At 57.4% G+C, this 132,880-nt stretch overlaps 15 protein-coding genes, 1 long non-coding RNA gene and 1 pseudogene across 37 annotated transcripts; 9 read left to right on the top strand and 8 right to left on the bottom strand.

The window, feature by feature from the left end:
- The first annotated feature begins 4,413 nt into the window (after window positions 1–4,413).
- LOC139684013 (5S ribosomal RNA) lies at window positions 4,414–4,529 on the top strand (annotated as a pseudogene).
- Window positions 4,530–12,377: 7,848 nt separating this feature from the next.
- On the top strand, window positions 12,378–17,688 carry LOC139683954 (natterin-3-like). The gene is given in 6 exon segments (XM_071579481.1): window positions 12,378–12,408; window positions 13,563–13,609; window positions 13,853–13,934; window positions 14,673–14,759; window positions 14,762–15,599; window positions 16,889–17,688. Coding segments are annotated over 5 exon segments (1,113 nt in total). The 5' UTR covers window positions 12,378–12,408; window positions 13,563–13,594; the 3' UTR covers window positions 16,980–17,688.
- A 3,708-nt stretch (window positions 17,689–21,396) lies between these two features.
- LOC139683861 (Fc receptor-like protein 3) lies at window positions 21,397–24,175 on the bottom strand. The gene is given in 7 exon segments (XM_071579358.1): window positions 21,397–21,832; window positions 22,108–22,426; window positions 22,661–22,927; window positions 23,248–23,401; window positions 23,404–23,480; window positions 23,573–23,593; window positions 24,166–24,175. Coding segments are annotated over 7 exon segments (1,284 nt in total).
- A 583-nt stretch (window positions 24,176–24,758) lies between these two features.
- On the bottom strand, window positions 24,759–31,247 carry LOC139683969 (uncharacterized). The gene is made up of 2 exons (XM_071579504.1): window positions 29,982–31,247; window positions 24,759–25,645 (listed from the first exon to the last, which is right to left on the bottom strand). Exons 1-2 carry the CDS (start codon window positions 30,654–30,656, stop codon window positions 25,346–25,348), a joined length of 975 nt encoding a protein of 324 aa, XP_071435605.1. The 5' UTR covers window positions 30,657–31,247; the 3' UTR covers window positions 24,759–25,345.
- Window positions 31,248–38,989: 7,742 nt separating this feature from the next.
- On the bottom strand, window positions 38,990–47,171 carry CCT3 (chaperonin containing TCP1 subunit 3). Its single transcript, XM_071579472.1, has 14 exons — window positions 47,041–47,171; window positions 45,472–45,533; window positions 44,900–44,950; window positions 44,742–44,804; window positions 44,059–44,155; window positions 43,581–43,698; window positions 43,209–43,395; window positions 42,566–42,715; window positions 41,997–42,129; window positions 41,430–41,511; window positions 41,128–41,308; window positions 40,394–40,639; window positions 40,019–40,150; window positions 38,990–39,332 (listed from the first exon to the last, which is right to left on the bottom strand). The coding sequence occupies exons 1-14, from the start codon at window positions 47,069–47,071 to the stop codon at window positions 39,228–39,230; spliced, it is 1,638 nt and encodes a 545-aa protein (XP_071435573.1). The 5' UTR covers window positions 47,072–47,171; the 3' UTR covers window positions 38,990–39,227.
- Window positions 47,172–51,127: 3,956 nt separating this feature from the next.
- SSR2 (signal sequence receptor subunit 2) lies at window positions 51,128–55,778 on the bottom strand. 2 transcript variants are annotated; one of them, XM_071579379.1, is made up of 6 exons: window positions 55,704–55,778; window positions 53,786–53,940; window positions 52,831–52,929; window positions 52,357–52,465; window positions 52,123–52,200; window positions 51,128–51,453 (listed from the first exon to the last, which is right to left on the bottom strand). In XM_071579379.1, the coding sequence occupies exons 2-6, from the start codon at window positions 53,938–53,940 to the stop codon at window positions 51,343–51,345; spliced, it is 552 nt and encodes a 183-aa protein (XP_071435480.1). In that variant the 5' UTR covers window positions 55,704–55,778; the 3' UTR covers window positions 51,128–51,342. The 2 variants fall into 2 exon arrangements, with proteins under 2 accessions (XP_071435480.1, XP_071435481.1); XM_071579380.1 differs by lacking the exon at window positions 55,704–55,778 and adding an exon at window positions 55,613–55,697.
- A 1,393-nt stretch (window positions 55,779–57,171) lies between these two features.
- LOC139683892 (uncharacterized) lies at window positions 57,172–64,680 on the top strand. Of its 3 annotated transcripts, none has more exons than XR_011699826.1 (5): window positions 57,172–57,367; window positions 58,217–58,244; window positions 58,314–58,392; window positions 58,496–58,609; window positions 64,411–64,680. It is a non-coding gene; the product is annotated as an uncharacterized lncRNA (long non-coding RNA). The 3 variants fall into 3 exon arrangements; XR_011699827.1 differs by lacking the exon at window positions 64,411–64,680 and adding an exon at window positions 64,057–64,313; XR_011699825.1 differs by lacking the exon at window positions 64,411–64,680 and adding an exon at window positions 60,017–61,223.
- Window positions 64,681–68,388: 3,708 nt separating this feature from the next.
- On the bottom strand, window positions 68,389–82,809 carry ZBTB7B (zinc finger and BTB domain containing 7B). Of its 8 annotated transcripts, XM_071579374.1 has the most exons (4): window positions 76,079–76,217; window positions 75,670–75,721; window positions 70,520–71,523; window positions 68,389–69,789 (listed from the first exon to the last, which is right to left on the bottom strand). In XM_071579374.1, the coding sequence occupies exons 3-4, from the start codon at window positions 71,515–71,517 to the stop codon at window positions 69,369–69,371; spliced, it is 1,419 nt and encodes a 472-aa protein (XP_071435475.1). In that variant the 5' UTR covers window positions 71,518–71,523; window positions 75,670–75,721; window positions 76,079–76,217; the 3' UTR covers window positions 68,389–69,368. The 8 variants fall into 8 exon arrangements, with proteins under 8 accessions (XP_071435475.1, XP_071435471.1, XP_071435469.1 ...); XM_071579370.1 differs by lacking the exons at window positions 75,670–75,721; window positions 76,079–76,217 and adding an exon at window positions 82,717–82,809; XM_071579368.1 differs by lacking the exons at window positions 75,670–75,721; window positions 76,079–76,217 and adding an exon at window positions 81,420–81,503.
- Window positions 82,810–83,086: 277 nt separating this feature from the next.
- Window positions 83,087–86,015, bottom strand: LOC139683870 (mothers against decapentaplegic homolog 6-like). Its single transcript, XM_071579376.1, has 4 exons — window positions 85,826–86,015; window positions 85,085–85,477; window positions 84,829–84,942; window positions 83,087–84,246 (listed from the first exon to the last, which is right to left on the bottom strand). Exons 2-4 carry the CDS (start codon window positions 85,455–85,457, stop codon window positions 83,711–83,713), a joined length of 1,023 nt encoding a protein of 340 aa, XP_071435477.1. The 5' UTR covers window positions 85,458–85,477; window positions 85,826–86,015; the 3' UTR covers window positions 83,087–83,710.
- A 1,754-nt stretch (window positions 86,016–87,769) lies between these two features.
- FLAD1 (flavin adenine dinucleotide synthetase 1) lies at window positions 87,770–90,731 on the bottom strand. The gene is made up of 7 exons (XM_071579366.1): window positions 90,530–90,731; window positions 89,673–90,432; window positions 89,068–89,215; window positions 88,809–88,907; window positions 88,527–88,716; window positions 88,068–88,141; window positions 87,770–87,986 (listed from the first exon to the last, which is right to left on the bottom strand). Exons 1-7 carry the CDS (start codon window positions 90,677–90,679, stop codon window positions 87,851–87,853), a joined length of 1,557 nt encoding a protein of 518 aa, XP_071435467.1. The 5' UTR covers window positions 90,680–90,731; the 3' UTR covers window positions 87,770–87,850.
- Window positions 90,732–90,771: 40 nt separating this feature from the next.
- LOC139683859 (proline-rich protein 2-like) lies at window positions 90,772–92,277 on the top strand. The gene has a single exon (XM_071579357.1). The coding sequence runs from the start codon at window positions 90,772–90,774 to the stop codon at window positions 92,275–92,277; it is 1,506 nt and encodes a 501-aa protein (XP_071435458.1).
- Window positions 92,257–93,203, bottom strand: CKS1B (CDC28 protein kinase regulatory subunit 1B). Its single transcript, XM_071579617.1, has 3 exons — window positions 93,067–93,203; window positions 92,570–92,697; window positions 92,257–92,504 (listed from the first exon to the last, which is right to left on the bottom strand). The coding sequence occupies exons 1-3, from the start codon at window positions 93,123–93,125 to the stop codon at window positions 92,452–92,454; spliced, it is 240 nt and encodes a 79-aa protein (XP_071435718.1). The 5' UTR covers window positions 93,126–93,203; the 3' UTR covers window positions 92,257–92,451.
- Window positions 93,204–93,472: 269 nt separating this feature from the next.
- On the top strand, window positions 93,473–103,653 carry SHC1 (SHC adaptor protein 1). Of its 9 annotated transcripts, none has more exons than XM_071579612.1 (14): window positions 93,529–93,558; window positions 95,555–95,638; window positions 99,238–99,399; window positions 99,614–99,684; window positions 99,989–100,052; window positions 100,308–100,427; window positions 100,842–100,895; window positions 101,003–101,054; window positions 101,237–101,363; window positions 101,479–101,647; window positions 101,844–101,904; window positions 102,006–102,170; window positions 102,256–102,518; window positions 102,787–103,653. In XM_071579612.1, exons 2-14 carry the CDS (start codon window positions 95,627–95,629, stop codon window positions 102,913–102,915), a joined length of 1,449 nt encoding a protein of 482 aa, XP_071435713.1. In that variant the 5' UTR covers window positions 93,529–93,558; window positions 95,555–95,626; the 3' UTR covers window positions 102,916–103,653. The 9 variants fall into 9 exon arrangements, with proteins under 9 accessions (XP_071435716.1, XP_071435713.1, XP_071435712.1 ...); XM_071579611.1 differs by having other exon boundaries at window positions 93,533–93,558; window positions 102,003–102,170; XM_071579616.1 differs by having other exon boundaries at window positions 93,542–93,621; window positions 102,003–102,170.
- A 189-nt stretch (window positions 103,654–103,842) lies between these two features.
- Window positions 103,843–105,774, top strand: PYGO2 (pygopus family PHD finger 2). 2 transcript variants are annotated; one of them, XM_071579605.1, is made up of 3 exons: window positions 103,843–104,027; window positions 104,112–104,161; window positions 104,235–105,774. In XM_071579605.1, the coding sequence occupies exons 1-3, from the start codon at window positions 103,904–103,906 to the stop codon at window positions 105,306–105,308; spliced, it is 1,248 nt and encodes a 415-aa protein (XP_071435706.1). In that variant the 5' UTR covers window positions 103,843–103,903; the 3' UTR covers window positions 105,309–105,774. The 2 variants fall into 2 exon arrangements, with proteins under 2 accessions (XP_071435706.1, XP_071435707.1); XM_071579606.1 differs by having other exon boundaries at window positions 103,850–104,161.
- A 139-nt stretch (window positions 105,775–105,913) lies between these two features.
- On the top strand, window positions 105,914–109,547 carry PBXIP1 (PBX homeobox interacting protein 1). Of its 2 annotated transcripts, XM_071579381.1 has the most exons (11): window positions 105,914–105,975; window positions 106,506–106,584; window positions 106,859–106,970; window positions 107,054–107,106; window positions 107,223–107,367; window positions 107,448–107,663; window positions 107,746–107,769; window positions 107,852–107,925; window positions 108,012–108,137; window positions 108,221–109,206; window positions 109,287–109,547. In XM_071579381.1, exons 2-11 carry the CDS (start codon window positions 106,525–106,527, stop codon window positions 109,342–109,344), a joined length of 1,854 nt encoding a protein of 617 aa, XP_071435482.1. In that variant the 5' UTR covers window positions 105,914–105,975; window positions 106,506–106,524; the 3' UTR covers window positions 109,345–109,547. The 2 variants fall into 2 exon arrangements, with proteins under 2 accessions (XP_071435482.1, XP_071435483.1); XM_071579382.1 differs by lacking the exons at window positions 105,914–105,975; window positions 106,859–106,970 and having other exon boundaries at window positions 106,520–106,584.
- Window positions 109,548–110,322: 775 nt separating this feature from the next.
- PMVK (phosphomevalonate kinase) lies at window positions 110,323–112,593 on the top strand. Its single transcript, XM_071579405.1, has 5 exons — window positions 110,323–110,439; window positions 110,567–110,630; window positions 111,767–111,919; window positions 111,988–112,117; window positions 112,331–112,593. The coding sequence occupies exons 1-5, from the start codon at window positions 110,357–110,359 to the stop codon at window positions 112,465–112,467; spliced, it is 567 nt and encodes a 188-aa protein (XP_071435506.1). The 5' UTR covers window positions 110,323–110,356; the 3' UTR covers window positions 112,468–112,593.
- Window positions 112,594–113,364: 771 nt separating this feature from the next.
- KCNN3 (potassium calcium-activated channel subfamily N member 3) lies at window positions 113,365–132,390 on the top strand. 2 transcript variants are annotated; one of them, XM_071579483.1, is made up of 8 exons: window positions 113,365–114,194; window positions 117,133–117,228; window positions 120,418–120,836; window positions 124,342–124,483; window positions 126,194–126,304; window positions 127,568–127,695; window positions 127,869–127,938; window positions 128,298–132,390. In XM_071579483.1, exons 1-8 carry the CDS (start codon window positions 113,478–113,480, stop codon window positions 128,592–128,594), a joined length of 1,980 nt encoding a protein of 659 aa, XP_071435584.1. In that variant the 5' UTR covers window positions 113,365–113,477; the 3' UTR covers window positions 128,595–132,390. The 2 variants fall into 2 exon arrangements, with proteins under 2 accessions (XP_071435584.1, XP_071435585.1); XM_071579484.1 differs by lacking the exon at window positions 113,365–114,194 and adding an exon at window positions 116,382–116,469.
- Window positions 132,391–132,880: the final 490 nt, after the last annotated feature.

Here is a 132,880-nt window from a genome sequence, read left to right as displayed (position 1 = left end):
GGAACCAGATGGAACCAATGGAACCCTGGGGCATTTCTGAACCTCATGGAATCAAAGGGCAATTGTGAAATGCAGAGGCTTCATGGAACCAAGAGAACCTGAGAAACTGCAGAACCTCATGGAATCAAGAAGCCATTGCGACAATCCAGGGCCTCATGGAACCAAATGAACCCTGGAAAACTGTGGAACCTCATAGAATAAAGGGATCATTGTCACACTGCAGATCCTCATGGAATCAGGGCCCCACTGGGGTACCCCAGGGCCTTATGGATCCAAAGGAACCCTGGGACACTGCAGAACCTCATGGAACCTGTATTAGGTGTGGCTGAGCTGAAGTTCATTTCCCCATCACAGCTCTCACTGTGGGGCTTTGCATTGGGAGCTGGAAAGGTGTTGATAACATGCCAATGTTTTGGCTACTGCTGAGCAGGGCTGACACAGCATCAGCACTGTGTCCCAACAGTCCTCCTCCAATGGAGGGCAAGATCCTGGGAGAGGAAAAAAACAGTCCAGCTGACCCTAACAGACCAAAGGGGTATTCCACTGGGAGGCAGTATGAAGAGCACTGGGTGACCTTTGCAGCCCCACATGGGACCTCCAAGCTTGTGACCACCCTTCCTGTGGCAAGGTGACACACATGCTTTGATGCACTTGGATGGGGACCCTTAGTGCCCCCAGTGCCCCCCTAGCACCCCCGAGTGCCACGGTGCACTCTCGTAGATGTCATTGCAGTCCTGTGATTGCATATGGGGTCCCAACAGCTCCACGTAGGTCACCTGGAGATCCCAAGGAGGGGTGGCACTGAGGGGACCTCCAGAGGGACCTGTAAGAGGCATCAGCTGGGGGGACACAGGTGAGGGTGACACATGTATGCTGTGTCCCTGTCCTCTTTGCCCCTGTACTCACTCCTTGCCTGCTCTGTAACCACAATGTGGTTGTACAGCACCTCCCACTCCTCCAGGTGGCTGAGGGCTCTGGGAGGGCCTTGTGCAGTGTCTGAGGTGGTGTCTGGAAATGGGAGAAAGGGGGAGCATGGCAGGAGACCCTCACTCCCCTGTTCTATGGCTCCCTGCTGGCTGCAAGGAAAAGGGTGGAGGGTAACCTTGGGCTGTTTGGGGCCCTGAACCTCTCCAGGATCACTGACCCCACATGGGACTCTGATTTCCCATGGACACCCAATTCCATCAAACCCCCCTTGTGATGTCTGAACACCCTCACAACCCCCAGTTCTCCCCAGGACACCTGAGCACCACTCAAGTCACCGAGAAGCCCTGAACCACCCTGATACAAGCAAACCCCTGGGACCCCCAAGACCCCTGAGCCCCCAGAACCCCAAGCTCGGCAGAGAGGGAGATTCCATACTCTCCCAGGATCTCTGAAGACCCATCAACATCCCTACATAACCCACCAAGACCTCCTCAAATCCCTAGAAGCTCCCAGTACTCCCCAGTATTCCTCAAGATCCCCCGTAGTCTGTCCTACGACCCCCCCCACAAGACCCTCCAAAATCCTCTGAGACCCCCCAGAGCCCCAAGCCTAAGTCACTGGGTCCTCAGCCACCCCACCAAGTCAGGGTACGTGCCAGGCCATCATCCCCTCCAATCTTGGGAACTTCCTTCCACCCCAGGACTACGATACCCCACTCCCCTTCTTTGGAACCAACCTGCGCGATGCCACCAACTGCCCACAGTGACACCTAGAAGCACCATCAGGAACAGAAGGGACCCATCGACATCTGTGGCCACTGCTGGGAACACATGGAAAAACTGGCATCATCTGCCACCCCCTCACAGTGGCCCTGTGTGACCCCACATGTGCCCAACTGTCACCACAGTGTCACCACCAGGACCAGCTCTGGGCTGAGCACCTGGAACACGTGGTTGATGGCCGTGGTAGGTGCCAGAATGTCCTGGTTTGACATCCCTAAGTGCCAGGAGGGGACCCCAAGCCACCTCCTGCCCAGGCCATAGCCAGGTGAAGGTCACAGGTGCTGAGCCCACCTGCACCAAGCAGCGCAGGGTCATGGGGTCTTAACCTTCCCACACCTGCAGGGACGGGGATCCAGGGGTGATGGTGGCATTGCAGGGTAAGAGACAAACCTGAGGCCAGAGGGAGAGGCTGGCAGTGACATCGGGGGAGTAGCACAGGAGAAAATGAGGGTGTGATGAGCAGGGATGCAGGATGCTGTGAGTGTGAGGAATCCAGGGCCAGAGGGCCCCACTTACTCAGGACTGTGAACCACAGTGGTGGAAACCATCAGGCAATGCTAGATTAGGAATGTGATGGATGCAATGAGGGACCCAGGGAGGGGCTGGGGGCATGTGGAAGAGGGTTAGGAGGGAGATGGAAGGAACTCCAGTAAGGGAGAAAGGGAATGATGGAGGGATGAGGTGACTTGGAGGTGGGTGAAGGAAATCCAGGGGAGTACCCAAGGAGAGATGTGCGTACCCAGGCATGGATGGGGGAACCTGGGGAGGATGTCGGGGTTCTGACACCATGACACACAGCCCAGCATTGCTCTTCCACAAGGTCTATCCAAAAATTTCCCAACAGAAGACCGCCACATTGGGCAGTCAGGGCTGGGGGCACACCTGTGGTATGCCAACCACCACCCCGTCATGGTAGAAGAGGTGCTGGAAGCAGCCCTGGGTCTTCAGGGTACTGGGGCAGCTGAGGCATCTGAGATTCAGGGAGGACCCCTCAGTGACCTCTAAGGAAACCTCCAGCACCAGCACTGGAAGGAGCTTCAGGAAGGAGATGGGGAGGAAAAGTGACCGTGTGTACACTGGAGAAGGGATATTGGGGTAATGGGTGTGGGGTTGCTCACCGTGCAGTGTCAGCAACACCAGCGCTGACACCTCCCACCACAGTGACAGCCCAGAGCTCACCCAGCCCCCACAGCAGTAGTTGCCACTGTGGTGCAGCTGCAGGGGGACTGGGATAGCTTGATCCCATTGTGGGACCCCTCCAGATACTTCCACTCCTGGTAGAACTGACCGTGGGTGGCCTCCAAGGGGTGCAAAAGCCAGCAGCACAGTGTCACCATGTCCCACTCCAACAGCTCCTATGCTGGTACCTGCAGCACCAGCTCATCTGCAGGACAAGGGGGTCCCATCACATCAGGGTGCTTCAGAAGGTCCCAGTGGCACTGAGGAGCATCGTGGGTCCCCAGGGGGGTGAGGGTGGGACACAACTCCCTCACTATTTAAGACATAAAGGGTGGGACTGAGCTCAGTGCCAGCTCTCTCAAACTGGTAGGTGCCACTCTCAGTGACAAGGAACTGGTCAAGTGCGTTCTGCCCCCAGGGCTTCCCATCCTTGTACCACCTGGTTTTATTGGGGGTCCCCGGGCCCTTGCAGGTCAGTGTGACCTGGTTCCATAGCGTCACTGGTGTCCAGGCGGACTCCACCAGTAGCTGGGTGGCCTGGGCACCTGCAGGTGACAGGGTACACCAGCTTGCCAGGGCCACTGTGGAGTGGGGGACAGAAGGCCAGGGCACATGCTATCCCCCTGCGTTCTCACAAGTGAGGACCAATGTCGGGTCTGGAAAGGAGAAGTGAGAGGGTCTGGGTGGCGGTGGCACTGTGGGGACATCGGCATCCAGGGCACGGGCTGTGGAGTCTGTCCTGCAAACTGTCCCCATGGGGACACCAGTTCTCATAGGAAAATGCATGGGAATGGTTCCCAGGAGGTCTGGAGAGGCCAGGGGACATGATTGTGTCACAGCCAACCACAAATGACATCCATGCGGCCACCCTGGGCTGAGGAAGGACATGGGGACACTGGGGACACCCCAGGATGAGGCAGGACATGGGGACACTATGGCCATGGCCTTGCTGGCACAAGTCACCTCCACCAGCCCCACAGCACCTGTCCCCACAGGGTCCAGTGCAGCACCACCCAGAGTACTCATGGTCTGGGGGGCACCACGGGGTGCTCCCAGAAGGCTCTGAGGGCCTCCAGGGCCATGTCCCCTCCACCTTCCTGAGCCTTTTTCCTCTCTTTAGTTCTATTTTTTCCTTTAATCCCCTCACTTTCACACCCACCCTCCCTTTTCTTCCCTTGTTTTCAGACTCAGTGAGCAGGCAGAGCACATGACCCAGCCATGGGCTGGGGAACCCTTGAGAAGAAAAGCAGGCTGGGCTGGGGGGAGCTGTGGGGGACAGGAATGTCTGGACCTGCCCACCTCTGCTGTTCCCAGTGGGGCACTGTGACCCCTAGGGTGCCCCAGTTAGGGAGGTGCCCTGTGCCCCCTACCCTTCTGGCCCACAACCCCTGCACTTTGAGACCCCTTGACCCCACCTTGAGCCGCCCCAGGTCACCCCCCACTGCACGAGCCCACAATCCTCAAGACCCTTTACTGGGTGGGAAGTCCCCATGGGGTGATGAGAGCAGGAGGGTCACAGGGTGTAAACTACGGCCATGCCACCTTGACACCTGATCTCATCTGATCTCAGAAGCTAAGCAGGGTCAGGCCCAGTTAGTACTTGGATGGGAGACCTCCTGTGAATACTGGGTGCTGTAGGTTCCAGTCCTGAGGACTTCACTGTCACCATCCAAGCTCTCTTGGCCATGGCAGGTGAACCTCAGGACCAAAGGGTGGGGCCAGTTTCATGCACACTGTGCCTCACCTAAAAATTCGGCTGCACAGGCTCAAAGGACACACTGACGTGGGTACAGCCCTTCCCAAAATCTTCATTAGCAAAGCCTAGCCATGCCAGGAGGAGATATTCAGTCGGAGGTGAGGGGAGGGGGGGCACAGACCTCCCACCTTCACCCTGGCAATGCCCCTCTCCCTGCCCCAGAAGGGTCTCAATTCTGGGAACGAGGAGCTACAGGAGACCCTCCAGATGAAACAGCACCCATCCCTTTGGGTTTGCTTATTGCAGCTTTAAAGCTGCTGCGAAGCCATTTCCTCTGCAGGAAAAAAACCTGTTTGTGGCCAGCTGAACCCTGCAAAAAGCGGAAAAAACAATTCGACCCCAACCAGTGGTTCCTGGGAGGGCCTCTGAAGGTTTCACAGCAGTGAGATCAGAAACCTCTCCCCTGCAGGGCAGCTCAGAGGGAGCCAGTCCAGAAAGGCACCAATGGGTCATTCCTGTCATACTCCTCAATGCACTCAGGGAACCCCAAAAACACTCCAAGATGAGAACAATCTGCTCAACAACCTGACCCGGACCTTGCTACTTCCAGGAGAAAACCTGCCCCCTCTTTTGAACCTCCCTTAGAGAATGTTTGATTCCACAGCAGGAGCCAAAATACAGGCGAGTTCTCAACCCCTTCCCCACTCCCTTTGCAGACCTGGGAAAAGGAACTCCAGCTCAGCCATACACCTGACACAATCTCCACCCCTTATTCCACACCAATGGCATCACAGATCCCACAGAATTTATGGATCTTCTGACTGTTTTGTTGGATGGATTTCTCTGAACCTAACTGAAATCCCTTCTTACCAACACATTCAATTTGAAATCAATTCCATGTCTTTGAAAAATATTTCTTACTCCACATGTAACACAACAGTAGCCTATAGAACATCCTGTCCCAAAATGGGTAACTCCAAACATTAAGAATAAAAAACTTATCCCTCTCCTAATATTAAAGATTTTTTTTACTTATTTGCTAAAAGCATAAATGTGTCATCCAATTTTCTATATGACAAAGGTATGGTGGGGGTGCTTTGTCAAGACAACCCCTGAGGGCACATTGCAGACAGATGGGGCTGCACTCTGGGGGTGGGGGCTTTGGTTATTTGGTCGTCAGGGGCCACTCTGAGTCTCTGAGCTGGGGCGGGGATGATGGGCAAGGCTGGCTGTGCCAGGCTGTGGCGCCTGTGCCATCACAAAGGAGGTGTCCCCATGGGCAGCTCTGCAGGGCCCCAGCAGCAAACGCTGCCCCAGCACAGCCTGTGCTGTGGGTGATGCACACACAGGGAGAGGCTGGGCCGGGGCAGAAAGGCTGCCCCAGGGGTGGGTTCTGCCCCTCCCTGCGAGTCCCAGCCCCAACAGGAGTGCCTTGGGCAGGGCCTGGTGCTGTGCCAGTGGGTCAGGCCTTGCTGCATGCCATCTGCCTGGGCCCCGTCCTTGCTGTTTCACATCCTTGAGACTGGAATCTCAAGGTCCCTCCAGGTCCAGTGCCAGGTCCCTCCTTCCCAGCCCCACCCAAGCCCTTGCTGTCGTCCCCTGCAGGCCATGGCTGTCCCAGGACTACTTTTGCTGCTTGTGCAGAGCATCCTGGAGCCCCCACAGGCAGTCAGGGATGGGCTGGATGAGGCCAAGGGGAGCGTCTGCAGCAGCTGCGGAGCAGCTGAAGTGGGAGATGAGTGAGAGGAGCTGCAGGAGCTGGAGCAGGGGAGCTCAGTGTGTTTGTGGTGCTGAGGGGCCCAGGAGTGAACCCAGAGCTGGAGCTGTGTGAGCAGGGACAGCACAGGGGGAGTCAGTGGGCTGGGGCTGCTTTCAAGAGTGTTGTTGGTGCAAGGCAGGATGGGCTTGTCATTGCTGGGCACGTGGTGAGATGTGCCAGTGTTGTAGTTTGGGATTATTATGTAAATTCTCTCCCCTGCCACTAACTGCCCATGCCAGCAGTTAACAAAAGAAGCAGTTAACTGCTGATCACTTGGATGGGGGCAGGTTTGTCTCTTTTGGTTTTGGGGACAGCTTTCCTTTTTTTAGCTCGGCGGAAGGCAGGAGCGGTGGCTGCCGAGGAGGGAAGCTGCTCTGCTGGCACTGCTGGGGCTTCTGGCTGAGACGCTGTATTTTCTCCTCGCCGCGGCTGTTTCTCCTGGTTCCTGCATCTGGGATCCCGACCTCTGTTGCAGTCTCACCACCGCCTGCACCGACACGGCCTGCCCGCCCCGTCTGGGGCAGTGACCCGGGAGAGAGAGAGGTTTGCAGCTGCTTTTGCAGGACACGTGGTGGTTCCCCACTTTCAGCTTTCTTTTTCCTTCATCTGGGACAAGAGACACAGAGTTCATCTGGGAGCTCATCACTCGTCTGTCTCGCTGGAGAGGGACTGGGAACTACTGGGAACTCACTCCGCAGCCAGCAGGACTGTGACATTGACACTGCTTAAGTATAACTTTCCTCCCGGAGGAAAAACCTGCTGGGTTTTGTTGTTGTTTGGTTTTTTGGTTTTGGTTTTTTTTTCCTCTCTCTTGTGGTGTTGGGGAAGCGGTTTGCAGTACTCTGTTTACATACATACATACATACATACATACATATATATATATATATATATATATAATTTAAGAACAGTTATCCTTCTTCTATTAAAATTCCTTTTTTTCTTAAATTTGATAAAGAGTGGCGTGATTATTGTGGAAGAGGCCCCCTCCCCCGCTTGTGGGTAAACATTTTGGTTTTTTTCCCCTCAAACCAAAACAGCCAGCTTTAAGGGGAAGGGAGTGGGCAAGATTGACAAATGGTGGGAAAGACAAGGCAAGACATGGAAAATTCAACATCCTGAAGGTGGTGCCTGGGTTTGGTACCTGTTCTTTCAGAACACCCTCTCCAATCAGAAGCTTTGTGGGCTTGGGTGGTCTCATGTGCCCCCACTAGACTGAGCTTTGGTAGAAAGTTCTTGCCCACTTCAGTGCTGCTGCTGTGTTTCAGGTGTTCTATCTGCAGGGACTGGAACAAGGACGTTTGTTCCCAACAGGTGCTGCTATACCTCTACATGGACCCTTCTCCAATCACATCTTGTTTGTCCTCTTTTCCCAGCCATCAGTGGTTGGCTCCAGAGCCACCTGGCTGTGGGTGTTTGAGACATTCCCAATAACCCCTTTCCTTTGGGCTCCTACACACACCAGTCCTAAGCTGCTCTGGAGTGATCTTGTTGCCAGTTCACAAACAGATCTTTGAAAGTGTTACTCAAGGCCAGGTTTCTTTGCCCAAGAGTTAATAAAGTTATTTTGAAAAGGAGTCCCATTGTTTGATTCAATTCTCTCTGGGGCGTCATGTTACCACAACAAGTGTCTCTGAAGGTCTGAGATGGTGTTCGGAGCAGTGACTTGGTTTACAGGGGATGTTTCCAGCCAACCAGTCACTGTGTCCTCCATGGTGAGTGTGTAGCTCTTGCCTTGGCGTGTTGGTGGCAGGGCTGCAATAGAGTCACTTTGACATGCTCCACCATATGGAAACCCAGTGCCCTATTTGTAAGGTAGAGAGGCAGGTTTAGCATTAGGTGAGTGTGACCAGTTCTGTGTTCTATCCCATAGATCCTTTTTGATGGAGTGCCTCTCTGAGACTGGCAAGCTTGACTGTCTCATTGCCTGAGATGGAGAAGGGAATGGACAGTTTTTGGTAATTGCTCTTTGCCACTGGCTGCCAGTCCTTTTTGCTGTGACTGTTTCTGCTGCTGCTCCCCCAGAGAGAGAGAGACAGTGACTGCAGTCTGCTGCTGTTTGCTGTCCTCCCATGGAAAACTGTTTCCTACAAAGTTTTTCTTTGCTTTCCCCTACCAGGTGGTCCTGGGCAGAGGCTGGAGGTTCTCTGTCAATTTGTCTTTGTCTTCAGGGTGTTGGGTATGGTAACTTCTTTTCCTTTGTTGATTTAAACTGTTTTCCTCTGTATCTTTTCAGTTTTGGCCATTTCCTTTTGCAGTTTGTTATTTTTGCTTATATTTCTTCATTCTACCCCTTTATTATTGGAGAATGTTGAGGAAGAAAAACAAGGGGAGTGATTCATTTGGAGTTCTGGTTCTCCAGTGGTTCTCCAAACCACCACAGCAATGCAGAGGGAAACCCATCTGGGCAGCTGAACTGGGGCAAGGCATCTCTGCCCAGGGAGAGAAATTGACTGTGAAAGTTCATCCTAGAGGTGCAGAGGTACCCAAGAGCTGGGACAATGAGGAGCATTCCAACAATGGACAGGTGGGTCAGGCTGTCAAGATTAAGGTGTTTTAGGTGGGTCTGGACTGGCAACACAAGGGGGAATGATTTGTGACTTGATGAGCCCAGCACATCTCAGGTCACCAGAAAAGAGATGCAACATCCAGGTGAGCTCATGAGTGGAAGGACTAAACTGGAGAATCCCATTCCTGAACCATGATAGAGCTGAACAAATAAACACCATTTCTCCCAGTTTAATGAAAAAGCTGCACTTTGTGCCCAATAGCAGGGAAAGGGGTCCTCTGTCCCCAGAGGCCCTGGCAAGGGGAATGGGGATCCATTGAGGGTACTGGAAGCACTGGAAGTGGGAATGGGGAGTCACTGGAAGCCCTGGGGGTACCTGCAAGGGGGATATTGAGGAGCCCATAGTGGTACTGAGAGGAATGGAGAGGCACTGGGCTAGGAGAATAAGGGGCACTTGGGCATACTGGGAGCACTGAGAGAACAAGAGCCCTGGGGGACCTGTGCAGCCCCCAGTAGGGAAAGTGCATGGGAATGGTCCCCAGGAGGTCTGGAGAGGCTGGGGGACATACCTGTGTCTCAGTTGCTCATGCACCACATCCACATGGGATGGACACCCCAGGTATAGGGACACCACACCCTCCCCATGCTGTCACGAGTCACCTTCTACAGCACCATGGCACCTGTCCCCAGGGCCACATCCCCATGGTCCTGTGCCCATGGTCCTATTTCCATAGCACCTATCACCATGGCCCTATCTGCATGGTGCTGGTTCCCTTGTCCCTGTCCCTGCATCCCTATCTCCCTGTCCCTGTCCCCACAGCTGCACCAATCCCATGGTGCCCCTGTCCCCATATGCCTGTCCACATGTCCCTGTTTCCCTATTCCTCTCCCCTCGGCCATCCCATGACCCTGGTCATACCAGGGGTCCACCCCATGGACTGGCTTTGCTGGCATTGGAGACCTCAGTGGACCCCACAGCCCCATGTGCCCCCTCCCCACTGGGCAGCCCCTGCCATCAATCTCTGCCTCACCAGATGCCATCCCTGTGGCGTCAGGCCCATGCCTGGGGCACTCACCCCACAGGAGCAGCACCACGTTGCCAGCCATGGTGGTGTCCCCAGCCATCTGAGCTGGCTGCCACACACTTCTGAGGTCACTTGTCACTTGGGTGCGGCTCTTTGGGTGCAGGGGAAGGAAGCAAGGTCACATCCATTGCCTACAGGTTTGTGACACCTTGTGGGAGCAGGATGGGGACACAGCAGGGGCAGGCTGTGGACATGGTGGGAACATAATGGTGACATAGTGAGGGCACTGTGGGACATAACAGGGACTTGGTGGTGATGAGGGGTGGGACACAGCAGGGACATTGTGGGATGTGTGGATCCCAGCAGTGAGGGGCTCAAGGGATGTGAGGAACCAAGGATGCAAGGATGGGTATCACTCCACTGCTATCCCACCCCTGTCCTCCTGCCCTCTAACCATGTGCCAGCCCCTCCCCATGGCCTCAGGCCTGTCTGTCTCCTGGCAGTGCCAGTGGCCAGTGTCACTGCCAAGTGAAAAGAGGAGATTTCCTCGTCCCTGAGTGTTGGATTTGTCTCTCAGTGTCCCAGGAAAACTGAGATCCTCATGCCCTACCAGTCTGTCCCATCCCTTTATGGGGACCCTTCCCTGAACAATCCTGCTGGAATGGAGGGTGTTCCAGGGACACCCCAATAGCGCAGAGGAGACCCTTCAGTGGGACTTCCCACTTCATGACCCCTCAGGAGATCTTCCAGTGTATCCAAGTATGTTTCCATTGCCAGTGGCTGCAGCACCCAGGAAGGACTCCGCAGTGGACTGATCATCATTATCTGCTTCACCATTGCCTCGGATGTGGAGCTAAAAAGCCTTTCTGCAAGAGCTGACTTTAGCTGAGCTGACCTGCAGAAACTGAGCTGAAGGCTGCAAAAGGGGAGCTGGGCTGCAAGAGGGGAGCTCCTGTAATTAAGAGCTGCCTGCAAAAGCTACAGGAGGCACGAAGCAAGTGATTGGAGCTACTGATTGGACAGCTATTCTTAGCAAGACAGAGGGTTCTTTGGCAAAAAGTTGTCACGTGGTTCGTGTGGAGTTGCCGACGTGTCTGTTGTGGCGAGGATCAGTCCCTGTTGATCTTCAGCCCTCAGCAGCCCCACAGCAGAGGGACCCTCTGAGAGACCGGGCAAGGTCCAGGCTAATTTCCTCTGTCTCCACAACAACTATTCCAAAAACCAGTCCCAAGTGGGGATTTTATCCAGGGACTACCAGTCAGAAATAGAATTTTATCCGGTGAAAACCAGACCTAAAAAAGGTCTTTTTTCAGGAAAAAACAATCTCTCCCTCCTTTCTCTCTTTTTTCCTTTTCACAACTTCAGGTTTCTTTTTATTTCATTTTCCATCACTTTTCCCTCATTCTTCCCAATGAAGAATTTTCCCTCTTCCCTTATTTAAACTCCCTTATTAACAGTGCTGGGAAGGGTACTGGGTGGATTCCAGGTGTGAGTGTCCTTTCCCCTTGGGAATTTAGAAGACCCCAAATTTCTTGAGGGGGAGGAAAGGGAGGGCAGGGATCTGAGGAGGCCCCAAACTGCCCAGGTGGGGAGTGGTGTTCCCTAAAGCATCGAGAAGGTCCAGGGCTCTTTAGGGTGATTTTGGGGTCTTTTGGCTCCCTTTTGTGTGTTTGGGTAATTTTTTAGGTCTTTGGCCTCATTTTGGGGAGTCTTGGGCTGATTTTTGGAGTCTTTAGTATCATTTGTGAATCTTTTGATTCAATTTTGGGGTCTTTGGGTGATTTATTGGAGCTTTTCAGCTCATTTTGGGGGTCATTTGGCTAATTTTGGGATCCTTGGCGCTGATTTTGACGTCTTTTGGATGACTTTGAGAGTATCTTACTTCATTCTAGGGGTCTTTGGGCAGGTTTTTGGGGTGTTTAGGTTGATTTGGGGGGTCTTTGACCTGATTTGGAGGAATTTAGGTTCATTTTTGGGATCTCTGAGCTGATTTTTGTGGGGTTTAAGCTCATTTTGGAGTTCTTTGCACTGATTTTTGTGGGCTTTGGTTCATTATTGGCACATTTTGGGGTGGTTTTGCTGATTTTGGGGGTCTTTGGGATCATTTTTGGTGTCTTTTGAATAATTTTTGGGTCTTCGGGCTGATTTTTGTTGTTCTTGAGACTTTAATTTGCCACTTTTGACAAGAAAACAAAGACTATTCCTTTAAAATGTCATTTTTTTAAATTCACCACTGGGAAAAACAGGAATTCCTGGGATTTTTGTCTGATTTCCAAGCAGTGTTTTTGGGCTCCAGAAACTTCCTGGGGCTCAAATTTAAAAACAACACCCCAAAAAGGGAAGTGAAAAATCACCAGAAAACAAAAAAAATCACTAAAAAAATACCACTTCCTTTGTTTTTAATATTTTTGCATTTTATGACAGCTTCCCTGTTTTGGAAGGCCTTTCCAGGGCTCAAACATCACAGAAAACATCTCAGTAGAACTGAAAACTCCTCAGACAAAGGGATTTATGTGGAAGCAGGACCAGAGGTGAGGGGGACCCTAAAATATGGAGCTGGGGAGCCCCAAAATGTGGATTTTGGGAGGCAGAAACCCAAAATTTGGGGCAGAGAAGCCCCAAAAAGTGGATTTTGAGAACTGGGGAGCTTCAATATTTGGAATTTGAAATAGGAGACCAAAAATGTGGAACTGGGAACTGGGGGAGCCTGGAAATACAGAGTTTGGGAGGGGAGATCCCAAAATATTGAGCTGGGTTGCTCCAAAATGTGGATTTTGGGAGAGAGGACTCCAAAATTTGTAGTTTGGGAATAGAGGGAGGCCACAAAATGATGATTTGGAAATTGTCAGCCCCCAAAATGTGGAGTTTGGGAAGGGGGATCTCAAAATTTAGGTATTTGGAGGCCCCAAAATGTGGAGCTGGGGTTTGAAGGAGTCCCAAAATGTGGAATCTGAGAAATAAGGAACCCCAGAATTTGGATTTTGGGAAGGGTGATGTCAAAATTTGTAGCTGGGAACTCCAAAATTTAGAGCTTGGGGAACACCAAAACTTGGAGCTGGGGAACCCCAGAATGTGAATTTGGGAATTGGGTAACCAAAAAATGTGGGGTTTGGAAAGAAGGACCCCATAACTTGGAGAGGGAGACCCCAAAGACCTGGATTTTAGGAACAAGGAAAGGCCAAACTGTAGGGTTTGGGAACAGGGGAACCCAAAATGTAGAATTTGGGAACTAGGGACCCCAAAATTTGGAGTTTGAGAGGGGACACCCCAAAATATGGAGTCTGGGAGCCCCAGAATTTGGATTAGAGAAGGGAACCAAAATTTGGAGGGTGAGAACCCCAAAACTGGAAGTTTGGGGGCAGGATATCGAAATAGGGACCTTAGAATTGGCGAATCCAGAATGTGGATTTGAGAATTTTGGAATCCTAAAATTTTGAATTTAGGACATAGATAACCCCAACATTTGGATTTTTGGAAGGGAAAACCCAAAATTTAGACATGGGGAGTCCCAATAATGGGAGTTTTGGAAAGGAGGATCCCAAATTTTTGAGGAGTGCATCCCAAAATTTGGAGAGGGGGGCCCCAAAATGTGGAATTTGTACTGAGGGCCCAAAATGTGGAGGGGGGGGGGGGTCGTGGCCCTAGAGGTGGTGAAATTCCTTTGATTTTTTGATTAAAATCCCAGATTTTCCCACAGGCTTTGGTGGATCTGATGAAATGCTGCCACTCCAGGTATGACCAGGCTCAGAATTTGGGGATATTTGGGGAATTTTGAACCATTTCAGGGAAAAAAGGGATTTTTCTCAGTATCGGGAAATTTTAATTCTTAAAAAATTCAAAATTGAGTGAAATAAATGGAATTAAATCCAAAATCAAGGCATTTTGGAGATCTCAGCCCAAAAATCAGTGGGAAAAGGGAATGTGGGATGTGATAACTGGGATGGGAGAAGACAACACCTCCCCTCTTCCCCCCAGATTTTTCTTCTCTTCTTTGGCCTTGGAATTCTGGGAATTCCATCAGTGGGAGCTGTGGGAAGGAAGCCCCTGGACCCCTTCAGTGAGTCTTGGGCCCTCACAGTCCCTCCTATTTCCTTCCCAGTATGTCCCAGTGCTCCCCAGTGCACCTCAATCTTCTCCGGTATATCCCAGTCCCAACCCTGTCTATCCCAGTGACTCCCCATCTACTCCCAGTGTCTCCAGTTCCCCGTCCAGTCTCTCCTAGTCCATCCCAGTATGTCCCAGTGCCTCCCAGTGACCCCAACTCCCCTCCTAATATATCCCAGTTCATGCCCAGCCCCTCCCAGTGCCCCTCAGTTCCCTCCTAGTATATCCCAGTCCCAACTTTGTCTATCCCAGTAGCCCTTAATCCTCTCCCAATGTCCCCAATTCACATCCAGTCTCCTCATTATATCCCAGAGCCCCCCAGGCCTCTCCCAGTTCCCCTTCCAACATATCCCATTTTATGTCCAACCTCTCCCTGTTCCTTCCCAGTGACCCCAGTTGCCTCTCAGTATATTCCAGACCTTCCCAGTGCCCACCAATCCCCTCCTAGTGCCTCCCACTCTATCCCAGTACCTTCCAATCACCCCTCAGTGTCCCCTATCCCTTCCCTGGGACACCAGTTCCTTCCCAGCATATCCCAATCCTTAAGCCTTGACCCCAATCCCAACAAAACCCAAGCCATCCCTTCCAAAACATCTCTCAAGCCTCTCACAACCTCCAGTTTGGGACAGAACTCCCTCCTTTTCCCAAAAAATCCCTCTCCTTTTTCCAACACACCCCATTTCCCCTCCAGAAATTCCCACTTGGACGAATCCAAGCTGGAAGTGGGACCAGGACCCTCCTTCCCACCTCAAGTGGGAACCCTTCCAAGGCCACCTACCCCCGATGCCATCTCCAGTTGGAATCGCCATTCCAGGCGCCTGGAATTCGTCTGTTCCACGTCAGAGCGTGGCTGCAATTCTGGCTCCTACGATCCCATCCGGGGCCCCTTTTGCTTCTTCCCGTACAACGGATGGGAGCACAAAACCTCCAACTTCAACATCTTGGTCAATGCTGGTGGCTTTGAGGCCTTGGACTGGGTGGATGATTCCTTTGGCACCGTCCCGGAAAACGCTGTAGAGAGCTGCCCATTGGTCGACACCTTTGTGGGGCGGAGCCGGGATGGGCTGGGAAAGGTCACCAAGGAGCACCGGGCGCTTTTCGTAGCACTGGAAGGGGAGGAGGTTTGGTACAAGTGGTACCAAGTCTTGGTGGTCAAGACAGGCCCATCCGACATCTCCATCATGGACGTCGCCTACAACCTGAGTGCGGCACTGGAACGTTCTGAGGATGTGGCCCTGGCTGAGGCTCCGGTGCGGAATGATGGCTGTTGGGCAGCCCCGAGCTCTGCCCTCTTGGAAGAGACCATGGAGACGGAGCACTCGTGGCATTTGGACCACCCCGCGCTGGCCACTGTGCGCAGGACGCTCCTGGTGGCCCCGTTGGTCTTCAGTGGGACAGGCTGGGCCATGGCCAACACCACGTCCCTGCCATGGGTGGGCGGGGCCAGCACCACCAAGTTCGTGTCCCACGGGCCCCACACGGTGCCGGAGGAGCTGCCGGCACGCTCAGAATGCTCCGCGGTGCTCCGGGGGCACCGGCGCCACCTCCGCGTGCCCTTCACTGCCCAGCTCCTCCAGGAATTCCACGATGGATCCCAGCACAGCGTGGAGGTCACTGGGTGGGTGCAGACACAGATGGTCACCAGGGTCAGGGCTGGGCTCGAGCGGTGCCGGGAACTCACCAGGGTCCCGCCATGTCCAGCATAAGGAGGGGGCAGATGCCCAAATTTTACCTCCAAAGATTTTTCCTTGTGCTTTTTCCCTAAATAATGGCACAAAACATGATGGTGGCAACTTGGAATGCAGCAAAATGCTTGGATTTGGTGGGTTTTCCCATTTTTTGGGTTTTGTGGCATGACCTTTATCCTTGTCTGAAACCACACAGCAAAAACATGAAAAAACATGGCATTCTCTGAGTGAATTTCCTTTTTTCTCCAAAAATTTGGGGTGATCAGGGGGTGGTGGTGGGTCCCTGGGACAGTCCAGCGCTGGAGGATGCAAAGGGATTGGGGTCCTGGAATCTTGGGAAGGAGGTCCCAGAAACCTGAGGGAGTCCAGGGAGCTGGGAGGGAGCACAAGGGTTTAGAGAGACCCCAAATTTCCTGGGGGTGGGAGAAAGGATTTACAGGGACCCCAAATTGCTGGAATGAGGGGATCAGGGATTGAGGGAGACCCCAAATTTCCTGAGAGACCGAGGGTGTCCCCAGAGAGCTGAGGGGAGGGAGGCCCAGGAGGCTGGAGGAGGGTCCAGACCCCAAATGTTTTTTAGAGGGGAATTTGGTATTCCAAAAAAAATGAGAGGGAAATCCAGGAAATGCTGGTTTTCCCATCTACATTCCCTGTAGAATTTTAAAACTTAGATTTAAATTATTTTAAAACTTTAGTTATGATGGTTTCTATATGATTTTAATTCCTTTTTCTTCAATACATGAAAAAAAAGTAAGAAAAATAATTAAATAAAAATTATTTAAATTACATTTCAGGGAGAATTTGCCTTTCAACACCTTCTTCTTCAGCCTTCCTGAAATAAAAAAGATTAAAAATTCAATGATTTCTTATGAAAATCAATAAAAATTAAATTATACCAGTCAAAGGATCTCAAAAAACTACTGATTTTAACAGAGGGTTTTTTCAATTTGAGAATATTTTAGAAATTCCCCAAAGGAAAAAGAGCTCCTGAAAAATCAAGATTGAAGTGAACAATTCTCTCTATAATTATATTATTATCAAACATAGAAACAACTTCTGAGATTGTTATTTACATTTTATATATAAATGTATAAAATAGATAAAATATTTCTAAGTATAATATAAAATATTATGAAACTATAAAATAATAATTAAAGTGTTATGTAATTGTTACAGTTTAAAAAGCCTTTTTGGAACTTTTGTTTTTGTCCCTTACCAGCACAGCAGTTTGGGCGTTGGAAGCCAGAACGAGGCAGCTGTTGAAGCCCAGCCCTCTCTCTACCTGCTCCCAGAGCCACGTAACTGTCTAAAGCCTAAACAAAGGGTAACTGACAGCTCTACACTCCAACGTGATGGCTGAGAGAGGACTGGGGGATGCGTTTTTCTGGTTTGGGGGAGGACCTCACTTTTTTCCCTGGCCTGGGAGGTGGTGAGAGAGCGGTTTCCTGGTGCTCATTTTTTGCCACTACACCTTTGTCCTCTGTCTATTTGGGTGCCAGCTGGGGTTTACTGGGCTGGTGGCAGCACTGGGAGGGGGGTCCTGGCTCACCCCAGAAGACTCCACACACCTTGTGCTGTTTTCCTGAGAGGAAAAATCACCACTGCCTGGATTTGCTGCAGGCTCGTTGAAGGGCCAGCACCATCTGCAGAGATGTTTCTAACCCCCTCCTCACAACGCTTTCAGATAAAAAGATGGCCAGAGGGTCCTTGCACGGCCCATGGGAAAGGTTTCAGGCCGTCCTTGTGGCCACCATTTCCACGTGAGCATCAGAACCAGCACCTCTCCCAACCCATATCTTTGCCCCATCAGAGCTTGTGAGTCACCACAGCCACTGCCTCCTGAGGCACAGCATCACCTCCTCCTGTCTGTAAATATAACTGCACCAAAGGATCAGAGATAGGAATTGATTTGTTTGAAAGTTTTGGTTATGATGTTGCTGTTTGTTCTGTTCTGGTTTTGGTTATATATATTTGTAGTAAAAACCTGTTGTCCTCTTCTCTACCTTTTCTGATTAAAGTCTCTTAATTTCAAAGTCTGTGGTGGTTTTGCAGAGACAGAGGCCCCCTTCCTAGTCTGGAAGGATTCTTCACTTTCCCTGATAGACATCTTGGTTTCTTTTTAAACTGAGACAAACGCATAGAGACATTCCATCAAAAAAAACCCTTGGGATAGAACACACAGTAGGTCACACCCACCTCATGCTAAACCAGCCTCCTTTCACTGGAACTAGAGCAGCAGTGAAGCTTGTGCTGGGTGTATGGCTGAGCTGGAGTTCATTTTACCACAACTCCCTCCCAATGCTGGGCTCTGCAGAGGGAGCTGGGAAGGGTTTGAGAACTTGCCCATGTTTTGGCTCCTGCTGGGCAGGGCTGGCACAGAATCAGTGCTGTCTCCCAACATTCCAACTGCCATTCAAGGACGGGGGGTGGGCAAGATCCTGGCGGGGGACACAGCCAGGTCAGCTGAGCCCAATGAGCCCAAGGGATATTCCAGCCCATGTGCCAATGTCAGCTCAGAGAGAAAAGACAAGGAGAGGAGAAGGAAGGGAGAGCAGTTGTCGTTCCCAGGGTTTGCCTTCCAGAGCAGCCACTCTGCGTGCTGAAGCTCTGCTGCCCGGGAAGTGTCAGATTGTGCTGCTGAGGGGAAGGACAGAATTATTTTTTTTCTCTTTGCTTCTGCATGCCCAAACTTTAACTTTTGCTTTCGAAAACTCCCTTATCCCAGCCTATGAGTGTTTTTCTATCTGATTCTCTCTGCTGTGCCCAGCTGGGAAGAGCAGCAACAGAGCAGCTTGGTGGGCACCTGGTGTCCAACCGAGGGCAACCCACCTCAGTTCCAAAGGAGAAGTCACTCTGTCCATCCTTGGAATCCTACACAGGAGTCTCTCAATGTCCTTGTCTTCCACACCGCCTGATTCCCTGGCAAATACACTCCATCCTGCTGGCACTTCTCCCCACCCCAGGCACTCCCTTCTCCTTCTGTTCCCACCCTGTTCCCCCAGTGAACATATGGACATTTCCACACTGATGGACGTTCCACACTTTTCCCTCTCCTGTGGAACCAAACATTCTAAGGGAGGTTCAAAAGTGGGGGCAGGTTTTACACAAGAGGGAGGAGGATCCAGGTCAGGTTGTTGAGCAGCTTGTTGTTGTCATTGGATTGTTTTGGGGGCACCCTGAGTGCCTTGGGGATAGTGACAGAAATGACCCATCGGTGCCTTTCTGGACTGTCTTCTGAGCTGCCCTTGCACAGGGAGGGGTTTCCGACCCCACTGCTGTGAAAACCTTCAAAGGGCCTTGCGGAACCATTGGTTGGGATTGAGGTGTTTTTTCTGCTTTTTGCAGGACTCAGCTGACCACAAACAGGCTTTTTTCCCACAGAGGAAATGGCTTTGCAGCAGCTTTAAAGCTGCAAGAATCAAACCCAAAGGGGCACATGCTGTTTCATTTGGAGGGTCTTGTACCTCTCCTTGTTCCCAGCACTGAGACCCTGCAGTTTGGAGGGTCCTCCCTCATGGGATTGTTGTTGTGGGGGCTCAGGAAGCTGGGACAGTTCAGGGGTTCTGGGGGCCTTTGGTATTACTCCACATCCAGGGAGACTCATGTCCAGTGGGAGTTCAGTGGTCCGGGGGAGGGGTTCATGAGTCCTGGGGTCATGGAGAAACCACCCAGTCATTCCCCCCCTTTTTTTTGCAGCTGCCAGGAAGACCCAGGACAGGTGAGTTGGGGTCTGTGCTGGTTTAAACGTAAACTGGCAGGAGAAATGAACCTATAGGGGGAGCCCCTTATACTGAGCTGGGCTGTGGACTGACAGTCAGAAGAGCTCAGGCACAGCAGTCATCAGAAGGCTTGATCAGAAGGCTCACAACTTTGAAAGTTTTTTCAAGATAGATTAACAGACAGTTCTCATAGCTCATAGTAGAAGTAGATGGTTCCTAGAAAGTCCTATTACATCATCTCACATCCTCGTAGATCTCTCACATCTAACATGCCACCACATTATTAGTTAACCAATTCACCTCACATACACCACAGCCTCTCATTGGCTATAAGCCACCACACATACTCCAGGTAGCTCTGTTCTCTTTAAGGCAGAACTCCAAAACAGCTTTCTTTAAGAGATGCACTCACTGTCACCCCCCACATGAACTCAGCACAAAAAAAAAGATTATAAGTCAGAGTTACAATTTAATAAAAATATTACAATAAATGCAATGATTCAAAGACAAATTGGTTTTAACCCACAAAACCCAGAAGTGTAACCCCACACCCTGGGGCACAATCAGAATGGTGCTCGTTAGCTCCTGTGCTGAGTCCCATGTGGTTCCTCTGAGTCCAAAGTAAAAAGAAGGAAAAGAAAAACCTGTTGGTGCAGATGATGGTCACAGTCTGGTCAAGGGTGGTGGTTGCAGTCCTGTAGAGGTTCTGGTCCTCCTCTGGATCCAATGAAATGGTCCCAGAAGTCCCAAAACCCCAAGATTATATACCCTCTGTTTCAGGTGGGAATGCCCAGTACCTCCCCAAGGGTGAGGAATTCCACAATGAGTGATCTGACTCTGTGAGTCATGGGGTATTTTTGGGATCGTTGATGGCCCATTAGCAGACATGGCCCCTCAGGTGGGTTTGGAGGTGCTAACAACTTCCTGGAGGGGAGTTATCACAGCTCTTATCTCACAGGCTTCTTTAACACCCAACTTACACCCTGAGGGATCAGGTGTGCCCCGGGCAGATGCTGCAAATGGTCCATTGTTAACAGTTCATGAGAAATGGCATAGAGGGTTTAGCATACACAGCTTTGGTCACACCTACACAGTGATAAATTGGTCCCAGCTTGCTGAACTAGGACAGGTCTCTGGCCATGGCCCCCACTTCTCCCCTCCCCAGACACTGCTGACACACCCTTATCCCTGCAGGGCAACCCTGGAACCCCCAGACCCCTCAGAGGAGGGAGAGGTGCTGTACACCCATGTTGTGGTCACCAAGCAGGCAAGGGGTAAGTATGGGGTGGGGAGGCAGAGACACATCACCCATATGTGTCACTCCCCACCTCAGTCCCTCCAACTTGTGTGTCTTGCAGGGGCCCTCCAGGGGTCCATCTGTGCTTCCCCTCCAGGTCCCCCAGGTGACCTATAAGGAGCTACTGGGACCCCACAAGTGACTGCAGGACCCCAAAAACATCTACAAGAATGTGCCGCGACACTGGGGGGCACTGGAGGCCACTGTGGGCACTGAGGGTCTCCACCCAAGGGCACCCACCTGTGTGTTTTTTCCCCATGGCTCCTGCAGGTGCCCACCCTGTCAGTGTTCCCCATTCTCCCAGTTCTTCCAGAATCCCCAGGCATGCCTTATAACCCTTCCCAGTGCTTCTCCAGTGCTTCCCATACACCAAGGGCTCCCCATTCTCCATCCCAGTGCCAGGGGGGCACAAGACCCCTCTCCCTGCTATTGGACCCAAAATTAAACTTTTCATTAAACTGGCAGAAATGGTGTTTATTTGTTCAGCTCTGTCAGAAATGGAATTCTCCAATTCCTCAAGTCCTACCTGAGATGTCCCAGGAGCCCCCCAAGACTATCCAAAATCCTCCCAAACTCCCCTGGACCCCAAGCAAACATCACTGAGGGCTGAGCCAATCCATCCCCAAAGTCAGGCTCTGTGGGTGCCACCCCATCATCTCCAGACACTGGGACACTTCCAACACCCCCAAGGACCCCAGTCTCCCCCCACTGTCACCCACCCACGAGATGCCAGTGGTGGCAGCACATGATGGCACCCAGGAGCAAGACAAGGAACAGGCGGAACCCACTGACCCCTGCAGCAACCACTAGGGACAGGGGGGACACACTGGGGTCACCTGCCACCTGGGGTGTGATGTGCTCCCCAGTGATCCCATGTGATCCCACCTGTGTCCCCGTGTTCCCACAGGGTTGGTTGGTGGCCACACACTGGTAGGTGCCAGAATGTCCCAGCTCAATGTCCCCGAGCACCAGGAGGGGACCCCAGACCACCTCCCACTCGTCCCACAACCAGGTGAAGGTCACAGGTGCTGAGCCCACATGCACTGAGCAGCGCAGGGTCGCAGGGTCACCTGCCAACACCTGCAGGGATGGGGGTCCAGAGGTGATGGTGGCACTGGCCCCATGCACTGCAGGGGAAGAGATGGGCCTGAGGCCACAGGGAGAAGCTGGAACCCGGTATGGGGAGAGTTGTTGGGGGCATTTCGGGGCAGGTTGAGGGGGGATGGTGGATGCTGTGGATGGGGCACTCAGAGCTTGATCCCACTCACTCAGGACTGTGACGCAGGATAGTGGTGGGGTGAGAGATGTGAGACATGGAAAAGGGAACATGGGGAGTGGTGGGTGCCACATGCAGGGTGGTAATGAGGGGGGTGGATGGCACCCCAGTGGGGACAAAGGACAATCAGGGAGGCATGGGGGTACCTGGGGAGGTTGTCAGAGTTCTCTCCATCCCCACACTCGCTGCACACTGTGACACAGAGCCAGGTGCTGCTCTTCCACATGGCCCCCACCTCAGAGTGCACCTCACAGGTGTAATTCCCTGAGTGGGAGACTCCCACAGCAGGCAGCCAGAGCTGGAGGGACACCTGCGGGCCCCCCACCAGCACCCCGTTCCTGTAGAAGAGGTGCAGAAGAGAGACTTGGGGCTGCAGGGGACTGAGGGGGCTGAGGCAGCTGAGATTCAGTGGGGATCCCGCAGTGGGCTCGGTGGGACCCTCCAGCACTGGCACCGGAAAGAGCTCTGGGAAGATGTGTGGGGGAAGGTGACCCCAAGTCCACTGGGTAGGGCATGTGGGGCTGTCAGGTGTGGGAGTGTGGGGGTGCTCACCAGGCACTATCACTGGAGGGGGACAGGGTGACCCCAGCCCACTGTGGAGTGGGTGAGGGAATGTCAGGGTATGAAGGTGTGGGACTGTAAGTATATCAGGGTGTTGGGGTATCAGGCTGTGGGAGTGTGGGAATGCTCACCTTGCACCTTGCACTGGCACTGGCACCGGCACAGACTCCTCCCACCACTGTGGCAGATCAGAGCCCAACCTGCCCCTGCAGTGGTAGCACCCACTGTGCTGCAGCTGCAGTGGGGGCAAGGACAGCTTGGTCCCCTCGAGAGACCCCTCCAGTTCCTTCCCCTTGTGGTAAAATCGCAGTTGGGTGACCGAACTCTTCCGCCAGCCCCAGCAGCACAGTGTCACCGTGTCCCCCTCCACCAGCGTCTGCGCCAGGACCTGCAGCACCAGCCAGTCTGGAGGACAGGGGAACCTGTCATACCATGAGGCTCAGGGAGGCACCAAAGGACACCCTATGGCACCCAGGAGCTCTGGGAGCCCCCATTGCCCCAGGGGGCTCCAGGGGAAACCAGGGAGGACCCACAAGAACCAGAATGTACCAGTGGCATCCCACCACCCTGGGATGCACTGGGATGCACCAGTATATACAAGGGATGCTCCAGTGGTGCACTGGGATGTCCCGATTTGCATGGGGACGTGCTCTTGTCACCTGAGGGGTGTGAGGCCACTCATGGAGCGGAGCTCATCCAGAGCCCAAACTCTTCTTCTCCCTCACCATTTAAGACACACACGGTGGGGCTGAGCCCAGTGTCGGATCTGTGGCAATAGTAGGTGCCATTCTCACTGACAACCAAGTGATCAGGTCTGTTCTACCCCTAGTGCTGCCTGTTCTTGTACCAGGAAGTGGCACCAGGAGTCCTCGAGCCCTGGTTGAGATCAGTGTCACCTGGTCCCACAGCACTGACAGTGTCCAGGGGGAATTCAGGAGGAACTGGGTGGTCTGGGTGTCTCTAGGTAAGATAGGGGATACCAGCCTGCCAGCACCACAATGGAACTGGGAACAGTGGTGTGAGGGACATTCCATCCTCCCCAGGACTCACCAGCAAGGACCAGGATCTGGTCTGGAAGGGAGAAGGGAAAGCAACTGGGTAGGGGTGGCACAGTGGGGACACCAGCAATCAGTGGATGGGCTGTGGGAGCTGCCCTGACAGTGTGTCACCATGGCCACTCCAGGCTGAGCCAGGACATGAGGATGCTGTGGACACCTCAGGCACAGGGACACCAAGGTCAAACCGTGCTGGTACAGGTCACCTCCACCAGCTCCATGGCACCTGTCCCCACAGCCACATCCCCACACCTCTGTGCCCATGATCCCATTCCCATGGCACCTGTCCCCATGGCCCATTCCCATGGTGCTTGTCCCCTTCTCCATATCACTGCATCCCTGTCCCCTTGTTCCTGTCCCCACAGCTGCTCCAGCTTCATCTTGCCAGTCCCCAGATCCCTGTTCTAAATCCTCAGCTCCAAACACCTGCCCCCCATTCCTGTACCCACAGCCACACCAGGACCCTGGTCACACAGGGTGTCAACCTCCATGGACTGGCTCTGCTGGCCTTGGGGACCTCAGAGGACCCTGCAGATCTCCTGTGCCCCTTCCCCACTGGGCAGCCCCTGACACTGGTCTCTGCCTCACCGGGCGCCATCTCCGTGGCATCAGGTCCATGACCAGGGCACTCACCATACAGGAGCAGCACCACGTTCCCAGCTATCCAGTGTCCCCAGCCATCCGGACTGGCTGTCACACACTGCCAGGCCCACCTGTCCCCAGGATGGAGCTTTTAGGACACAGAGGAATGAAGCGCCATCTCGTCCATCTCCCATGTGTTAGTGACACATGGTGGGGATGGGGTGGGGACACAGCAGAGACATGCTGGGACAAGGGCTTCCCATGAGTGGGGGACTCAGGGAATGTGGGGAGCGAAGAGTGGGTGTCCCAGGGAATGGGTAGCCCAGAAATAGGGTTCCTGGGACAGACTCCCATATAACATGGGCCCTAAGGAATTAGTCTTGAGATGGAGATCCCAGGGGTTGGGTTGCCATTGGACTGGGGATTCTGAGAAATGGAGGTCCCAGGAAATGGGAGCCAGGGGAGGAAGGTCCCAGGAGAATGGGGGTCCCATGATTGGTGGTCCCAGGCCCAGGGAGGAGCTAGTTGGGCAAGTGGGTCATTGTAACGGAGGGAGACGGGTTTGTGACCTGCTGAGACAACTTCACAGAAGTTACTGCAACAGGCAACTTTATTCATCCGCTCACAAAACTCTTATACACTTCAAAAGCTGAATCCCTCCGCAGCTCCGCCACCTTGGCACTGATAAGTGGTTAACAATGCTGTTTGCATGACAATGCCTGCTCTAATTGGCCGATTACACACATCTGTTGAGAGGGTGGCAGGAGCTGCTGACCTCATTAACTAGTCCTTGAAGCTACAACACGATAAGTACAGAAACAAGTTCAATACACAACTCACACTTTAGATCTAAGAGCATATGAAATCCCAACAATTCCCCCGTTTATTTTTTTTAACTATCAATGTTTGATTGTCTGCAGAATGGCTTACTTAACATACCTAACTTAACATCCTAAGAGTATAATATAAACACACACAGCAATAATATCATTAAGACTTAACCGAATTACAATGCTAACTTATTAATCTTAAGAAAGTAAACTAAAAACTTAAAAGAGAAACCTTATCCACACTAGTCACTAAAACAGATAAATGCCGGCATAGCAAGAGTTGTAAGGCACTGATTAGAGTTAAGAAGACTTAAAATACTACTTAACCATGTGATAAAAGGATTTCTTACTTGAGATTAGCTAATACAAGTCTCTTGCTGTCTGGTTACGTTGGCAAAGACAAACCAAATATCCTGAGTTGGCAGCAGAGTAAGGCTAACTTCACTCATAACAGCAGAACTACCAAACATACACAGTTCTATCGTTATTACAGGTGACAACTTATATGACCTAAGCAGACCCAAACAATTGGCAGAGTCCAACAGGTTGATCTCGAAAGGTGATATCGTTGCCACGCTGATTGTCGTCATCTGGTGTGTCTTTATCTTGTTGTTTGGTGGCTGCCTTGGTCCACTTTGCCGGAATCCATTGAGGTCCTGTTGGTGTTAAAACACAATTATAGCCTCTCCCAAAGAATATTACTTCAGCAGGGCCTTTCCATTCACCTGTTTTAGGATCCCTATAAGTAACCTTGACAGTACAGTTGGGCTGTATTTTGGGCAGAGCTCTACCATGTAATAGAGCTGCAGGTTCTGCATTATCCCCAAAAATACATAAATGATTCATTACAAAGAGTGCCTTGTTTAGCTTCTCCTGAATATCTAATTCATCCTTAAATTTATCCAAGTATTCCTTTAAGGTTTTATTGGTTCGTTCAACTACAGTTTGTCCGGTAGGGGAGTGTGGAATCCCTGTTACATGTTTAATTCCCCAATGTTGAAACCACTTTTTCACACTTTGACTGGCATATGCAGGCCCATTATCTGTTTTGATGGTTTCTGGAACCCCCATGACTGCCACACACTGCGTCAGGTGCCGTTTAACATGCAAAGCCCTTTCTCCTGTTTGTGCAGTGGCCCATACAAACCGCGAGTAAGTGTCAACTGTGACATGGACGTACTTAAGCCTCCCAAAAGAAGATACGTGTGTGACGTCCATTTGCCATATTTCTAGGGCTTTTAACCCTCGTGGATTTACTCCCATGCCAATTCCAGGCCCATGGTGGCTGCATTGAGGGCAAGTTCTCACAATTCCAGAGGCCTCTGCCTGAGAGAGCTCAAAGTCCCTCATCAGACCTTTAGCATTTTGGTGAAATTGATTATGCGCCATCCTGGCAGATTCAAATTTGTTAAGTGGACAGTGGATCGTTATTGCTGCAGAGACTAGTGCATCTGCCTTTGCATTGCCCTGTCCCAGACCCAAACTCCCCTGATGGCTCCGTATGTGAATTACACAATACGGCAAGCTGCGCTGTCGAGTAGCTTGCTGGAGCTGTTGGAACAATCGCAATAATCACGCCCTACCAGTTTCTCTTATTGCTGCATCCTCAATGCGCTGGGCCACACCTGCAACGTACAATGAATCTGTTACTACATTCAATGAACTCATCATCCAGTGATTAAATGCCCAACATACCGCGGTAAGTTCTAGTGTCTGCAATGTATCCTCAGCAGTTCCCTTTAGCACTTTCTTTTGCCACTGATTACCTGTTTTCCACACAATGGCAGCAGTTTTCGATAACTTCCCTGCATCAGTAAACACAGTGACAGCATCCACCAGCGGTATTCTAGAGCACAAGGGTATGCCTGACCATCTCTGCGTGGTTAACAAGGCCCCAAGTTTCCCTGTAGGAAATTCTGTGGTTATGGAACCTGACCATCCTAGCAAGCTTCGTTGGAGCACCTCTGAGTTATTCAAGGCCCATTCAAGTTCTGTTGGTGTCATGGGCAGATGGACATATTCTGGTTCTGCCCCTGAAATGGCAACTGTCCTTGTTCCAGCCTTCATAATGAGGTTTGCCATGCTCTCAATGAGTGGTACAATGCTTTTCTTGGGCATAACTGGACCAAATACCCACTCTATCAAACACACTCTCTCCTTCTGTTTTCCCCCCTTTTTCTTTTGCCATTGAGCAATCACTGCATTCACGAATGGGGCCGACAGGAGAACAAAAACCAAAAATGGAAAATTGAGAATTCTGCGGTTTGCCCATCTATTATTAACTTTGTCTACAATGTTTTGGAGGGCCATACGCTGTGCATCAGAGACACAGACAGGCTGGGTAGGGTCTGTACCCTTCAGCAGCGGCAACAGAGGTGCAAGGTCTTCATTCCGTAAGCCTACCACTGGCCGTACCCATTGCAGATCCCCTAATAGTTTCTGAGCATCATGCAGGGTAACAACCTCTGTTGATATGGTCAGTTTTTGGGGACAGATCACTGAATCTGAAATAGCCCACCCTAAATACTTCCAAGGCTGGCTAATCCGGAGCTTTTCCTGTGCTATTTGAAGTCCAAAGGCAGAGAGGGTGTCAAGGATTTGCTGAGTTTGTTCAGAAGTAAAGGACTGTTGTTGACAGAAAACCACATCGTCTAGGTACTGGTAAATTAATACATGTGGCCATGCTTGCCTTAGTGGAGCTAGCGCAGCCGCTACATAGAGCTGACATAAGGTGGGGCTGTTCTTCATGCCTTGGGGCAGGACGGTCCATTCAAACCGTTTCGCCGGTTCTGCCCTATTAAGCGAAGGCAGGGTGAATGCAAACCTCTGAGTATCATTAGGGTGTAAACGGATTGTGAAAAAGCAATCCTTAAGATCAATAATCAGCAGTGGCCAATTTTCAGGCAACATAGCCGGGTTTGGTAGACCTGACTGCACTGCCCCCATAGGCTGCATCTGCTCATTAACCTTTCGCAAGTTGTGAAGCAAACGCCACTTCCCTGACTTCTTTGGCACGACAAATATCGGGGTGTTCCATGGACTAACAGACTCCTTTAAATGGCCTTGTTCAACTTGTTCTGATACGAGTTGATGAGCAATTTCCAGCCGCTCTTTTGTCAACGGCCATTGCTCCACCCAGACAGCCTCATTGGTCAGCCAGACGAGTGGCCGGGGTGGTGGCAGCTTTCCAATGGCCACTGTGAAAAAAACGTTCCTACGGTAGACAGCGTTACTCCCATTAAGCCACCGATTCTTCGGTAGCAATCTGTACAGGACCAAGGGATGTCCTTGCCGTGGTTATGCCCCCGAGGCCAGTAACCCCTTCCGTGGCCACCTGTAACGCCAATGCGGCGGCCACAAAGTTTGGCTAACCATTGTGACATCTGCCCCCGTGTCTAGCAGCAGCTGAATAGGGTACCGCTCTCCGTTATAGGAGAGAATGACTTTCAAAATGGGTTGTGATTTTAGCTGCAGCGACAAACACGCCACTGGCCCTGAAGAACCAAAACCACGATCACCTCGAATGTTACTCACACTTTTCCCTAAGGACATTGTTTGTAGCAGGTTGGTCAGCGGCACGACTTGGGCTATGCGGCTTCCCGCTGGGATGACCATGGGGGGTTGCAAGGTGTGTGCTACTATTTTAACCTCCCCCATGTAATCAGCGTCAATCAAGCCTGGCAGCACCACTAATCCTTTAAGCCCTGCCGATGATCGACCCAACAACAATGCCCCAAAGGAGTCTCTCGGTTTCTGCCACCCAGTAGGAATCATTTGGGGAGACGTGTCAGTCAAGACAACATCTACTGTTGTTGTCAGGTCAATCCCAAGGCTCCCGGCAGTGGCGGGAGCGCCCCATTCACAACATTGGGAGTTACTGTTGTCCCCATGCGACCCCCATTCGCGCTCGCTATCCCGTTTCCCGACCTTCTACACGCTTCGCCGGCATGACTCCTACTTTGACGCAAGGTGCACCACACTGGTCCAGCCATGCATTGTTTACGAACATGCCCTGGCTTGCTGCAACGAAAACACACCCGGTTGCCATTGCGACGCCCATCCCCCTTTCTGGGATGCGGCCGTGTTACAACTGCCACGAGCATGGGGAGCTGTTGAAGCATATTTGTGATAGACTTATTCTGCTCCTTCACAGCCTCCCCCACAGCCTCAGCTAAAAATACATTTTGTTGTTGTGCCTGAGCTTTGGAAACACGGTTCAGCATATCCACCAGCGAGGCCTCCTTAGGCAAAGTGCTTAAGAGCAATCTAGTTTTGCTATTTGCATGTTCAAAGGCGAAGGTCTTAAGGAGATTCTCCCTCATACCTTCTTGCAAATCCGCGTCAGATTCCAAAGCACTGACTAAGCGATTAATAAAGGTCTCATAAGTCTCCCGCTCACCCTGACGCACATTCGCCCAGTTTGGCCCCTTTTTCTCTGTTGGGATACGCAACTACGCCTTATGAGCTGCCTCTGCAGACGCTCTATGGAACTCAGCAGGAAACTGGAGCTGTCTGGGAGTCGCTGCGTACGGGCCTTGCCCCATTAGCATATTGAGCTGTAACCCATGCAATGCATGCCCCTGCGGCACTGGTGTATTCACAACCTTTCTACATTCCTCCTCCCATAACCTTTCCCACTGCACATATTGAGATGGTGTGCACAGCAATTTTTCCCAAGGCCATGCAGTCATTTGGACACAAAAGTTCTGCGCTAAAGACATACCCCAGCATTTGCTTTACCGGTTCACTATGCAGCTGGTATTGAGTAACCGTAGCTCGTAGCTGCTGTAACAGCTTCCATTCATAAGGCTTGTGAGTACCTACGGCCTGGCCCTACGGGTTGGTAGTTTGCAGTACGGGAAACCCACAATGAGACCCCAAAGTCCCTACCGCCGCCCAATCACCCTCCAGCAAGGCATCCCGTATTATCCCGGACCAATGTCCCCCATTCCTAGGACGCAGTAGTAACCCCCCACCCGACTCTATCATTACATCATTCCCGAAGTCAAGAGCCCTCAGGTTATCCGTGATGCCGGCGGGGGGAGGGGGTGGTGGAGCCCACGGCAGCGGCCGATAGCGCGGAGCGGAGGGGATCTGAGAGCCCCGATCTCGGCGCTTGCGGTTGATGTCGCCATCGGAATCAGAGTCGCTGGAGCTGCTGGGCGGGAGCGGGGTCGACCTCAACGTTTTCGGACGGCAGCCAGAGTCCCCAGCATCGGCAGCTGACGTAGCGGAATTTGAGGCTTCGGCAGCTGCGGCGGCCTCTTGCACCTCACCAGCGTTCTGAAGGACTGGTACTTCCACGCCAGGGGCTACAGGAACCGTCTTGAAAAGTCCAGACTGGCCATGCCGGTCCTCATTGTCATCTAGCATATGTTGAGCTGCCATAGCCACTTTCTTCTCAGCCTGGTACTGCTTAAGGTGGCTCATAACTTCTCGCCAAGTTGGTCCCAGTTCTTTCGCCTCTTTGCCTCCATCTATTGCTTTTTCACGGAGCTTATCACCTACTTCTTGCCACTCCAACACATCAAAAAGTTGCGATGACAGTTTAAAGAGTCCTGCTTTCTTAGCCCACACGAGCAAACATAACAGCTTTTTCGTGGACGCAGCAACGCCTCGCACAGCGAGAAACTCTAAGAACAATTGCTGGGCTGCATCCTTCTCCATTTTTCACTCGTTTACAGCCCTCCACGCCCGGGGTGTCGACAAAACCTTTGGCGTGTTCGAGCTTTTCTCCCACTACTTCCTCTTGCAAGGGGCACTCACATATCCAGACGAGCTGGATCTTGCGGGCAACGTCCTGCACGTCCAAGTAACCGGATTCTGCGGGACAGGGTCCACACGTCTGAATTCTTTGGATTCCGCGGACTGAAATCGCACGTCTGGTCCAGCCAGGTTTTGCGAACGGCTTGCAACCTGTTTTCAGGCGCCAGTTGTAACGGAGGGAGACGGGTTTGTGACCTGCTGAGACAACTTCACAGAAGTTACTGCAACAGGCAACTTTATTCATCCGCTCACAAAACTCTTATACACTTCAAAAGCTGAATTCCTCCGCAGCTCCGCCACCTTGGCACTGATAAGTGGTTAACAATGCTGTTTGCATGACAATGCCTGCTCTAATTGGCCGATTACACACATCTGTTGAGAGGGTGGCAGGAGCTGCTGACCTCATTAACTAGTCCTTGAAGCTACAACACGATAAGTACAGAAACAAGTTCAATACACAACTCACACTTTAGATCTAAGAGCATATGAAATCCCAACAGGTCATGACTCTTTCACTGGTCGCCTTGGATTTTGGGGTAACCTAAGGTTCTGTGCAGCCCCTCAGGGTACTACTGGCATGGGTGGGTAGCCCAGAGGGGACCTGGGGTGTCCACAGGGGCTCCAGGGCTATGCTCCTTACTCATCTGCCCTGGGACTTTGGAGCCATTCACACCCCTCCCCAGGACTGTGATGGAGAACTGGAGCTTTTTCCCCCGGAAATGGCTGATTTGGCCCGAAGTTGCTGCTGTGGGCTGGGACCTCTCAGATCTGGGAGGGGATGAAGCTGATGCACTCCACTCTCCTATGGGGGTTTCTGTACTTGGAGAAGTTGAGACACTTTGAGTTTATTGGTCTTTTGGAGAGAATATATTCCAGAGTTCTCTGTTATTGCTCCCCCCTGGATGATCCAGCATGCAAAGAGCAGCTTGGGAATGGACTCCTCAGCAGGAAGAAGCTTCAAAACTACTAATTCTGGAAGCCAGTGCCCAGTAACCTTTGGGGCCAATCCATCCCCCAGCCCCACTCCCAATGCAATGGGGATTTGCAATTCCTGCTGTGTCCCTCCAGATCTGGCAGATGGACCTAAGGGTCCCACACACCCATTTGGGTTTGATTCTAGTGGCTTTAAAGCTGCTCAGAAGTCATTTCCTGCCTGCATGGGGAAAAGTCCTGTTTGTGGTCAGCTGAGCCCTGCAAGGAGCAGAAAAAACAATTCAACCCCTACCAATGGTTCCTGGGAGAGCTTTTGAAGGTTTCACAGCAGTGGGGTCAGGAACTCCTCCCCTGCAAGGCAGCTCAGAGGGAGCCAGTCCAGAAAGGCACCGATGGGTAATTTCTGTAGCTCTTCCCCAAGAAATGAGGGAGACCCAGAAACACTTCAAAGAACCAAACAATCAGCTCAATAACCTGACCTGGACCCTCCTCCTTCCTGGATCAAAGCTGCCCCCATTTTGGAGCCTCCCTTACAGGATGCTTGGCTGAGGGTGAGAGGGAAAATGTGGAAATGTCAAGCAGTATCTCCACATGTTGATTAGAGGAAGAGAGTGGGGACAGAAAGAGAAGAGAGTGCCAGAGGAGGGGGGAATTCCCATCAGGATGGAGTGTATTTGCCAGGGAATCAACCAGTGAGAAGACACAATGACACAGATTCCTGTGCAGGATTCCAAGGATGGACAGAGCAGCTCCTCTTTTGGGACAGGGGTGGGTTGCCCCTGGCTGAGCATCACGTGCCCACCGAGCTGCTCTGTCACTGCCCTTCCCAGCTGGACAGGTGTCTTAGGTTGAGCTGGCAAAATGCCAACTTCCCGGGCAGCAGGTCATCAGCAGGGGAAGCAGCTGCTCTGCAGGCAAATACTGCAAACAATGAATGCCCCTCCTCTTCCTCCTTCTTTCCTTAGCTTTTATATACGACCTGAGGTTATGTGGTCTCAGCCGGACTGGTTGTGCTCCCTCCCAGGATCTTGCCCTCCATTGGAGGAGGAATGTTGGGACACAGTGCTGACACTGTGCCAGCCCTGCTCAGCAGTAGCCAAAACCACTGGCGTGTTATCAACACCTTTCCAGCTCCCAGTGCAAAGCCCAGCACTAGGAGGGCTGCAATGAGGAAATGAACTCCAGCTCAGCCACACCCAGTACACGTTCCATGAGGTTCCGCAGTGTCCCAGGGTTCCTTTGGATCTATAACATCCTGTAGTGTCTCAATGAGGCCTGGATTCCATGAGGATCTGCAGTGTGACTCTCAACACTTCCCTGGAGCAGAAGGAAGAGGCTGTTTCCGCTGTTAGTCAGACTGGGGGTGTGGTTTCTTTCCCTGGGGGGTCAGATCCAGGGTCCTGGCACGGGAGTCTCCTGTCCTGGCCCTCCCTGCAGCTACACCATGACAGCTGCTTCACTGAAGGGTCTGGGAGGGCTCTGGGCTGGCAGAGGGGGAGGAGTCAGTGACAGTGACAGTGCATGGTGAGTACCCCCACACCGACACCCCAATACCCTGGTAACTCAATACCCCAACACCCCGACACTCACACTCACCCACCATGATACCCTGACACCCTGATACATGCACACCCACACACTGTGATATCCTGGCACACACACCCACACACCGTGGTACCCTGATACACTCACACCCACACACTGTGATACCCTGATACACTCACACCCACACACTCTTGTACCCTGACATCCCCTCATCCCCTCCCCAGCAGACTGGGGGTCCCCTCCCCGTGACAGTGCACACTGAGCATCCCACACCACAACACCCCAATAATTCCAAAACCCACACACACCCCCAGCTGACTCACAGCCTCTATCTCTGCCCCACATCTCCTTCCCAGAGTGTGGGGACAAGTGGTCCCCACCACTCACAGCATCCCCTCATCCCACCCATGGGCCTGAACTCGGCAGATCTCAGCAGCCAATCAGGCGAGCAGGGGCCTTGCCGGGACCATTTGGGGAAGATTTAAACAATTCCAGGGAGAGGGAGTGACCTGGAGAGAACAAATAGAGGCACAGGAGAGAGGGTGTGGCAGGGCAGTTCATGCAGGCAGGTGAGCAAGAGGGGCACAGTCACCCTCCCGGCTCCTGGTAGTGGGTTGTGTGATAGGTGTGGGTGTGGTAGGGGTTTTGTTGTTTTCTTTTTCTCTTGTTTTTTTTCCCTCCAACTCAACCAGATCTAGCAATGGTTTTCAAATGGTCAAAATCCATTGTTGCTGCTGCCAGTGGGAGTGTGGTGACCCAGACAGAAGCCCCCAGGAAGGATGCAGCTGTCCAGGCCACTGGCTGCAGGCAGTGTCTGAGCCTGGAGCTGGTACCAGAGGACAGTGAAAAGACACCTGTGTATGGTGTGAACAGATGAATGAATTGCTCTGTCTCATGGCAGAGCTTAAGGAAGAAGTGGAAAGGCTAAGGAGTATTAGGGAGAGTGAAAGGGTGGAGTTGTGCCCTTCCAACCCTGAGAGAAGCTCAGCAGGAGTCACAGAAGTCCTGGCTTTCTTGCCATCAGGCAGAAGGAGATGCAGCAGATGGGGGGGGGTAGAAACAGGCCCCTGCTCAGGGAGGTAAAAGAATCCCCTCTCAACCCCATCACCTTCCCAGGTGCCCTTGCAGAACAGGTACAAGGCCCTGGATCAAGAGAGGTACATGACACTGGAGAAGAAAATCTGTCTGCAGGGACTCCCAGGTGCACTCCACCTGTCAGACAGATCATACCCTCAGGTATTAAGAAAAAAGAAGGGTGGTTGTAGTAGGTGAGTCCCTTCTGAGGGGAACAGAGGGCCCTGTAAGCCAACCAGACCCATCCCACATGGAAGTCAGCTGCCTCCCTGGGGCCCAGATGTTACCAGGAGACTCCCTGAGATTTTTCAGCCCTCTGATTATTACCCACTAGTGGCAACACAGTCACAGGATTATCTCAGAGGTCTTTTCTGACCTGATTGATTCTCTGATTCTGTCGTTCAGGATGGAGAAAACCTCCAGTCCTGGACTGAATGGACTCCCCAGGGCCCTTGGAGGGATGGCCATTGGCTCTGGCAATGATCCTGTGCTTGTGTCTGTTTCTCTGGAGGTGGATCTGTCTGGAGTGTAAAACAAAGAATCAAACCCAATGACAGAGAGCCATTGAATCGGACATCCCTTTTATTCAGTTAACTGGAAACAGAGGGAATACTTCACCATGTATGTTTAACTGTGTTACAATCTTTTGGGGTACTTACACAGGGTAACTTTCAAAAGCTCCACCCAAAAAACTCCCCCACTCTCTGTCACCTCATGGCTGTCTTCAGTTTTCTTCCTACTGTTTTTTTATGGAGCAAGATTGCCATCTGGTGTCCTGGTTTTTGGTAGAAGAATGTGGGGAAGGGGGTTTGGGGGACTCTTTGCATCTTCCTCATCACGATGTCTTCCTCACATTTGGCAGGTTTCCTGGCATGTGATTAATTCTTGCTGGCCTTTAATCTCCTCTCTGATTGTTCCAGCTCCTACTGACACCCACATTTTTCATTGGTTTATATACATCTAAGTTGCTCTTGACTTAAACAACTCTGCTGAATTTACTTCTTAGCAAAAACAATCATTATTGACTAAGCTCTGTGAAGTGTATGACTTTTGTAAATTAATTTCTTCTAGGTGCTCTACTCCAGTATTCTTTGATTGGCTCAAGATTTTGATCTTCATTTTACAATAATAAACTGATTTAGGAAAAAATCAACTAAAATGATTAAAATACAACTCTCTACAAGGGTCAGAGCCCACTAAATTACCTGAGATCTTACAAGTGGGAAGGTGTAGGATCTGAGCATGATGGAGATGGTGCAGAAGGGGTGGCGAATGTGCTGGTTGTGACCAGGATAAGATTAATTTTGGCAGGAGCTGGGAAGGGACAGGATTTGGGGGTTCTTTTCTCCCACCTCCCATTGTCATTGCTGGGGGCAAACAAAAGGACTCTCTGGCTCTTCCCAGGAGAAGGGGCTTCTTGTGGGGGAGAAAATGTGGCAGGGGAGCAGTCCAGGATTTGATTATTTTGGGGGAATTTCTCTGGGAATCAATCCTTTCCTTCTCCCTTTCGTTCTTATCTTGTTGCTGTTCTTGTTGGGTTTTTTATCTAGTGCCTGTTCCCAGTTAATTGTTCTCCTCTCCCTCCAGATCTTTGTCATCTGTGCTTCCAGTGGGAGGGAGAGAGGCAGCGGCACCCGGTTTTGAATGAAGGGACTAAATTGGAGAATCCCCTTCCAAAACCATGACAAAGCTGAACAAATGAACATCATTACTCCCAGTTTACCAAATAAGCTGTATTTTGGGCCCAAGAGCAGGGAAAGGGGTCCTGTGCCCCCTCTTGGCACTGGGAGGGGGAATGGAGAGCCCCTGGGAGTCCTGGATGGGGGACAGTGGAGCCCCTAGAAGTACTGGGATTGGGAATAAGGAGATTTGGATGCTCTGTGACACTCCACAGCAGAATTCCCCTACTTGTGAACACCCTCCTTGGGCATGGTGACAAACCCCCATACCCCCTAATACCCCCCAGTGTCACAGCACATTCTCATAAATGTCACTGGGGACCAGCGGTCACTTGAGGTGTCTCAGCAGCTTCATGTAGGTCTCCCCCTCTGGCCTCACTGCTCTAACACTCCTCTGGGCTGGACTTGACTTTTCTCCAACAATTTCTCCCTCTAGTTGGATTGGGCGGCATTTGGTGTGATGACCCTGCCCTCCATCGGGATCCCTCTGCTGCTGTGGTACTCGAGCAAGAGGAAGTACGACACCCCCAAGACCAAAAAGAACTGAGTGGAGAAAAATGCCACCAGCACCCTGGAGCTCGGGAAAGGACAGGCATGACCGCCCAGAACAGCAACTGTGTTGGGATTGCACCGTCCCACATCAGGCGCTGCCGGGGCTGCGCTTCAGCTTCAGCCCTCTCTGCAAAGGGACTCGATTGCTGCAGTGGCAGCCATTAGGTGTCATCTGTGTTTTAAAAGAACGGAAAGAAACCCACCCAAAAAGTCCCAAAGTGCTTTGTCAGCCCCTTCAGAGCAGCTCCTCTGCAAGCACAGCAGTACGAGTGTGTAAGTGCCCAGAGGGGTCTGTTTGTGTGGCTCTGACCCCTGTGCTGCCTCCCAGCCCCGGGTGCCCCCCTGCAGTGTCCAGTGTCTGCTGCAGGGCCCCGTCTGGCTGCTGCAGCGCTGTGGGGAAGGAGCGCACTCTGGTGGCACCACAGACTTGTTTCGATAGAGGATGTCGGAGTTGCTGCTCTGCCCCAGGGGCAGACCCACGGGAGGTCCCTGCCCATGCTGTTCTCTGGGAAGCTTCGTGTTTTGTTGAGCAGAGAACTGCTATTGCGGGTGGAGTGGGAGCTTCAGACAAACTTTATCAAAATCACGAGGTGCAGAAGGGACTCTCTTCCTTTTTAAACTCCTCAGAGAGGAGCCTGAGTGCAGCTGAATCCAGTCTTAGCCCCAAACTGACAAGGGTTTAAAGAATTATAGAGGTGTGATTGGACTTTTGTACAACTTTATGCCACAAGATTAAGGTTGGCAAATCAGATATATTTATATAAAAATATTATGAGAAATGATTTGACAAAAATATCTTAATCAGAATTATTTACTGCACAGTATAGAAGTTAAAATTGCTAATATAGTGTAGTATAGTGCACTGTATGAAAGCCATTATATTAAAGGTAGCAAAAAAAAAAACTACTAGTAAGTAGAGATTGATGTAACACCCACAGCAAGGACCGTAGGCATCTCTCTCATTCAGCCTCAATGAATAACCTTGAGGGATGTCCCCGTTCAAGGGAGGAATCTACACACACACACACACACACACTCCATGAAAGGTGGATCTTAGAACTTACCATATGAAAGTGGACTGGACTTTTATAGCGTAGAAATTGACTGCCAGTTATATGTCTGGTCCCACTGTCACAGCTTAGCATTTTTAGATAAGGGTACTTTACTATACCTGCAAAATCTTTGCTTCACTACCAGGATGTTAACTGGGGTAGTTTATTAGACTGGTTTTAGCGTAATTCAACAAAACCAGCATGACACACCCCCTTCTCAGTTCACCACCAATAGCCTTGCAATTTGGGTATTGTTTGAGTTGACTACATTCCAAGGGCAGACCACCCTGCTACAACAGCATTGTTGCTGTTCTTTCTGGTTGCTCTGTGCAGGGCTGAAGCGTATTTAGGTACTGAGGTTCTCGAAATAAAATAAAAGGAACAGTATGACAGAAGCTGCCTTGCTTTTACCTCTGTGCTCCCAAAGCTGTGTTGCTTGAGCTGTGCAGGGAGCTGTGAATTGCTCCATCCAGGCTCACGGCAGGGGATCAAGGGAATCACAGTGTAAGACTGCTTTAGGTTGGAAGAGACTTTAAACACCATCTAAGTCCAAACAGCTTCCACTACACCAGGTTGCACCAAGCCCTGTCCCACCTGGCCCTGAACACTTCCAGAAATGGGGCATCCACAGCTTGTCCCGACAATCTGTCTTGTCATCACCCTCCAAGGGAGGGATTTTTTCCCCAATTATGCCACTCCCTGGACTTGCTCCGGCAGCACCACATCCTTCCTGTGCTGGGGGCCCAGGGCAGGAGGCAGCAGTGTGGGGCAGGGCAGGGCAGGGGAGAGGGTCTCAGCAGAGTAGAGGGGAAGAATCCCCCCCATCACGTTGCCCACACTGTTGGGGATGAGCCCAGCACAGCATTGGCTTTCTGGGCTCCCAGTACATGTGGCTGGGTCATGCTGAAGCTTCCTGTCAACCCACACCCCCAAATCCTTCTCCCCAGGCCTGCGTTTGTGCTTGTGGTTGCCCTGACGCAGGTGCAGCACCTGCCCTTGGCCTCACTGAACCACCTGGGGTTGGGACCAACCCACCAGCCCAGCCTGCCCCGCTGCCTGTGCCAGAGGCCCTTTGCTTCCCCACAGTCCTGTCCTGCTCCAGCATGTGCAGCCCAGGCTGCTCCTGCCCAGCCACGCAGCCGCAGGGCCCACAGGACACCACTCCACCCAGCACCACCCGGGTACACCCGCCACAGCCCGCAGAAGACCCCCAACCTTCAAGAGGGATTGTGGAGGCAGAGAGAAGCTGGTGGCAGCAGCTGTGCTGGGGCCTGGCCCCTCTAAGACACCCTTCAATGTGACTCTGCCACAGCCTCTGGCAGTGCCACATCCCAGGGCAGGGTGGGCTTTTTCCATCACCACATTCCAGCCCCTGCCATGGGCATTAAACACACAAAGAGCCTGTAACAACATGTTTATTTGGGGGCAAAGAGGAGAAGTTTCGGTCTGGAACCCTCACCCCAGGAGCAGTAGCCCCCAGTGCAGACACCAGCAAAACCACAGCCCTTTTCCCATGTCCCCCTCCCAGACTTCAGATAAACTTTCCCCAGCTCAGCCTCAGGACTGAGTGGCTGCATTGAGCTCATCCCTGCGTCAAGGAAAAGGCAGCTGGTTCTCCCCTGTGAAGACTCAACCCGTCACTCCTGGGCTGCCTCCGGCGCTGCAGGCTGCTTGCTTTGGTTGTCACCCTTCTTTTTGTGCCCCGAAACGATGTCATCAATACGGAGGAGAAGAACTGCAGTCTGCAGAGAAACCCCACACCCAGGGATTGGCAGGAGCTCAGCACAATGGACTAAACCTAAACTGCCCAGATTCCATGCCATGCAACCATGAGCCTGTTCTTTCCGCACAGGAGAAGGGGCGCTGTGCCTCGCAGGCACGTGGGAGCAGCAGAGGGTGCTTTCCCCCCACCATGGAAACAAGGACACCCATTTTTTCTGGGTGACTGACAGAGAAGAGACACAGTATCCCTCTGAGTAACAGCCTTTGATCCAACACCAGCAAGAGAATGGCAGGATCTGTAACAACAGGGGCAGCTGACACACAGCAGCCCCAGCCTGCCAAAGGCTGACGCTCCCAGGGACAATTCCAGCATGCTGCTGGCCTTGGATTGCTCAGGCTCATCTCTGTCTGGCACTGGGAGCAACCTATCCCTGTGAGATGGAGTACTCTGGACTGTTTGCAGGAAAAGGTGGGATGGAACCTGATGAACTTTAGCCACAGGATCAAAAACCACGCCCTGTGAAAGCCTGAGTCTGGGCTCCCACATACCTCTTGACCTCACCTCCAAAGAGCAGCAAGCTCAGACACCTGCCCACCCCGTGCTCGGTGTGTGACACCCACCTAAACACCCCAGTGCAGAGAGAAGGATGTCCTCCTCTACCAAGGAACATGCCACAGAGGCCCTAGAGTTCCCAGCTCTCCTTACCTCCACAGCAGTTTTGTAGGTCTGCAGTTTGACAGCCAAGGGCTCCCAGATCCCTAGCTCCTTCATGTCAACCAGAGCTCCAGTCTCCCCATTCACACCCCATGTCTGGCTGCCTTCCTGGGTGTGCTTGGCCTGGGAACAGAAAGACAGGTCACCACCAGTGGGCTAAGACAGAAAATTCCCCTCTGGAAGCTCATACTGACCATGGATTCAGGACATAGAAACAGGCCATTAGAATATTCTCAGTTTTGGAGCTTATACAAGAACGTTACTGACAGCCTGACACAGGCACTGCTGTGAAGGGTGACTGACTCAAGGGACTGGGCAGAGCAGGACGGGGCTGACTCTGCTGGTGCCCCTGGCCACGCGCCTTACCCTGAGGGAGGTGAGAACACGGATAGTACTGGCACCACAGTTCTGGATCAGCGTCCGAGGAATGACTTCCAGAGCCTGGGCCACTGCACGGTAGGGCCACTGCTCCACACCTGTCATGCCCTTGGACTTTTCTGTCAGTGCATGGGAAACAGCCATTTCTGTGGCTCCCCCACCCGGCACCAGCTGTGGGTCCATGAGGACATTGCGGCACACCTGCATGGCATCCTGTAGGTTGCGCTCCACCTCCTGCAACAGGCACAGAATCACAGAGTTGTTGAAGTTAGAAAAGCCCTCCAGGATCATCAAGTCCAACCATTTCCTCAGCACTGCCAAGGCCACCACTAACCCATGTCCCCAGGTGCCACATCCACATCTTTTCAATCCTTCCAGGGATGGGGACTCCACCACTGCCCTGGGCAGCCTGCACCAGTGCCTTACCACACGTTGCACAAAGAGATTTTCCCTGATATTCCAAATCCCTGGTGCAACCTGAGACCATTTCCTCTTGTTACAAGGGAAACAGAGAGACTCGGAGGTCATCACTGAGCTCCCCCAGCTGCTCCTTGTGCTCCAGACCCTTCCCCAGCTCCACTGCACCTCTCACTACTACTGGGAGCACCCCACCAGCCAAAAAGCCCAGACCACGGTCTGCTGGCCATGACTTACTGACACCATGAAGGTGGCTGGGACAGGAGGTAAAGCAGCCCACGCTCACCTTTCTCACTTACACTTACCGCTAGGATTTCCTTGCTCGCTCCCCGCAGGATGATAGTGCAAGCCTTGGGGTCTTTGCAATCAGTGATGAAGGCAAAATACTCATCTCCTATTTTTTTCACTTCAAAGAGCCTGGCGCCAGTTCCCACATCCTCCTCCCGTAGCTCATCTGTGCGACTGACAATGCGAGCTCCACAGGCCCTAGCACACCAAAATATCACCTTAGACAATCACCAGCCAGAACTGGGGAGAAGCATCGAGATTAGAACCCCTCCAGGCCATGCACAGCAGGAACAGGCTCCAGCCAGCACTCGGCACTTACCTGGCAATCCGGTTGTTGTCAGTCTTCCGCACCCTGCGGATGGCGGTGATGTTGGCTCTCATCAGGTAGTGCTGGGCCAGGTCTGAAACAAGGTTTGTGCAGATTTAGTTATGAATCAGCAGTATCATGATAAATTTTACCTGTATCAGTTATCAATTCTGCTATTCTAACCCTTAAAGCAAAAAGGGTTACAGAAAAAAACCCAAATGTAGCTTCTTAAAACAGGCGGCAATGCAAAATGGCAACACAGCTCTCAAGGCTTTAAGACTAAACCTCACTTGTATTTTGGTATCTTTCCCAAATGGTGGAAAAGCAAAAGAGTCCAAGTTCACAAGGGAACATCAAGGACCAACTTCAATGTCCACAGAGCACAACTATTTGCTAGAAAGCTAAAATACAAACCAAAACCGGGTCCCAGACCAGGTTTAGGGGGGAAATCGTGAGTTGTGTTAGTTTGCTGTTGGGATTTTTTTGTTGTTGTTTCTGAACTGTACATTTGATATCATTTAACACCATAAACTTCACTGAGATGAATTCAACACTAAAAAGGATCACATGTGATATTACCAGAAACTCCTTTTTCTGTGATGACCAGATCTGGCTTGACTCTTATCAGATCCTCGCACATTTGCTGAATGTACTCCTCCTCCATCTGCAGGATGCGGGCAAAGTCTTCCTCCCGCGTAATTTCAATGTCAGTCTGCACAAAAGACATGTAAACAGCTCAGTGTGTTCATCTCAACCCTTCACCACGTTAGACACACATCCCTCAGGTCAAGCAGCTCAACTCCTCCAGTATCACCACAGAGTTAGGGATGAAAACCACTGATCAAATAAACTGACACTGTGTCAGTTGCGTGTTAGCCGAAGTTCAAGCTCAGAAATATTTCTTTGGCTCTTTACCAGCACTTAGATACACAAATCACTGTAGCTGCTTCAATGAGTCCATGTGCTGTAGTCTCACTCCTATTTTTCTGAACTCCATGGCAGATTTAGCCCACACAAGCAAAAGGCCTTTGAAAGGCACAATACAGAAAGCCTTTCGCCACTTGTGCTTTTGCAAAGCCACCTGCATTTGTTCGCTTTACACGTCCTAAATCAAGAGCTGCAGACGCCTCCGAGAGGATCCACATTACCTGGCTCTCTCCTTTCTTGTACTCCAGGGAACAATCCAGAAGGACTATGCGTGGATTCTTAATAAGGCGACGCATTCTGGGATGGGTTACATCTTTATTCACCATGATTCCACGCAAAACGCACGAGTCTTCACTAAAACCACCTGGAATCTGACAGACACAAGGAAGGGGGAAAATGAGGAGAGTCAGTTTAGTCTACAAAAACCTGTGTATCTGAAAGTTTCTCCTGAAACTGTCTGGCCCATGTACAGAAAAGGGAAACCTCTCCCAAGTAACCACAGTGCATCCAGGTCACAATGCAAGTTCAATTTTAAGCACACACTGACTTAGATTTTAAGTGGAAAGCTGTGGAAGAGGCTAAGAAACTTTTCACATCCTATTGCCTGGCAACACGCTTTGTTTTCCCTCTTCCAAATGCAACTGAAATTATCTTTTTGGCAAATATTCTAAAAGAATTGAAACAACAGCCCCTGTTTGCACTGTACATCAGCGAGGCCAACAACACTGACTGAAATATCTTTGAGGGTGGTTATGTCTGCGGACTGCAGAGAATTAACAAAATTCTTCCCACTGCACCCTAGAGCCAGCTAGCTCAGAACAAGAAAAGGGCACAGGGATAAGAAACAGTTCAGGACACACTCACCTTTTCTACTTTTGCATATTTTTTAATATCAATTTCCTTTCTGCCATTTTCTTCAAACTCCACAGTCTTAACAGCATCAAGGGCGATGCTACAGGCCAAGTCAGACCAGCGGTTTATTGCCTTGGTGTTTATTGCACTCTTTATTATTTTAAGCATGATCTCTTTGTTGTTCACATCCACTGGAGTGCTGAGACAAAGAAAAACCAAAGAGCAGACTGAGAATTACTCCAAGCGACAACATCTTTGTCCCTTTGAGTCCCTCTCCAATTATGCTAAGCTGTGTTACACCATCAGAACTGCCTGAAGGAGCAGCTTAAAGCAGTACAGAACGTCCACATCCCTTCTCTCTCACTCCTGCCAGCCCTTACTTACCCAATTTTCTTTAGAATACTGATCATGTCATCCAGAGCCTTACGATAAGCCCAGATGATCACAGTCGGGTGCATTTGCTGTTCAAGAAAGTGTTCAGCAACAGAGAGCATCTCTCCAGCTAAAAATACAATTAAAAATAAGTCAAACTCCCCCCAGATAAATTAGCAGAATAATCACCAGTCAAGACAGAAGAGCAGCATACCAGACAAAAGGTATCTTCTATCCATGCAGGGAGCTCTAACATCACCTACACCTTTCTTTACGCTTAATGGTGCCTATGCCAGGGAAAGAACAACTTCCCAAAACATGGAGCTGATCACCTAAGGGTGTCATGAACTCAGCATGCTCTTGCATAGTGAAAAAAATTGTCCATTTTAAGGTTGGTAAACCACGAGGATCTGTCTCATTATGGGCTCCAAAGAGCAAAAGAGGCAAACTTCAACCTTTGTGCAAAGTGTATCTGGTTCAGTCTCCTTACCAAGGATAATGACAGATGTGGTCCCATCTCCAACTTCCTCATCCTGTGTGCGGCTGATCTCTATCATTGATTTTGCAGCTGGATGCTGGACTTGAATCTGTGCACGAGCAAGGGGTATGGACTTGTTCCAGAACACTAAAGCAGAAACCTCTTGCATTGCTCAATGAAACAAATATCACCCCTCTAATACAGTTTAAGGAATCCTGCCCAACCACAGCAAAGCTTTTTATTCCTTTCTGAGACCAAAACCAAGCCCTTTTATTTGACAATTTTGTGTCTCTCACAGTTTATCAGGCATTAGTTTTTCAGATGTCCTTTTAACAGCACTTGCACCAGAGAGACAATATAATCTCTTGGTCTTCTTATGTGGCATTGCAAACATCACCATCTACTCAGAAGGTCTTGATGCAACTGGTTATAGCTACAATTACCAGACAATTTGCAACAGTCTTATAAGAGCTCCATGCAAACTTCCCACCCCAGGATCAAACCCACATTCCTGTGGAGCAAGAGCATTTGTTGGAAATGTTTCATTCCTCCCCAGTGAGCATCTCTCTTGGTGGATCTGGTTAGTGCTTGCTGGCTCTCAGGACAGATGAGATCACACAGCTCTACTGACACCCAAGACTCCAGAACATTCCAACTCACGTGTTAAGCCAGACAATCCTTTAGGAGAAACTTACTTCTCTAAGAATAGCATTCCCATCGTTGGTCATCACAATCCCACCCATGGGGTCCAAAAGCATCTGCAACCACAAGAGAACCAACACTTGTGCTGCTCTGTCCCCTGTGGGGTGTTTCCAGTCAGCTCCATCACAGCTGTTGCAGCACAAGTTCTTACCTTCATCATAGCTCTTGGTCCTAAGCATGTTCGAATGATGTCAGCAATAGTCTGGGAGAAACCAAAGAAATTAAGTACACAGGTAGGCACCAAAAAGCCTAAAAACCCCCACAGGGGGTCTGAAACCAGCAACCCCTGTGAAATTTAAGTGACCCAATGACACTGCCATGGCTGAGATGCAGCCAAGGTTAAGAACCATCTGGGAATGAGAACACAGGGATTATCAGGGCAGTTGCACTGTATCATACTATTGTATCAATCAGATGTCAAAAGTGAGACACTTTCAGAGTTTGCAGAGAAAGGGGGTTTGGTGGGATAAACTCCTCCACGTGCAGTTATCTGGCACCCACTACATGAACAGTGCAGAGGTTTAATTTTTTTACATAGAACTTTATACAAAAGTACGAAAATATCTTTTGTCAACATAGGAAATTATTTTCTACATTGTTTCTTCTACTCTGGATTCATATGGACTAAAGAAAATACACTTCAGATCCAGCTTTCCCTTGGAAATACATAAAAACACACAAAGGAAAAAAATAATCAAACCAGTCTGATACAAGATTTGGTACCTTTGCAGCAGTGATGTTTCCTGTCTGGACTTTTCTTCCAGACTCACGTTTTGTATTCTGACCTACAGCACACAGAAAAAAATTAATTTATTCAAATGCAATGCAACAAGGATGATGCCACATCTCTCAGTCACACTGCCAGTGAGAAACATTCCCCATTATAACAGAACTCCTTCTCAGCATCCTGGAACAGAAACCTATTGCCCCAGAAAATCAGACTGCAGGGACTCACTAGAATCCACCAAATCCACAAAGCCAAGGAGATGCACAGCAGTGTTCAGTGAAAAAAGCTACAGAAGCTCGTGCACAGTTCCCAGAACTGAGTGAACATGCAGTTAATCTGTCAGTGTTGCCTTTGGCACATGAAAGTGAGCAGCCACGGGGTACCACAGGCTCACAACCACAGCTGGGGACCAGCTGCCAGTGGGCTCTGCCCTGGAGCACTTTCAGGCTCAAGGCTGCTTTGCTGTTGGCCCAGGTATGTACAGATTTACAAAAGCAGGTGCACCCTCGTGGAGAGGTGTAAGACAGAACAAAAGAACAAAAGGAAACGATAGTAAGAGCAGCACCGAGTACCAGGCAATCAGGGGCCCTGGGCTGTAACAGCCTGCCTGCCTGCTGGGTTAATAGGGAATAGAGCACACGGAGAGATGGGAATGATACCCAAGCAGAAAAAAATCCTCATGTTGGAGAGTGGCAAGAGAATCACAGAAGCAAAGAATGGTTCCAGTCGGAACGGATTTAAAGACAATCTAGTTCCAAACCCCCTCCCCGGACAGGGACATCTACCACTAGACCAGTTTGCTCCAAGCCCCAGCCAACAATTCCCCCTTGAACACTTTCCAGGGATGGGGCAGCCACAGCTTCTCTGGGCAACCTGTGCCAATGACTCAGTTCCCTCGCAAGGAAGAATTTCTTCCCTACCATTCAACCTACCCCTGCCCTCTGCCAGGGTAAAGTCATTCCCCCTTGTCTTGCACTTCATGTCTTTAGTATCTAAAGTCCCTCTCCAGCAATCTTGGGCGTCCTTTAGGAACTGAAAGGGACTTTAAGGTCTCCCCAGCGCCTTCTGCGCTCCAAGTGAACACCCCCAGCTCTCCCAGCCCGTCTCCACACAAGAAAGGCTCCAGGCCTCGGAACACCTCCGTGGTCTCCCGGGTCTCGCTGGAGCAGCTCCGTAAGCTTCCAGCGCTGGGGGCCCCAGAACTGGAGTTCACAGGGAGTTCAAACGGGGCAGCACAAGGAAACATCCTGAAAGGGCGCGAGGGGAAACGGCAGAGAACCCCGAGACCTCTCGCGCAGGGCGCAAAGCGGGGCCAGGCTGAAGCTGCGGGTAGGGGGCTGCCAGATGGAGCTCGGGGCGCGCCGGGGTCGGCAGCGAGGCCCAGCGGATGCCCGGGAGGAGAGCGGGCTCGGCCGGGCCGAGCTCTGTGAGGGAGCGCCCGGCCATGAGGGGACCCAACATGGCGGCGGGGCAGACGAGCGGCAAAGAGAGGGGGCGGCCCGGCCCTCCCGCGGCCCTCCACCCCGGCACCCCCGGGGAGGCCAGGCCGGGCCAGCAGCACTCACTGAGGACCAGGACGGGGCGCGGTCCCATCATCGCGGCGGCTCGAACGCGGCGGAACCTTCTGGAGTCTCGGACCCGCCGCCTCCCGGGGCCGCGCACCGCGCCCCGCCCTCCCCGCCCGCAGCCAATCGCGTGCGGCCGCGGCCCACCGACCAATCAGAGGCGGCGACGCTGCTTCTCGAACCGCCCACCAACTTCCGGCCAAGAAGCGACACCCGAGAGCGGGGCGGTGCCGCGCGTGGCTGCGCATGCGCGTTGTGCCCGCGGAGCGGCCGGACTGGGCGAGGCGTGAGAGACGCAGGTCCCGAGGGGCACACAGGGACAGACACAGGGGACAGACACAGGGACAGACACAGGGACAGACAGACACGGGGGACAGACACAGGGACAGACACAGGGACAGACACAGGGACAGACACAGGGGACAGACACAGGGGACAGACACAGGGGACAGACACAGGGGACAGACACAGAGACAGACACAGGGGACAGACACAGGGGACAGACACAGGGGACAGACACAGGGGACAGACACAGAGACAGACACAGGGGACAGACACAGGGGACAGACACAGGGGACAGACACAGGGGACAGACACAGGGGACAGACACAGGGGACAGACACAGGGACAGACACAGGGGACAGACACAGGGGACAGACACAGGGGACAGACACAGGGGACAGACACAGAGACAGACACAGAGACAGACACGGGGGACAGACACGGGGGACAGACACGGGGGACAGACACGGGGGACAGACACGGGGGACAGACACGGGGGACAGACAGACACGGGGGACAGACAGACACGGGGGACAGACAGACACAGGGACAGACAGACACAGGGACAGACAGACACAGGGACAGACAGACACAGGGGACAGACAGACACAGGGGACAGACAGACACAGGGGACAGACACAGGGACAGACAGACACGGGGGACAGACACGGGGGACAGACACGGGGGACAGACAGACACGGGGGACAGACAGACACGGGGGACAGACAGACACGGGGGACAGACAGACACGGGGGACAGACACGGGGGACAGACACGGGGGACAGACACGGGGGACAGACACGGGGGACAGACAGACACGGGGGACAGACAGACACGGGGGACAGACAGACACGGGGGACAGACAGACACGGGGGACAGACAGACACGGGGGACAGACACGGGGGACAGACACGGGGGACAGACACGGGGGACAGACAGACACAGGGACAGACAGACACAGGGACAGACAGACACAGGGACAGACAGACACAGGGGACAGACAGACACAGGGGACAGACAGACACAGGGGACAGACAGACACAGGGGACAGACACAGGGACAGACAGACACGGGGGACAGACAGACACGGGGGACAGACACGGGGGACAGACACGGGGGACAGACACGGGGGACAGACACGGGGGACAGACACGGGGGACAGACAGACACGGGGGACAGACAGACACGGGGGACAGACAGACACGGGGGACAGACACGGGGGACAGACACGGGGGACAGACACGGGGGACAGACACGGGGGACAGACACGGGGGACAGACACAGGGACAGACACGGGGGACAGACACGGGGGACAGACACGGGGACAGACACGGGGACAGACAGACACGGGGACAGACAGACACGGGGACAGACAGACACGGGGACAGACAGACACGGGGGACAGACACAGGGACAGACACAGGGACAGACACGGGGGACAGACACGGGGACAGACACGGGGACAGACACGGGGACAGACAGACACGGGGACAGACAGACACGGGGACAGACAGACACGGGGGACAGACACGGGGGACAGACAGACACACAGAGCACATACAGACACAGAGACAGAGTACACAGACAGACACAGAGCACATACAGACACAGACTACAGAGACAGACACAGAGACACACACACACACACAGCACATACAGAGACACACACAGCACATACAGAGACACACATAGCACATACACACATATATGTATACATATATACACACATATACACACACGGGCCCCAACACACACAGCACACACATACACGGCACATACACTCACTCACATATGTGCACACATACACAGGCCCCAACACACACAGCACACACACACAGAGCACACACACACAGCACACACACACACGGCACATACACTCACTCACATATGTGCACACATACACAGGCCCCAACACACACAGCACACACACACAGCGCGCACACACACACACAGAGTCCCTGACACACACAGCACACACACACACAGAGTCCCTGACACACACAGCACACACACACAGCACACACACACACACAGAGCACACACACACACAGACACACACACAGACACACACAGACACACACAGACAGACACACACACACAGACACACACACACAGACACACACACACAGACACACACAGACACACACACAGACACACACAGACACACACACACACACACACACACACACAGAGCACACACACATACAGACACACACAGACACACACAGACACACACAGACACACACAGACACACACAGACACACACAGCACACACAGACACACACACAGCACACACACACACAGAGCACACACACACAGCACACACACACAGCACACACACACAGCACACACACACAGCACACACACACAGACACACACAGCACACACAGACACACACAGCACACACAGACACACACACAGCACACACACACACAGAGCACACACACAGAGCACACACACAGAGCACACACACAGAGCACACACACACACACAGCACACACACACAGCACACACACACAGCACACACACACACACACACAGAGTCCCTGACACACACAGCACACAGACACACACACAGAGTCCCTCACACACACACAGAGCACACACACACAGCACACACACACAGCACACACACACACAGCACACACACACACACAGCACACACACACACACAGCACACACACACACACACACAGACACACACAGCACACACAGACACACACACAGCACACACACACACAGAGCACACACACACAGCACACACACACAGCACACACACACACAGACACACACAGCACACACAGACACACACAGCACACACAGCACACACACACAGCACACACACACACACACACAGAGTCCCTCACACACACACAGAGCCCTCAGTGCCCCACACACAGTTAGCCCGGGGCAGCTGCAGGTCCTCAGGCAGTGCCGCCCCTGTCTGGGGCTCCAGTGTCCCCTCAGAGCAGGGGGTGCCCCCCGCACCCCCAGCAGACATTTTGTGTCTCAGCCGGTTCTTCAGTGTCACCTGCAGGCACCGAGGGTCAGAGGTGGCATGCGGGGCACGGGGACAGCTGTTGGCAAAGACTGGGGGCACAGAGCTCGCTGAAAGGCTTTGGGGCAGCACATGGAGCCAGTGAGGGGGCCCTGGGAAGGTGCCCATGGGCTGTTCATTGGGGAACATGTGCACAGAGCATGGCCAGGAGGCCCCTCTGCCACCAGAGGTGGCTGCCTGAAATACATGGGCAAAGGGGAGCCCTCGGGGCATCCTGCACTGCTGAAGTGCCAGCAGGCTTGTTTGGTTACTGGCTTTGCACCAGTGAGGTCGGGCCGTGTCCTGATCCAGGGCAGCAGAAGGGAGGAGCCAGTCTGGGGCAGGGGGAGTTAAGCAGAGCATCCCCAGTGCAGGAAGGGACAGTTTGGGTGGCCATGCACCTCATTCTCGAGGACTTTAAGATCCTTCTCCCTGCTCTCTTTCCACATTGCCTGGGCAAGCTGGTGGGCCAGAGAATAGCATGGGCAGGGACCTCCCGTGGGTCTGCCCCTGGGGCAGAGCAGCAACTCCGACATCCTCTATCGAAACAAGTCTGTGGTGCCACCAGAGTGCGCTCCTTCCCCACAGCGCTGCAGCAGCCAGAAGGGGCCCTGCAGCAGACACTGGACACTGCAGGGGGGCACCCGGGGCTGGGAGGCAGCACAGGGGTCAGAGCCACACAAACAGACCCCTCTGGGCACTTACACACTCGTACTGCTGTGCTTGCAGAGGAGCTGCTCTGAAGGGGCTGACAAAGCACTTTGGGACTTTTTGGGTGGGTTTCTTTCCGTTCTTTTAAAACACAGATGACACCTAATGGCTGCCACTGCAGCAATCGAGTCCCTTTGCAGAGAGGGCTGAAGCTGAAGCGCAGCCCCGGCAGCGCCTGATGTGGGACGGTGCAATCCCAACACAGTTGCTGTTCTGGGCGGTCATGCCTGTCCTTTCCCGAGCTCCAGGGTGCTGGTGGCATTTTTCTCCACTCAGTTCTTTTTGGTCTTGGGGGTGTCGTACTTCCTCTTGCTCGAGTACCACAGCAGCAGAGGGATCCCGATGGAGGGCAGGGTCATCACACCAAATGCCGCCCAATCCAACTAGAGGGAGAAATTGTTGGAGAAAAGTCAAAACAAGTCCAGCCCAGAGGAGTGTTAGAGCAGTGAGGCCAGAGGAGGAGATTGAGGGAAGACCTCACCATGGTCTGCAGCTTCCTCATGAGAGGCAGCAGAGGGGCAGGCATTGTTCTCTGCTCTGTGTGACCAGGGACAGGACCCAAGGGAACAGCATGTAGCTGTGTCAGGGGAGTTTAGGCTGCATATTAGGGAAAGGTATTTCCCCCAGGGGGTCGTCAGGCACTGGAACAGTTTCCCCAGGGAAGTGGTTGTGGCCCCAAGTTTGACAGAGCTCAATGAGTTTCAACAACACCCTCAGGCACTTGGTGGGATTGCTAGGTTGACCCGAGCAGGGCCAGGAGATGGACTTCATGATCCTTGCGGGTCCTTTCCAGCCTAGGAGATTCTAAGATTCTCCTCCCAAATTTTCTGGCTCAAATCCCACAGTGCAGCTCTCCTCCACAGAGGGAGCTGGGATGGAAACTCTTAGCTGCTTCTGTGATACTCCTATGAAGAACTGACAGGGATTAACTGCAATCCTGCTGAAGCTCTCCAGGTGACTTGCAGGGCAAACCACACACCACATGCAAGCAGGAAGCTGCTGGGATGCAGCTGCTGCAGTGCAATTGCCATTATCAATTGAAAGGTACTTACAAAGTGAGGGGAGAACCTCCTGTCAAAGTCACGCTGAGCCAGGATTCCTCCCTGTCCGGGAGCACTAGTGAAACCAACCTGAAAAAGGCAGGGAGAAGACAGGCTTTACCACCTTTCCTTCTCACTCCAGAGCCGGGCAGGGTGAGAGCTCAGGGACACATATCATCCCTGAACACACAGCTCCAAGAGCACAGTCAGGTGTATCTGCAGGGCTCCTACAAATCATCCACTTACCACGACCTGTCCACCCTCCTGTGCCAGGTATGTGATAGTGGCAGAGGTAAAGTTGAAGTAACCAGCTTTAAGAGGCCGCAGAACCACCGTGTGGGACACGTTACTCGCTCTGGGAGCCAGATGTTAAGGAAAGCAGTTGTATTTCATTACAGGAAGAAAATGCAGGTGGAAAGTCAGTGTTGTTGACAGAGCCAAGTAAGTGCTCATGGTCACAGACAGCCCGACCCACCTCCCCCCAGCACTGACCCAGCTTCTCCTTCCCAGGCAGAGGAACTACTCAGAGACCTGGTCCTGTCTGCAAGAACTTTACTTTTACACAGCACCATCCAGAAGAGCAGGTGTTTGGATTCAGCACCCTGTCCAGACTCTGGCATGTGGAAATTTCTGAGACAGTGCATGAAGACAGGATGAAGCTGCAGGATGCTGAGGGGGAAGAAAGAGCTTTGGGAGAAATTTCAAACCATTAAAAGATACGGAGCGATCCTGTCCCACTTGACGTTGAGCATGCCAGAGACGATGCCAAAATCCTCCGGGGGGAAGGAATCATCCGACAGCTCCACATCCAGGGCAGCACTGAGCACAACAAAGGGAGGGATGAGAAGGGGATCTTAAGGCTTGGCAACTGCTCCTGGGACCTGCAGCAACGCAGGCTGACAGTTCTATCCTCAGCAAATGGAAGAACTGATTTTTGAAAGATGAAATGTCACCAATAGAAGATGGTGAGGAGAGTTGAGGTCCCTTATAGGGAGACTGCAGAGAGAGGAAGGCATAGCTGAGAGAAACAGCCACAGAGACAGGAAGCACACTGGCTTCTCCGTGACAGGATTTGGCAGATACCATCCCATGGACACACACTTCAGCCTAAATAATGACCAGATCCCACATATAAAATTACAGTATTTCATCAACGTTGTACAAGTCTGATATTGCAACTCCTCTTAGCAGTACTGCACTCAGCATGCATGATTCTGCCTTTAAAAACATCTAAAAAACAAAAATAACCCACTTTATTACTCTCCTGAATTTTGTCCAATCAGCTCTTCATTCTGAGAATGATGCTTTTTACCAGCATTGTGGAAGTTCTGTTTTATCTTTGTCAGGTCCTTAGAAAAGTCCTGATAGCAAAAGGGAATATTTATTAAAAAACATAAACGTGAAAAAGAGCTCACAAAGTCGAGAAAGAGAGCTGCATATGTGGGGAGCAGAGTATGACAGAACACCACAGAGCTACACCGTGATGGACTGACAGCTTGAGCAGCCACGAGGTGAAAGCAGGACAACAGAAAAGGCAAATTGCAGGGTCAATACTTCAGGCTCTGCTGGAAAGATCAGAGTTAGAGGGAGCAAAGGCAACAGCACATCCACAGCTCAGAAATCACCTCATACCCTGCAGCCACACACAGAATGTTTGTTCCTGGACAGGGCTTACCTGGAGCCAACGTTGTAGATGTTGTACTGCAATGTCAGGTCCTTGCCCTCCACTGCATACCTGTTCAGCAGGGATTTGGAGGCCAGGAGCCTGGCACCGTCCTCGCAGCGGGCCACGGACACCAGGGCACACACAGCCAGCAGCAGGAGCTTCATCTGCAAACACAAACAAATGGAGCATCACTGATATTTGAAATCTCTCAACACTTTCCTGTAAGGACATAAGAAAGGGCACAGCCATGGCCCAGATCTGCAGCCACAGAAGAAAAATCAACTGTTTTCTCCCTTTTCAAAGTCCTGGCCAATATGACTGCCTTTTATAGAACCATCGAACATCCTGAGTGGAGAGGGACCCACAAGGTTCATCAGGTCCAGCTCCTGGCTCTGAACATCTCAGTAATGGGCAAAGCTCTCAAATCACAAAGTCTCTTCCAGTTACAAGCTCTGGCAATTAACAGTTTCACCTGTTTTAGTAATTAACAGTTACTTGCCCTTGCAAAGCCCAGCAGCTTTCCAGCACTGTCCTACACAACAATTAGTTCTTCTCAGAAGGCACCAGGTCCTCACTTCCAACACTTGTTGTTATTTCCGATTTCCAGCCACTGAAGAAGCACCAACTGCTTCCAGTTGCCTACTGATCCCCATCAGTCCCTGCTTCCTTTACCCAAAGCCAGTGCCTCAGGAGCTGCACTGCTGAGAGGACAGAGAGACCACAGGGACATTATAAATAGGATCTGTGATGACACTGGGTGGGGCTTTTAAATGCAAAAACTGCTTCAATAACAGGGCCTCCACCCTTCACAGAGTCACAGAGGGGTTGGGTTTGGCCAGGACTGTAAAGCCCACCCAGTTCCACCCCCTGCCATGGGCAGGGACACCTTCCACTAGACCAGGTTGCCCCAAGCCCTGTCCAAGCTGGCCTTGGACACTCCCAGGGATGGGGCAGCCACAGCTTCTCTGGGCAACCTGTGCCAGGGCCTGCCCATCCTCACAGGGAAGAATTTCTTCCCAAAACCCAACCTATTTCTGCCCTATGGCAGAGAGAAGTCTTGTCCTGTCACTCCAGCCCCCTGTCCAAAGTCCCTCTCCATCTCTCTTGGAGTCCCTTTAGGCACTGGAAGGGGCTTAAAGGTCTCCCCAGAGCCTTCTCCGCTCCAAGTGAACACCCCCAGCTCTCCCACTGTGTTGCCAGAGCAGAGGGGCTCCAGCCCTCAGAGCATCTCTGTGACCTCCTGTGGACTTGCTCCAGCAGTGCCACATCCTTCCTGTGCTGGGGCCCCCAGGGCTGGAGGCAGCAGTGTGGGGCAGCGTCTCAGCAGAGCAGAAGGGAAGAATCCCCCCCATCACGTGCTGCCCACACTGTTGGGGATGAGCCCAGCACAGCATTGGCCTTCTGGGCTCCCAGTACACGTGGCTGGGTCACGCTCAGCTTTCTGTCAACCCACATCCCCAAGTCCTTCTCCGCAGACCTGTGCTTGTGGTTGCCCTGACGCAGGTGCAGCACCTGCCCTTGGCCTCACTGAACCACCTGGGGTTGGGACCGACCCACCAGCCCACCCTGCCCTGCTGCCTGTGCCAGAGGCCCTTTCCTTCCCCGCAGTCCTGCCCTGCTTCTGCCGCACACCAGCATGTCCAGCCCAGGCTGCTCCTGCCCATCCACGTAGGGAGTAGCCTGGGAGTGTCCTGTGTCCCCGGGGCCCACAGGACACCACTGCACCTGGAACCACCCGGGTACACCCGGCACGGCCCGCGGGAGAACCCGACCCTGACATTCCAGCAACAGAGCCCGGCCGGCCCCTCCTGGCCCAACCGAGCCTCCCCGACAGACCCTTCGCACGGCCTCCTGCTCCGCCCGGAACCCCGCGGGCAGAGCCCCGCGGACACGGCCCGAGCCGCCCCGGCGCCGCCTCCGCCCTCACCGTCTCCGCTACCGCCACGACAAAGCCAGCTCAGCGCAGACGCGGCGGAAGTGACGCATTCAAACAGCGCCTCGCAGCCCCCCGGCCCGCTGGGAAGTGGAGTCCAGCCGCGCCTTCCAGCCGGGACTCCGCGCATGCGCAGAGCGAGAGCCCCGCGTGGTCCCACCGCCCCTTGCTGGCGGGGGGGGAGGGGGTGGCATTGGGGAGAGATGGGGGGGCTTAGGGAGGCCTGGAGGGATGGGGGGCTGTGGGGATGGGAGGCTGTGGCGGGGGGGCTGTGGGGTTGGGGGAGGGCTGTGGGCGTGGGGGGGCTGTGGTGTTGGGGGGCTGTGAGGTTGGGGGGGGCTGTGGGGTTGGGGGGCTGTGAGGTTGGGGGGGGCTGTGGGGTTGGGAGAGGATGGGGGCTGTGGTGTTGGGGGGCTGTGAGGTTGGGGGGCTGTGAGGTTGGGGGGGGCTGTGGGGTTGGGGGGGGCTGTGGTGTTGGGGGGCTGTGAGGTTGGGGGGCTGTGAGGTTGGGGGGGGGCTGTGGGGTTGGGGGGGGCTGTGGTGTTGGGGGGCTGTGAGGTTGGGGGGGGCTGTGGGGTTGGGGTGCTGTGGGGTTGGGGGGGCTGTGGGGTTGGGGGGCTGTGAGGTTGGGGGGCTGTGGGGTTGGGGGGCTGTGGGGTTGGGGGGGCTGTGGGGTTGGGGGGCTGTGAGGTTGGGGGGCTGTGGTGTTGGGGGGCTGTGGGGTTGGGGGGGGCTGTGGTGTTGGGGGGCTGTGAGGTTGGGGGGGGCTGTGGGGTTGGGGGGCTGTGAGGTTGGGGGGGGGCTGTGAGTTTGGGGGGCTGTGGGGTTGAGCGGATGGGGGGCTGTGAGGTTGGGGGGGGGCTGTGGTGTTGGGGGGCTGTGAGGTTGGGGGGCTGTGGGGTTGGGGGGGGCTGTGGGGTTGAGCGGATGGGGAACTGTGGGGTTGGGGGCTGTGAGGTTGGGGGGGGGCTGTGGGGTTGGGGAGGGGCTGTGGGGTTGAGCGGATGGGGGGCTGTGGGGTTGGGGGGGGGGCTGTGGTGTTGGGGGGCTGTGGGGTTGGGGGGCTGTGAGGTTGGGGGGGGCTGTGTTGTTGGGGGGCTGTGAGGTTGGGGGGGGGGGCTGTGGGGTTGGGGGGCTGTGGGGTTGAGCAGATGGGGGGCTGTGGGGTTGGGGGGGGGGCTGTGGTGTTGGGGGGCTGTGAGGTTGGGGGGGGCTGTGTTGTTGGGGGGCTGTGAGGTTGGGGGGGGGCTGTGGGGTTGGGGGGCTGTGGGGTTGAGCGGATGGGGGGCTGTGGGGTTGGGGGGCTGTGGTGTTGGGGGGCTGTGGGGTTGGGGGGCTGTGAGGTTGGGGGGGGCTGTGTTGTTGGGGGGCTGTGAGGTTGGGGGGGGGCTGTGGGGTTGGGGGGCTGTGGGGTTGAGCGGATGGGGGGCTGTGGGGTTGGGGGGCTGTGGGGTTGAGCAGATGGGGGGCTGTGGGAGTCTGGCCGCACCAGTGAGCAGTTGAGGCTCTGCAGGAGAGCAGCAGGCGTGTCCCGCAGCACCAGTGGCTCTGCCCATCCACCCACCAGCCTGCCCAGGGCCGTAGAGGCTCTGGAAAGCCATGAGGGAGAGGATCAGGAGAGCAGGGAGGGAATTGGAAGTAAATCCCTTTGGAATGAGGTGAACGGCCCCCCAGACTGTCCCTTCCTGCACTGGGGATGCTCTGCTTAACTCCCCCTACCCCAGACTGGCTCCTCCCTTCTGCTGCCCTGGATCAGGACACGGCCCGACCTCACTGGTGCAAAGCCAGTAACCAAACAAGCCTGCTGGCACTTCAGCAGTGCAGGATGCCCCGAGGGCTCCCCTGTGCCCATGTGTTTCAGGCAGAAGGACCTCCAGGTCCCGCTCTGTGCACATGTTCCCCAATGAACAGCCCGTGGGCACCTTCCCAGGGCCCCCTCACTGGCTCCAGGCACAACTTCAAACTTTTTCACAACCTTTTCCAACAACTCTTCCTACACCATCTTTCTTCTTTCCCTGCTGCCCTGGGCAGAGCTTTTCCAAGCTGATGACTATGAAAAGACAGGTTCAATCCCTGTTGGCCATCAAGGCCACTTAACCACAGGTTGGGCTTCTCACTCCCACCCCAGCCCTCTGCAGGGTTTGCTGCAGCCCAACCTGGCTGGTCCCAGTCCCCAAATACTGACACAACCACCTGTGCTGGGCTTGAGACCCTCAGAGTTTTTTCTGTGGAGCAGGAGCATTTGCTGGAAATGTTTCCTTCCTCCCCAGAAAGCACAACTCTTGCTGCTTCTGGTCAGTATGTGATGGCTCTCAGGATTGAAGAGGAGAGCACACAGCTCCATGGGCACCCACATAACTCTGCTTGGGAAGGTTCCGACTCAACGTGTTATGGAGGGGTGAAGCCACAGGCTATTAAGGGGTTCCAAGAAGGGGATGTGGCTGTTGGTGTCTAAGAGCAGAGAAACATGTGGCAGCTGTGTTAAGCATCTACCTTTGGCTTTGCAGATGCTGTGAGGGCAGCCTTTGGAACTGGGTGAGTATTTGAGGTCAGCTGGGCCGTAGCAAGGAAGTGCTGAGAGCTGATGATTCCTCACAAACACAGTGGTAGTCTACGATCTGTTGATAACTTTGGTGCCACAGGCGACGGCTGCAGCATCCTATATGGAATTGGTGTGGAGCAGGTGAGCAGAAGGCCATGGAGCTTTTGAGGCCAAGATTGTTGTGGAAGAGCTCTGTGGCAGCCAATGGGATTCTGACTGCTGGCACTGCTTGGTCTTTTTGCAGATGATGGAGAGAAACCTGTCAGCTGCAGAAATGGCCCTTCTGTTGGGGATGGCTGCAGACCCCCTGCCCTCTGGGAGCTCCACTGAGGGAGCAGCAACCACTGCACTCCAATGGGTAACTTTGACTGCGGTTGGAAAGAAACCTCAGTGCAGCACATTTTCCAAAAGTTGACGGTATTGCTGCTCCTCATTTAGTCTCCCTTCCAGTGGTGCTTGTCCTGGCAGCCCAATGGCTTCTCTCTTGAGCAGTGCAGCTGGCCAGAAGTCATTCCTAACTATGTAACACAAAAACCCCTAGTCAGAGTAAAACTGTGTATTTTGGAGATGGAAAATTTAATGGTACTGGTTCACAGCTGTGCAAGTTCAGGTTAATGCAAAAGGAAAATCAAACACTTCTATCGTGGGAGTATTTTTACTGGGTGTGTATAACCACACACCCCTCTCTTCAGTATAAAGTGAGTTACTGAGATTTGTTCCTTATTTCACTCTTTAAAGTTTTACACTTCAATTCTGGTTTTGTTGGCAAAGCAAGTGTGGTGTGCAGCAGCAGTGCAAGGACCGGAGCTGCTGGGGGCAATCTCCCTTTTTTTGGAGAGGAGGGACTGTGTCTGTTTTGGGCAGAGTTGATAATGAGCTCTTTCCCTTGTTTTGTGCCTCTTTGTGAGACTGGGATGAGATGATGTCTGTTGGGACAGAGTGGGGGGTGGTGCAGTGTAGGAGCAGGTGTGGGGAGCATGAGAGGGCCTATGGAGGACTCCCACCCCAAAAAGTGTCACAGCCCAAAAATGCATGAAAATTTCAGGGAGAGGGAATAAAAACTACTAAACTATTAATGGTGTTGAGAAGGTTGAAATAAAGAGAAACCTCTCAGTTATATACATTGGAAATAATATTCAATTACAAATTTAAAAAAGGATTTTAAACTGAAAATATGTATCAACTATATAAAAGCATCTTAGAGTAATATATGAAGGAATTTAAAAAGGAAAAGGTCTGAAGAGCTGGAACCATGTACTCTTGTTACATGTTATAGTCAAAGGAGATGATATATGCAGTCTAAATAGAGGTTATACATAAGTGTAAATAGATACCAAATAGATATCTGTAAATGACCAATGTATAAATAGATGTAAGTGTAAATATCCAAATCTAAACAGATCTATAGTCTAAATATAATTTCTATGCAGCAAGTATTAATATATGATCTAAATAGATAGAAGTGTAAATAGGGGTAGTCTGAATAGATACAGAAGTGTAAACATAAAGGTGTAAATAGAAATAAGGCTGAATAGTCATTACATACAAGTGTAAACACATATATGTAAATGTGTCTCTGCCTAAATAGGTCTCATTTAAGTGAAAATAGATCAGACATAGAAATACATCTATTCCCTAAACCTGTAAGTGTCTAAGTAGCTGCCTAAGTGGAAATGTGTGTGAATCGTCAGGGGCAGGCAGCTGGGACAGCCACAAACCCAGGGCTAAAACACAACGGGTAAATTTGTTTCCCTTCCCTCACCAGCTGGGGGATCCCCAGAGCGAGCCCCAGGCAGAGGCACCAGGACACTGCCAGTGTTGAACTCGGCCCATGCCAACGGATCACCAGCTGATGCCCACACTGGACTATCTGGGGCTATTCCCAGCTGCAAGATCACTGAGCCACTTACAGTTCTCCTTGCCAGTCTCTCACTTTTAACCCATTCCTCCCAGCATTCCAGCCCTTTGCTCAAGAAACCACAGGTGCTGGGGCTGGAGATGTGGGATAGGGAATTTTCAGAGGTATGTAGGAAAGCTTAAAAAAAGAATAAACATGTAAACATAAAATGCTCTGAGGGAAGTGTCCCATCCCTTCTGTCAGGGAATTAAACCCCACAGTCAGGCAGCATTGATAGGTTGTGTGATTCAGTGTATGAAGTCCTGAAGATGCTGAATAATTGTCCTCCACGAGGTCTGATTCAACAATCCTTCCGAGTAGCACCTTCCCTCTAACTCAGAACAGCTTTTTTGGTATTGAGGAGTGTAGCAGGATGCTCTGCCTGACAGAGCAACTCAAACTACATCTTATATACAAGTTTTGAGCGGTGGATTGAGCCAGCAGGGTCTGCTGTTTGGTGATGGATTTAGCCAGGAGGGTCTGCTGGTTTTAGTGTTCAGTGATGAGACCAGCTTGACCACACTATCAGGAGGACAGGCAAGACAGGTGCTCCCTGAGCAGGGCTGGCAGCAGCAGGGATGTGCAGGCCCTGATATGGAAGTGAGAGCCAGCAGTGTCGAGCAGAAGAAACCAAAAAGCTGATCACACCTTTTTCAGCAGCAAACCATATTTTGCTCTGTAAGCCAGACCACACATAATCTAAAAATGAATGTGACTGACTTTATCCTGTAAAGGGCCAGGCCAACTTTTTCATGGCAAGGACTTCTACCATACCTCCCTAAGGTGTGTAAAGATTTTTCCCTTGAGTGGGGATGCCCCTCAAGGTTATGCCTTGAGGCTGAGCAAAAGAGATTTGCCCACAATTGCTGGTATGGGTGAGTAACATCAATCTCTACTTAGTAATTGTTTTTTCTAGCTTTAATATAATTGTTTCAGTATTGCCTCAAAAATAGTGCTCTATGGTAGAAGTTACAACTACCTATCCTGTGTACTGGATAGTTCTAACTAAGGTCTTTTTGTCTAAGCATTATCATTGTAATCAAATTAAAGAAATAATGCATTTTATTTATATAAATATATTTGGTTTTCCATCCTTAATCCTGTGGGGCAAAGGTGTATAAGGGTAGAGTTTGTCTGTATGATCCTTTGGACATAAACTGTTGACCAAGTCTGGGGCGGGGATTGGATTTAGCCATACCCAACTCCTCCATGAGGAGGAGTTTAGAAAGCCGGGCCCTCTTTCTGTGCCTCGTGACACAATGGGAGGGCTTCACTAATAAACTTTGGCTGAATCTCCCACGATGTCTGTGACAAAGAGGGAACTAGTTCACCAGTAATCAATGTTGTAAGGTTCCTCAGTGTGCAGCAGTTACTCCTAAATTTAAGGCAACAGCTGTCTTGGATGTCCAAGTTAAACCTTGCACTAGACCACGTGCCAGCTGCTCCATAGTCACTGTTACTCTGAAGGAATAATAATGTGAGTTACAATAAAAACCCACACAGAAGTTTTTACATATTGGTCCTTCAGAAATGTATTCAAGGTATGTGCTTGCTGTGCAGCCTGCAAAGCACAAGGAGCCAGGTTGTGATAAGGGAGGAAAACAGGAGTGTTGCCTCTGTCCAGTAATAGAATCGCAGAATGGATTGGGTTGGAAAAGACCTCCAAGATCATCAAGTCCAACCCTTGGTCCAACTCCAGTCCATTTACCAGATCATGGCACTCAGTGCCATGGCCAAGCTCAGTTGAAAAACCTCCAGGGATGGTGAGGCCACCACCTCTCTGGGCAGCCCATTCCAATGCCTGAGCACTCTCCCTGGAAAGAATTTTTTTCCTGATCTCCAACTTCAATTTCCCCTGGCAGAGCTTGAGCCCATCGTGCCCCCTTGTCCTATTGCTGAGTGCCTGGGAGAAGAGACCAACCCCCACCTGGCCAGAACTTCCCTTCAGGCAGTTCCAGACAGTGCTGAGGTCACCTCTGAGCCTCCTCTTCTCCAGGCTAAACACCCCCAGCTCCCTCAGCCTCTCCCCACAGCACTTGTGCTCCAGTCCCTTCTCCAGCCTCGTTGCTCTTCTCTGGCCCCGCTCCAGCCCCTCAAGATCTTTCCTGAACTGAGGGGCCCAGAACTGAACACAACACTCAAGGTGTGGCCTCCCCAAGGCAGAGTCCAGGGGAAGGGTCACTGCCCTGGGCCTGCTGGCCACGCTAGTTTTGATCCAGGCCAGGATCCCATTGGCCTTCTTGGCCACCTGGGCACACTGTTGGCTCCTGTTGAGCTTCCTATCAATTAGTCCCCCCAGGTCCCTTTCTGCCTGGCTGCTCTCCAGCAGCACCACTTACAGATTAATAGGTTGCAGTCCCAGCACAGAATCCATTAGTGTAAACCATTCCACTCACCCTGTGGTTAACATTTTGGGAGAGATACCATCTGAAAGAATTCAGTCCTTACCATGTTTGGCACTGGAGGTGTACAGTCACACTATTTGGGCCTGTGATTCTTTCTGTTTCTTGCAATACCCAAATTACAGCTTTAATTGATTTTCCATGGGGTTATATTGTATAACAGAGCCTTGTAATGCCTCGGACCAACATCCTACAGATTCCAACTCTTCAGCCCAGTTTTTTTGCCACAATTGCCGCAAGACTTCATCTAGAATTCTTACTTTCAATTCTAAAGGTTTTTCTTGCTTAAGAGTGTATAGTTGGGCTTGCTCAACCAAAGCGTATTTGCAGGCATGGGAGACTTCTTGTTTCCTGGTCCATTGCCAAACAACTTTCTTCCTAGTCCATTTCTGCTGTTTTGGCATTTTCCAGGTAGTGTCTCACTGTGACGTGACAGGGGGGTTGTGAATGGAAAGGATTTTTTGCATAGGCACTAACTTTTGTCAATGATGAAACATTTTTGATCTTATACTTATTTCTGATATGGGCCACTGGCTGACACAAGATCATTTCACATCTGTTTCCTTGTCACACCTGAGGTAACTCTTCAGTTTTGCTGGCCAAGTTTCATTCACCACCCGCACAGCTGGTTCTGAAATTAGAGCCCAAATTTCCCCTAAGGTATTTGCTAGGACTCCTATATTACCAGTAGGACTCATGACTGCTGATATAATCAAGGGTTTCAGTGAAACAGATGCCCCTCTCCAAAGCTGTATTTTGATACTTTTAGTTACTACTGCCTCATCCAGACTAGATCCTGTAATTAGCACATGAGCCATTCCTATCTGCTGCAGGAAGCCAAAACCTTCTTCCTTGTACACCAAATTCTGAGGGATGGCACTAATTTGGCAGTGTCTGCATAAGCTGTTAACTGCTGCACACAACCAGTGATACAGTGAAGGGATGGCAACATCCTGCCAAGCAGGACCCCTGATATTTTGTCACTGAGGACATCCCCGGTGTGTTTGATCTTCAATGCCTATAGGGTTTAATAGATTTTTTCACCCACTAATAAGTGGACAGACACAGTGCCACTATCCCAAACATGCAAAATCCATGCCAGTATGCCTTCCCCTCTTTTCTGCTGATACATTTCTCAAAGTTCCCTTTTGGAGTACAAGTGCATGTGATCTGCACCCTTCCATCCAGCACGTCACTCTGCCCTTCCATTTGTATGAGGGATTGTGCTTCTACCGCCTCCCTTTCTGCTAAATCTGGCTAAAAGCTCAATTTCAGAGTTTGAGAACTCACTCCAGATACTTCCATCCCATTTCTCAGGATCCCATGAATGTGACTGGGATATCAAAACCTTACTTTTCCCATGTCTGTGCCTTTGTTTGTGAGCAGGGTGCCACCCACTGTTCTACAGCGCATTGCTGCTCGTTGCACTGCTCTGCTTAAATAGTAATTACATCTGTGATTGCCTTTGTCCTGATTGCCTTTTCCAACTCCCACTTTACTCTGCAGTGCTGTAACTTCATGGTCCAACGCTCTAAGACTGGCAGCTAACAGAAATACCCATCTCCTTGCTAATGTGCAAGTCCTTCCCCACAGAACACGGAGCGTCAATACCTGTGTGCTGGATCATAAAACAAAGGAAGCTGTAGCCCATGGCTACAGATGATCCATAGTTTATCCATAGCTTATCTGTAGCTTTAGATTGTGGTATATATGAGGAAATGTAGATCTTTTGCTCTGATTCACTGCCCAGTACTCACCTCTGTGCAGACATGAATAAAAATGTATCCTGACTTTCTATGTGGATCATTTCCTGGAACACCAGGGGAAAGAGATCACTTTGGTAACATTTTGGTGACACAGATGGGGTGGCCATAAGGCCTTGCATGGATCGTCTTGCTGCTTCTGAGAAGGAAGAATAGAGTGGAACAGGATTCCAGCATGCACAAGCCAGTTGGTCAGACTTCCTCTGAATCCTCTTCAGCATCATGGCAGTGAGCAACTCCAAGCTGCAATGCCCAGAGATGTTTGAGCGAGGGTGGAAGTGGGGACGGAATTCTTGGATTGGCAAGTGCATTGTTTTTCCTTTTTCAAATTCCTTTTGCAAAACTTGTAGGTTTATCTTTGTAACCTGTTAGTGGGATCAGTCTCCATGTAAGTCACAAGGAGACACTTGGCAGTGGGCCTTAATCAATCAGTTGGATGGGAGCAGTGTAACTACTGAAGGTCCAGACCTAAGGGTAAAGGACTTGGGTAACTTAAATATTATTAAATTAAATAATGAGAACAAGGCAATCCACAGGTCCTTTGTGTAGCCCTCTAGGATGCATACTGAAAAATTAGATTAAATTTCTGGGTGATCCAATGACAAAAGATAAAATTACGAGATTTTGTAAGCAATGGTGGCCACATTGTTAATTGGAGAATGGGAAAACAGGTCATTACCTTTTAATATTATCTCACAGTTGGATGTTAATTTGTCATGACTTGGTAAATGGGGTGAGGATTTTTTTATGTTGATGCTTGTATGACACTGTATTGGGATTCAGAAACTCATAAAAAGTGTAAATTTGGAGGAGAGATGATAATGTCATTTATTGAGAAGGAGAGAAAGCAAGGGATAGTATGTTGCAAAGCAGATGAGCTGAAAGACATACAAATGAAGCCTTGGATTTTTGATTGATACCTTCAGTAATAACTCACTGCAAGGACTTGCTAAGTAAAGTTCCAGTACTAACTGTTGGGGCAATGGGAAAAAGAGCTTTGCAGCCATTTCTATCACCCAGGGTGTGTACAGTTGGCCACACTAAAACAACTCATCAGTTTCTATATACCCTATAATGCACCCTTCCCTTGGTGGGATGAGATATATTTTGTACCTTAAATGCACAAGTAACCTTTTCTAAGAATTCTGTGCAGATTCACATTCCACTTGAGATAGGCTGGAAAGCTCAGATTTGCCTGTTAATGAGTAAACTATGAGAGGACATCAGAGAAAATATTCCATATGGCATTTCAAATGATCCTCATGGGCTTCAGGAAAACTGGGTAAAGCAAAGAATGTGTCTCCAATTAAGAAAGAAAGCTCAGAAATGAAAACTAAGAGTAAACCAATATCCTATAAAGACAGAAGCACAAAAAGGTGTGGAACCATTGATAAACACATTCTTAACTATTCAGCATACTCAAAGTAAATCTGAATTTCAGATGCCTTGCTACAGGTGAAGAAGCTTCATTCTCAATTCTTAAGAGCAATCAATCAAATATGCGCAGATGTACACCCAGCTGTATCAAATGCTCGTACCTTCCTCGTGCTGGAAACAAACTCCTATATTGCTGCTTTGGCCTTAAAGGATGCTTTCTTTTGTATCCCAATAGATGAGTAAAGCCAAACAATCTTTGCCTATGAATGGGAGAATGCTATGACTGGAAGAAAGGTGCAGCTGTGTTGGATGATGGATTCAAAAATAAGTCCACCTTATTTGGTGGTTTTGGCAAAAGAACTGGAATGCCAGAAATAAGGTGATGGTGGTCCTCTTTTACAGTCTGTAGGTGACATCATAATTGGAGCTGACAAAGGACAAACCTGCTTGGAAGCAATCATAGGCCTGCAGAGTTTTTTGAGATTTGCTGGATATCTAATTTCAAATTCAATTTCAAAGCAAAAAGGTAAGACCAATACCTTGGCTTTAAGGTATCAAAAGAACAACGAGCTCTGGGAGAAGACAGAAAAAAAGCATGCTGAGCTGCAGTCCCTAAGGCTAAGAGACAACTAAGAGGATTTTTGTCAATTGCAAGCTTTTGTCTCATATGGATCCCAAATTTGGAACTAATAGCCAACCCCCTTTTTCTGGAAATCAAAGGCCCTGAAGAATTGCTGGAATGGGCCTGAAAACATTGAACTAGTTTTGATGCTCATGGAAGCACCATCTTCAGGCCTTCCAGATACAGCCAAACCCTTTCCATGATATGTGCATGGAAGGCAGCAAGAAGCCTCTGGGGTGATGACACAGCTGCTTGGAAGTTGGCAATGGCCAATGTCATCCTTTTCCAAGCAGCTGGATGGTCAGCATGCTTGTGGGCTGTAGCAGCCACCGCCCTAATGATACAGGAGGCTCAAAAATTTACTTTGGGGCGGCCTCTAACTGTTCTGGTCCCATAAGCTCTACTAGCTGTTTGGAATCTAAAGGGACATCACTGGATCTCTCCAAGCCAAGTGGTAAAATACCAAACTGTGCTAATGGACTGGGGAGAAGTAGACATGCATGTGTCATCAACTTTAAAAGAAGCCACTTTGCTCTCTACTGAAAAGGAAGAGCCTTTACAACATGACTGAATGCACACCATGGAGCTGGTAGATGCAAGGCAACCAGATTTAAGGGTTGAACCTTTACAAGACCCGGACAAAAACTGTATGTTGATGGCAGCAACTTTGTGCAATACAGGTTATCTCTGGGAGGTGGAAAAGAGCAGTGGCATCCCTGGGGTCTGTGGCACAGACCCCTGGGATGGTATTGCCCCATGCAGCATTACTCCATGCCAGAAGGTTCCCTGCCCTCACCCAACGTGCTCGCTTCTTGGGTATGTAGCACAAACACTGCCCAGCCTGTGAGATGATGGACCAGGCAGGTTCCAGCACCTGCATCACACCTGGCTGGCAAAGGTAGAAGCCCAAAACATGTCCTGTCCCACACCTGACAGCCTTGACCTACACCTGCTGCATGCGCATTGGCCCCTTGAGCTGCCCAGAGTCTGGGGATGAGCAGATGTGAGCAGAGGGGTGCTGGAAGCCCACCTGATCTTGGGGGGCTGCAGCAGGTATGGGGTGGGGGGCGGGATGCAGCTCACCCCTCTCCACTCTGTCTCTGAAGTGACTGGTGATGAGACACAAGGGTGCTGTGCAGGTGCTGCAGGGCCAGGAGCAGGTGCGGCTGCTGCAGCAGGACATGAAGCAGATGAGGGGCTGAAGACTCCACTCCATAATGGATGCCTGTCTGTGAGCCTGGCTGGAGGAGCAGGAGTGAGGAGAGCAACGTGGGCAAGCACAGATTGCTCTGCAGGTGAGGGCTGGTGGTGAGGGTGGCAGTGTCCCTGTCCTGCCCAGCTGAAGGAGGTGGTGGTCCTGCAGCCACTCAGCAGTGAGGGCAGGGCGAAGTGCCAGCAGAGGACAGGAGTTTAGGTGCTGGGATGTGGCTGGAGCCTCTGCAGTGCAACAGAAGCCAAGAGCCACTGAGTGGGGAGGGACTAGCAAATAAAGCACCCAATCCTTGAGGCACCGGAATTGGCATTCACCAGTCCATAGTGGTCCTGACCTTGTGATACACCAGCCTCACACTGTCCCTGACTCTGTCCCTGCTGTGCCCCAAGCTGCTCAGTGTCTGTAACCCCAGCACCTTGGTGCCAACATCTCCATCCCCAGGGTGCCCCCAGCCCCTCCATATCCCTGTCCACAGCCCTACGATGCCCTCATTCCCATCCCTGTAGTGCCCCCAGCCCCATGTTGGCCCCCACCCCTCAATGACCCTGGACTCACACACGGTCCTCCCCATCTCCATTCCCAGGATGCATCCAGGCCTGTCCCCAGAATGCCCCCAGACCCTTGATGCCCCCATCTCCATCTCCAAGGTATCCCTAGTCCTGTCGTTGTCCCTGTGGTCCCCACTGTGCTCCCAGCCCCTCAGTGTCCCCAGACCCACAGTGCCTCCAGCTCCGGGATGTCCCCAGACCCATCCCTGCAGAGTCCAAGAACCTTGATGTCCCTGTTCCCAACCCCACAGTGCCTCCAGCCCCGAGCTGCTCTGGGGTGGGGGAGCAGAGTGGACAGACAGATGGACGCGGGGGTGTCCCTGCTTCTCCGTTTATTAACAAGCAGCCTTCGTTTTAAAAAAAAAATAAAACAAACACAGACATACAGACAGGCAGAGGCAGCCCGGCAGGGCAGGGGGGCCGCCCGCCCATGGTTCGTTTGGTTCCTGACACCAGAAAGGTTCAAGTAGCCGAAAAGGTTCAAGTTCCATATAAGGCACTTTAAAGCCATGATGGAAGCGGAGCTCCCCCAGCCCCATCACCCCTCCCGGCACCCCACTGCAAGGGACAGATGTGGGGGCCGGGCAGCGCTGGCGGGTGACAGCGGAGGGGCCAGGGGAGGGAATATATTACATCATCTTTTTAAATATAGATAAAACTCTTTTTGTAGACAAATAGTGCCGGTCCCCTACTCCCCCAGGGGAGGCTGCGCCCTGCGGGGGCATGTGCAAAGGGCAGAGGGGTGACCGCGGGGGCCCGGCCACCCCAGGGAGGTGGGTCCCACAGGGCCAGGGGGTTTCGGAAGGGGGACGGGGCCGGGGAGGGGCCGGGGCTGCCCCGCACCCGGGTGGGCTCACCCGAATAGTGCAACCAAGAGAAAGCAGCCGGGAGTGCAGGGGCGAGGGCGGCTCGCCAGGGGGGGCTGCTTGGAGTGGGGAAAGGGGGACAAGCTATGCACAGCGCAGGGCAGTTGGTCCCCCCATACCGGGGAGAGCACGGGGGGGCTCTCCCCAGCTGGGGGGTCTCGGTCCATGGGTGCCCCTGCCCGGTCCTGGTATCCATGAGGGATTTGGTGATAGGACACCCAAGTCCCAGTCCCCCCTACACCCACCTGGGCATGACCAAGTGGGCCCGGGCACGGCGGAGGGTGGTAGGGAACCCCCACCCCCTTGTGCAAATCGGCCGGGGGGTTTCCCCCTTTGCATAACTGGGAATGAACCGTGACGGGAAAAACGGGAACAGAAACCCCGGTGGGCACACCACGGCACGGGACGGCGCTCGCCGTTGCATCGGCCCTATGCCGTCTCCACCGGCACAGCGCCATCCGGCTGCGGCCCTTCCTCGCCCTCCGGCTCCTCTTCCTCCTCCTCAGGCTGCCCTGGAGCCCAGTAGCGGGCGATGGAGAGGCGCAGCCCCTCCAGCCGCCCGTTGGAGAGGTCGAGGCCGGGGGGGGCAGTGGGCGGTACGGGGGGCTCGTCGCGGCGGCGGCGGCGGGTCCGCACCTCCAGGCAGTTCTGGCCCTTGAGGTGCCGCTGGAGGTGGTCATCCTTGGCGAAGGCCTTATGGCAGAGGTTGCACTCGTAGGGCCGCGCGCCTGTGTGCAGGTGCATGTGGTTCTTCAGGTCGTAGCTGTGCAGGAAGCGGGCGCTGCAGTGCGGGCAGGAGTAGGGCCGCTCACCCGTGTGCTTCCGCATGTGGATCTTCAGTTTGTCGTTCCTGGAGTCGGGACACACAAGGGAGACATCGGCACGGCGTTGCCGGCACGGCACCCAGCCACGGCGGGCAGGGCAGCAGTGCTGCAGCACGCAGGGGGCCTGTTCCTGGGTGAGCAGGGGACCATTGTGCAGCTGCATAGCTTGAGATGCAGCTTGGTGATGCAGGGGAGGTACGTGGGGGATGCTGCTGGGTACCCTGGGTTGGTCTGGCAGTGCTTACAGGGTGCAGAAGACTCCTCCCAGACCTGCACCACACCATGCAGGGGCTGGCAGAGGAGATGCCATCAGGTATCAGGCATGGGCTGATCTGGCAGCAGAGCGCAGAACACCCCACAGACCCGACTGCACCAGCGTGGGGGCATTATAGGGGATGCTGCCAGATACTTTGGGTCAGTCTGGCAGCAGAAGGCCCCAAGAATCCCACTGCACCATGACAGGGCTGGCAGGGGGTCCCATGGAGGATGGCACTGGGTACCTTGGGTTGGTCTAGAGCACTCATGGGGTGCAGAAGACCCCTTGGACCTGCACGGCACCGGTAGGGCTGGCAGAGGGGTACTGTGGAACACACCATCAGGTACCCCAGGTTGGTACCAGCAGCACTCAGGGGATCAGAACACCCCCTGGACCATGGCAGGACTGTGGCAAGGCTGCAGTAGAACTGGCAGGGGAATGCCATGGGGGATGTTATAGGGTACATGTCACACAGGAAGGGTCCATCCAGCAGCACTCACCGTGTGAATCGGACCCCGCACACCTGGCAGGCGAAGGGCTTCTCACCCGTGTGCGTGCGCATGTGGCGAGGCAGCTTGCCGGCGCCATGGATGACTTTGTGGCAGACAGGGCACTCCTGGGGCATCTGTGAGCGGCGCTTGCGCACCAACTTGTCAGGGCTATCCAGCCCAGGTGCCAGCGACTCGTGGTGCAGTGAGCTCAGGTATGCCATCAGGTCGGGGTCGATAGCATCATCGTCGGAGGTGGCCTCCTCAGGGGACAGGGGGGGCTGGTAGGGGAAGGGGAAGGAGTGTGGGGGCAGCTCTTCCTCCTCGGGCAGCTCAAAGCTGTCGTAGGGCAGGGGCAGCCCCTCGGGCAGAGGGGGCGAGGGCAGCTGTGGGGGCGGCGGGGGGCTGCCGCAGCCCTCAGCCTCGGCAGGCGGCTCCTCCGTGTGGTTGTTGAGCCGGGCTCCGCGGGCTTGCAGGAACTTGCGGGTCTTCTTGCTGCGACGGGCGGTGGGGCGGGGTGGTGGCGGGGCGGGCACCTCACCCTCGGGGAGGGCGGCAAAAGCCTCCAGGTAGCGGCGGGCACGTTCACAGTCGCTGTCATCGGGGCCAGGCGCCTCCAGCCCACTGCCCTGCAGAATCTCCACACAGGCAGCAATGACACAGGGGATCTCCAGCAGCCGGGCAGCGCGCAGCACCTCACCCATGTTGGCACTGCTGATGGTCAGTGTGGCCGTGTAGGCGAACTCCAGCAGCGCGCCCAGTGCCTCTGGCCCCACAAAGTCCAGCTCGCAGACCTCCTGCCCTGGCCCCGGCCCTGCAAAGAGCTTCTTGAAGTAGAGGCTGGAGGCAGCCAGGACAGCGCGGTGGGTGCGGTACTCCAGCCCCTGCGTCTTGATGGTGACATCGCAGAGCAGCCCCAGCTGCCGCTGCTCGTTCAGGCAGCTCAGCAGCTCGCTGCTGTGCTCAGGGAAGGGGATGCCGATGAGGTCGTCCTCTGGGCTGGCCATCATCCTCACCTGTGGGAAGGATAGGATGCTGCCTGACCAGTGTGCAAACCACCTGGCAGAGTGCTCAGAGGAGACACTGGCTGGAGCATTGCTGCTGCACAGCCGGGGCGCAAGGAACCCTCCATGCACACGCTGGGTAGCACTGGGGTTTCAGTGGGACCCTAAACCGGGGCGGGCTCGGCCTGTGGTCTGCCCGCAGCCCCCTCCATGCTGTGTGTAGGTCGGCGGGCACAGGCATCCCACCGCAGCCCCCCGCACTTCCTCCACCAGCAGCGGCACCAGCCACCCGCGCCGCCACAGCAAAGGGGGAAATCTCAGCGTGGCGCCTTTGAACATCTCCAAGGTGCATCACTTCCTGCTCCAGCCCACCCACCGCCCCCCGGTGCCCCGTCAAGGCCAGGCACAGCCACCGGCTCCCAGCACCCCCATCCTGGGAACAGAGGCCTCACCGGCAACGGGCGTGGGTGGGCAGCCGAGTGCCGGGAAGACGGCCCTGAGGGCCGGGGGCCGCCCCGTGGAGCCCAGCCGGGCTGGGAACGGGGGCCACGCTTCCTGCCACCGCAGATTAGGATCAGCACCCGCGCCGCCGGTTCCTGCCCCCGCTCCTGGTGGGGACTGGGCCCCCTCCCTTCCCCTGTGCCCCAGCCCGGGGCCACTCCTCGCCCAGCCAAGCCCAGCCTGCACCAGTCAGGCCTTTCCCACGCTGTGGCTGGCAGGGCTTGGCTTCAGACTTAAACCCAGCACTGCTGGCGCTTGCACCGGGGTCCCCACAGCGCAGCACCGGGACCCACACGTTCCTGTGGAGCCAGCACAGGCGGGAGATGGAGCCTGTGGGAAGGGGGAGCCCATGACCCTAACACCCTGCAGGCAGGGTGCAGGCAGCAGTGGCAGCTCCAGGGCTGTAACATGCCCTGCGACACTGAGCAGCCGGACAGGGCTGCTTGCTGACACCGGCACAGCTGGATGACACCTGCATGGGAGTCCACCAACTGCAGCCTAGGGGAGGCAGAGGCTGGCACCAGCACTGCCACGTCGTGGCTCTCAGTGCTGCCAGAGCTATGCCATGCCAATCCAAGGCATGGAGGATGGCAGCATGTGGCACTGGCCATTGCTGAGTCGTGCCAGGCAATGCTGAGCCATGCCAGGCCCATCCACCCCAAACCCACCACAGCATGCCAAGCCACACGGCGCTGTCGGCAGGCAGGCACAGGGGACGTGCCTCCTCTTGCCCACGGAGGGGCGGCAGGGCCGACGGCCCCCGGCGCAGGGGCCCATCCCCAAGCCGGCCACTCCCTGAGCTTGGGCAGCCGCCAGCTGGGGCTGCCTCGGCAGGCAGCTGGGAACGGCCCCGGAGCAACTGGCTGCGGAGCCGCCCCAGCCGCTGCCGAGCAGGCCCGACCGGCAGGGCAGGCGGCAGCCGCCCCTGAAACTGGGAGCCGGGCAGTGCCGACCGCCTGGGATGCTGGCGCCAGCGCCCATGGCCGAGCCCCCGCCTTGGCAGCAGCCCGTCCCACCACTGGCTGGGGTCCCCTCTGCCTGCTGAGGCGGGGGTGAGCGGATTAGGGGTGATTAAACCATCAGGGCCCCGGGAGCCAACAGGCAGCGACAGCCCCTGGTGGGATTAGGCAGGATTAGCCGCAGGGGCAGGATTAGGGGGTGAGTACCCTATGCCACAGCTTGGGTGACTGGAGAGGGATGATGGGGATGTGGCACCTGCCGAGGGTGGTCCAGAGCCCCACAGACCACCAGGGCTGTCACAAGCAATAGTCACGGGATGGGGTGGCACTGTGTCCTCTGTCGCTGCCTACCCTAATGATGGCATGAGGACAGTCTCCCTTCTCCACAGCAGTCTCCCTTCGGCCCCAGTCTCCACAGCAGCTCCAGCCCCACAAGACACCTGGGCACAGGGTGTTCACAGGACTCCAACAGCACCCACTGGCACATGTCTGTGGGGGTACCTGGGCACAGGGCAGCAGCTGAGGCCCCGCCATATCCCAGCGGGTGGCAGGGTGCTCCAAGGAATGGGCACAGCCACCGGCATCACCATGTCATGGTGTAGGTTGGCACAGCCTCAATACTGCCAATGCCATAGAACCCACCAGCAGAGGCACGGTGAGGGAGCTGGGACCCTCGTGAGGAGCCACGGGGTGGGATGGCAGCGGACACGGCTGCAGGGCTGAGGCAGGGCGGGGGTGAGGGGGCAGGGGCGGCAGGCAGGAGGGGGATTTTCCATCACACCAAACCACCCGTTACGGCTCCTTCGCTGACACCCCCACCCCCCGCACATCCTCCCCACTGGAGCGAAGTCACATGCTGAGCGGGTGCTGCCGTCGAGGAGATCACCGCAGCGATAAGGAAACAGCAGGGGGACGAGGTGTGAGGGGGCTGGAGCCACCCCCAGCACCCTCAGCATTCCCTGGCCAGAACCAGGGACAATGCCTGGGAGAGAGCAGGTGGCAATGCCTATGCCCCCGCTGTGCCAGGGCTTTCTCGGTTTTGTCGGTGCTGTGGCCAGGCACGTTTCGGCTGCAGCAGCCACATAGGGCTAAGGAAAGCCGGGGGGGGGGGTAACTCCCCATGCTGAGCTGGCTCTCACACAGGGCAGGTGATAGCAGGAACAATACCTGCCTGGGTCACCCTGACATCCCTCTGCCAGCCCAAGCTGCATGGCACAACCACAGCCAGGCCCCATCCTGCCAGCTCCCTCCATCCTGGGGTCTGGCCACCCCAGCAGTGCCATGCCCAGTGGGGTGGGGGTCCACCCCTGCAGCACCCATACTACATGGGGATGGCTGTGTCCCATGTCACCAAGGTGGGATGGCACCCTACATGAGGGTACAGTGCCAGCCCGTGCTGAGCACTGGCCACAGCTTGGGAACAGTGGGAGATGTGGGGTGGGAGGGAGTGTCTAGCAGGTCTCCCCACCTGCTCCCTCATGGGGAAGGGGGGCAGAGGTCCTGGGGAGCACAATCCCCACCCTGGGCTGCTGCCAAGCGCCACTGCTTTCGGTCACAAGAGTCATAAATGCTGTCGAGGGACTTCACAGCCACACTGGGGAGAATGAGTCACCCAGGAAGGGGAGCTCAGCGCAATGTCGCCCCGGCCCCTGGCCCTGCAGGGCCCCCCGCCCTTTGGGAGCTGGGATGGGGACACAGGTGTCCCAGTTGTGCAACTCCCCCACCCTGCCATTGCCCTGCCTGAAGCCAGCTGGGAGCAGCAGTGGCCACAGTGAGGGGTTGGTGCAGCTGAAGGGCAGCGGTTGCACAGCCCCTCTGCCCACCCAGCACAGAGGGTGACGGCCTAGGCCTGGCTGAGCTCCTGACCCTGTGGCAGGCACTTGCCAGGGGTCCCACTGCTGGAGGCTGTGCGAAAAGTGGCACTGCCCTTCAAAAGAAAAGAACGACCAAAGACAAAAGGAGATGGTTTTGAGAGGAAGGAGGATCAACAGGGTCCCCCACCCCACAGCGCTGAGAGCGAGCCCCACAGCACCCCACGGGCTCCCTATCGCTGGCTGCTCACCCAGAGAGCTCGCAGTGCCCAAGCACCTTCAGCGCCTCATGGGCACAGCCGTGTGCCGCCGCCATGGCACATCAGCCACCAGCACCGAGGAAGGGGGCTGGAGCACTGTGCCCTAGGACTGCCCCAGCACCCAGCTGGCACTCAGCCAAGGGCCCAGTGCCAGCCCAGCCCGATAGCTGCCATGGAGGTTGGGCAGAGGCATCCCTGTCACAGCACAGCAGGACCAGCAACGTTGCCAGCACCAATCCCGGCACCTGCAGCAGGGACAAGAAGCAGAGCCCCCACGCTGCCCCCCAGCACACAGGCACTGTGCTGGCATCCTGGCCCCCTCCTGCTGCCAAAACCTTTCCTTCCGCCACGTCCGGCTGTCTGGCATTGCCACTGTGGGGTGTGGGCCCTGCTCTGCCAAACCAAGGTGACCCAGATCTCACCACCTGTCCCTTCCCATCCCATCCCATCCCATCCCACCAGCAGCAAAGGCAGTGTAGGGTTCAGGCGACACCCGCATCCCAGCAGCCTCTTTGGCCAGTGCCGAAGCACCTGGCCCAGCTTTCCCAGAGCCCAGTGGTACCATGCTGGGTCCCCAAGACCGCAGCCCCACCTCTTCCAGCGATGGCAGGGGGCTGCATGGCTCACCTGGCCCGTGTCCTGGCGTGGCTCGGCGCTCCGTGGCAGCCTTGCTGGCGGCCTGTGAGCGGCAGGGAGGGGAAGGCACGGTGCTGTGTGAACTTGGCCCCGCTCCTCACTGCACTTGAGCTCAGGATCCCACCTCAAAAGGAGTCGACGCCCACACCCCGGGTCACGCACCTCCCAGCCCCGCTTCCCAGAACACACACGGCATTAACCCTTTGTGGCTGGTTCTGTGTCACAGGGCACCGACCCGGAACCAGGCAGGGGGCATCCCCTGGCTCGCTCCCAGAGGAGAAAATTCCCAGCACCACCAGGGCAGGCACCCCATAGCATAAGCATCCCTTTCCTGCCACCGGCATCGCCTCGACGCCACCTGCCCCTGCCCCCTGCGCTGAGGCATCACACAGGCCCTCACCTTCTGTGCCACCCAAGGCAGGGCGCCGGGCACTGGGAGCTCACCACTGGCCATGGCTGGCCCGGCTGAGCCAGGAGGGCGCCTGCGCTTGGCGGGAGTGGGGCTGCCACCACAGGGCTGGGCTCAGCACAGCGTGCTGTGGCCTGCCCAGCCAGCCCTGGAGCCACCCCTCAGCCCTATGGATTCGTGTCCTGCTCTACCCTTGGAGCAGGTTCTCGAGGTCCCACAGGGAATGTGGAATGCAACAACAGCCTGGCTGGACTGTGCTGCCTGGTCTGCTCTGCTCCCCAGGCAGGGGCACTTATGGGCCCCCCTGGCCAGGCTGCAGGTTCGTGCAATCCCCCCCATAATTACACCCTCTGCGTCCCCAGCTAAACAGCAATTAGCAGCCTGGAGAGTGCGCCCCACACCCCACCGCTGGCACCAGCAGCCACCCAGGCCGCCCACGCCAGCCCGGCCAGGGGCACCTGCACCACAGCACCCTGGCATGGCCTTGGATAGGCTCCGGGCACTGTCCTGGTGCTGCTGGCAGCAGGAGGCCAGCAGAAAGGGGAAGAGCCCCGTAACAACTGGGTAGTGAGGGACCTCCAGCCGAGCCCCAGCAATGCTCACAGAAAGAGCTGGGTTGTGCAAGAGCCCACAGGCAGGCAGAAGGGATGGCAGGCGGGCAGAGGGACAGAACCAGCATGCCTTGGCATGGCACCCCACCTCCCCCATCACCACAGATCATGTGCTGGGCAGGAGCTGGCCATAGCACCACGGGTCAGCCCAGTGCCTGGAGCGCAGGCCGCACAAAGCCTGGGGCCGTAGGGTTGCAGGCAGCATTTCCCACTGCACTGCCATTATGCTCTGGGCTGCCCCCCTGCCCAGTGAGGGGCACAGCAGAGGACACAGCCTCACACAGCACCCCTGGAAGGGAGGAAGGAGGGGGGGAGGGAGGGATGCAGCACCTGCTGCCAACCTTCACCTGCCCTTTGTTCCCCATAAAGGAGGGGAACGGCGCCAGCCCCCCCAGCCCAGGTGTGCCAGGTGCTAAGGGCGGGAGATAAGGTGGGCGAGGCAGGCAGGGAGAGGCACAGCAAGGCATGGGCACGCAGCCCTGAGTCAGGGTTCCTGCTTGGTGGCCAGGCCCCACTGGGGTGAGTCACCGTGGCCCCCCCACCCTGGGGGTGTTGCAATCGCCCAGGCGCTGGCCACAAACTGCTGCTCACTCTGGCTGGGGGGCACCAGGCTGCCTGCCTGGAGGGGGGACAGATGGGGAGATGCTGGCCTTTGGGGAGGATGGGCTAACCTTCGTCCATCCATTCATCCTCCTTCAAGCTCCATCCTCGCCTTGGCCAGTGGCACCCTGACCAGTGTCACCAGCTATGGGACACGGCCTCATCCCATCTCCTGCCTGGCACCGGCTCCTCTCCTGATGCCATGGCCATCCCTATCTCCTGGATCACATCCTGACAGGACCTGCCAAAGCTGCTTCTGGCCAGGGAGAGGACTGAGGCACAGGAGGGAAGGAGGGAAGGAGGGAGGGAGGGAGGGAAGGAGGGAGGGAGGGAGGGAGGGAAGAAGGGAGGGAGGGAAGGAGGGAGGGAGGAGGGAAGGAAGGAGGGAAGGAAGGAAGGAGGGAAGGAAGGAAGGAGGGAAGGAAGGAGGGAGGGAAGGAAGGAGGGAGGGAAGGAGGGAGGGAAGGAAGGAGGGAAGGAAGGAGGGAAGGAAGGAGGGAAGGAAGGAGGGAAGGAAGGAGGGAAGGAAGGAGGGAAGGAAGGAGGGAAGGAAGGAAGGAAGGAAGGAAGGAAGGAAGGAAGGAAGGAAGGAAGGAAGGAAGGAAGGAAGGAAGGAAGGAAGGAAGGAAGGAAGGAAGGAAGGAAGGAAGGAAGGAAGGAAGGAAGGAAGGAAGGAAGGAAGGAAGGAAGGAAGGAAGGAAGGGAGGGAGGGAGGGAGGGAGGGAGGGAGGGAGGGAGGGAGGGGTTGCCAAGATGGAGCTCAGGGCAGGGAGGAACACTAAGGAAATGGGCACATTTCACCCCCACAGGTCCCACAATAGCCACAGGGACAGGACTGCAGTCAATATAAGCAGCATTCAGAGGGGACCCAGTGACCAGGCCACTCCTGCCAGCACCAAAAGAGGCACAGTGGAGCTGGGCATCCTGCACAGCCCAGCCTGGTCAGGACCCTACTGAGATGGAGCCATATTCAGTTGCCCACGTCCTTCCCTGCAGCCTGATCTGGGCACAGGGTTACTGCTGGCAGTAGGGCAAGGCTCTGCCAGCCCCCAGCCTGGGACAGGCAGGATTGCCTGTGGCTGGGTCCACCTGCTGGCCCCAGGGTGAGGCAGCTCTGAAGCCACTGGCCCTGTAGCAGTAATGGAAGCCCACTGGAGGGCAGCCAGACCGCCTGGGTCTCACCATGCTGCACAGCCCCAGGGGGTCCCCTTGGCTGGTGGCATCTCCTAGTCAGCACAGGGGGCATGTCCTCAGAGCACCTCAGAGACTGAGCATTGCCAGTGGGACAGGACAGGCTCCGATGCTCCATCCTGGCACTGGGGCGGTGCTGGCCTTGGTGGGGTCACTCGGCAAGGACAATGCCGGCCCACAGCCCCCCCTCTACACCCCCCAAAATAGCCCAGATTCCGCCCCCACGGCAGCTGCCTGCTGCCAGCTCCCCGCTGCCCACGGCTGATCCCAGGGAGGGAAGGGGGGCAGCCGGCTCTAATCCCCCCCGAGCCCATGTAGCAATGCCAGCAGGCACATGCCCGCCACAGCCACTCCAACTCATGTCATGCCACTGGTGAGACCCCAGGCAGCCCTGCCCTGTGGGGAGGGTGACGGCCCCTCAGCTCCATGCTGGAGCAGGACCAGGGGCAGCGACTGCGGAGCCCCACTGTGGGACATGGGGCTGTCCCCAAGGCCCACTGTGATGTCCCCTCTGTAGTGGCGGCCCTGGCACCCAAGTGGAAGGGACAGAAATCCCTTCACCCTTCCTCCTTGACTCTGCAGTGAGGCAAAAGCTTCTGCTCATTCTTGCCCCCAGCTATGTGTCCCCAAGGATGTTCATGGGAGGGAAACCAAAGCAAAATTGCTGGGGTGCCACCGTACCCAACACATGCCAGGCAGCCCAGTCAACACTCCCCATCCTGCCAGTACCTAGAGTGCCTGGCACCCACACTGCCCAGGACCCAGTGCCTGGCAGCAGGACCCCCTTACTCACCACCCACTCCAGCCACTACCCTGGGGCCTGGGGACACGACAGCGACAGCCAGGCAGAGTGGAGCATGCAGTGCAGCCACGGCTGCCAGGAGAGGCCAGAGCTTGCCTGACCTACTTCTCCTTCCGCATCACCTGCTTTCATTTTCCCTCACCCTGGCTGGTCCCCCCACCCGCCCATGGCCCTGGCGAGTCACGCCACCAGCTCTGGGGATACAGGGCACCCAGGCCCCGTGGCTCCCACTGTACCAGCGTGCATGCCAACTGGCTGCCCATCCCTGGGCATGGAGCATGGCCAGGCACCAGGCACGCTGAAGGTCACTGGCCGCAGCCCCGGCATCCCCCAGCTGCCTGCACGGCCACCCAAGCGTCACCTTCCTGGCACAAAGCGAGTTTGACGAGTCTCAGCCCAGCCCCTCGCCGGGTCCTCTGGCCACCCCGGGGCTTACTGGGGTGTGGACACGCAGCTCCCGGGGCATGTCGGGGACGCCAGCGCTGCCACGGAGAGCCAGGCGGGCGCCAACCCTCCAGACGGGGCGGCCGCTCCCGCCGGCACCCCGCCGGCTCCCGCGGTGGAGTTACCATGGGAAGGCGGCTGTGGTGGCGCAGGGGGAGCGCAGGCTCCCGGGGGCTTCCGCCAGCAGCCTGTGCGGTGCCAGGAGAAATTTCTCCCTGGTTTCATCATCCGCGCCTGCCCCGAAGGAGAAGTCCCTGCTCCGCGCACGGGGCAGCGGCCACCCTGGAGGGCTGGGGCGCAGCGGGGGCTTCGCTGGCCCCGCACCCCCCGCTGCCGCCCACTCCCCGCCCCCGCGGGCTCAGGCCTGTCGCGCTCGTGCCACGTGTGCACTGAGGGTGCAGGCACCAGCTGGCAGAGCCACGCTGCCACAGCCTCGGGCTCAGCACCGCAGCGCTGGGGGCAGCCTGCGCCCAGGCAGGGGGTCTTAGAGGGTCCTCAGGACCCAACACCGACGTGTGTCCCCCCCCACACCTGTCACATTCCCACGCTCACCTCTGCACGGCCGTCCCCAGCACAGGCACTCCCAGCCCTGCTGCCCCACACTCCCCACCGCCCCAAACTTTCCCCTTCTCCATGCACCCACTTCAAGTTTCTGAGCTCAGTCCCTCCCTCTGTACCCAGCACCGACATCATCACCGCAGCCTTGAGTCGCCGCGGTCGCTGCCAGCGCCGGGGGTCGCAACGTGCTCCCCACTCCCACCAGCCCAGCTACGGTGGCCGAAACTGAGGCAACTCACCCCACGCCAAAGCCGACACCGCGTCCCCTCGCCAAGCGAACGCAGCCACGGGTCAAGGGCGGCTGCAGCCCAAGACGTGGATCTGCTCCGGCGGGAGGGTAAATACCGCACCCCGCCCCGGGCAAACAGTGGCCGGGGGCAGCCAGCCAGGGGGACGAGGGCAGGTACGGCAGGGCTGGGCGCACGGGGCAGAGTCCACCGGTGTTCGGCAGGTGCTACCAAGACACCGATCCCGGGGACCACCGCACAGCCGAGCAGTGAGGCACCCACCACCGCTGCCAGCGTGCAGGCCTGGGGGTCACCGGCGTGGCACAGCGTGCCGGGACACGGGGACACCCTCTGGCTCTCCCAGTACCGGTGCAGTGGGGTGTCCCTGAGCTGCCTTCCCCGTGCGACGGTGCCGTCCCCGCCCGGTGCACCAGGGATCGCCGCCAAGTTGCTCACCAGGTTGGGAAGGGCAGTGGGATGGTGGCAGCACGCAGTCACTCGTGGGTGACCCACGGGGGACCCTAGCTGGACCACAACGGGACCCCAGAGGAGCCTCTGCGGCCGTCCCGGCACACAGCGGGGACCTGCCGGTATCGCTGATTTCCCACAGACCCGTGCGCAGCGACCGGGAACAGCTCATGAGTGACCCTCTCCCGCCCCACGGGCGACGTGTCCACCAGCTCCGGCTGCGGGAGGGGACGGAGGGCACCGTGTGGTGCTCCGCTCGCCAACCGCGCCCACTCCCCGCCTGCAGCATCCCGGATCCACGCGACTCACCGCAACCGGGCGGCAAAAGCAGTGGCCGTCCCGGTCTCGGTCCCGGTCCCGCTGCCAGTGGGTCGGTACCTCCGCGCAACCCCCGCCAGTGGGTCTGTGCGCTCCCACCCACCGCCACTCACCTGCGTGCCCCGCCCGACCCACGGGCCGCTCCTGGGGCCGCAGCCCCGCCTCCGCCTTCACCTGCCGCCGCCGCGCCCCGCCCGCCCCCCCGGCCGCTGCCGTCGCCGCCGCCGCCGCCGCCGCCGGGGCTCCAGGAAGCGCCCGCCCCCGCCCGCTCATTGGACAGCGCGCTGGCGCTCGGGCGTGCCATTGGTGGGACACTCTGCCCATCAGCCCCGCCGCCCGCCCCCGGGAGGGCGGGGGCCGCGCGTACCCCCCGGGACCGGGAGCGCGGGTGGGGGGGAGCTGAGTCAGAGGCGGGTAACGGGGCTGGGCAGGGGCTCGGCCTCAGGGCTGGGCGTGGGGAGCCCGGGACGGCCCCGGTGCGCGCCCGCCGGCGCCGAGCGCGGTGCCAGGCGGCGAGCGCGCTCCGCCTGCTGCGGCCGCCGAGTCCCGGGGCCGGCACGGCACGGCCCGCTCCGCCCCGTGGGCACGGGGGTGGGGAACCGGGAGGGGGGTAAGAACGGAGAAGTGTGCACCGTGCGAGAGTTTGGAGTACCGGGCACGGGGACCTGAGCATGGGGGGAGGTAAAGGGATGGAGAGCCGCACTTAGGGAGCCGGGCACCGAGAAGCGAGCACTGGGGGACTGGAATGCCAGGCACGGGGACGTTGGAGAGATGGACACGGAGAACGTGGCACTGCGGGCAGCCGCGGGCGCGGCGCGGAGGCAGCTCCCCCGTTCCCGGCGGCGCTGGAGCGGAGCGCGGCGGCCCCGCTCGCCGGGGCGGCCCCGCCGCAGGTGCCTGGGCGCGGACCCCGCGCAACCTGTTTGGCCGCTGCCGGCCCCGGGAGGCAGCGGCGGCCCCAGCGCTCACCTCGGCTCACCTCGGCCCTCCCCGCGCCTGGCTCGCAGCGCGGCCGCTGCCCGGCGCTGGCGGAAAGTGTGAGGAGGAGCCGCCGCCGGCCCGGGGCTGCCAAGGCAAACACGGCCCCGCGCAGACGTTATGTCAGCGGGCGAGGGAGCGGCGGGGCGGGAACAGGACCCTCACCCTCCCGCCGGGCCCCGGTACCGGGCACCTGCCGCCGCGCCTCGCGCAGCCGCCGCTTCGCTCCCCCCAGCTCCGTCCGTCCGACCGTGCACCTGCATCCCTGCCTCGGGCACCGACCCGCCAGACTCCGGGCTCCGGCGGGAGCAACCCGCAAACCACCCCCTCGGCCTCGTCGCTCCCCGCCCGGTCCCCGCGGTCGCTCCTGCCCGCGCCTGTGCCCCCGGGGCCGCTCCCCCGGGGCGGCCCCGACGGTGCGGCCGCACTCACCTCTCGCGCCGGGGCCGGGGTCGGGGCCGTACGGGGGCCGCGGGCTCAGCCGGGCCGGCGGCGTGGCAGGAAGGACCGGGCGGTCATCGCGGCCCACGGCGGCCGCCTGCAGAGGGCACTGCCGGTCCCCGGAGCCGAGCCCCGTGGGCGGCACCGACACGCGTGGGAACATGAGGGGTCTCTCGGTGCCAGCGGCAGCATTTATTCATGTTAAAAACAGCAGACGCAGCACGGGAAATCCGGGAGCCCCGCGGCTGCGTTCCCTCGGGGCATCCCCATGTCACAACGCCTGAAGGACCCCCCTAGCCTGGAGACCCACCTTGGGCGACTCTGCACCGACTCCCACCCCAGGGGTGCTCACTGCCCCCCCGCCCCCCCCCCCCCATTTGCTCCAGCTGTGCTCACCTGCTTTAGCATCTGCCCCACACCCATCCAGCTGTGCTCACCTGCCCCACACCCATCCACCTGCCCCATATTCCAGCTGTGCTCGTGGCCTCACCTTCCCCCAGCAGTGCCAGTTCACTTCCTTTGCCCTCACTTGCTGTGACACCCAGGCTCACAGCCCACCTCCTGCCCTCCACTCTGTCCCACCTCCCTTCCCTCCTGCTCCCCACAGCCCCTCCTGCCCTGGCTGCCACCCTTCCAGGCCTGGCCCAGATGATGGGGACTCCCGTCTCATGCTTTGGTTTTTTTACAAAATTAGATAAATTAATATATATTTAACTATTAAAATAATAAAAAAGAATATGTTAAATAGTGCCTTATGTCACTGAGAGCCCCACGGTTGGGGGCCAGCAGGTGCTGGCAGGGTGGTGAGCCAGGCACAGGGGGCATTGTACACGCCCCAGGGCCAGGGGTAGAGGGGCTCCAGAGCCAGGATGGTCCTGCTGCAGCACAGCCCTGGCAGACAAAGGCTGGGAGGTGGCGGCAGCCCCCCAGCTTTTGCACCCTCTTTGGAGGAGCTCCCCAGCATTCCCCCACTAAGCCCAACCCCTCAGCACAGCCGGTTCAGCAAGACCTCAAGCCAGCATGGGCAGGAGGTGATGAACTGCCGGGAGTAGCAGGGTCCCCAGCCCTTGGCAAAGCTGATGCAGATGCTGTGGGGGTCGCAGGGCCCCTCCCCAGGGAGCCGCCAGCCCCCTTTGCCCCTTGCCCACTCATAGTCGAACACCTTTGCCGAGTAGCCAGGCAGCACCTTGAGGACAGTGACCCTGCAGGCACCAGGGGGGCTCAGAGTGGGTGAGCTGACAAAGATGGGGTGTTCGCTGCGATTGTATGCCCAGATGCCACCTGGCTCCCGGCTCAGCAGCAGCCCCCGGCCGATCTTGCCACGTGCCCGCCGGACAGCGTGGCTGCGGTGGGCAGCTGGCAGCTGGGCCAGGCAGAACCCACTGCCCCATGGCAGCTCACAGAAGACACTCACTGACGCCTCGTGCACGGCATAGAGGCGGCCCACACGTGTCCGGTGCTCCCAGTAAGCCAGTTTGCACCAGCAGCCGTCCTTGATGGTACTCCATGAGAGGCTGGTGTCTGGCAGGGGAGAGCAGAGCTGTCATCATCGGGACATGACAGAGCCATGCAGCTGGACAGGCCAAGGGGAATGGGCACAGGGAGGTCTGCAGACAGATGGGTGTATGTGATACCCCAGAAATGCCTCAGCACAGGCTCTGGCACTGGGCATGAGTCACTGGAGCTGTTCCCAGACCCCAGGGACCCTGGGGATGGGTGTGGGAGAGGAGGGGGAGTGTGTGTGTGGTGGTGGCTTGGCAGCCTTGGTGGCCAGCAGCCAGGCAGGAGCTGTGGCCATGTCTGTCAAGGCACATTGTGTGTGTCCCTATAGGCAGCACTTCCTCCGTCGAGGAGTCTGGCGCCGCCAAAAATAACAGGAGCTGCAGTGGAGGGGCCGGGCCTACACTGTTCCCCCGGCAGGAACCCCCCATCCCATGCTGGAGCAGTTTCCTCCTGCTGGGAGTGGCTGCTGGCTCCACTCCCCAACTTTCAGGTTCTGTCCCCTCCAATCTCTGCTTCTGATCCAGGGCTTCAGCCCTGCCCAGTGCCATCCTGCCCACTGGCTGTGGCAGGGAGTCGCACAGTGTGGTGGGACCCTCTTACCGCGCCAGTCCCCACTGCTGTAGCTGAACTCCAGGAGCTGAGTGTCGGGGTCCTGGGACTCATCTGGCCAGGAAGGACCACAGGAAGCCTTCGAGTAGGGGGGTGGTGGGGTCTCTGCAAGGCGAGAGAAGCAAGTGAGGGGCTGGGCACACATTCTGCCCCCCCAGAGGCCCCTGGAGCTCTGAGCTGGCCCCAGGGAAGAGAGATATGAACATAGGTGGGCAAGGGGGCCTTCGGTGTTGTCGCCAGCACTCACCAGGTACAGCCAGGCGGCTGAAGTGGTGGGGGTTGCAGCAAAGTGCAGCCAAGTCCCCGCAGCCCCCAGCACAGTAGCAGAGGTGCTTGAGCTCCTGGGAATGGTGGAGGTCGGGCCAGCGGAATAGGCGGCAGACCAGTACTTGAGGGGGGAGACCCTGCTTGGCCCCCCGCGGTGCCCAAACGCAGCTGGACTCCCAGGCCCCCTGGCTCTCCACCACCTGCACCAGCAGCTCCAGCTCCTCGTCCTTCAGCTTCTTGAAGAGGGCGTGTGCCGCCAATTTGAGGGTGCCGGGGCCATCCTCGGGGGCAGCTGCCGCACAGCGCTGCCGCCACAGCCGCCGCACCAGCCCAGCACGGCGCGAGCGGAACATGAGGGGGCAGTGAGGACCACCTGCAGGATGGGGACAGGAGTCACCTCCTGCACTGTGAGGGCTGTGGCTGCAGAGGGCCCTGGTGGGGACATGGTGCATCTTCCTGTGTCCTCCCAGGGCTGCTTTGCCTCGATTTGCCACTGCCTGTGCCCCACATTGCTACTGTCCCCACCACAAGGACACAGTGCCCTTTCAAGGGGTACTGGTACCCCCAAGGTCACACCAGACACGACTCCAAAACCAACCACCGCTGCCGGGGAACTTGCCTGTGCTGACGGTCCATGTGTCCCTCCCACAGCACCCGCCCTGCCCTTTGGCCCCATCGCGGGGCTGGGGAAGGGGTCCCTGGGGAAAGGGGTCTCACTCACGGTGGGTGGCAGAGGTGGGTGCGAGGCTCCAGGGCAGCGCATTGGGCTGTGCTCTCAGGGTGGCCAGCACTGCTCTGCCGCTCGCGCGTCACTGCCTGGACCTTTTCCTGTGCTGGGATGCTCTCCCCTCCCCCGGACCTCCCTGTTTGGGGAATTCATTGATTCCCCCACTCCCAGCCAGTCCTAAGGCTGAGCCACCGCGAGGGCCACCACGCCAGGACAGGGCAGGCATCATATCCATGGGCTCTAATGGTCAGGGTCATGCTACCAAGGCAGCTGGGCACAGCTGGGAGCCCGGCAGCCCAGACGGCATCACAGACCACACCAGTGCACACCCACGGGGCAGGGGCTGGCTGGAGGACCTGACCTGGGCAGGGGGAAGTCACGGGGCACAGCAGCAGCTCACCACCCTGGCAGATCCTGTTTCTACTCATGTCCACACAGGGATTTTAAGGACCACCTAAGTCCCTTGTGGCACCTTGGGCAGGGGCCCTGCCTCCCCTCAGCCCTCACCCCAGCCAGGGCCCCTCCCCGGGTGCTGGGTGAGGGTGGGAGCCTGCTCCAGAACAAAGGAGCTAATGTAAACGGGACCCTTATCCTCTGCCGGGCCAGGCTTCCTGCTCCTGACTTCCTGCTGAGATAAGGGAGGCCACACTGGCGCCAGTGCTGCCGCTGAGGATGAGGACAGGGCGTGTGGAGCTTTCTCTGTGCCAGAGCCAGGCACCAGTGCAGGCAGCATTGGGCAGGGTGGGCTCGGGGACCCACAGCCACCCCCACAGCCAGGCCCCAGTGCCTCCAGCCACGACCTTTGCTGCAGCTCCCAGCCAGTCTGGGCCCATTGGAGATGCTTTGCTCCAGCTGCTTCCTGAGGACACTTGGCAGCACAGGGCTGGAACAGGAATGGCTAGGAGTGAGGGGAGAGGGGGACAAGCAGGAGGTACTGGAGGGCCCCAGCTTCCCACTCCTGCCCCTTGGCCCCAGGGGACATGGGGACTCTCAACACTGGGCAGGTGTGGGGGGGGGGCTGGGGTGCCTTGGTGGTACCCAAGGCAAGGTTTGAAAGGTTTGGGGACACACACACACACTCCCAGAGCTCTCCCCAAACAGATGCAGCCAGTCAGGTGCTGCTCAGGTTTACTGGGGTCTATGATTGGGGGGAGCGCAGAGTCTCAGCGCTGGGGGTCCATCGATTCCATCAGCACAGGGTGACAAGCACAGCCCTGGGGAGGGGAAAGAGGCAGAGGGTGAGGATCCACTGACCAGCACCAAAGTGCACCGCCTCAACCCCCAGAAGCACCACAGCCAGGCCCCCCGTCACCCCCTCAAGCACCATGGCTGGGGCGTTTTCACCCTCAGGAGCACCATGGCCAGCCCCAAGGCATCATGACTAGGCCCTTGCCAGCCCCCAAACACCACATCAAGTGGGCAGCTGCAGGCAGGTCACTCACCCATAGCGCCAGGGCAGGCAGGGGGTGCTGGGGGTCCTGCAGCACTGGTAGGGGGCCATTCCCTAGTCCAGCAGCTCACGGATGCACCAGCTGCAGAGAAGGAGGTATACACACTCCCGCAGCAGCCGCAGCAGCCAGGCACCCAGGCGCAGCCCGAGGGAGGTGGCAGCAGGTGCTGGCAGTGCCAGTGCCCGTGCCCGTGTCACTTGCCGCGGAGCGCCCGGCGGACGGGCCGCCGTGGTCCGGTAGAGGTGCATGGCTGATGAGGGATCAGCAGGATCTGATGTGAGGGGAAACACAACAGTGCTGACATGCAGGGCCCTGGCAAGCCCTGGAACCTCCTACATTCTCTGTGCTTCCAAAATCTCCACAATAGTGGGTGCAGTGAGGGGGCATGACCTGAGGACCCTTTTGTTCCTCCCACTCCTACCAGTGTCCCATGGGGCCCTCAGGGCCCAACAAGGCCACGTGCCAGCGCAGCACAGACTGCAGTGGATTTATTCAGTGCTGACAGGCAGCAGCTTTATTCAGTGCCATCCCCGGCAGCGTTCCAGCAGAGCCTCCTGGAGCACGGCCTTCACTGCCGGGACGTGCGCTCCTCTTCCTCATTCTCCAGCTCGTAGGCAGGCCGGTAGCTCTCTCGGCCCTGAGCGTCGGTGTAGCGCAGTGCCGGGTTCTTCCGTGTGTTGGTCATGCTCCCCAGGGAGGTGTAGCTGCACAGGGAGGAGGCAGCTGCAGGGCTGCACCCAGGGGCACCTGCTGTGCCCACAGAGAGGGCAGCACTGGGCACTTACCCCTTGTCATAGAGGATGCAGTAGGGAACAAAGAGCTTGCGCAGGAACTCCCAGATGTCCCGATAGGTCCAGTCCTACAGGTGGAATTAGACAGGGATTGAGGCAGAGAAAACAGGCCACTCCCTGGACTCCAGGGAAGCAAGCTGGACCCTGCTAGAGAGCACCTGGGAGAGCTAGATGGTCCTCAGATTACCCGTCCCTGCCAGCACCTCCTCAAACACAGGGAAACCCCTCAGCAGTCCGAAATAAGCCCCACCCGACAGCATCAGGAAACCTGGCTGCAGTAAGGGGCACCCACAGTCACACAATGGGGCAGCAGATGCTCTGTGGAGAGCAGAAACCATGAGAGAAGCCGTCCAGGATGGGGGTGGATCAGTGCCAGCTCCCAGCCCCATCATTTCACCCCTGCCAGGCCCCGTGGAGACAGTCCCAGCCCCAAAGCAGGTGGAGGCCACGTACCAGCAAGGGGTTCACCCGCATGTACTGGGGCCAGTCGGGGTCTGTCATACACATGGGGGTCAGGGTGCGTGAGTAGGGGTCCGTCCGCCGTGTTCCCATCAGGACAGCCTCCAGCTGTGGCTGATGCTCCTTCAGGTGGGCCAAAGCTTCCTGGATGGTGCCTTCCACGGTGCAGAGCTGGACCTCGTACCTGCACAGGCAGGGTAGGGCAGGCAGCTGCCTGCGACCTGCAGGCAATGCTGCACACCCTCTGCCCAGCTGCCCACCCTGCTCTGCCCCTACCTCTGGACAGTCGCCTGGATGAACTGCTCCATTTCAGGGAAGGGGGACACAATGCGGATGTAGAGCACCTGCAGCCTCTCCTGCCTCGCCGGGAACCGCCTGTGGAGAGACCCAGGGCAGCTGGGCTCTGACAGCAATCAGAGGCAAGGCAGCATCCAGTCCCCACCAACTAGACCCCAAGAATCCACTCATTTCCCCAGAGTGGGACAAGCAAGAGCCCCAGAGCCCTGGCCTAGGCTGGAGCCCTGTCGGTGGGTACCTCTGCACGGCGGCGTGGACGAGGTGCAGCAGAGCTGTGCAGTCCTTGCCCCCATTGAAGCCCACGCAGAGCTGGGCCAGACTGTACTGGTCCAAAGCCTCCTCAATGGTTTGCAGGGCTGCTGCCACCTTCTGCCCCAGGGCTGAGCCTGCCGGGATGGGATGGTTGGTGCCTGCCCAGGTCATGCTGCCTTGGCAGGGCCCCAGGGCCTGTGGCACCTTGCCCTCTGGACACATCTCGTCTCCAGACACACGGTGGAGCCACTGTTGGCACTGCAGTGAAGAGCTTGTGCAACCCAGAGGTCTGTGCCACAATGGGACAGAGATCATGAGGGCACTGGGAAAGTGCAGCACTGCTGCACACTGTGCTCTCAGACTCCACCCCTGCCGGCCCTAACTGGGGTCACAGGTCCCACTCCCATCTCTGTGAGGTGATGCCCACCACAGCTGCAGCACCAGCAAAGTTTCAGCACCCCTCAAGCCCCCAGCACACCATAATAGGCAAACTCTGCCCCCAGGCCAGTGTTCCCACTGCCCCAGATCTCCTGGGCTGCACAGGAGAAGCACAGAGGCACCGAACTGTGCTGCAGCACCTCTTCCTGGTACCTGACTCAGCCAGGCCATAAACCTCCACAGCCGCAGGAGAGACGCAGTCTGTCACCAATGGCACAGCAGTGCCCGGTGGCAGCTCCTTCATCAAGGAGCAATACGCTTCCTCCAGGTCCTGCTCCGACTCCGAGTCCAGCGTCAGCTTCACGCGGTGGTAATTGCTGACCCAGTCGGGGTAGGAGCCCAGACTGACGCGGCCCTGGAAGGCGGCAGCCGCCCGGCCCAGCACGGGCGCGATGAGGATCTCATCGGCCGCCACGTAGATGGCCCGGGAGTGGAAGCGGGTCTGCTCGCTGCGGAACAGGTGGGCGAGGCCATCCAGGGCGCGCTCCATCAGCGCCGGGATGCCCGGGAAGATGTACACGTTGCGCACGCTGACCAGCGGGTACTTGAAGGCGCCGCCCGTGCGCCCGTCCGTGCCGTAGTTGAGGCGGGAGGACTCCGGGATGAGGGCCAGCTTCATCTCGGGGCACTGCGTCTCCGTCTTGCCGAAGAACTTGTGCACCAGGGCCACCAGCTCGGGGTGGGGGACGACCCTCTCCCCAAAGGCTTTGGCCACGGCCTCGAAGGTCACGTCGTCGTGCGTGGGGCCGATGCCGCCCGAGGTCAGCACGTAGGTGAAACGGGCGGCAAAGGCGGCCACCTCGCTGGCGATGGCCTCCACCTCGTCGGGCACCACCGAGATCCGGGCGACCTTCACGCCGAGGGCACGCAACCGCTTGCACATGAAGAAGGAGTTCGTGTCCTGCGTGTGGCCCTGCGGGGACGGAACGCGCGTGACGGCGGGGCCGCCAGCCCCGGGCGCAGACCCCGGCCCGGCAACCCCCTCAGCCCCGGCCCGCCGCCGGCCGCACCTTGAGGATCTCGTCGCCGATGACGACGATACCGGCGGTGCTGCCGGAGCCCCGGGCCGGCGCCGCGGGCCCCGTGGCCGCCATGGGGCGAGAGGCGGCGGCGCGCAGGGCCCGGCCCGCCCGCAGCGCCCCCCGCAGCGCGCCCCACATGGACCCACCCGGCTGCCCCCGCGGGCCGCGACACCGCCCCGCGCGCTGATTGGCCGAGCCGCACGTCCGTCACGCGGCCCTGACAGCGCTCAATGGCCGAGAGGCGGGACCCGCGGGGTCGGAACCATCGCCGGCGCGGGGGGGAAGCGGGACTGTCCCCCTGGTGGCCTTGGGCCCGCCCGGCGGCTGTGACGTGCGCCCCGCCCCCCCCGGGACATCCCGCCCCCGAACACCGGGACATCCCCCCGGCCCCGGGACATCCCGCCCCAGCCCCGAACACCGGGACATCCCCCCGGCCCCGGGACATCCCACCCCAGCCCCGAACACCGGGACATCCCCCCGGCCCCGGGACATCCCACCCCAGCCCCGAACACCGGGACCTCCCCCCGGCCCCGGGACATCCCGCCCCCGAACACCGGGACCTCCCCCCGGCCCCGGGACATCCCACCCCAGCCCCGAACACCGGGACATCCCCCCGGCCCCGGGACATCCCACCCCAGCCCCGAACACCGGGACATCCCCCCGGCCCCGGGACATCCAGCCCCGAACACCGGGACATCCCCCCGGCCCCGGGACATCCCGCCCCCGAACACCGGGACATCCCCCCGGCCCCGGGACATCCCGCCCCCAGCCCCGAACACCGGGACCTCCCCCCGGCCCCGGGACATCCCACCCCAGCCCCGAACACCGGGACATCCCCCCGGCCCCGGGACATCCCGCCCCCGAACACCGGGACCTCCCCCCGGCCCCGGGACATCCCACCCCAGCCCCGAACACCGGGACATCCCCCCGGCCCCGGGACATCCCACCCCAGCCCCGAACACCGGGACCTCCCCCCGGCCCCGGGACATCCCACCCCAGCCCCGAACACCGGGACATCCCCCCGGCCCCGGGACATCCCACCCCAGCCCCGAACACCGGGACCTCCCCCCGGCCCCGGGACATCCCACCCCAGCCCCGAACACCGGGACATCCCCCCGGCCCCGGGACATCCCACCCCAGCCCCGAACACCGGGACATCCCCCCGGCCCCGGGACATCCCGCCCCCGAACACCGGGACATCCCCCCGGCCCCGGGACATCCCGCCCCCGAACACCAGGGCATTCGCCCGGCCACCGGGACATCCCCATATCCCCAGGCCCCGGGACATCCCTGCCCCTCGGCCACCGGGGAATCTCCGCCCCCCGCCGGCCACCGGGGCCTCCTCCCGGCCACCGGGACATCCCCCGCCCGGCCCCGGGACACTCCGCCCCTCTTGGGCACCGGGGCATCCCCCGCCCCAGTCCCGGGACACACACCCCGGCCTCGGGTCATCCCTCCCCGCCCGGCCACCGGGACATCCCCCCCAGTCCCGGGACACACACACACACACTCCCCGGCCACCGGGACATCCCCATATCCCCCGGCCACCGGGACACAACCCCCGGACGTCGGAACATCCTTCCCCCGGGACACTTCCCCCCGGCCACCGGGACGCCCCTTGTCATCCTCGGGAAGCACCGCAAGAGTCTCCGCGGTCCCGAGAGCCGCTCGCCCTGCTCTCCAGCCCACGCCCACGCGACACTACAGACCGGAGCTACCAAACATCACTTTATTGAAACTTTGGAGGCCCCGCAACGAGAAAGGCCCCGGCACCGGGGCCGAGCCACCACAGGCGGCGCCCAGGCGGCACCGAGAGCCAAGGACTGAAGCCCCCCAGAAATGCCAAGCAGGAGGAGCAAGGTGCTTTCTCAGCTCGAACGGGCTGGGAGCTTCGGCGGATCGGGGTCCGCTCACTTTTCCGGCTTCTTGGGCAGCGGCCGTCGGAAGAGCAGGATGTGCGGCTCTGCGGAGCGGAGGGGCAGTCAGGCCGGGCCGCCCTGGCGCCCCCCGCCCACCCGCGGGGCTCACCTGGCTCGTGGATCATGTAGTGCACCCAGCCCTGGCTCTGCTGCACCCCCAGGTTCCGCCACTCCGACTCCGACAGCAGGTGGGTCTTGGGTACCAGCTTGGCGATGTCCTTGGGCAGCATCACGTGCCTGCGCCCCCGCGCGCCCCCGTGAGGGCCGAGAAGGGCCGGGACCGCCCCCGCCCCGCACTCCCCAGGGGTCTCGACCGTTCCCCCGGTCACCGCCATGGACATTCCCTGCCGGGAATCTCTTAACCGGACCAGCCCCGCCACCCCATACAGAGCCCTTACCGGGCCGCCCGTCACCGGGATAATTTCCCTCTTGCCCCATTCCGGAGCCACGACTCGCCCACCGCCCCCTCCCCGCCGCGAGCCTTTAACGGCCGCACGGTGCCCGTCACCGGAACGTGTTCCCGTCCGCCCGCCCCGGCAGCAAACCCGAACCGAGATCCCCCCCTCCCTGTCGAGCAGCCCTGGCCGGGCGCCGTTCCCGCCGTACCGGTACTCGAACTCCTCATCGTCGTACTTGTCCGAGTAGTAAATCTGTTTCTGCGCCATCGCGGCCGTTGCCGCTCCCGCCCCCCGCGGCGCGTTCAAACGCCGCCGCCCCGCGCGCCCATTGGCCGGCGCCGCCCCGCGCCCCGGGCGCCCATTGGCCGGTGCCGCCCCGCGCGCCCATTGGCCGGCGCCGCCCCGCGCGCCCATTGGCCGGCGCCGCCCCGCGCGCCCATTGGCCGGCGCCGCCCCGCGCGCCCATTGGCCGGTGCCGCCCCGCGCGCCCATTGGCCGGTGCCGCCCCGCGCGCCCATTGGCCGGCGCCGCCCCGCGCGCCCATTGGCCGGTGCCGCCCCGCGCGCCCATTGGCCGGTGCGCTCGCGGCGGGGCGGGGACTCGGCTCCGCTTCCCGCGGGGTCGGGCGCGGGCCGTGATTGGGCGGTGGGTCACGTGACGGGCGCGCCGCGGGGCCGCGCCGGAGGGGCGCGGACCGGAAGTGAGTGGCGGCGCGCGGGGGGGCGCGGGACCGGCGGGAGTCGCGCGACACCGATGGTGGCCGGTGAGCGCGCGGGGCGGGGCGGGGCGGGGCGGGGCGGGGCGGGGGGGGCGCGCCCGGGGGGCACGCGCAGTGCCCAGGGCCGAGGCCAGGCCGGGCCCCGCCGGGCCCCGCGGCGCCACCGGGACTGAGCCCGCACCGCTCGCCGCCGCCTTCCGCGGAGCGAACGGTGGTCCTACCGCAGCCGCCCCTGAGGGTCCCGCCGCTCCCGGTGCTGCGGGAGCCGGGCCCCCCTTCCCAGCTGCCTCCTGTTCCTGGCGGGGGGGAACGGAGCCGTGGTCAGGCCCGGAGCTTCCTGTGCGAGGCCCGACTGGGGCTGGAGGCGCCGCTGCCGGTGCTGGGCCGTGCCAGAGTGCCGGGGGACCCACCCCTGGTGGCGGCTGCTGTGCGCGCCCGCGGCTCAGGCCTGCATCGCCCCATGCCGGTGCCGTACACGGGAGGGACACCTGCTCCAGGGCCCGGGGAGGACCCCGAGCCCCAGCCTGGCTGAGCTCCAGTAGGGACGAGGCACCAGCTGGCTCTGGAAGGTTCCACGGCCTCTACCTTGCCGAGGTGTTCCCTTCTGCTTTCCGTGCTCCAGACGAAGGCAGCAGACGGGGCTGTTGTAGACAGGGGTGGCTGTTCCTCCTCGCAGTGTGTTGTGTTCATCTGTTGTAGGCTGTGCCTGCTTCGCTCCTTGAATCTCTTGCATGGGGTCATCCCCACGGAGTGTAGACCCCAGGCATGGGTTCCGAGGAGAGTTCACCAGTGCCCTGCCCATCACTGGCACGGTGGAAGGCTGTGGGCAAAGGGAAACTGTTGGCAGTGCTTCCTGGGGCCGCCCTGGCCTCGGCCTATAACAGAGGGGCCAAAGGTGCCATCTCTTCCTAGCTAAGCAGGGCATGAGGATCCAACCACCCCCCTTTGTGGGGGAAGGCTGTGGCTGGGCCGCATCAGGAGCTGTGCAGAGCAGCGTCCTCTTTCCAGGTGGGACAGGAGTGGGTGTTACCAAGGCTGAGCACCCTGGCTCAGGGCCCTGATGCTCATTCCCTGCCACCAGCCTCGACCTCTGCTTTCCAAAGGGCTCAGTCACCACCTTTGCTTGGTGGTGAGTGATGTGATGTGATGTGGTGCTGCAGGGGTCAATTGCCACTGCCAGGCAGGGCCCTTCTTACCTCACTGCCTCCCAAGCTAATGGCGACAGTGCCTGTCTGGGCTCCAGCGTGGCCTGCGCAGGCCCCAGATAAGGGTGTGATTGCTGCCGGGCAGTAAATCATGACTGCTACCCTGTACTGCTTGGCTGTCCTGGCCTTGGCTGCCTCGGCTGGCTGGTGGGGGTGGAAGCAGGAAGAGCAGCAGCTCTGGAGCTGTTGCTGCTTTGCTTGCCTTGTTTTCCCTTCACTTTGCTTGCCTTGCTTTCTGCCTCTCCTCGCTCTCTCCTTGTAGCCTCTTTCCATAACTCCCTCCTTTGTTACTCTCTTGGGAGGAAGTGGCACAGCCCGGAAGGCTCTCTGTGTCATTTTGCATCAGTGTGCTAGCTGAGGGGCTGGAGGAGGGGGCACCTCTTCCCCCCAGACTGCCTCTGGTCTCCTTCCTTGCATGAGGCTTTCAGGCATTGGCTTTTGGGCTGGGCAGGGATCAGTTCCAACACTTGTCTTGGGTCATGGAGTGACTCTTGGCCATGACACTATTCGTTGTGTGGGCAAGGCCCAAGCAGAGCCAGGCTCAGCCTCATGCTCGTGCCCTGGCACATCCCATCTCCATCTTCCCTCTGATGGGAAGCAAGTGGCTTCCTTGGCTCTCTTGCCCTGTGTGTCAGCAGCAGGTTGCACAGCTGCCACGGCCCCATCCGCCTGCGGTCAGTGTGGAGGAGCAGGGTCTGCCTCTTGGCGCCAAGGCCCCCTCATTGGCAAGCTGGGGCTGGCTGGCTAACTCCCTGTTTGTCCCTGAACCGCAGGTCGGAGTGCCAGACGAGAGGGGCTGTGCGTCTCTGCTCCCTGCCTGGGGCCTGCCCTGCCCTCTGCCAGCGATGGAGTATGTGGTAAGGACTTCGGTGGAGGGCTAGGTGGCTTCGGTGGTGGATCCTGCCTGCCCTCTCTCCCTGCTGGGAGGACTTCAGCCTCCTCCCTGTGTCTCCACTGGCATCTCTCAGACACTCTTCAGAGCAAAGGAGAGGTTGCACACCAGAACACAAGGATGTCATGTGCTGCACCTGTGATGTTTGGGGGCAAAAATGAGCTATTGGCTGGATTTGAGTGTTTTCCTTTGCTTCACCCCTGCCTCAGAGGCTCGAGGTGGGCTGCTGTTGGACAGAGAGGGTCTCCTGCTCATGGTGAGGTTTGTATGTGCGGCTGCCTACTCCATGCTGCGATTTCTTGCCAAACCACTGGCCTGTTCTAGGTCTCCGACTCAGCTCCCAGTTTGTGTTTCCTGGGAGGATGTTGGGAGCAGGGCCCTGAGTGTCTTCTCTCTGCTTCTCTTCGTTGCCTCAGGCTGGAAGCAAAGTCCCAGTCCCATGTACCTGAAAGCAGCCCATGTCCCTCTGTTTCTCACGATCTAGTGCCTTTCTGTGGTGGCAGAGCACGTGGAGCAGCTTGGCAGGATGTGTCCCCAGAGTTCCATGGGGACAGTTGTTACAGCTACTCTGCCCATACTCTGCTGGAGGGGCAGGAGCTCCTGCTGTCTGCCTGGCAAGGGGAAGGACTTTGGCCTGCAGGAGGGGGCTTGGGGCTGCCTGTTCAGGCAGGGGCAGGTTTTCTGTGTCTCCACATGCTTCCAGATTTGCCTTCTGCACTCAGAGCCCACTGGAAGGGAAGGCTCTGATTCCTTGGGGTGGGCTCTAAGGCTGGGGGACTGCAGTGACAGCATTTCTGGTCTCCAAGGGCTGGGAGCAGGAATGCATCTTGTCACATCACCGTTGTCTTGTCTCATCACCGTGGGTGATGTGGGCAGGCTGGCCTCAAAGGTTCTGAGAAAATCGGGAATTACTCTAGCTTATGAAAGCAGAGATGTGTCTGAGCAGGGTCTGCAGCTGTGTGGTTCTTCACCCTTTGGTGCCCTGGGGTGGGGACAGCTGCTTCAGGCTCTGGGGTGGTGGGAATGTGGCAAGGAGACACCCTTGCCCCCGTGCAATTCCCTCCTTTTACTGGCAGTGTGCTGGGGAGGTGTCAGGGCTCATGGGGCTGCTGTCCTGGGTGAGCCCAGCCCCGCATCCACTAGTGGCCAGCCCCTTGTGAGCAAAACCCCCTGCCCTGCAGCCATTTGACACCACCCAGCTGGGCTCCTCTGGCACCGGGGCAGTGCTGGCCCCTCACCAGCCCGGCGGCTTCCTGGCTCCCTGGCCCCAGGCTTCCTGCTTTTCTTCAGAGCAGTGGCGTTGCTGGCCACGGGAAGGTCACAGTACCGAACAGCCAGGGGCCCGCAGTGGGGACAAGCACTTTGTGGGACGGCCAGCATGGGCTCTCTGTGCCCGTGGTACCACCACAGCTGAGGTGGGGCTGGTGCTCGTTTTGCTGGTGTGCATGGCCAAGGAATGCTCCAGGGATGGACCTGCTGTCATGAGCCACAGCCCCTCACATCATGCGGGAGGCAATTTCCAGCTCCATCCTGGTCTTCCTTTCCCTATCCCATGGCAGCGTGGTAGGCTTTGGGAAGTGAGGTTGGCAGCTGGCAGTGCTGAGCAGTGCTAGGCAAGGGCTCCAAGCAGAGAGCCCTTCCCTTGGCCTTGATTTACCCAGTTTTAGTTTGGTGGCTGGATTTACAGAGCACCTAGTGGTTGGGAAGGCTCTGGCCCATGGTATGTCAGGGGTTGGTTCTGCCTGAAATCACTGCCCTATCCCACAGGTGGTGGGTGGGGGAGAGCTCTTGCCCCTCGGTGGGGTCAAGGCTGTGGAGGACAGCACGGTCAGGCTGGCCCGAGTTCCTGCTGCATGCGAGTACGTCAACGATTGGGGAACGGGGAGACCTGCCCCAGAGCTCTCTGATCCACAGGTGGTAGCTCTGCCTGGCTCCCCGTGGTTGAAAGGGCCAATGTTTGCCCCCCCGCACGCTCTTCCTGCCCGCTCCCGCTAGCTCCGCCTGTGACCTTGATTTTTCTGCTCCAGATAAGGCACTGGGTCCCCACCCCTCGCCGGGAGCCCCTCCTGCTCTGAGACCGAGCCCCAGCCCCAGCGCACCCACCCCGCGGGCAGAGCCTGCCCTGCCGCCCGTGAGTCAGCACGGCCCTTCCGATCAGCCGCAGCCCCTTCTCCTCTCCTGTCTCGGGAGGAGCCGCCGGGATGCAGGAAGCAGCGGCAGCGATTCGCTGCAGCCTCTCCCTCCGCCATGGCTGGGGGCCGTGCTGAGCCGTGCTGAGCCCTGCCTCGCCCGGCGCACAGCCCACCTGTACCGTGCACCTGACCGGTCCTCCTTTCTCCTCCGTTGCTCTCTAAGGACTGGATGTCCCCTGCGTTCCTGGCAGCTGCGAGCACCGGTGTCATCTCGGCATCGCTGCTCCCCGCGGCAGAGCCTGGCGAGCCAAGGGCGGCTGCTCGCCGCCGGCACGTGGGTTGCGTGGCGCTTGATCGCCACAGAAGGACCTTGTTCCCTCCTGGATGGTGCTCGGAGCGGGGCTGGGCTGAGCTTGGATGCGCTCTGTGGCTGCCTTGTCTCCAGGCTTTAAATATCCATGCTTTTGATTTCCTCTTAGCGTCCGGTCACCAGGCAGCACAGGGGCCGGAGCGAGTGGCCGGGGCGGAGGGCGGCCGTGCTGAACCGAGCAGCAGGGCACAGGGAGCTGGATCTAGCCCTGGATGAAGACAATGGGATTTGTTGCCGGCCCGGTGCTGGAGTGGCAGGGGGCATGAGAACCTGCAGGCTGGGGACAGAGCATTCTGAACTCCCCTCCCCGTGCTAGCGTCTCTCCGGGGCATCGCTGCAGCCCCATTTCCTCCCTGCTCACTCTCAATCTGAACGGATCCTCACATCCTTGCTGACGCCGATTGCGATCGATCGGCTGTGCCTGCACGGTGCCAGGCAGCCCCTGGACCTGCTGCCCAGCGTCCTGGGCCCAGCTCTCCCTGCCAGCCATGCTGGGCTGGTGTGGACCTAGTGTGGAGCTCGGCCGAGGCTTCTGCTTGAGGGCAGCGTCCCGGTGGCTGCGAGTGCTCAAACTCTCTGTGGGGCCCCTGTGAGGTCCAGCTGGCTGCCTCCGCCCTGCTGCCACTCTGGACAGGGTGGCCCTGGCCCTTCTGACCTCTCTCCACCATGGATCTCCTGCAAAAGAGCAAATACAGCCACCTGCGGAATGAGTCAGTCTCCTCTCTGGAGGAGGCCATAGGGGGCCTGGGGGTCCCATCCTCCCCTGAGGAGTCCCCTGCGAGCACGCGGTCTCTGCCTGGCTCCCTGTCCTCCTCCTCCCTTGGCCCCGCTGCGCCTCTTGAGGAGCTCTTGCCTGAGTTGGAGGACAGCCCTACCACCCTCTGCTCCTTCTTCCCCAAAATGGCCAACCTGAAGCTCTCCAATCCTGCCAACCTGCTCAGCTTGCGGGGCTCTTCAGCTGGCAGCAGCCCGGGGGAACCTGGGACCCCTGGGATGCTGGCACCGGTGCCAGGGGATGCTGCCAGCTTCGGCTCAGCAAGACCTGTCACTGTCTGTTCCCAGGATATGAACAAGCTGAGCTGTGGGAAGAAGACGCGGGTGGAAGGCGGCCAGCTGGGGGGTGACGAATGGACCCGCCACGGCAGCTTTGTCAATAAACCCACCCGGGGCTGGCTGCACCCTGATGACAAGGTCATGGGGCCTGGGGTCTCCTACCATGTCCGGGTGAGTGCTGGGGACTGGGGGAGAGTGGGAAGGGTCACTGTGGGGATTTGGGGACCTTCCAGCATGCTCTTGGGGGGAGGGGGGCAGGGGGGCAGTGGGATTCCCAGGGAGGTCACCACTGCGGAGCTGGGGTGCTTGAGGCCCCAGCCCCCTCCCTGGCTGCATGTGGGGTGAGCCCCATGGCTGGCCAAACTCACCTTGCTCTCTTGCCCAGTACATGGGCTGTGTGGAAGTGCTCCAGTCCATGAGGGCTCTGGATTTCAACACCAGGACACAGGTGACCAGGTGAGCTCTGCCTTTCCCCAGGGGCTGCTGCTTTTGGGGAGGGGTGAGAGGGATTGTCTGAGTCCCATGCAAGCCCCTGCTGGCATGTGGGGTTTTCAGTGGGGGCCAGGCTGCCGCAGCCCATCAAATACTAGCACCAGTGTGCTTTCCCTACCTGAAGAACCCCAGCCAGCGCTGTTGGAGGGCTTCCACTTTGTCACCCTGTCACATCTGTGCTGGTCCCCATGTCCTCAGTCCCATGGCCGGGGAGTCTTTGGGCAGGGCAGGCACTGGGGGTGCTGACAACTCTTTGTGCTCCCTGCAGGGAGGCCATTGGGTTGGTATGTGAAGCTGTGCCTGGTGCCAAGGGAGCCGTGAGGAGGAGGAAGGTGAGGCCAGGCTGGGAAGCTGCTGGGGGAATGAGCATGGTTGGCTGGGCATGGGACTGAGGGCACAGCCCTGGCTGGCTGTGCTGTGCCGTGCCAGCCTGGGGCTCTGATCTCCCACTGCTGCTCGGGCCAGGGCCAGTGGTGAGGATGAGGTGCACATCTCTGCTGTGGAGGCAGTGGGATGTGCCCTGGCTTGTGCCACTGGGCTGTGTTTGGCCTGGGGAGCCCATTCCCCACCCTGCCATTTGCCCCCAGCCCTGCGGCCGATCCCTCAACTCCATCCTGGGTAAGAGCAACCTGAAGTTCGCTGGCATGCCCATCACCCTCACCATCTCCACCAGCAGCCTCAACCTCATGGCCTCAGACTGCAAGCAGGTGAGAGCAGGGAGGGGCTGGGCTGTTTTGGACAAGCAGGAATCCTCATGTTCTCCACCCCAGCTCTAGCAGGGAATATCTCCAGTCTCTCAGTCTCTGAATGGGCTGTGGAACTTCCCTGCAGTCCCCAGGGCTGAAGAGGTGGGAGGAATATCCCATGTGCTTTGTGGATCTCTCATGGAGACTGTGAGACCCAAGTCCTCTGGCCTCAGACCAGGTCTCCTGGTTTTTATCTTGCTCCCTGTGGCCCTGGTGATGTCCCAGTCCTTTTCCTGGTGGTCTGTGGCTCATAACCAGGGCTCCAGAGGCTTGTGAGTCCCCATGGCAGGCCAGCCCTGGGAGTAGTGGGATGTGCTGCCCCAGCTGGGTGCCAGGGAGCTCCTGGCTGCATCCAGCGAACTCTCCACCTTGCAGATCATCGCCAACCACCACATGCAGTCCATATCCTTCGCATCTGGAGGAGACCCAGTGAGTATGCAGCGTCCCCATCCATGCTGGGGACCGGTGCCTCTCCTGAGGCCTTGGGCCCTGTGCTCCCTAGCAGCCCTTCCTCACCACTGGTGTCTCACCAACAGGACACAGCTGAGTACGTTGCATATGTTGCCAAAGACCCCGTCAATCAGAGAGGTGAGGGTGCTGTGAAGGTCCTCAATGCCAGAGCCCCATTTTGGGGGTGTTCAGGCTGAGCTTGGTGTAGGGGGAGGCAGTGGGTGACCCATAAGGAAGCTCTGGGGTGCACAGGGCAGGCTAAGAGGTGAAGAACCTCACTGCTGTAGTTTCACAATTCTGTCCCACTATTTTCTGCCCAGCCTGCCATATCCTGGAGTGTCCTGAGGGCTTGGCACAGGATGTGATCAGCACCATTGGGCAGGCCTTCGAGCTGCGCTTCAAGCAGTACCTGAAGAACCCCCCAAAGCTGGTGACCCCCCACGACAGGTATGGGCAGGGTTGTGTGAGGAGGATAAAGGTCGGAGGGTGTCTGAGATTGGGTTTTGAGAGGGGATGCAGCCCTGGCTGCTGTCATGGACTTTCCTGTGCTGTGCCCTCCCAGGATGGCAGGGTTTGATGGCTCTGCCTGGGATGAAGAAGAGGAGGAACCAACCCCAGATCACCAGTACTACAACGACTTCCCTGGCAAGGAGCCTCCCATCGGGGGCGTTGTGGACATGCGGCTGCGGGATGGGGCTGCTCAGACCCCAAATCACTTGGGGGCCACGCTGGTGAGGCTCTGGGCATGTCCTCCTGAAAATGTTCCACCTTACAAGGGAGGGGCAGGGACCCTGACTGGGCTGCGGGTTCTGCTTGGGGTTATTTCCACCATGAGAGCCACGGGATATGTGTCTCCAGTGTCTCCAGCAGCCTGGGTTGCGGGGAGCAGGACCAAGGGTGGGGGCTCACCACTGCCTCTCCCTGCAGCCTGTTGGCCAGTCGTCCGGTGCAGAGTATGACCCCCAGAAGCAGCATGCTCCTGCCCAAGGTAACGTGGGGGGTGTGGCAAGACCCCTCTTCTTTCCTAGACCCTGAGTGGGAGGCTGTGGTGGGCTACGAGTCTCCTGACCACAGTCCTCTTGGTAGCAGGGAGAGAGAAATACCCAGCTCCAGCAGGCGTGTCTGGCCGCATGGACCTGTTCGATGACCCCTCATATGTCAATGTGCAGAACATGGACAAGACACGCCAAGCATCAGCCACCAGCACCCCGGGCACAGCCAATGGTGGCACCCAGAGGGACCTCTTCGACATGAGTGAGTGGGACGGTGGCTGCAGCCAGGGCAGGGCATGGGTGGCTGTGGGGATGGTCACGCTCCCCCTGCTCCTCTCTCCCTGCAGAGCCTTTTGAAGATGCCCTGCGTGTGCCCCCGTCCGTGCCTGTGGGGCTGCCCCCTGCCCAGGTGGTGGCCTCCATGGAGGAGCAGCTGAGACGGGAGCCCTGGTACCACGGGAAGATGAACCGCAAAGAGGCTGAGAAGCTGCTGAAGGTGAACGGAGACTTCCTGGTGCGGGAGAGCACTACCACCCCAGGCCAGTATGTGCTGACTGGCTTGCAGGGTGGGCAGCCCAAGCATCTGCTGCTCGTCGATCCCGAGGGAGTGGTGAGTTCATGTTGGGGCCTGGGAATGGAGCCTGGGACAGTTGGGAGCTTCTGGGAGGGGTTACAAGAGCCACCAGGGCATTGGGGTTCCACACCACTCATCAGGGGACAACTCTGGGCTGCCTTGGGGGATGGAGAAAGAGGGCCTGGTGGAGCACGGGGGTGAGATGCAGCCCCAGGTCTGCACCCAGCCCATGCCATGGAGGGTTGTGGCTTTAGCCTGCTATGGGCACCAACAGCCTCCTGAGTGCCCTTTCCTGGTGCCTCAGGTACGGACAAAAGACCATCGCTTCGAGAGTGTCAGCCACCTCATCAGCTACCACATGGACAATCACCTGCCTATCATCTCGGCCGGCAGTGAGATGTGCCTGCAGCAGCCGGTGGAGAGGAGACTCTGAGCACGTGGGGGCCCTGGTGCACAGCCCCCCGAGTGCACAGCTCCCTGTTCCCTGCCCCAGGGAGCCCTCAGACTGTTGGCTGCTCCACCCAGGACCGAGCATGGACTTGGCTGAGGACTGGGCCTGTCTCCCTTCGCCACATGGAGCTGGTGGCCTTGGGGGCCTCAGGCTGTGAGTGCCTGCGGGGCAGGGGGCTGCTCTGCAAAGCCCCTGTCCCTCCAGCCTTTGCACAGCAGCTCAGCTCCTACCAAAACCCAGCCCTGCTGCTGTGTGACAGCTGCTCTGGTGCTCCCCAGCACGGGCTCAGGCCTGGCCTTGTTTCTGGCTCCTGGGCCAAGGCAGAGGGCCCACGGGGGCTCAGCTACCCCAAGCACGAGGCCCAGTCGGCCCCACATCGACTGTACCGGATCACTTTACGTGTTAATCTGTGCCTTGACCCCGCAGGTCCCACACTCTTATGCAAGGGCAGGGGCTGGGGACAGAGCCCCCCTCATGCTCCCAGCACCCCGTACCCCACCCGTGACATGCTCATGCTCCAGGACATGTGCCACGACCCCCCTTCCCTGTCCCCCGGGCACGGGTGGCTCTGGCAGCCCCGGGGCGGTGGTGGGAGCCCCCCCTGCATGCACAGTGTAACTCCCCAAGCCAAAGCGCAGCCCTGCTCCCCCCCGCAGCCCCGGGCCCCGGCGCCGCTATACCAAAGGAACTGATGGCTGTATTAAAGTTGGTATTTCTCTAGGCCGTGGCTGGTGTGCGCTGGGGGCACCGCGGGCGGGCCCGCGTCCCTCCCTCCCCCAGCCCTGCACATGGTTCGTGCCGCGCGTTCCCCTCGCGGCCCCACTTGGTTCCGTCCGGCCCAAGATCGGGGGGGGGGGGGGTCGCGGTGATTGACGCGCGCCCCTTGCCCCGCCCCCGCGCGCCGTGATTGGCCCCACGCGGGTTCCGGTTCCGGCGGGGCCATGGCGGCGGCGCGCGCGCGGTGAGGGCCATGGCGGCCCCGCACGCAGAGAAGCTGGAGGGGCCCGGCCCGGCCCCGCCGCCCCCGCCGGGGCCCCCGCACCCTGCGGGCAGCGCCGCCGCCGGCGGGCCCGGCCGCAAGCAGGGGAAGGCAGGTGAGCGCGGGCGGCCCGGGGTGGGTGGGTGGGTTGGTGGGAGTCGCCTCAGCTCCGCTGACACGGCCCCGCTTGTCCCCGCAGGGCTGCAGATGAAGAGCCCCGAGAAGAAGCGTCGCAAGTCTAACACGCAGGTAGGGCCGGGCTCGGGGCGGCGCGGGGGCCGGGGAGGCCGCAGCAGCGCTGACCGCCGCCTTCTCCCCGCAGGGCCCCGCCTATTCGCACCTCTCGGAGTTCGCCCCGCCGCCCACCCCCATGGTGGACCACCTGGTGGCCTCCAACCCCTTCGAGGATGACTTCGGGGCCCCCAAGGTGGGGGCGGCCCCCGCCCCCTTCCTGGGCAGCCCCGTTCCCTTCGGCGGTTTCCGCGTGCAGGGGGGAATGTCGCCGCAGGTGCCTCCCGGCTACGGCGGAGGACCCCAGCCCCTGCGGAGGCAGCCCCCGCCCTTCGCCCCCGGGCAGATGGGCCCGGCCTTCAGCATGCCCCCCCAGAATCCCAGCTACGTGCAGCCCGGCGGCTTGAGCTTCGCCGGGCAGCCCTTCAGCCAGCCCCTCGGACAGAACTTCAGCCCTCCCATGGGGCAGCTCATGCAGGGGCCTGTCGCAGGCTTTGGGCCCATGATCTCCCCCACCATGGGGCAGCCCTCGCGGGGGGACATGGGCCCCGGGCCAGCCCTCAACCCCCCCGGGGGACCGGCGGTGGCTCAGCGCTTCAGCCAGCCCGGCAACCTCTTTGGACAATCGCCCATGCAGCGTCCCGGGCAGAACATGCCCCCGCTGCCGCCCACCGCCAGTCCCTTCCCCGGGGCCGACCCCGCCTTCCCCGCCGCCGGCGACGAGGGCGGCAAGAACCCACCCCCCAGCACCTTCGCCCCGGAGCAGCACTCGGGCTCCCCCGCCGCCGTCAACGGGGCACAGCCCGGCTTTGCCCCCAGCAGCACCGGCCGCGGCACCGGCACCCCCGAGACCAACAGCCTCCCGCTGCCGCCCCCGGGCAAGGCCGGCGGCTCCTCGGGGCACCAGCCACCGCCGGGGCTCGTGTACCCGTGCGGGGCCTGCCGCAACGAGGTCAACGACGACCAGGACGCCATCCTGTGCGAGGCCTCCTGCCAGAAGTGGTTCCACCGGGAGTGCACGGGCATGACGGAGAACGCCTACGGGCTGCTCACCACCGAGGCCTCTGCCGTCTGGGCCTGTGACTTCTGCCTCAAGACCAAGGAGATCCAGTCGGTCTACATCCGGGAGGGCATGGGACAGCTGGTGGCCGCCAACGACGGCTAAGCCACCCTCCTGCCACCGTGTACAGCATCCCACGCTGATTTAGGACCAAACCCCCTTTTTTCATAGCTGTCACCCCTGCCCCTGCCAGCCAGAGAGGCACTGCCGTGCACTGGCCGTGGCTGCTCCCCGGGCTCCACCTGCCACTGGGACCCACCGGGGGCCCCGGGACGGTGCTGGCCGTGCCGCCGCCAGCCCTTTGCTGCAGGGAAGGCTCTGGCCCCGATGTACTGGCCCGGAGGGGCTGAGGCTTCCTGGTGCCCCTCGGCACTGGCCAGTCAGGTCAGTGCCCTTGCAAGGGACTCCTCCCGGTGCCCCGCCTACATTCACGGGGCGGTCCCGGTGCCTCCTGCTCCCCATCCCGGTGCTCGGGATCATCCCGCTTCCCACTCCCCTGCCCCAGGTCCCTCCGTTTTATCCAGTCGTTAATGGAAACTTTTGTACCGTCGCTATAAAACTCTGAAACGCGCGTGTCGGTGTGTGTCCGAGAGGGGTGCCCGGGGTTGTCGGTGTCTGGCACCATGGGGGGGCAGGGAGGGGTTTGTCCGGTCCCGGCGGGGCTCCGTGCGCCCGTCCCGCCCCCCGCGCGCTCCCGTTGGCTGCCCGCGTCACGTGCGCGCCCCGTCCCGAGCGGCCCCGGGGAAGTTCGCGTAGGACGCGGCGGGTGCCGGTACCGGGGCCGTGCGGGGCCGGGAGGCGCGGGCGCAGCTCGGCCGAGCCCACCGAGAGCGGCGTGGAGCGGAGGGGAGGGAGATGTCACCGGCAGGGTCGTCACCCCCGAGCCGGTTCTGGGTCCCGGGAGGCTGGGGGAGGGGAGGGGGCGGGAGCTGCCCGAGATCCCCCTCGCGGTGCCGCTGCTTTGCTTTGGGGTGGTGGGATCTCGATCGGGGCCCCCGGTGTCCCCACGCCGGGCCCCGCGTCTCGCGGTGTCCCCACGCCGGGCCCCGCGTCCCCCCCGGCCCGTCCACCTGCCGGGCGGCGTCACCGACTAAAAATACCCCGCGGGGGCCGCTGCTGTCAGTGGGGGCGGCGCGACAGACCAGTCTCCGGGGCGACTCCGTGAAAGTCCCGGCGGGTCCCCGACCACAGGCATCGCTTGGTGACTGGCTGGCACCGGGACCATGGCTCTCCTGGTCACATCCCGGTGGTGACATGACCGAGAGCCGGGTCATGTCCCGCTGTCCGTCCGTCTCCTTGCAGGTGTCTCTGGGCTGTCCCCATGGCAGAGAAATCGGAATCCCGAGATTCAGAGAGCAGCTGGGTGCTGGCGGGCAGTGAGGTGAGGGCCGAGGGCTCCCAGGGCAGATCCCGCTGCTGGGCATCTACAGGGCAACATCCCAGAACAGGCGACCCCGTGCCTGGGGACCCCTGGGCCACCACCCTAGGGCTGGGAATCCCGGGGCAGAACCCCCAGGGCTGGAGACAAGGCAGCACCCCACCTCCTGGGACCCTCTGGGCAGACCCTCAGAGCCTGCCCAGGACTGTGGGCAGAGTGAGGCACATGGAAGTTGGGGTTGAAGTTGTCACCCCATGTGTCTTCCCCCTTCCCGTAGGGTCTGCCCATTGACACGGTGGGTCCAGAACAGGAGTCAACCTGCCACGGGGCTGAGGATGAGGAACCACAGGAGGAGGAGGAGGATGAAGGCAGCCAGGACACGGCCACAGGCAGGCAGCCTCCATGGGGATGGGGCAGGCCTGGTGTCACCACCTCTGCCACTGCCTTACCCCCATGCTCTGCTTCTCCCCAGCCGTGACCACCAATGGTGCCACCACCTTTCCTGGCCGGACTCCACCGCCCGAGGTCAGCGGGCAGGGAGTGAGCCAGGACTGGGGGTGCTGGGCAGCTGGGAGTGAGCCAGAACCAGTGGGCTGGTCCTCCCACAGGGACACCCCACACACAAGCACCTGTGTCTGCAGGACCCAGAGGAGTGCATGGGCCCCAGGTCACAGGCAGTGCCTGCCCCAGACGGCTCCACAGAGCCCAGTGTGACAGAAGGTGATGAGCAGAAGGAATCTGATGCTGAGGCTGAGCCACAATCCTGCCCTGACACCCTCAAAGCAGGTCAGGACCTCGCAGGGGACTGTCCTGGGGGAATCTGTTCTAAGAGTGCTAGAGACAGACCCTCCCTGGTCTCCCATCAGGGCCACCAGTGGAGGATGGGAGCTGCACCAGCAGTGACAATGACACAGAGGGGTTGCGGCAGCGACAAGGCCACAAGGCCCATCCTGGCCCACCCACTGGCACCCTTGCCCCACACCGGGGGACACCAGACACTGGTGGAGAGGATGGGCTCAGCATGAGCAAGTACCTTCTGGGTGCCTTGGCACTGGTGGCTGTGGGGCTGCTGATCCTCACTGGTGAGTGGGGGTCCCGGTGGCTGAGGGCCCAAGGACAGTGTGTGGTCCAGATATCCCCCTCATTGTCTTCTCCTCTCCCCAGGTGGCATCTATGACCCAGCAAATGGTGAGTATGTGGAACTATCCCGCCTGAGCAGGGGCACATCCTGCAGTGGCCTGGACATTCAGACCCATGTCCTCCTCTGCAGGCCCAGTGGAGAGCGTGGGGAGCTGGGACTTGGCTGCTGGAGAGCAGGAGTTGCTGCTGTCCCCCGACAGCAATGTAAGAAGGGGTCCTGAACAGGGCTGAGTGAGGTCAGGGAGTGTCCCAACCCCCTCCGTGGGGCTCCCAACCTTCCTGTCCCCCAGGACTCGCAGCAGAAGCCTCCTCTGCCAGATACTGGGGACCCGGAGGGCGTGCAGTCCATGAGCCAACTCCTGGACAAGCTGGCCAAGGAGAACCAGGAGATCCGGCTCATGCAGGCGGAGCTGCAGGTGAGTGCCTGGTGTCCCAGTGTTGTGTCCTGGTGATGCTCTCCTGCTCCCACCTTTCTCACAGCTCGCTACCGCTGCCTCAGGCCCACAAGGATGAGCTGCGGGCGCTGCTGCACAGGAGCGAGGGCGAGGCGGCCGCGGCGGGGGCGCAGCAGCAGAGCTTGGCCGCGGAGAACGCGCGGCTGCGCGCGGCGCTGGAGCGGGAGGGCAGCGCCCTGCGCGACGCTCGGGCTGAGCTGCAGCGCTTGCAGGCCAGGGGGGCACCGGGCAGTCCCGGGGAGCCAACAGCAGAGCAGCCCCGTGCCACAGGTGCCCCAGCGTGTGGCAAGGCTGCGGCACGGTGGCACGGTGAGCTGGGTTTGCTGCGGCAGGAGCTGGGGAACGCCCTGGAGCGTGTGCGGGGCTCTGGGGATCTTGAGGGGTTTGTGGAGGAACTGAGCACCGTGGAGCAGCGCTTGGCCCAGCTGCTGGAGGCAGAGGGGGCCAGGTCCTCCCCCACACCCTGGAAGAAGCCATTTAAGGTGGAGAAACAGAGCAGACAGCACAAGCAGCACAAGCAGCATAGCACCAGCGGGACCCCTCACGAGCGGGAGAAGAGAGAGCATGGCAAATCCCACGGACACAGGAAGGATGCCCGGACCCCCCATGAACACAAGCCAGGCAAAACCTGGGGGAAGCCGTCTCACAGCCGCCCCCAGCACGGTTCCCGTGAGCTGCCCCTGCTCGAGCGGTACCGGGCACCGCAGGGCTGCTCAGGGGTGGCCGACTGCGCCCGCAAGGAGGGCCGGGAAGTGCTGGGCACTGCACTGCAGCCAGTGCAGAAGGCGCAGTTCCTGCAGCTGCTAGAGAGTTTCATGGGGCGTCTGGGCTTGAGGGGGCGCTTTGGGGGCCTGGCAGCACAGCTGGACGGGGTCTTTGGGGCCGACGGGGTCTTTGCCCATGACCGCCTGCGGTTTGTCGACTTCGTGGATGACGTGGAGGAGCTGCTGGAGGAGGTCGCTTGGCAGGAGGGGGGTGACAAGAAAGCGGCTGATGGTTTTGAGGAGTACATGCTACAGCACTACAGTGGGTGAGCTGGGGCAGGTGGTGCTGGGGGTCGCAGGGGATTTCCCTCCATGGCACCCCATCCCACTTCCCCTTCTCTTGCAGCACACCCGGGAATGAGTGGGGCCGGAGAGCCCCACAGCAGCGCGGCACACGGGGGTAGAGCCGGGGCCAGCTCTGTGGTGTGCCAGGATGGTTTCCTCACCACAGCCTTCACCCAGCGCTCCCACGCAAGGGCTCCCCATGGGCTGCTTTTGCAGGGCTGGGAGCTACCGTTGCACCCTGTAGGGCCAAGTAGGGTCAGGTCCCTGACCAATGCACTGTGTGATGCTTGACTGTCACCATGAATAAAGTCACTGCTGGGCAGAGCTGTGTGAGTGTGGGGAAAAAGGGGATGCTGTGGGGGGCAGAGAGGGAGGGTGCTGAGGGAAGAGGTTCCTGGGGAAAGGGGACATTTAGAGGAAGAATAGGGAGACTGAGGAGGAGAGAGCAAAGGGGCATGGGGTGTGGTGGGGCAAAGAAGGGGGTGCTGGGAGGGAAGAGAGTGCAGGAGGGAAGAAGAGGTGCTGGGGGAGAGGGAGTGCAGATGAAAAGGGGAGGCAAAGGGGAATAGCGGGCATTGGAGGGGAAGGGAGCTGCTGGGGGAGAAGAGACGGTGTTGGGGGAAGCTGGGGGGAAAGAGGGAGCGTTGGGAGGAACAAGATGCTGGGGAAAGGGGGGGTTCAGAGGAGAATGGGGTGTGTGAGGAGCAAATGGGGCGCCTGAGGAAAGGGAGAGGAAGGGGGCAGGGGTGTGCCGGGGTACAGAGTGCGGCGGGGAGGGCGAGCGCGTCCTGGCCTGGGGGGTGCGGGGGTCGGAGCTGCGGGGCCAGACCCGCCCTGCAGAGGGCGCCGGGGGGCGGGGGCGGGGCCAGGCGGGGCGGGGCGGAGCCAGAGGGGCGGGGCGGGATCAGAGCGAGGCGGGGCGGGGCAGGATCAGAGCGGACCGGGGCGGGGTCAGAGCGGGGCGGGGCGGGGCCAGAGCGGACCGGGGCGGGGTCAGAGCGGGGCGGGGCGGGGCCAGAGCGGACCGGGGCGGGGTCAGAGCGGACCGGGGCGGGGTCAGAGCGGGGCGGGGGCGGGGCCAGAGCGGACCGGGGCGGGGTCAGAGCGGACCGGGGCGGGGCCGAGGCGCCCATGGCGGCTCCGCGCGTGGTGCTGTTGCTGAGCGGGAAGAGGAAATCGGGGAAGGATTTCGTGGCCGAGGAGCTGCGGAGCCGGTACCGGGCGGGGCGGGGCCGGTTCCGGGCGGGCTGGGGGCGGGGCCGGTACCGGGGGACAGGGAGGCCGGGACTCGGCCAAGTGGAGCCGGTTCCCGTGCCAGTCCCGCTGCCCGCTCTCCCGCAGGCTGGGCCCCGACGTCTGCACCATCCTGCGCCTCTCCGCGCCCCTCAAGGAGCAGTACGCCAAGGTACTGTGCCCGCCGAGCTGTGCCGGGACACTGTGTCGTGCCGTGCTGGGCCACGCTCACGCCGTGCCACATGGGACGTGCAGTGCCACGCCGTGCCGAGCTGTGCCGTGCCGTGTCGTGCCCACCCACACTCATGTCTTACAACACTGTAATGTGCAGTGCCACGCCGTGCCGAGCTGTGCCGTGCCGTGCCGTGCCATTTAGTGCCGTGCAGTGCCACACCATGCCGAGCTGTGCCGTGCTGTGCCCACCCACACTCATGCCTTGCAACACTGTGACGTGCGGTGCCACACCGTGCCGAGCTGTGCCAAGCAATGCCATGCTGCACCACGCTGTGGCTCTCCCCACCATGCCATGCTGTACCACACTGAGCTGTGCCTTCCCCTGCTGATGCCATACCACACCATGCCAAGCCATGCCGTGCACTGCCACACCATGCTGTGCCATGCAATGCTTTGCCATGCTGTGCTGAATTGCGCCATGCCACGCCATGCCACGCCAGGCCATGTCAGGACATGCTGTGCCGTCCCACGGTCATGCTGTACCACTTTGTCTCAAGGTGTGCCATGCTGTGCCGTACTGAGCCATGCCATGCTGCGCCATACTGAGCCATGCCATGCTGTGCCGTGCTGAGCCATGCCATGCTGCGCCATACTGAGCCATGCCATGCTGCACCATACTGAGCCATGCCATGCTGTGCCATACTGAGCCATGCCATGCTGCGCCATACTGAGCCATGCCATGCTGTGCCGTGCTGAGCCATACCATGCTGTGCCATACTGAGCCATGCCATGCTGTGCCATACTGAGCCATGCCATGCTGTGCCGTACTGAGCCATGCCATGCTGTGCCGTGTTGAGCCATGCCATGCTGTGCCGTACTGAGCCATGCCATGCTGTGCCATACTGAGCCATGCCATGCTGTGCCGTACTGAGCCATGCCATGCTGTGCCGTACTGAGCCATGCCATGCTGCGCCATACTGAGCCATGCCATGCTGTGCCGTACTGAGCCATGCCATGCTGTGCCACGCCGCCTGTGCTGAGCCACGGCGTGTCGCACCTTGCCGTGCCATGCCGTGCTGTGCCATGCCATGCTCCATGGCCCAGGTCATGCCCGCTGATCCCCTCTCCCCACAGGAGCATGGCCTCGACTTCCAGCGGCTCCTGGACGCCAGTGCCTACAAGGAGACGTTCCGGCAGGACATGATCCGCTGGGGCGAGGAGAAACGCCACGCCGACCCCGGCTTCTTCTGCCGGGCAGCGGTGGAGGGGGCGGTGCAGCCGGTGTGGGTGAGCCTCTGTGGGGGCACCGGGGGTGCCAGAGGTGCAGGGTGGGTGCTGATGGAGCCCCCACGCAGGTGGTGAGTGACACACGGCGCCTCTCAGATGTGGAGTGGTTCCGGGACGTCTATGGGGACGTGGTGCAGACCGTGCGGGTGGTGGCTACGGAGGAGACGAGGAAGAGGAGGAACTGGGTCTTTGTCACTGGTAAGCAAGCGAGGGGCAGCTTCCCCAAACACAGCACCAAAGCCAGGGTTGCCCCATGGGCACGGGTCTGCTGCCTCCCCTGCCATTCCTTGACAGTGGGAGCCAGAGGCTTTGGATCAAGCCCTCCAGATCTGGGGGTGAGGCCGTGGTGCAGGGGACAGACCAACAGATTGTGACTGTCCTCGGGGCCTCCCTGGGCTCTGCTGCTGCCAGGAGTGGATGATGCCGAGTCTGAGTGCGGCCTGGACCAGGGAGTGACCTTCGACTGGGTGATCACCAACAATGGGGATGAGCTGGCCCTGGATGAGCAGCTGGAGATGCTTCTGCAGTCACTCCACAGAAGCCTATAGGTTGTTGTCCTCCCACTGAGGCTTGGGGCCGGCATCCCCTCGCCAGCCCCCCCAGCATCCCCCTCTCCACCTCTTGGCAGCACTTCCTGTTCTGGAATAAAGCTCTGACATGGAGAACCACTGCCACACTGGGGCTGAGTCTCATTTCTGGGAGAGGGACACGCAAGCGATGCCCGCCCCCGCCATGGTTTCACCAGCTTTTGGGGGGGCAGAGGTGCAGTTTAATTCCTTCTGCCTGGGCAGGGGGGTCACCAGCTGGATGCTTAATGGTGTCTTTTATTAAGGTTTCCAGCAGCCAATTCCCTACGGATTATCTCTGCTTCCCAAGCTCCTACTCTAATATCCGCTCCTCTCCTGCAACAGCTGGGCATGGCCTGGGGTGGGGGGTGGGCTGCAGGATTGTAGAGGGGGATCAGGACCCTTATGTGTATGTATCTATACCTATATATCCCATACTCTGGGTCTACCATCACTCTGACCCCCACTGTGGGGACGTCCTGGGACACGCACACACACACTCACCCCTCCCCTGCCGTTCATGGGGTGATCCACCCCCAGCATGGGAGTACCCCCTCCAGCTGCTGCTCATAATCTCCAGCCTCTATAAGGGGATTAGGGGGGGTATATAAGGGGAGGGGAATTTCCACGGGGGAACCCAGGATATAAAACTGATGAGGGTCTGTCTGGAACTTGTCCGTCGGGGCACACTGGTACCGGTGCTCGGTGCAACCCGATGCACTACAAGTCCCGAACGACCCCGCAGAGATGCAGGAGCCGGGGGTGTGATGAGGGGGGGAGATACAAAGCGGGGAGCGGGCGGGGATGATGTCAGCCTGCGGGGAGCCCCAGCGTGGCCAATGGCGCTGCGGGGCCGGGCCAGCGGCAGCGGCGGGGGCGGTGGCGGCGGCGATAGCGGAGAGCGCACGGCGCCCATTCATGATCCAGCGAACGGGGCCGGTGGCCAGTAAAGCGGAACCGGTGCCCTGTAAAGCGGCGCCGGTACCGCCGCTATGGAGACATCGGGGCATCTCCACGATTCGGGCGTGGGGGACTTGGAGGAGGATGGTCGGTGTCCCTGCCCGTTACCGGGGGATGAACGGTCACCGCCGCCGCCCTCCTCGCTGCCGCCGCTCCAGCACAGCCTGTTGCACTCCTCGCCCGGGTCGCTACGGGCCCCTCCTCCTCCTCCCGCCGCCCCCGCCGCCCTCCACCCTTCCTCCCGCCACGGCAGCCAGCTCAACCTCGGCGACCACCCAGCGGGCTCTGGGGTGGCGAGTGGCAAACACCGGCAGCCCAGCCCCTTGGTTCATCGGCGGGACAGCAACCCCTTCACCGAGATTGCCATGAGCTCCTGCAAGTACAGCGGGGGGGTGATGAAGCCCCTCAGCCGACTGAGCGCATCCCGACGGAACCTCATCGAGGCTGAGCCGGAGGCACAACCCCTGCAGCTCTTTGGTGCTGGTGGACCTCCTGAAATCGTCGTCTCGCGTGAGGACAACCATGCGCCCACCACCCGCCGTCCCACCCGCCCACCCGCCCGCCCGGCCCCCACCACCTTTGCCAAGGGGCCCAAGCGCAAGGCACAAAACATCGGCTACCGGCTTGGGCACCGCCGGGCTCTCTTTGAGAAGAGAAAGCGCCTCAGTGACTACGCGCTCATCTTTGGCATGTTTGGCATCGTTGTCATGGTCATTGAGACCGAGCTCTCCTGGGGGCTCTACTCCAAGGTACCGATGGGGCCAGGGGTGTGTGTGTAGGGCTGGGGGCACCAGACAGTGACTGGTGGGGTGAACGTGGAGCCGTTTGCCCTATCTGGTGTCCCATGGGATAAACACAGAGCAATCTGGCCCAGCTGGTGTCCCATAGGATAGGCATGGAGCTCTTTGGCCCATCTAGAGAGGAACAGGGTCAGACAGGCTGGCTGAGGACTGATGGGGTGTCCACAGAGCCTTAGTGGATGCCGTAGCCACAGGTGTTGGACAGGACAGCCACGGGACTGGGGGCTGCCGGGACTGTGTGCCAGTGGGTGCTGTGCTGAGTCCTGCCCCATGCACCCACAGCGACAGGCACTGACCCACTGAGGTTTGTGGTGCCTGTTGCTGGCATGGTCAGGTGCTCCTCAAAGTGCCATGCCCTTTGTGGTGCGGCAAAGCACCCCCTCCCTCCTTCTCCTCCCCCACACCCCTTCCTTCCATTTTTTTTCCTTCTTTTTTTGCAGGACAGTGTCTTTTATTTATAATTCTCCCCCCCACGTCCCTTCCAGCTCCTGCGCCCGGGCTGTGCTGGTTGGCAGCGATATGAATAACTCTTTGTATAGACATCTGTCATGTTATTTATACCTATCCAGAGAGGGGAAGGCATCGGCACCCGCGCCAGCACCCATGGGCGTCAGCGGGACGGCGCTGCCGAGGGGACCAGGAGGCAGCCAGCAGGGTCCCTGTGCCACAGTGCCACCAGCAGAGGGGAAGGAGCAGAGTGGAAAGGGGCTGCTCACCACTTCCTACCATTATCCAGCATGGGCAGTGGGGAGGGCAGTGTGGGTGGAGAAGGTGGAGGAAGGGAGGGATGTGGCTGGGGGTCCTGTGGGTGGGGGGGACCCTGCTGCCTCCCCATAGAGGTGCCTGGTGGGGGAGGTCCTGAGCACCGTCTGGCCATGGCTGACAGCAGCAGTGGGTGTGTGGGGGCTGCGGGCAGCAGTTCCACTGCTCTGTCCAAGGCAGTGGGAGACCTTGGTGCCAAGCTGGCATCCCTGGTTCCCCTGCCAAGGGAGAAGGATGCTTCACTGCCAGAGGCTTTTTCTGGTGGTTCCCACTCTCCCTTGGCAGGAGCAAGGCCAAACCACCTTCCCCCACCTGTGCCAGCTACCTGTTGAGCCACAGCTACCCTCACAGTCTCCATGTGCCTACTTGCCTGATGCCAGAGTGACTGTCCATCCTCACCAAGCTGCCAGCAGCACCACTGCCATGCTCGCTGGCCCTGGCACGCTGGGCTGCTTTGTCAGCTGGGGAAGACCCTGTGAGTCAGCGCTGCCACCGTGCAGCAGCTGTGACCTGCTGCTGCACCCCTGCCCCACTGTGATGTGAATGCTTGTGCTGACAACCACAGGGGGCAGAGGAGTCCTTGGCTCCGGCCCCCCCCCCCCGGGCCCTTGGCTGGATCTACAGCAGTGGGCGACTGTGTACAAATTCACCCCCAGCAACCTTTGGTGGGAAACCAGAGCTTGCCAGCAGGGACACGACCATGAGCATGGGAGAACCTGTGGTCAGGACCAGCTGCTGTTTTGCAGACTGGGATGTCGGCACTGGCCCATCTCTGACCCTGTCCCGCAGCCCCAGCCACACCACCACATGCTCCCAGCCAGAGCATGCCAGGGCTGAGCTGGGAAGGGAGGTCACAGTGGCAGGGTTTGCCTGCTCCCTGCCTGTCACTCAAGTATGGGCACAACAGGGCTTCTCCTGCCTATGGGACAGCACTGCTGCTTCCCACCACCTTCATGGCTCTGTTGGGGTGAAGCATCCTGCCACGCCCATGGCGCAGTGGGACATGTGCCCCATTTTGGTCAAGATCTTATGTTGTTTGCTGCAAGCATGTGATCCAGGAATGGCTCTTCAGACCTGACACTGGCAGGAGGCACTGCTAGATGTAGTGGGTAACATTTGCCAGGTCAGCCAGTGGGTGCCTGTGCATCAGGCAGAGCTGGTGCTGCTGGGAAGGGTCTGGCCAGAGCTGTCTTGGCACATTTCTGCCCCGGAGTTTGCCTATTAATAGCTAGTGTTTGGTCCCAGCACTTCTCTCAACACCAGCCATTATATCCACACAATTGTGAGGCCAGAGCCAAGTCGTTAACAATGCGTCACCACCTCCGCAACAAATAGTCCCTTCTCGGCGTGCAAACGCCCCGCAGAGATGAGGAACACCGGCGAGAGGGAGCCGAGGGAGGCTGAAGGCAGCCCAGCACACTGACAAGCCAAGGAGGGCGTGCCATGAGCTTGCCAGATCTCAGTATGTCATGAGTGTGCTGGGGCTCATCATGCTAGGGATGGTGGGGGGTTGTGGATGGTGCAGCAGCAAGGCAGGTTGGTTTGGGGATAACACCTTGGTGAGGGGCTGCCAATGCCCTGGCACTGGCATGATCAGATTGTGGCTGACATCCTCGTGAGCTTGTCAGTGTCCAAAGGAGACAGTGAGTCTTCTTTTTGCAGCAGGGTCCTGGGGACCAGCCACTTCGGCCACCAGTGAATCAGGGGCTGGTTTAATTTACATAGGACTAATTAGCAGGAGCATTTAGACCATCCATTTGGGTGCCATAATATTGGGCTCAGACTGGATGGGACCAGGGCATTGGCTGCACACATCTCAGTGAGGGGAGGCTGGGAACTGCACTCAGCAAAATTAAATTAAAAAAGAGTTTTGGAGAAAGGGGCCATGGTGTGGTGGTACCAGTGGTACAAGTGGTGCCAGAGGTGCCAGTGATGCTGACAGTGCTGATGGTGCCCTCACTACTGTGCCAAGCTGCCTAATGTGGGGACTGAGACAGCCAAAGTGCTGTTGAGGGGTAGACAGTAGGTGCTGGGGGGCAGCAGTTTCCTTGGGGTGTGGAGTCAAGTGCCAGCAGGGTCCCACAGCTGTATACTCCCTAATGCCTTCCCCGCTCTTGCCCTGCAGGACTCCATGTTCTCCCTGGCCCTGAAATGCCTTATTAGCCTCTCCACCATCATCTTGCTGGGCCTCATCATCGCCTACCACACACGGGAGGTGCAGGTAGGTCCTGACGTCATCAGTGCCTGGCAAGGGGCTGCTGGGGTGGGCTGAGGCGTTTTCCAGCCACCTGACTGCAACATGGTATCTGAGCTCACAGCCTTCATGGAGCCTCCTCCCTCCTTGCCAGGGCCTTGAGGGGCAGCAAGGCATCCCAGGGGGATGTCAAGCCAGGCACAGAGGGGTCTGTCTGGGCTCCAGGTGCCTGGTGGATCTGCTGGCAGGTGAGGGAAGTTGCTGCTGAGAAGGGCTTGGACCAGCTGAGGTGCCAAGGAAAGCTGTGAAATCCTTTCCTAATCAGGGCTGCACATTCTCTTCCTCCTTGGGAAGTTAAAAGGGCTTCCAGTTTGTGGCAGGAAGGCTGCACTTCCCTGTGGGATTGAGCTTCGGCACGATGCCGGCCTGTTTTGGGCATGGGAGGAATGAATCACCAGTCAGCAGAAGGAACATCCCGGGAAGGGATGTTAAAGCTCCCAGTCCTGAGTGCACCATAATCCCTACTTGTCCCTTTTGGGACTGGGAGACAGTGTGGCTGTGCCAGACAGAGGGCTGGCAGCAGCATCCTGCTCACTGCCTGCTTCTGTCCCCGCAGCTGCCGCCCCAGCTCAGACTGCCCTCGTGGGGACCAAGGCTGGGGGTGGGTGCTCAAAGCAAATACTTGAGAGCTCTGGTTTTTGCTGGAATAATGTTTACCCTGGGGGGGGGGAGCAGCCAGGGTCAGCTGGGCCAGCCATGCCCCGGTGCTTGCTGCTTCCTCTGCCTGTTGTTCCTGGCAGCTGGTTGTGCAAACAGCATCCACCCGGCACGGCGCTGGTCATCCCAGCTCTCCTGCCTTGACCAGAGCCAACAGCCACTGCTGTCCCTCCTCACTACAGTCCTGGCTGCTCTGGCAGGCCAGTTACACTGGCAAGGAAGGGAATGAGGTTGGTTTGACTTGATCTGCTCCAGACAAAGATGTGCTGGCTGCTGATCACCCTATTATCTCCTGAGTGTTCTAAAGGCATTGCTGAAAATTCAGCCGGGATGGAGAGGAGCTGCCAGAGCTGTAAACCCTCAGCTTCTTGTCCCTCTCACCCAAGGGAAGGGCTGTGCTCACCCAGCCACGGCACTGCCAGACCTCTCAGCCTCCAGGAAATAATGACTTCAGGCTCTTCCCTCTGTATTCCCTCTTCCTCTCTTGTGCAGAGCAGCTGTGCCTGCCCCATCCCTGGAAGTGTTCAAGGACAGGTTGGATGGGACTTGAAGCAACCTGGTTTAGTGGAAGGTGTCCTTGCTAATGGCCAAACATTGGAATGAGATGAACTTTAAGCTCCCTTCCAGCCCAAACCAGTCCGTGATTGTGTGATCCTACTAATTGTGTTAATTAGTCCTTTGGGATACTTGAAGAACTTCCCTTACCTCAGTTTCTCTGGGGCTGGGTCATTACTCCACCCCCAGCAATGTCTCTTGTGCCGGGTGGAGGTGTGGAATTTGTCATCCCTTGCCAGCACAGCCTTATCGCCACAACACATGAAGGAGCTCAGCACTGGCGAGGCTGCCAGCTCCAGCCAGGGTGTTTGAGGAGGTAGAGCCCCCCTTGTCCCTGTGCTTGGAGTGCCTGGGGCTGTTGGTGTGTTTTGGTGAAGCTTTTGTGTCCATGCTGCATCTTGGTGGCTTTTCTTGGGCTTCGCTTGTCTGGAGATGCAGTGTCTGGTACACTTGTTCCTTCCCCTGCTGGAGCCAGTGATGTTGGAGATTCTGGGGATGCCCTCTTGAGTACCAGAGAAACCACACCAGTTTTCCATGGAAATACACAATGATCTTTCACAAGTGCAGAGCTGGGAGGGGCTGGCTCAGGGGAAACCTGCCCGAACCCTGCCTTGCGTCTTCTCTTCCCTGCCCTGGACTATGGCAACACCCCACTATGCAGTCAAAAGGCTCCTGCCTTTTTCCTCTTGCTAATTTGTTTATTTTAACACCCTTTTCCAGGAAGGAATGGGCTGTCAGCTTGCTAAATGCCTGAGGATCTCCCTTGACAGCTTGGAGCATTTTTATAAACATTTTCTCAAACAAAGCAGCTAAAAGGAGCAGAGCTTTCCCTACAGAAAGGGAGGTGGCCAGGATGGCCACTTCATGAGTCAGTCCTGGTGGCTTCTGCCATCCCCAGGGAGAGCCCCAAGTGCCACGCAATGCAAGCAAGGCAGTGGGCCCAGGTGCACTGGTGCCTCTGGCAGGGCAGGAGGTTTGTCCCTGAGCTCAGCACCAGCCAGGGCCATGCTCCTCACCCACCTCCCACCCACTGCCCTGTCTGGAGTGGCTGTGATATGTTCTGGACCCCTGGGCAAGCCAGTGTCGCTTTGTGCTTGCAGGGTCGAGGACATGGACAGTAGCACCGACTGCCACTTCCCCCTTGGATCCCATCCTAGTGGTGTCTTTGCCCTGTGTTGCTTGCAGAGAGGCTCTGAAAACATCCCTGCTGCTGTGGGTGACTCCAGTGTCCCCGTGGCACCAGGGAGAAGCTAATGGCAGCCTCAGAACAGACTTGCTGAGGCAGGATGGGTTTGGTGACTCCCAGAGCTCTGGTGGCATCCCAGAGAGGCCAGCCCGAGCTGCCATCCCCCCAGTTCCTGCAGAGACCCTGACTCCATCACTGATGGTGGGAGAGGAACTGGTGTACCCGGGATGAACCGGTGGTTGCCATGACAACTGGATCCCATCTTCACCAGCAGCTGGATCCTCTGCCTGTGGTGTTCCCTCCCCAAAAATTGCCCTGGAATTCAGGATATGATGGCTGTCAGTGACACGACTGCAGTGCCAGTAGGAGTGGAGGGGCTGGGGTGGCTCGTGCTGGTGCTCTTTGGCACCACAGCTCACCTGTTTCTGTGGCCCAGGTGAGGGGGCCGTTCTGGGAGGTGCTGTTTGAGTGAGCTGTCCCCATGTCATGTCTGGTCATGTGCTCGAGACCAGGCCCTTAAAGCTTCCCAGGGTGTCCCCAGCACTGTAACTATCCCTGAAACACACTGGCAGATCAGCAGAGGGGCTGGTCATTGCTCATTGTCATCCTTCCTTCTCAGTCTGTCCCCTGCACTCCTGGCCAAGCCACAGCCAGCTCCTTTTGGCTCTGGTGTCAGACCCTTCAGTGTCTATGGTGGGATGCCAGTGAGGCAGGTTGACTGGGGCCACCAGTAACCACGTGGTTTTGCATCCTGGTAGCTCTTTGTAATTGACAATGGAGCCGACGACTGGCGGATAGCGATGACGTACGAGCGCATCCTCTACATCAGCCTGGAGATGCTGGTTTGTGCCATCCACCCCATCCCTGGGGAGTACAAATTTTTCTGGACAGCTCGCCTGGCTTTCTCCTACACACCTTCTCGGGCAGAGGCAGACGTGGACATCATCCTGTCCATCCCCATGTTCCTGCGCCTCTACCTGATTGCTCGGGTGATGCTGCTGCACAGCAAGCTCTTCACCGACGCCTCCTCACGCAGCATTGGGGCACTCAACAAGATCAACTTCAACACCCGCTTCGTCATGAAGACGCTCATGACCATCTGCCCAGGGACAGTGCTGCTGGTCTTCAGCATTTCCCTCTGGATCATCGCTGCATGGACAGTCCGTGTGTGTGAGAGGTGAGAGGGGTTTGGGAAGTGTGGTACTTTGGGATGCCTGGTGGCTCAGGATGAGTGGTGGTTTGGGATATGTGACAATTCAGCATGCATGGAAGTTTGGGATGCATGGTGGTTTGGAATGCTCAGCAGTTTGGGGCACGAGGTAGTTCAAGATGAGCAGCACTTTGGGATGTGCAGAAGTTTGGGATGATCAGTGGTTCAGGATGTGCAGCAGTTCAGGATTCAGGGGGATGTGCAGCAGCTCTGGATGCTAAGCAGATCATGGTCTGGGATGCATAGCAGTTTGGGATGCTCAGCAGAGCTGCAATGTCCCAACACCCTGTGAGAGGGACCTGGGGCTTTGGGGCCTCAGCAGCCTTGGGTTCCCCCTACCAAGCCCCTTCCCCAGGGCAGAAGGCAGAGCAGGGTCAGTCCTGTCCTCACAGAACAGTGCCTTGGGCCTGGCAGGGTCCCTGTGCAAGGGGACGGTGTGCAGTGCCAGAAGTCCTGGGAGTGTGGGTGGGGGACATGGAGAACAGCAGGAGCTAGGGGACTGTGTATTGGGAGAGGCCAGAGGTGCCTCTGGTAAGTGACAGGGCCTGGCTCAGGCTCTGGCATCACTGTGACTGACTGCCATGGCAACACTGCGGTGAAAAACCCACAGCCAGATGGCATCATGCCAGCATCGGCATGCCTGGCGCCGGTGTTGCTGTGGTGACTGGCCTGGTGGGTACCATTGCACCTCCATCTCTCAGGGACCTGCCATCACTCTTTGTCCACCAAAGGAACCAGGGGGCCGTGGTGGTGACATCCCCACTGCTGTGTCGGAGGGTTTTCTCCATGGCCATGGTACAAGGTGCCAGCAGCAGATGTTCATCCCAGGGCAGGGAGGGCAGGGCTCCCACAGGGTGTCCTGCGTCCTGTTGTGGCAGCTTTGTGTCATCCTTGGGACTGAAGTGGAAGGGAACACACCCCAACTGGCATCACACAACTACTGGCACCTAGGGTCAGCTGGGACACCCAGATTGCTTTTAGAGGAAGCCCGCTTGTCCTCTTCCCCAGTGTGGTACCTGTTGCTCTGGTCACCCGGCAAAGGAGCATTAGGGCAGCTGTAAGTGCTGGGGCAGCAGCATGTGACAGAATGCTGAGGTTTCATGAGCTTTTACAGGCTGTGTTTGCCTTCCTGCCTCCCTTAATGATGCTATTTGTATGGGCTGGATCCTCGGGTACTACTGAATTGTGTTTGGGCCTCCTAAACAGGGAGCAGGCAGACAGGCACTCGGGACACACACAGGCGGGTGATCTCTCACCTGGCAAGGCTTATGTTGGAAAATGCAATATAAATGAAGAATCTTTAGAGACAAAAAAATTCCCAGAAATGACAGAGACGGGGTGCTGCAGATCACCAGCATCAGAGTTGCCATCACCTCCCTCTGTCTACAGAGTGGCAGAAGTGAACTCAGTTGGTCTGGAGATATGTCAGCCTTGGGGGATGCAGGACTGGGGGGATGCACAACCCATAGGACGTGCTCCATGTGAGAGAGTCACACTGTCTCTGGGGCATGTACCAGCCCTGGCTGTCACACAGCTCCCACAAGGGCCACCCTGAATATGTCCCTCTGTCTCCTTTGATGGCAGGTTGCTGCACTGGCACTGGAAACCAGTTTTCTGTGGTTTGCAGGACCATTCCCAACCAGCACCCAGTGGGGCCAGGCGGCTCAGAGGTGGTTGTCTTGCTCCAAGACATCGTCCCCGGGATGGGGTGGCACGGCCATGGCAGGTCCCCTCGGCGCCGTGGGCTGCTCCACTGCTTGTGGGTGCAGCATCCTCCCGTGCACGCCGGGGGGCCGCAGCTCTCCGAAGGCAGCGAGTCGCTTAGCAACCTCGCCCGCTCGCCTGGCCACCGCACACAGCCGCCTGCGGTGCCTGCGGTGCCGCCAGCGCTGCCGGGACTGCCCGCCGACGGCGCGCACGTGTGCTCGCACGTGTGCCTGTTCGTGCAGCCAGCCCACCCCCGGGGCCAGGGTGCAGCCAGCCCCGAGCACCGGCCGGGGCTGCCCAAAGCGATGGGGTCTTTTCAGCCGAGGTAGTGCTGGCGTGGTGCGGGAACGGGGTGATGCTCGTGTCAGCCAGTGATGGGGTGGCTGTGGCCTTAGTGAGGGCAGGCGGGCGAGGGGACAATGAAGAGCTGTGCTGAGGTCGGACTGATTGCAGCAGTCCTTTGCATGAGCCGTGGTGCATGCCAGCCCCTCTGGTTTATCAGCTCCTTCTGCCCAAAGCACTGCTCAGAAGGGAAGGCTGTAACCCCCTTGTCCAGCCTGATGCTCTCAGGGTCGTCTCCTCAAGAGATTCCATCCTGTGTGATGAGCTGGGCTCAGGTCTTTTCAGGGGAATACACTGACCTGGATAGGGGGTGTGTGCCACTGCTGGCACTGGAACTTTGGGGAGCCCCACTGTGGTTATGGGCTGTAGCTCCGCTGGCCATCTCTGCCCAGAGCAACTTTCGCCATGGCTGAGGGTGCTTTTTCCTTCACCAGGATCTCATTTGAGTCTCCAGTTACTTGAGGGAAAAACATTTCAGAACAGGAGAAAACCCAACTGCTCTGGGAGCAATGAGCTGGGAGCTGGGATTGCCAAAAGCTCCATCTGTTTTGCTTCTCGTGGTTCCATGAAGAGGCTGGGAGAAGCCTTGCTGGGGAGGCAGGAGAGCAACCATCCTGTCCATGGTGGGACAAAGGGGCTCCTTGCCCCTGCCCAGGGCTCTGGGCCAAGTCCTTCTGCAGACTGGGCCAGGCCCTGCTCTGCTGCCAGGAGTCAACACTGCATCCCCCAGGATGTGTTACCTGCATGGCTTGGCCAGGCTTGCGCCAGCGCCGGGAGCCGGAGGCGGCTGGGCCCTGATTGCATGTTTGCTGGAGGAGCTGCAGCAACAGCCTGGACAGCTGGAGTCATTGCTGACCTCACAGCTCAGCAGGGACATGACCTGGACAGTTCACAGCATCCCTGAAGCTGCTGCCACTCCACGTGTGCCATGTGAGCCGCTGCCCCGCAGCACCTGAGAGCCAAGTGGATGCCACAGGCGCAGGAGGATCCATTCCTGGCTATCGTGGTAGGGCTGTTGATGGCAGTGCCCTGGGGTGGCACAGCCCGGACTGCAGCACCGGGGGATGCAGGGACGGGTGCCAGCGGTGGCTGCTGCAGTCAAAGGCTTTGCAGAGCCACAGCTGTTTCTCCCATCAGCACCACATGACACTGGGGACACAGGGAGCAGGACGGGGATGTGGTGACAGGTCTGACTGAAAACAGAAACCCTTTCCATTGAGGTTTTGTTCTGATTTTGTCCATATGGGTTTTCCTGTTCCAGAAGTTGTGCAATCACGGCTGTTATGGGACATCCTGCTGTGTTGTTAATCCTGAACCCCAGCACAGCCCATGCCAGAGGTGCCACTGTACCCAGGTGCCCCCATTTCTCCTGCATCCATCCCTGTCCCCTGCTGTGACACTGATGTTCATGTCTCCTTGGCAGGTACCATGACCAGCAGGATGTAACCAGCAACTTCCTGGGTGCCATGTGGCTCATCTCCATCACCTTCCTCTCCATTGGCTATGGTGACATGGTCCCACACACCTACTGTGGGAAGGGAGTCTGCCTGCTCACTGGCATCATGGTAAGGGCCATGCCACACTGGCTGCCAGTCCCGTGGGCTCTGCCTGTCCCCATCACAGCAGTGGGGCCACTGGATTTTACAAGGACCCATTTCCCAGCCGTTTCATCCATGTACAAGACATAATGGCTTCAGCTCTGAGGCCTCCCAGCCTGGAAGCTGATGGAGCTGTCCTAGCTGGTGAATTTGGGGTGGATTTGGACCTGCCTTCAGTAAGCGTGCAGGGAAACACCAACAGTAGGGCCAGTGATGTCCCCAGGGAGAAGAGGGGTGCTTGAGCCATCCTGGTCCACACCACTCAGAGTGATTCCAAATGCTGCTGGCTCCTGCCAAGAGCTGAAATCAGCTGGAATCCCTTCAATCCCTGCCAGCATCACTGCTCTGCCATGGCTTCTCTTCCTTCTGGCCAAAAAACCACTGTCCTCCTGGGCCTCTGGCACGCCTGCTCTGAGGCACCCATGAGGTCTCCCAGCTCACTGGACTTTCCAGCCAGGGCTGCCAAAGGAGTGGCTGGAGGCCCTGGGGTTGTGGCTTCTCCACGGATCCATCTGAGCACCCAGTGCCCCCGTTCCTCACTGCCTTAGCTGCAGGGCCTGGGGTTGGAGCTGGCCCTACTCGCAGCTAGGGCAGCCTGAGCTGGCACCCCATGGGACCCATCAGCCAGGGTGGCTCTACCCACCCACGGGTATTAATTTTATATTGTCTGCAAGTCTTTGATTCGTCTCAGATGAGGTTGGACACCATCAAGGCTGGTGCTATTGGTGGGAGCCAAGGAAGGGAGAGTATCTCTATGGATGGGGACGATGCAGTGATTCTCAGGGTCCTGGTGCTGTGGCCTCTCAAAGCTCTCCCCCAGCCAGTGATTAGTCTGAAGTGAGGTACCAGCTGGCAAAGTGTCCCCCACCCCCAGCACAGCCCCCTCAGCCACTGGGAGTGGGGACCCCATGCCCACTGGGGCTGGGGGCTCTACTGGGTTTCCCAAGCGACAAAACCGGGTGTGGTCACCTCTCCAGGAAAAGAGAAGTGACGGAAGCTGAGAGTGTACAGCGAGACCTTTGAAGATGTGGAAGGATTCAGCTCAGGGCACCATGTTAATTAATGACTCTTTATTAAATTAAGGAGCATTTGCCAGGCTGGCATGGGTCTGCTGGTGGGGAGAGACTCAGCTGGTGCAGGCAGCAGTGGGCAGAGCTCAGGAGCACAGCAGGGAGGCTCTGGAAAGAGCCCCTTGGCTTTCCAGAGACAAATGTGAACTGGATATGATGGCTTGTGCACAGATCTGGCCCAGGTGACCACGAAAAATGAGCTCCCAGCTGGTGCTTTGGGGAGACATGGTGATTTGAGGGGTCCTGATTTAGGGCCCCTTCCCTGCTCTCACCCAGATTGCCTGGTGCTTCCCAAACCCCTCTCCTGCCGTGTACCCCTCTTGGGAGTGGGGGGCTCCCCATCCTACAGGGCTTCAGCACAGGGAAGAGTCCTGGCCTGTGGTGGCACAGGCTCACCACTGACCTTGTCTCTTGCCCTGGCCTCTCCTGTTAATTACCCAGCCCACTGTCAGCCACTCAAGGACACCCAGGCTCTGTGACACCTCCTTGTTAGAATAATGAGGAGGGCACATAGCTGTAGTTAATTAGGGGATTGCAAGGGTGAGGGTGTAAGTGCTGCTGTTACAAAGGATGACAAACCATTTCCCCAACTGATCTCCCTGCACAGGGTGCTGGCTGCACAGCACTGGTGGTGGCTGTGGTGGCCAGGAAGCTGGAGCTCACCAAAGCTGAGAAGCACGTCCACAACTTCATGATGGACACACAGCTGACAAAGCGGGTAAGGTGGCGTGGGGGGCAGCAGGAGCAGGGGGCCTTGTCATGTGCCAAGAGCTGGGGATTTGGGATGCCATGGCAGGAGGAAGGTGCCAACATCTCTAGGTGTGTGTCCTGTGGGCACCATAGTAGAAGAAGTTGTCCAAGTGCCATTGATGCAGGACAGGTGCAGGTGTCACACTGGAAACAAACATCAGCTTTGATCTGGGGATTCAGACAATACAGGATGAGCAGCCACACCTCAGAGAGAAAAAGTCTCATTTTTTGCCTTCTGGGAGGATAGACCCCTTCTTTTGCAGAGCATGATCTCACTTCTCTTGGTGTCAGGAGGACAACTGGTTTTTGGTAATTTGGCGCTCACTGCAGATAAGAGCCACACTGTGAGGCTTCTGTTGTTTCCATCCCTGAGGAGGGACCTATGGCCTGCAGGGGGGCTCCACGGAGTCACTGTCTTGCCAGGGTCTGGTGTCACATCCCTGGCAGCACATGGGGACTGCAGGAGGTCTCTGGTCTCAGTAGCCTTATCATGGCAAAGCATCAGCAAACCAACAGTGGCATATGATGTAATGGGCTCTGCGTGCTGGAATATTTTTTAGAAGGGATGGTGACAAAATGAGCATCAGCACAGCTCTTTAAAGGGTGACCTCCCAGGGGCAGGATGTGACTATGGCACCTGCTTTGCCACAGAGAACAGAGCCCCAGGCAGAGCCACATGCTGGCCAGAGCCCTGACGGCCCAGGGATAGTCAGGACCTCAGTGTGACCGAGCCGGAAAAACAAACAGCTGGTCAGCCCCCTCCTCTGGCCATGGATATGGATCTGCAGGCTCCATGCCAGGCAGACAGCAGCCAGTTCCTCCTGGAGTGAGCAGCAGAGCTGCGGTTTAGCTTGGGAGCCTACGGAAGTCACATCCCAGTGCCGGCAGCCTGACCAGGACCTGCCAAGAGTGACAGATGGATGAAGGAATCAAGAAAAACTCTGGGATTTTTTCTTTTCCTTGAAGCTTAGGGTACAATTTCCCATGCAGGCAAGGAGCCCAGTGCCAAAGCATCAGTGCAGAGTAGGACAGTGATGAGGGTGCCAAGAGTTCTGCCTGTCCTTACTCCTGCTTGAGCTGCCCATCATCCCTTGTGAGGCTCAGCACCTCGCTCCAGCTGGGGCCAGTCAAGTTCTCTTGCAACACCAGTTCATGGCAGAGCCAGACCAGTGTCTTTGTCAAATCCCACATGCTGGGGTCTGGTGACCTGCAGCCAGCTCTTCTTTTGCAGATCAAGAATGCAGCAGCCAATGTTCTGCGGGAAACGTGGCTCATCTACAAGCACACCAAGCTGCTGAAGAAGATCGACCATGCTAAAGTCAGGAAGCACCAGAGGAAGTTCCTACAAGCCATTCACCAGTAAGGGGCCACACACAGGGCTGGGGGCATGTTGAGCCCCAGATGAACTGGGGTTCTGTCCCTGGCAGGGGTGTGGGGACAGTTTTCCATTGCCTAGATTGCAGGCAGCTCTCCAGCTGCAGTTTGAAACTGGGGCGGGGTGTGCAGCCATAAATCTCTTTGCTTCTCCCCAGGTTGCGGAGCGTGAAGATGGAGCAGAGGAAGCTGAGTGACCAAGCCAACACCCTTGTTGACCTCTCAAAGGCAAGTCCCACAGGGCCCTTGTGGCTCAGCCAGACTACCCAAGTGTTTCTCTTCACTCAGAAAACTAAAGCAGATCTGGCTGACCACAATATGCTCCAACTCAGTAGATACCAGACAGGAATAGCTGCTGTGGGATGGCTGCCCTTGCAAGGCAGGAAGAGAAACATATACGTGAGCTGGGGGCTTCTTGTACCCCCTTTTGCAAGGCTCAGCAACACAGGGGGACAGAGTTTCCTTGCTTTGATGTCTAGGGATGGTCACAGAAGCGTTGGAGCTCTCAGGCTAAAGGGCAGCAGTGGCACTTAACCCCTCCAGCCATGCTACTAACTCCTCTGCTGTCCCCTATGTCTTCTCCCCAGATGCAGAACGTGATGTATGACCTCATCACTGAGCTCAATGACCGCAGCGAGGACCTGGAGAAGCAGATCAGTGGCCTGGAATCCAAGCTGGAGCAGCTCAGTGCCAGCTTCAACTCCCTGCCCCTGCTGATGGCCGACATGCTGCGCCAGCAGCAGCAGCGCCTGCTCACGGCTGTCCTGGAGGCGCGGGGGGTCGGAGTGCCAGTGGGCACCCCCCAAACGCCTCTCTCTGAAAGCCCCATTGGGGTCAGCTCCACCTCCTTCCCCACCCCTTACACAAGCTCAAGCAGCTGCTAAAACGCAGCCCCTCAGCCCCCTGTGGACAGGGGAAGCATTTCCACACAGTTCACGAGGTCTCCGTGCACTTTCTTCTGGTCCTTGAACCGCTGCAGGACCCTTCAGCCAGAGCCGGTGGGACCAGCAGTGCCGAGCAATGCTTAGAGCTTTGCCAACGCCTTGGTATCGGGAATTGCATCCCTGTTCAGGTGCCTCTACACGTGGTGAAGGAAAGGGGACGGGAGGTGACGCCTCGGGCCAGCCTGTGCTGTGGCGTCTGGTGGCAGACAGGAAACCCACGCTCAATCTCAGGTCTTCACATTTGAAAACAAAACAAAACACCAAGTCAGAAGCACTGAAGCAACGGAGACACCAGAGGGAGAGATTTTCTCTGTGGGGCACTCCCCTCTCACCATTGCCAAGCCCCGCCAGGCAGATGCCAATGTGAGGGGTCCTTACACAGGCTCTGACCAACGCTGCCCATGCTCCATCCCATATCTTTGCCAGGACCCACAAGAACCCCCCTCACATTGCCAGCTGGGTGACAGTTTCAGGCTGTAACCTGCCTGGGGGGTTCTCTGGAGCTGTGTTTTCCGTCTGGGGAAGAACAAGGGACTTTTCTTTCTGCTCCTCAGTGTCATATCCTGCCTGGAGACACGTGCCAGAGTTGGAAAAGCAGTGCCTACAGCGTGTGGGACCATGCAGGGCTGCCTCCAGCCAATGCCCTGGTGGCCAGTGATGGGGCTGGCGGGCCAGCCCTGGCACCAGAGGGTCTCCAGGTGCTCACATCAGCGCCTGCTGGGAGCCCCCCAGCATTTTGAGAAGCCAGTGGGCTCTTTGCAGCAGCCTTAGAAGTGCTGGATGAAACACTCCATCAGCTCCAACCATCTCCACTTGTATCAGGAACATCCACACTCAAGCCCAGCTGGCAGTGTCGGATCCACCGGGGCCAAGCAGGAGCTCACTGGCAAGTGATATGGTAGCAGGGGTGGGTGCTTCATCTGTTTAAAACAAAGCCCATCGCCTTTATGCCACTTCTGCTGGGTTTGGTGGGGAACAGTAGCACCCTCTGGCACCATCTCGGTGATGGCAGTGTTGCCCATACCTGCCAAAGTGCAGCTCCATTTTAATTTTTGCTTGTGTTCAGCTCCCTGAGGTACCCCTGGGCATCACTTGGCTGCTTCTGGAACCAGCTGCTTTCAGTTCTGCTTTCACCATTTCCTCCTTTTTGCTTTCACCATTTCCTCCTTTTTGCTCCTCAGTTCTGCTCCAGTGTCGTGTTCTGGCTTTGCCAGGTCCTTGCATGGAGCCATGCAGGGCTCTGATTCTGGGGCTGGTGTTCACTGCTTTCCATGGAAACTCAGCAGAGAATATTTATATATTTTTAAACAGATGAAGGAACCATGTAATTACTCTGTGCTATTAATTACACCTCACCCAGCAGTGTCAGTAATTGTAATCAAAGTCACTGTGTTACTCCAGGTATACTCAGCCTGTAATGTTGTCCTTTGTAACTTTTCCCCTTCCATAAATAACGCTGGATTTTGTGCACACGTAGGGGCAGAGACACACCACCCTCCCACACCACCACCTCCCCACACCCAACGCTGAGGAATTTCTTTGCTGCCAGTGGTGTGAGGTGGTTATATTCGTTGTGCCCTGCAATTAGAGTTACACAGAAAACAAGCAGTAGTTAGTGAGGAGTTCTGCCAGCCTGCCGGCCCCAGGAGGAGGAGGAGGAGGAGGAAGGCTGCAAGGCAACAAGCAGGAGTGCTGTGAAATGAGCTCCTGGTGCTGCAGAGATGTTGGTAGCAGGGGAGCAAGCATGGTCATCCCCATCGCCTGCAGGAAGGCACATGGCCATCACTGCTGGTCCTTGTCTGGCGCGGGATACTGAGCTTCTGGGAACAAGCTGCTCTTCCAAGCTCTTGTGATTAGTGTCATTGATCTCCTGGGATGGCTGGGAGTCCGTCTATTCTTAGCCTGGCTGCCGCTGCTCCCCGTGTGCCTATGGGTGCCCCCAGTTCATCTTGCCCAGCAGACACTCCTGCCCATCTCTGTCGAGAGGTTTCTAGCATAACAATGGAGAAAAAGCTACAAATTCTGAGAAAGAGCCTGAAATGCAGCATTTTCTCTGGCCTGCAGGCAGCCAGTGAAGAAAAATGCTTCCTGAGCCTCAGATAAAAGAAATCTGCCTATGGAATGGGGCTGTCCGCAGGGTGAGATGCAGAAATGTGACCTGGAGTGTCAGAGAGCCAGAGGAAGTATTGATGTTCAAAGATCAATATTGCCAGCAGGAACCTAGGGATCTCCCTTCAGGCTCATGATCAAGTCTGGGAAAACTAACCGAGTGAGACAAGAGCACATGTCAGCTCACAGGACTTGAGGTGCTGGAGAGGGAAAGGACCACGGCAAGAGCACTGGGGTTGCACCTGAAGTAAGAGACCCTTGTCCTGGGGCAGAGCTGTTGCTGTCACAGGATTTCAGCAGGGCTGGGGTGGTGGATCCCTGCACACCCCACACCCTGAATCCCCTGGCCTCACATCAGCACAACCTGCACCCCAACAACTCTTCTGCCTGGGACCTGGCAGCCCTGGGTCTGCACCCTATGCCCTGCACTTTGCACCCTGCATCCCACCCACCCCTGCACCCTTATCCCACACCCTGCATCCCACCCACCCCTGCATCCTTGCACCTTCATCCCACACTCATGCACCCTGCACATGCTTATATCCCCATCCCACCCCCTGCATCCCACCCACCTCTGCACTTCCCCTCCCACACCCCTGAACTCCCATGCCAACCCCCAGAGACCCCACCCCACCCCTTGCAGCCCATGAACCATCCCCACCCTGCACCCCACCTCCTGCACCCCAGTATTTCACCCACACACATGCCAGTGCTTCAGCACTGGTGCCAGTAGCCCTGACCCGTTGCCCTTGGCACCAGACTCCACTAAGGCCAGCACTGAGACTTATCACCCCCTCCAGCTGGGCTGCCAGGACGGCAGAACCACCCCAAGGCAACAGTGAGGGCAGGCATGGGGGGAAGCCATCAGTGCATTCCAGCCTGGAGTGCCCACTCAAAGCCTCTGCCCTGCTCCCTGCCAGCAGCTCTCGGTCACCAGCAGCCTCAGCTGGCAGGGCTCCAGTAACTGGCTCCAGTAAATGCTCCCCAGCCAGTGCTGTCTGCACACCTGAGATCATCCCTTTGGATGCCCTGAACGGCATCTGGACAAACAGAGAGAAGAGCTGGGATCAGTGACCAAGGTGGAGGAAAAGCACAAGAGCAAGACTGCAAGTTCTGATTACAGAGAGATGCCAACCTCCTGCAGCTGGGAAGCATCTGACCCCTGCTCCAATTGGGACCAGTCCCTGATACCCATCCAGGACCCACCTAACCAAGCCAGTCCAGTTTTTGACACAGCCTTGGGGGTTTTTTTTAGCTCCACGACTCTCCTTCCTGCACCACCTGCAAGGAAACATCCTAGAAATACCGGAAAAATGCCACATCCCCTCTGGAAACTCACAGACAGTTCTGTCCAGACTTAAGGAGCTTTGACCTGGGTTTGCAACTTGCCTCTGTACTGCTCGCTTCTTTTTTAATGATAGGGGAAAGCATAATAGTTTATTTTAACTATGAAATATATTGCTATATTATAATGGTTATGGTAACTTTCAATCATGCTTTTGTACCCAACACAGCTGTCAGCGGGCAGCGACGCCAGGCTGCTGCCAAAAATGTCTGTTTCTGAGTACAGCCATTGCTGCCAGTGAGGGTGGAGGACAGGGGGAAGGGAGGGGCACGGGACCCCAGTCGTTATCCTTTATCATCCAGGTATTCATTCCTGTTAACTGGAAGCTGAGCTCTAGCAGGTCTGGATCCATGTAGCCCAGTGGCACCAGAGCTTTGCTTGTCCCAAGGGAAAGGTCTAACCCCCTTTTCTCCCAGGGTCTGGAAAGCCATCCCCACCAGGTTGTCTCCTCCAGCTGAAGGAGTGACCTGGCCCTTGGGCACAAGCTGTGCAAGAGTCAAACCTCCCCCTTTCCTCCAGGATAGAGGCTTTTGAGGAAGCAGTGACATGGAGCACACTGCTTCCCTTCTCTAGCCAGGCTCTTGGCACATTTTCATGGAATCATGGAATTGTTAAGGCTGGAAAAGTCCTCTAAGATCATTGAATCCAACTGTTAACCCAGCACTGCCAAGGCCACCACTAACACATGTCCCCAAGTGCCACATCCACACATGTTCTAAATCCCTCCAGGAATGGAGACTCCAGCACTGACCTGGGCAGCCTGTACCAGGAC

This window comes from Pithys albifrons, chromosome 30 (assembly GCF_047495875.1).
Source record: "Pithys albifrons albifrons isolate INPA30051 chromosome 30, PitAlb_v1, whole genome shotgun sequence".
Lineage (NCBI taxonomy): Eukaryota > Metazoa > Chordata > Aves > Passeriformes > Thamnophilidae > Pithys > Pithys albifrons.
This window is presented reverse-complemented; position numbering and strand designations above follow the sequence as displayed.

Bases quoted from the DNA above. Each gene is read 5' to 3' on its own strand.
- PYGO2 (XM_071579606.1), top strand. From the start codon at position 103,904: ATGGCGGCCCCGCACGCAGAGAAGCTGGAGGGGCCCGGCCCGGCCCCG. The intron at 104,162-104,234 runs GTAGGGCCGGGC...TTCTCCCCGCAG, and splicing joins GTCGCAAGTCTAACACGCAG to GGCCCCGCCTATTCGCACCT.
- CKS1B (XM_071579617.1), bottom strand. From the start codon at position 93,125: ATGGCGCAGAAACAGATTTACTACTCGGACAAGTACGACGATGAGGAG. The intron at 92,698-93,066 runs GTACGGCGGGAA...GCGGGGGCGCAG, and splicing joins GATGAGGAGTTCGAGTACCG to GCACGTGATGCTGCCCAAGG. The intron at 92,505-92,569 runs GTGAGCCCCGCG...TCCGCTCCGCAG, and splicing joins CTACATGATCCACGAGCCAG to AGCCGCACATCCTGCTCTTC.
- FLAD1 (XM_071579366.1), bottom strand. From the start codon at position 90,679: ATGTGGGGCGCGCTGCGGGGGGCGCTGCGGGCGGGCCGGGCCCTGCGC. The intron at 89,216-89,672 runs GTACCAGGAAGA...CCATCCCGGCAG, and splicing joins TTATGGCCTGGCTGAGTCAG to GCTCAGCCCTGGGGCAGAAG. The intron at 88,717-88,808 runs GTAGGGGCAGAG...CTGCCTGTGCAG, and splicing joins ATCCAGGCGACTGTCCAGAG to GTACGAGGTCCAGCTCTGCA.
- LOC139683870 (XM_071579376.1), bottom strand. From the start codon at position 85,457: ATGTTCCGCTCGCGCCGTGCTGGGCTGGTGCGGCGGCTGTGGCGGCAG. The intron at 84,943-85,084 runs GTGAGTGCTGGC...CTCGCCTTGCAG, and splicing joins CAGCCGCCTGGCTGTACCTG to AGACCCCACCACCCCCCTAC. The intron at 84,247-84,828 runs GTAAGAGGGTCC...CTCCCCTGCCAG, and splicing joins CAGCAGTGGGGACTGGCGCG to ACACCAGCCTCTCATGGAGT.
- SSR2 (XM_071579379.1), bottom strand. From the start codon at position 53,940: ATGAAGCTCCTGCTGCTGGCTGTGTGTGCCCTGGTGTCCGTGGCCCGC. The intron at 52,930-53,785 runs GTAAGCCCTGTC...TGTTGTGCTCAG, and splicing joins ATCTACAACGTTGGCTCCAG to TGCTGCCCTGGATGTGGAGC. The intron at 52,466-52,830 runs GTATCTTTTAAT...TCTGGCTCCCAG, and splicing joins AAGTGGGACAGGATCGCTCC to AGCGAGTAACGTGTCCCACA.
- CCT3 (XM_071579472.1), bottom strand. From the start codon at position 47,071: ATGATGGGACCGCGCCCCGTCCTGGTCCTCA. The intron at 44,951-45,471 runs GTACCAAATCTT...GGTTTCTCCCAG, and splicing joins GAAACATCACTGCTGCAAAG to ACTATTGCTGACATCATTCG. The intron at 41,512-41,996 runs GTAATATCACAT...ACCTTGTTTCAG, and splicing joins CACAGAAAAAGGAGTTTCTG to ACCTGGCCCAGCACTACCTG.
- ZBTB7B (XM_071579367.1), bottom strand. From the start codon at position 76,132: ATGGCCAGTGGTGAGCTCCCAGTGCCCGGCGCCCTGCCTTGGGTGGCA. The intron at 71,524-76,078 runs GTGAGGGCCTGT...TCCTTCCCACAG, and splicing joins TGCCTTGGGTGGCACAGAAG to GTGAGGATGATGGCCAGCCC. The intron at 69,790-70,519 runs GTGAGTGCTGCT...TCCCGACTCCAG, and splicing joins TGCGGGGTCCGATTCACACG to GAACGACAAACTGAAGATCC.
- LOC139683969 (XM_071579504.1), bottom strand. From the start codon at position 30,656: ATGGAGAAGGATGCAGCCCAGCAATTGTTCTTAGAGTTTCTCGCTGTG. The intron at 25,646-29,981 runs GTAATGATAGAG...TAACACCAACAG, and splicing joins CTCTTGACTTCGGGAATGAT to GACCTCAATGGATTCCGGCA.
- KCNN3 (XM_071579483.1), top strand. From the start codon at position 113,478: ATGGAGACATCGGGGCATCTCCACGATTCGGGCGTGGGGGACTTGGAG. The intron at 114,195-117,132 runs GTACCGATGGGG...CTTGCCCTGCAG, and splicing joins CCTGGGGGCTCTACTCCAAG to GACTCCATGTTCTCCCTGGC. The intron at 126,305-127,567 runs GTAAGGTGGCGT...CTTCTTTTGCAG, and splicing joins ACACACAGCTGACAAAGCGG to ATCAAGAATGCAGCAGCCAA.
- LOC139683859 (XM_071579357.1), top strand. From the start codon at position 90,772: ATGGCCGAGAGGCGGGACCCGCGGGGTCGGAACCATCGCCGGCGCGGG.
- PMVK (XM_071579405.1), top strand. From the start codon at position 110,357: ATGGCGGCTCCGCGCGTGGTGCTGTTGCTGAGCGGGAAGAGGAAATCG. The intron at 110,440-110,566 runs GTACCGGGCGGG...GCTCTCCCGCAG, and splicing joins GCCGAGGAGCTGCGGAGCCG to GCTGGGCCCCGACGTCTGCA. The intron at 110,631-111,766 runs GTACTGTGCCCG...CTCTCCCCACAG, and splicing joins TCAAGGAGCAGTACGCCAAG to GAGCATGGCCTCGACTTCCA.
- PBXIP1 (XM_071579381.1), top strand. From the start codon at position 106,525: ATGGCAGAGAAATCGGAATCCCGAGATTCAGAGAGCAGCTGGGTGCTG. The intron at 106,971-107,053 runs GCAGGCAGCCTC...GCTTCTCCCCAG, and splicing joins CAGCCAGGACACGGCCACAG to CCGTGACCACCAATGGTGCC. The intron at 107,664-107,745 runs GTGAGTGGGGGT...TCCTCTCCCCAG, and splicing joins GGGGCTGCTGATCCTCACTG to GTGGCATCTATGACCCAGCA.
- SHC1 (XM_071579607.1), top strand. From the start codon at position 98,842: ATGGATCTCCTGCAAAAGAGCAAATACAGCCACCTGCGGAATGAGTCA. The intron at 99,685-99,988 runs GTGAGCTCTGCC...TGCTCCCTGCAG, and splicing joins ACCAGGACACAGGTGACCAG to GGAGGCCATTGGGTTGGTAT. The intron at 100,896-101,002 runs GTGAGTATGCAG...TCTCACCAACAG, and splicing joins TCGCATCTGGAGGAGACCCA to GACACAGCTGAGTACGTTGC.